Here is a 144,179-nt window from a genome sequence, read left to right as displayed (position 1 = left end):
GAAGAATTAAGATAAAAAAATAAATTGAAAATGATAACAAATTTATTCTCAACATTTGATCCACCAACTAATATCTTCAACTTGTCATTAAATTGAACTAGAACATTCTTAGGACTATTATTAATCCCATCAAAGTTCTCACTTACACCATCAAGGATTAATATTATCTGAAATAAATAAAACTTAGCTTCACACAACAATTTTAAAACATTACTAGGACCAAAATTATTTAATTGAACAACATTCATCTTCATCTCAATCTTTATTATAATATTTAATAATTTTATAGGACTATTCCCTTACATTTTTACTAGAACAAGCCATTTAGCATTAACATTTGCAATCGCTCTGCCTATATGATTAAGATTTATATTATTTGGATGAATTAATAAATTTAATTTCACTACTAATTATTGGACAAATACTTCTATTAATTCTAGAATCAGCAGTAGCTATAATTCAAGCTTATGTTTTCTCAATTTTAAGAACTTTATATTCTAGAGAAGTATACTAAACCTATGTCAACAACTCACTCAAATCAGCCATTCCTTGACCACTAACAGGAGCAATTGGAGCAATAGTCCTAGTATCAGGATTAAAAAATGATTCCACCTATTTAACATTAATTTATTTATAATTGGATTTGGAATTACCTTATTAACTATAATTCGATGGTGATGAAATGTAGTACGGGAAGGAACCTATCAAGGATTACATACAGGATTTGTATCAACTGGATTAAGATGAGATATAATTCTATTTATTGCATCAGAAATGTTGTTCTTTGTATCATTCTTCTGAGCCTTCTTTAGAAGAACACTAGCACTAACAATTGAGCTGGGAATATTATGACCCCCAATAGGAATTCAACCTTTTAATCCTATACAAATTCCATTACTTAATACAGCTATTTTTAGCCTCAGGAGTAACCGTAACATGAGCACATCACAGTTTAATAGGATCTAACCACACTCAAGCATTACAAGGATTATTTTTCACATTACTATTGGGACTATATTTCACAATACTTCAAGCATATGAGTATTGAGATGCACCTTTCACTATTGCAGACGCAGTATATGGATCAACATTCTTCATTGCAACAGGGTTCCACGTAATTATTGGAACAATCTTCTTAACAACATGTCTACTTCGACACTCAATAAAGCAATTCTCACCAAGACACCACTTTGGATTTGAAACAGCAACATGATATTGACACATTGTAGATATAGTATGATTATTCTTATATATTTATATTTATTGAGGAGGTAGATAATTGTTTTTCTAGTTTAAATAGTACATTTGACTTCCAATCAGAAAGCTTGATATAAATCAAGAAAAGCAATCTTAATCCTATCTACAAGAGTTTTTATTAGATTTATTATTCCAATAATTGTTATAATCCTTGCAACAACGTTATCCAAAAAATTAATCTATGACCAGGAAAAAAAAAATTCAACATTCGAGTCTGGGTTTGATCCAAAAAGATCAGCACGAATACCATTCTCCCTTCGATTCTTCTTAATTGCAGTAATTTTTCTAATCTTTCATGTAGAAATTGGATTAATTCTACCAATTGTAATTATTTTCAAAACTTCAGACATTATAATGTGAACAGTATCAACAATATTTTTTATTTTACTCCTATTAGGCGGACTATACCACGAATTATATCAAGGAGCCTTACAATGAGCAGAATAAAGGGTTGTAGTTAACTATAATATTTGGGTTGCTTAAAAAAGTATTGATATAATCAACCAACCTAAAGTAGAATAATAAGCAAAATATTGTAGTCAGTTTCGACCTGAAAAATTGGTAAATAAGATGGCCTTATCCTTATTAATTGAAGCCAAAAAGAGGCGTATTACTGTTAATAACTATTAAGTTCCAATTAAGGAAATGTATAGCCAATATGAAAGCTGCTAACTTATATTAGCGGTTAATCTCCATTAACATTTCTAAAATTTATATAGTATAAACAAAACATTACATTTTCACTGTAAAAATAATATATTCATATTTATAAATACCTAAAAGTAAATATACTTCCTTAACATCTTCAGTGTCATGCTCTAATTATAAGCTATTTAAGTATAAGAAAAGTAACATCACTAAAATAAACATTCAAAAAATAAAAAGTTAAAGCATTAACCTTAAAGTTAGAATCATATCAACCCTGGATATAACCAATTAAATAAACAAATAATCTATATAAACCCTGACCACCAAATAACACACCTCAACCATAGTCACATGATTTTGATGAATAATAACGCAACTTTAAAGGAAAAAATCTAACAAACTTAGTTGAAAGGAAATGTATAAATCATATAGAACCAGCAAATCTAACAAAAGAAAGCATACTTAAAGAAAATAAATTATGAGAAAAATCAAACTTAGACATAAGATAACCTAAATAAGCACCTAAAACAACAACTGTAATCGTCAAAAACTTTATATAATAAGGCAAAGCATTCACATGAGGAATATTAACCAGGATAAAAGACTACCACCAAAAACAGCAACAAATAATAAACCAAGCTTACCAAATGAAATATAATAACTCTCATCATCAAAAGAAAATCTAGAATAATAATTATTATCCCGAGATATTGAATAACAAAGAAAACGAAAAGAATAAGAAGCAGTTAAACCAGTAGAAAAAAATTAAACAATTAATTCATCTTAAACAAACCAAAAGACATGAAGTCCTTTGAATAAAATCCTGAAAAAAGGTATACCACACAAAGACAAACTAGAAACATTAAAACAAACCTAAGTTAAAGGCATAAAATTAACAAGCGAGCCCATAAAACAAATATCTTGAGAATCCTTTAAATTATGAACTATAGAACCTGCACACATCAATAATAATGACTTAAACAAAGCATGAGCCAATAAATAAAAGAACGCAATTTTTGGATAAGCTATACCCAAAATTCTTATTATTAAACAAAATTGCCTTAAAGTAGAAAGACCAATAATTATCTTTAAATCAAATTCAAAATTAGCACCCAATCCAGCCAAAAATGTAGTTACACATCCAATTAAAAGTAAAAATAAACCACAATTATAAGTATCTAATATTGGTCTAAAACGAATAAATAAATAAACTCCAGCAGTAACAAGAGTAGAAGAATGGAATGAAACAGAAACAGGAGTAGGAGCAGCCATAGCAGCAGGAAGTCAAGAAGAAAAAGTAATTGGAGCTTTTTCAGTTAAAGACACCAAAACAATTAATATAGTAATAAGCTTTATTTCAAAAAATTAGAAATAAAATCATAATAATAAATATAATTTCAACCCCCAAAAATTTAATACTCAAGAAATAGAAACTAAAATAGCAACATGACCAATACGATTAGAAAGAGCAGTTAATATACCAGCACTATTAAGATTTTACATTTTGATAATAAATAACTAAACAATAAGAAACCAAACCTAAACCATCCCATCCTAACAAAATTCTAATAAAATTAGGACTAATAATTAAAAACCATATAGAAAGAATAAATATTGAAACAATATTAATAAAACAATTTATATTTTTTATTCTCCTGGCATATAACCCTCTCTATAGTAAATCACCAAAGAAGAAATATACATAACAAAAGACTTAAAAATAAGAGATATTCAATCCAAAATTATAGTTATAACAACTATAGAGCCATTCAAAAAGTTCTCATTCAACACAAACTCTACAATCAATTATTAAATAATAAATCCCTAAAATAAAAATTACAGTTCTCAAAAAAAAAAACAAAAAATCTCAAAGAACGAACAGAAAATAAATTCATGTACTAAGATGAAAAACTTCTAATCATTGATTCCACAAAACAATATCTTAAATAAAAAGGCTTAAGCTATTTATACAAAGAAATACTCACCTGTCAAACAAAGAATATTTCAAGGCAATCAATGAAAAAGTAAAAGATGAAAATAGCCAAGAGAACAAGTATAAACACGGGAATAATAATTTCCATGCTAAGAATAAGAATATATATACAAAGTATAAACAGCTCTAGAAAAAGATAAAAAGATTAAAACAAAAAATCTAAAAGAAAACAAGACAAAATTCTATTTAATAATCTAAGTTCACCTACCAAATTCAATGATGGAGGAGCAGCTATATTGGATGATAATATTACATAAATGAAACAATCCAGAAGAACATAAACCATGACCAACCAGTAAAGAAAGTGAACCTATACAACCCCATCAATTTATAGTTATCAATCCACCAATAATCATTCTTATATGAGCACCAGAAGAATATGCAATTGGATAATTCAAATCAACCTGACGAAAACAAATAAATCTAACCAGAAAAATCCTAAAGACAATCAAAAGTAATTAAACTTTAAACCAAAATAAGAAATAACCTTCATAACATGAAAAATTCCATAACTTTAATAAAACACCAGCAAGAATTATTCTACCTGAAATAGGAGCCTCTACATGAGCCTTAGGAAGTCATAAATGAACAAAAATATTGGCGTCTTAACTAAAAAGGCCAGAATTATAAACACACAAAATATAAAATAATAAGAACCAAAATCAACCAATAAAGGGAAATACAAAGTGTTAGAAAAATCATAAACCTTCAATAAAACCAACAATTAAGACAATCTAGCAACGAAAGTATAAAAAATTAAATAAACACCAGCCTGCAAATGGTCAGGTTGATAAGCTCAACCTAAAATCAAAAGCAAAGTAGGAACTAATCTAGCTTAAAAATATATAAAAAGAAAGAAGACATAATCTAGCAAATGAACAATAGAGCATAATTATTAAAATTAAAACCATAAAAACAAAAAAATTAGAATGATAAGAACTTAAAATAAACTGAACCTCTATCAGCAATTATTAAAGAGCAAACTCAACAAAATTAAACTAAAAGAAAAATAATCAATACCAAAATTATATGTAATTATATTTAAATCAGCATATGAATATACACAAATTATAAAAACAAAACTCGACAAAAACATTAAAGAATGAACCAAGCACCAACAATTATTTAATAAACAAAGAGGGATCAAGAAATAGTTATAAATAAATAATTAAGCATAAAGATAAACCAAAAGAATTAAAAAATCGTTACCATGAGACCGAATTATTGAAACCGAAATAGAAAGAAACAAAGCACCTTCACAAATATAAAAAAACTAAAAAAATTACAGAAAAGAAATAAACGTAATCTAATTCAATAAGAAAAACAATAATTAATATAAATAAAGAAAGAACAATATACTCCAATCTCAGAAGAACCATTAACAAATGCTTACGTTTAGAAGAAAAAACATTTACACCACAAAGAAGGAAAAACAGAGAAATAAACAATAGTTTTAATGGTAAAAAAAACCAGTCTTGTAAACCGGAAATAAGTCTAGCCTTCACTTTTAAAACTTTGGAGGTAGAAAGCTTCCATCATCAGTCCCCAAAACCGATATTTTTAAATAAACTAAACCCTGAAATGATTAAAATAATAATTATATCACTATCAAATGTAATAAATATTAATTTTATTAAATTAAGACTCCCAATATCAATAATACTTTTCATTATCCTTCAAACTTTCTTAGTTGGATTAATAACAGGAACAATAGTGGAAAGCTTTTGACTATCATATATTTTATTCTTAACATTTCTTGGTGGGATATTAATTCTATTTCCTTATATTACAATAATTGCATCAAACAAAATATTTCAACCTAAATCAATTATCACCTTAACAATATGGGACTTTATTATATCAACATTAATTATCCTAGACATAATATTTATAGACTTCTTCAAAAATACCGAACTATAAATATTGATAATTCAATCAATTACCAAGAAATAACAATATCGTTAGAAAAATTATATAATAGACCAACAAGCATTTATACAATAATAAAAATATATTATTTATTTTTAGCACTATATGCAGTAGTTAAAATTACTAATATTAACTAGGGGCCTATTCGTAAAATAAGATAATTTACTAATGAATAAACCCTTACAATTAAGACATCCTTTAATTAAAAGTATTAACAACTCCGTAGTTGATTTACCTGCACCAACGAATATTTCATTTTAATGAAATTTTGGGTTCCTACTAGGATTGTGTTTGGTAATTCAAATCGTAACTGGACTATTTTTAGCTATACATTATATATCAAATATTGAAATAGCATTCAGTAGTGTAGTACACATCTGCTGGGACGTAAATAACGGTTGAATTATTCGAACTTTACATGCAAATGGAGCATCTATATTTTTTATTTGCATGTAGGACGAGTAATTTACTATCGATCTTATATATATATACACACACACACACCTGGATAATTGATACAGTAATTGTATTCTGTTGAGTGGTACTTAAGATAAGTAAATAAATTAGTGAAATCAAAGTGAAGTAGAAATTATAAAATAAATGAAAAACTTAGTTTAGTTTAGAAGAATTACACACTGGCAAACAGCGGGCAGAACAGCAGAGCAGAAAGAGACAATGACCGTGAAGTCAGCAAGTTCAGAAGAAGCCATCGCCCTCCCCACATAAGCAGACACTGCCGATTCAGCCGTCAGCCTTCCCCCACCGCGCCACTCCGCTGGCTGACGCACAACACACGCGGCCACTTAGAGAAGAGAAACACTGGGACGCCACATCCAAGGTATCACCATCCGATGCACGACTTCGCTCGCAATAATTAAACGGGCCGCCTCGCACTGCGCATCTCCAGTCAACTGGGCGAGATGGTATTACGAGATACACACTGCCACGCGTAATCAGACGCCGCCGCCGCCGCTGCCACAGCATAAGGCTTCGCAAACGACACAGTTGCCGTTCTCCGAGCCAGAACATCGAGTAAGGAAACAGTTGTACAAATCTTCAATAAAAGTTATCTTATGTAAAAATACTGTTTCATTCTACCTCATACCCGAGCCAAGGAAGAACCCACCCTGCCCACATGTTGTTAAGAGAGAAAAAGTAATTAATTTAGTATTTTCACCCTGACAGAATGCTTTAGAATCAAATGCCCTTTGCAGTAATGCTCATCCTGGCAATTGACTAGCATCAAAATGGAAAACCCAGTTACATTTAGTGACAGAAGTGTTACAATTCAGAGTTATAGCAACTGCATTTATAGAATACGTTTTACCTAGAGGCGAAATATCATTCTGAGGTGCAACAGTAATTACTAATTTATAATCAGCAATTTCATACTTAGGAACAGATTTAATTCAATGAGTGAGAGGAGAATTTGCTGTTGGTAACGCAACATTAAATCGATTCTTTACATTTCATTTTGTATTATCATTTATTATTGCATCTATGGCAGCAATTCACTTATTCTTCCTCGATAAAACAGGATCTAATAACCCATTAGGGCTAAACAAGGATATCAAAAAAAATTCCATTTCACCCATACTTCACTTTCAAGGATTCTATCACATCTGAAATAATAACATCGTTATTAATTATATTATGTTTAATTAACCCCTAAATTCTAGGAGACCCAGATAATTTTGTACCCACCAATCCATTAGCAACACCAGAATGATATTTCCCATTTGCATATGCAATTCTACGATCAATTCCTAAGAAGTTAGGAGGTGTTATTGCACTATTCTTATCAATTAGAATCTTAATAATTTTACCATTCTATAACAAAACACCATTCCGAGTATCCAATTTTATTATATCAATCAGATCCTGTTCTGAATTAGAGCAGTTGTTGTATGTTTATTAACATGAATTGGTAAACGACCAGTTGAAGAACCTTATATCATAACAGGACAAATCTTAACAATTATCTACATTACAAACTTCTTAATTAATGTCCATGTTGCAAATGCATGAGATAAGCTAATTAACTAATAAATATGTTAATTATCTTAGGAAAAGCATACGTTTTGAAAACATAAAACTAGAAGTTTAACTCTTCTATTAACTTTTCTTAAAAAATTTCACTAATAAATGAGCTAAATAAAATCTAAACCAACAAAGAAAATAAAAAAAAATTAAAGATAAATGTAAAAAACTTTTTCAAGCTAAGTATATCAACTTTTCATAACGGAACCATGATAAAGTACCTCTAACCCAAATAAAACCAAAAGATATAATAGCAAGGTTAATAAAAAATATAAAAGAATAAAAATCACCTCCTAAAGAAATTAAAGCTAACAGTATTCTTATAAAACCCATTCTAGTATACTGAGCTAAAAAAATTAAAGTAAAACCACCTGCACCATATTTGATATTAAAGCCTGAAACTAACTCAGAGTCACCTTCAGAAAAATCAAAAGGGGTACGATTAGTCTCTGCCAAACAAGAAGCAAAACAAGCTAAAACTAAGAGAAAAGAAATAATAATAAATTGCTGCTGTTTGAAGGTAGCAAAGAGACTGACAAGCTAGTAATGCTACTCACACGTCGTAGTCCAGTTTGGGCCGGTATTATGTGCACCACTCTGTATATTCAAAAATGTACACCCTATTCCTGTCCTAATTTTTGTGACATTTATGTAACAAAGAAATTAAAATCGTCAGAAAGTTTTCGAGATTTTTGCTAAAAACACTTCGCTATTATGTACGATATACATTAAAAATGTGTACTCTATCTGAACTTTCATACGAGTATTGTGTAAACATCTGAAGTAAATAGGTCAAGAAACATTCAAGATTTTTGGTAACAGTGTCAAACTGCAACTTGCCTCTATACATGCATCAAAAAAAGGTTTTGCATTCCCGCTTCCCCAAACTCCTGCAGACGTTGACTGTGGATTTTGTATCACAGACATAGTCCCTTTCACCGTTCTGAGATGTCACTATACCCGCCCAAAGATGTAAACTACTCTGCATGAGTAGTACCTATTAGACAAAGGGGGTCCGACAGCCGATCAGTTCCTGTCATTCCACCAGGAAGGAGGTACACGGCTCATGTTGTCTGTAGTTTAACCATGCCTGTACGGTCAATACCGCGGTTCGATCGCGTCCGCGTCCTTACTTTGTGCCAGAAAAGGCTCTCAACAAGGGAAGTGTCCAGGCGTCTCGGAGTGAACCAAACCGATGTTGTTCAGATGTGGAGGAGATAGAGAGAGACAGGAACTGTCGATGACATAACTCGCTGCATCTGTTGCAGTGGATGACCGCTACCTGTAGTGTCAGTGTCGTCGTAACTGCTGTCTGCTTCACGTCTGCTGTGCAGCGAGCTACCTTAATTTAAGTATTAACTGTATTTTCTTACTTGTCACTTCTTCTTCCGTGTGTATTTGCTTTTAAGAAGCTTTAATTTTCGAGTGCTCTTAATAGTGTTCCATAGATTTCGTGTTTGTTTTGAATACAGTAAGAGAGAGTCCCTTTAGTCAGCCGTAGTGCCAATAGTGTCAGTGTCGTCGTAACTGCCGCCTGCTTCACGTCTGCTGTGCAGCGAGCTACCTTAATTTAAGTATTAACTGTATTTTCTTACTTGTCACTTCTTCTTCCGTGTGTATTTGCTTTTAGGAAGCTTTAATTTTCGAGTGCTCTTAATAGTGTTCCATAGATTTCGTGTTTGTTTTGAATACAGTCAGAGAGAGTCCCTTTAGTCAGCCATAGTGCCAGTAGTGTCAGTGTCGTCGTAACTGCTGTCTGCTTCACGTCTGCTGTGCAGCGAGCTACCTTAATTTAAGTATTAACTGTATTTTCTTACTTGTCACTTCTTCTTCCGTGTGTATTTGCTTTTAGGAAGCTTTAATTTTCGAGTGCTCTTAATAGTGTTCCATAGATTTCGTGTTTGTTTTGAATACAGTAAGAGAGAGTCCCTGTAGTCAACCATAGTGCCAGTAGTGCTAGAGTTTGTTTTCAATACAGTCCAGAGACAGGTAGTGCTATTTTCATTGTTTTCTACAAGAAGTGGCTAGCAACCACAGTTTAGTGAATAAGCAGCCGCCTTTAGTGAATTAGCAGTCTAGTTAAAGGTTCATTAACTCCCTTCAGTAAATTGTTTCCTTAGGATGGATAGGATGTGCGACTGCTGTGTATGGACGCAGGAGGAGCTGGCCACTGTTCGCGAACAGCTGAGCGTGTTGATGGCCGCGGTCAGCCGTCTTCAGGCTGCTGCCTCGGAGTGTAGCGGCAGTGGGGAGTCTGGTGCGTCGCAAGGTACACCCCAGGTGTTACATGCTTCACCCACTGTCCCTGCTGTCGAGACATCTTCGCGGGTACCGGGCGCGGTTGGGCCACCCTCTCCCCAAGGGGAGTGGCGGGTTCAGCGGCGTTCGCGGCGCACGAGGCGGAAGGTCAATGTGGAGGCTGGCCGTGTGGCATCGCCCGCTCTGCCTGTGAGGGGACATGTGGCTGCTCCTTCAGCAAGGTCCGAGCAGGCACACGGGGGGAGGGGTTTATTAGTTATTGGGAGCTCCAACGTTAGGCGGGTGATGGAGCCCCTTAGGGAAATAGCGAGAAGGTCGGGGAAGAAGGCCAGTGTTCACTCTGTCTGCTTGCCGGGGGGTCTCATCCGAGATGTGGAGGAGGCCCTACCGGCGGCGATAGAGAGCACTGGGTGCACCCGACTGCAAATTGTTGCTCATGTCGGCACCAATGACTCCTGCTGTCTGGGTTCAGAGGTCATCCTCAGTTCGTACAGGCGGTTGGCGGAATTGGTGAAGGCGGAAAGCCTCGCTCGCGGGGTGGAATCAGAGCTAACTATTTGTAGTATCGTTCCCAGAACCGATCGCGGTCCTCTGGTTTGGAGCCGAGTGGAAGGCTTAAACCAGAGGCTCAGACGATTCTGCGGAGATCTGGGGTGCAAATTTCTCGACCTCTGCTATCGGGTGGAGAAATGTAGGGTCCCCTTGAATAGGTCAGGCGTGCACTACACGCCGGAAGCGGCTACAAGGGTAGCAGAGTACGTGTGGAGTGCACATGGGGGTTTTTTAGGTTAGAGAATCCCCTCCCTAGGCCCGACAAGACGCCTCCTGAGACGCGGCAAGATAGGAGTAGGCAAAATGCAACAGGGAATAACAATATTAATGTGCTAATAGTAAACTGCAGGAGCGTCTATAGAAAGGTCCCAGAACTGCTCTCATTAATAAACGATCACAACGCCCATATAGTACTAGGGACAGAAAGTTGGCTGAAACCAGACGTAAACAGTAATGAAATCCTAAACTCATATTGGAATGTATACTGCAGAGACAGGCTGAACAGTGAAGGGGGAGGCGTGTTTATAGCGGTAAGAAGTGCAATAGTATCGAAGGAAATTGACGGAGATCCGAAATGTGAAATGATTTGGGTGAAGGTCGCGGTTAAAGCAGGCTCAGACATGGTAATTTGATGTCTCTATAGGCCCCCTGGCTCAGCAGCTGTTGTGGCTGAGCGCCTGAAGGATAATTTGGAAAATATTTCGAGTAGATTTCCCCACCATGTTATAGTTCTGGGTGGAGATTTTAATTTGCCCGATATAGACTGGGAGACTCAGACGTTCATAACGGGTGGCAGGGACAAAGAATCCAGTGAAATTTTTTTAAGTGCTTTATCTGAAAACTACCTTGAGCAGTTAAACAGAGAACCGACTCGTGGCGATAACATATTAGACCTTCTGGTGACAAACAGACCCGAACTATTTGAAAAAGTTAACGCAGAACAGGGAATCAGTGATCATAAAGCGGTTACGGCATCGATGATTTCAGCCGTAAATAGGAATATTAAAAAGGATAGGGAGATTTTTCTGTTTAGAAAAAGTGACAAAAAGCAGATTTCAGAGTACCTGTTGGCTCAACACAAAAGTTTTGTCTCAAGTACTGATAGTGTTGAGGATCAATGGACAAAGTTCAAAACCATCGTACAATATGCGTTAGATGAGTATGTGCCAAGCAAGATCGTAAGAGATGGAAAAGAGCCACCGTGGTTCAACAACCGAGTTAGAAAACTGCTGCGGAAGCAAAGGGAACTTCACAGCAAACATAAACATAGCCAAAGCCTTGCAGACAAACAAAAATTACGCGAAGCGAAATGTAGTGTGAAGAGAGCTATGCGAGAGGCGTTCAATGAATTCGAAAGTAAAATTCTATGTACTGACTTGGCAGAAAATCCTAAGAAATTTTGGTCTTATGTCAAAGCGGTAGGTGGATCAAAACAAAATGTCCAGACACTCTGTGACCAAAATGGTACTGAAACAGAGGATGACAGACTAAAGGCCGAGATACTAAATGTCTTTTTCCAAAGTTGTTTCACAGAGGAAGATTGCACTGTAGTTCCTTCTCTAGATTGTCGCACAGATGACAAAATGGTAGATATCGAAATAGACGACAGAGGGATAGAGAAACAATTAAAATCGCTCAAAAGAGGAAAGGCCTCTGGACCTGATGGGATACCAGTTCAATTTTACACAGAGTACGCGAAGGAACTTGCCCCCCTTCTTGCAGCGGTGTACCGTAGGTCTCTAGAAGAGCGTAGCGTTCCAAAGGATTGGAAAAGGGCACAGGTCATCCCCGTTTTCAAGAAGGGACGTCGAACAGATGTGCAGAACTATAGACCTATATCTCTAACGTCGATCAGTTGTAGAATTTTGGAACACGTATTGTGTTCGAGTATAATGACTTTTCTGGAGACTAGAAATCTACTCTGTAGGAATCAGCATGGGTTTCGAAAAAGACGGTCATGTGAAACCCAGCTCGCGCTATTCGTCCACGAGACTCAGAGGGCCATAGACACGGGTTCCCAGGTAGATGCCGTGTTTCTTGACTTCCGCAAGGCGTTCGATACAGTTCCCCACAGTCGTTTATTGAACAAAGTAAGAGCATATGGACTATCAGACCAATTGTGTGATTGGATTGAGGAGTTCCTAGATAACAGGACGCAGCATGTTATTCTCAATGGAGAGAAGTCTTCCGAAGTAAGAGTAATTTCAGGTGTGCCGCAGGGGAGTGTCATAGGACCGTTGCTGTTCGCAATATACATAAATGACCTGGTCGATGACATCGGAGGTTCACTGAGGCTTTTTGCAGATGATGCTGTGGTGTATCAAGAGGTTGTAACAATGGAAAATTGTACTGAAATGCAGGAGGATCTGCAGCGAATTGACGCATGGTGCAGGGAATGGCAACTGAATCTCAATGTAGACAAGTGTAATGTGCTGCGAATACAAAGAAAGATAGATCCTTTATCATTTAACTACAAAATAGCAGGTCAGCAACTGGAAGCAGTTAATACCATAAATTATCTGGGAGTACGCATTAGGAGTGATTTAAAATGGAATGATCATATAATGTTGATTGTTGGTAAAGCAGATGCCAGAATGAGATTCATTGGAAGAATCCTAAGGAAATGCAATCCGAAAACAAAGGAAGTAGGTTGCAGTACGCTTGTTCGCCCACTGCTTGAATATTGCTCAGCAGTGTGGGATCCGTACCAGATAGGGTTGATACAAGACATAGAGAAGATCCAACGGAGAGCAGCGCGCTTCGTTACAGGATCATTTGGTAATCGCGAAAGCGTTACGGAGATGATAGATAAACTCCAGTGGAAGACTCTGCAGGAGAGACCCTCAGTAGCTCGGTACGGGCTTTTGTCAAAGTTTCGAGAACATACCTTCACCGAAGAGTCAAGCAGTATATTGCTCCCTCCTACGTATATCTCGCAAAGAGACCATGAGGATAAAATCAGAGAGATTAGAGCCCACACAGAGGCATACCGACAATCCTTCTTTCCACGAACAATACGAGACTGGAATAGAAGGGAGAACCGATAGAGGTACTGAAGGTACCCTCCGCCACACACCGTCAGGTGGCTTGCGGGGTATGGATGTGGATGTAGATACCTACAGATTATGGCTCGGATAATCCCTGACAGCAACGCCACATTGTTGAATAATGCGTTTTGTGAAGCCACAGAACATCGTGTTACGACTCAAACTGTGCACAATAGGCTGCATTATGCCCTACTTCACTCCCGATGTCCATGGCGAGGTCCATCTTTGCAACCACGACACCATGCAGTGCGGTAGAGAAGGGTCCAACAACATGCCGAATGGACAGCTCAGTATTGGCATCACGTTCTCTCCACTGATGAGTGTCACATGTGCCTTCAACAAGACAATCTTCGGAGATGTGTTTGGAGGCAACCCGGTCAGGCTGAATACCTTAGACACACTGTCCAGCAAGTGCAGCAAGGTGGAGGTTCCCTGCTGTTTTCGGGTGGCATTATGTGGGACCAACGTACGCTGCTGGTGGCTGCCGTAATGGCTGTACGATACGTGAATGCTCTCCTCCGACCGATAGTGCGACCCTATCGGCAGCTTATTGGCGTGGCATTCGTCTTCATGGACGACAATTCAGGCCCCCTCAAGCACATCTTGTGAATGACTTCCTTCAGGATAATGAATCCTATCGAACATGCCTGCTATAGATTGAAAAGGGCTGTTTATGGATGACATGACCCACCAGCCACTCTGAAGGTTCTACATCGAATCGCCATTAGCGAGTGGGACAATCTGAATCAACAGTGCCTTGATGAACTTGTGGATAGTATGACACGACGAATACAGGATGCATCAATGCAAGAGGACGCGCTACAGGATATTAGAGGTACCAGTGTGTACAGCAATCTGGACCATCACCTCCGAAGGTCTCGCTGTATGGTGGTACAACATGCAATGTGTGGTTTTCATGAGCAATAAAAAGGGCGAAAATGTTTATGATGATCTCTATTCCAATTTTCGGTTCATGTTCCGCAACTCTCGGGACCGAGGTGATGGAAGATTTTTTTTTTTGAGGTGTGTATAATGGTATACATTACTTATTCCATAATTTAATGGCAGCTTATACAAAAATTGCGCTAAAAAGTGTCGAACAGTTACCAGTCAGCTTATGCGAGACCATAAAAAAAGAGAAAAGTAAATACACAAATATAATGTAATGGATGGTATAGTCACTAAAATTTGCCAAACTATGTTTTCCAGGACACTTTCAAAGGCAGTGTGCTACCATCTACTCGTTTTACAACGCCTACAAAGCTATAGATTATTAGGACAGCTTCGGCAACAGGAAAATGATGCCATATCAATCTGAAAATTAGCGCTGACTGTAACGCAAATAAAAAAAAAACAGGTAAATTGAGCTATGAAACTTGTCTGAAAAACAAAAAAATGGGTCTGATTTTTTATATTCAAAGTGAAGAAGCTAGTTTTTCTGGGTATCGAATACAAATTTTTATGGTGTCTAAAACATGCCTGTACCAAATATCATCACTTACGAAGGGAATCAGTCTGTACTAGTGATGTAATGATATTCTAAATGTACTGGAAACTTTACAGGCAAACCAACACTATTCCAAAACCACATAAACATGGTACCAACGTATGTTGACAACACAATATTGGCCTGTGACTCTGAATGCTCACTCCAGAAATATTTCTACTGTATGGTCGATTCCATATTTGATTCAGTAATAAGATGTATTTCGCGTCGTTTTTGTTATATATTTCGGATAACCAATAAGAGAAGTGTGTGATGCTTAAATGAGTCCACTTAAGGGAGGATGTTCATGAAAAACACAAACTATGTTAATATGCATCAAATCCACAATTTTCAAGATATGGTACTTAAATTTTGTACCATGCTTCACATGAAATTAATATATTTACTGTTATGTTGTTTGGATTATATATAATTATCTTTTTTATAGGATTTAAAAATTTTATTTTCAGTAAATAATATAAGTACCTTTTCCTCACACCATTCAATAGATTTCTACAAAATTTTAGCAGCTTAATCTCATTGAGGTTTTTTTAATGTATCAAACAGGAGAATTTTAATAATTAGTGAGTATAATATAACAGCCAATGGTCTTGTGGCATCAGTAATGGTGGTTCCCATCAGATCACAGAGGTTAAGCAATATCAGATTTGGCTAGAATTTGAATGGCTGTCTGGCCAGGTCTGTCGAGCACTCTTGGATGACACAGCGGCCAGTTGGTGCCATCTGGCCTTCCGAGGTCTGTTCGGATGGAGTCAATTGTAAACAACATTTAGTGGATTTGTAGAAATAAGTGTACAAAATTTCATAATTGTAACCATATATTAGGAGGAAAAGGTATGTAAACACTAAAAAGTTAATTTTCTGGAAATGCAATATGTAATTTTTTCTTAGGTCAGCTCTTCAGACGGACGCCAATTTGTACTCAGGATCCTCTTTCCCTTCAAGACCTCTGTTTTGATTTCTTATTTTCTGTTTTCTTTGCCTTACCAGATCTCATCTACGTTTTAGCTACAGAGTGGCGCTGTAAATGTTTTTTTTCAATATGTCTTGAGTGAAATTTCCTATCTTAAAGCACATTCTCTCTAATACCTTCAAATTCTTTATTTGTGTGGCCATAGTTGTTTAAAATTCTTCATGGTATTTTTTTTCTGTCATTGCAACTACAAAAATGCGTGATTTTTTTCACCAGAAACGTTTTGCTTTATTGAGGTAAAAAAAGATCACGCATTTTTGTGGTTACAATGGCAGAACAAAAATAACTTCAAGAACTAATACCTTCAGCTTCCCTACATTCCCCCTATTAAAAACAAGAGCTCCATCATAAGTTGCAATTCTGGATGAAATCCATCAGTAGCGTAAGCCAAAACAGGAATTTCTTCTTCATAAACAAAGCAGCTGGTTTGTTATTATTCCTAAGATGAAGGAAAGAGTAATGCACCATTTATAGAACCAAAGGATATTATCACAGCAACTAGATAGCCATAGAATGCTTGAAGGTAGTCCTTGGAATTATTGTTCACTGAGCTAGTATTAAAGTGTTGCTTCAAAAAGCGAGTGTGGCATGAAAGTCGCATCACACAGTTGTTTTTCAGGTACTTCAGATGCGATTTAATTACTGAAATTTTGAGTTCTTCTAGTCCATTATATTTTCGGTCAGTTTTATGAATGTCCTCTCTTAAGAAAGAAATGTGAGACCTTCACAGTTTAGACTATAATTAGAACAATTAGTTCATTCATAAACGACGCAGTCCGGCATTTTTGATCAAAACACTTCCACCAGAATCTAATGTTCAAAACAACTGGCATGGCAGATGTCACCTTCAGGTTTGTGACACAACAACTCAGATTATACCTCCATGGTCGATTCCATAGAGTAGAAATGACTTTGGAGTGAGCATTTCGAACAGATTACACAACACCATGATGAAAAAAAGTATGTGACATTTCAAAGAGTTCTCTTAAGTGAGGACACTCATTGAAAACACATATTATTTAAAAGGTGCAGCTTATTCACACTTTTGAAGATACAGCAGTGAAATTTTGTACTATGCTCTACATGACAACACATTTACTGTTAAGTTCCTGTAGTTATATAATTTAACTTCATGGAAGTTAAAATTTTATTTTCAGCAAATTTAACACCATTTGTTCGAAAGCAAGGCTGCGAAAAAGCTGGAAACACCCATAATCTCTCTTAATTTCGAGTTGAGAATGTAGCTTAATTAAATCTTATGTATTTGTATTCTATAGAAAAGTACGATATTCTAGTTGCAGTCATTTATTTGAACAACGTATCTCTCATAGCTTTACTTGTACAGCGCAATTCCATTTCTCTTTAGAACAAATTTGCAACCATTTCGCGTTCCTGTTTTCCTCATTTAAAATTCTGTATAGCTTGATGCCTTTTGCTGAGTTGGTACAACAGTTTGGTGCAACATGTAGGAATCTTGATGAAAACAGTAACGAACACAGACCTTGATAACCGCCAAAAATTTCATTTTCGAAGATAATACCCAAATACCCACAATACCTTCAACTTGATGTGCTAACGATTGTGTATTATGTCACTTCCTGTGTTTTGTTGCAGGAACAGTCTTGTTCAGTGGCCTGGATATTAGAGATCCATGAAGATATAATAAGGAATATTGTAGATATGTCAAAAAGTTTAAGCTGACATCCACCATGGTAGTCACCCAAACATTGGCTCTTTGGGGAAATGTGTTGATTGAAAATGCCTGCTTGCAGCATTTACTGGTGTACTAATAATGCTCGTTATAGTCTAAAGTGCAAATTAATTACATTTCAATAGTGAGTGGACTTTTTCCAAGCGTTATTTTCTTTTATATACATGAAATTTGGCTGCGCTGTGTCGTTTTAATGTAGCAGTTTTGTTTTTGTCACTTGGCTTTAGACTTAAAATCAGTTCATCTCGAAAAGCTCCCTGGATGAACTCTGTGAGAAGGGAAGATTGGAAACTGGCCAAATAAAGCGAAATAAGATCTCACCACTTTTGGCAAGAGGGCATAAACTGAGCATCAGCTTTGGTAAACCATATTAAGGAAAATGCTGGATTGTGGAAGTAAACTTATCGTATCACATACTTCTCTTCCTTGTTATTCGACACTTATAATGAAAAGAAAGTTACATTAACAAAGCGAAATGTGTCTTAGTGCAGGATCAAATATGGATTTAAGACTAGAAAAAGTCTTAAAATTTCTTTCTGGATTTTTATTATTCACAATAGCACTATTAAATTTTCTAGTCAAAACATTTAGCACATACACAACAGTACTTACAAGGGAACCTCCCATCGCACCTCCCCATAGCACCAGCCTCATGGCTCTGAGCACTATGGGACTCAACTTCTGAGGTCATTAGTCCCCTAGAACTTAGAACTAGTTAAACCTAACTAACCTAAGGACATCACACATATCCATGCCCGAGGCAGGATTCGAACCTGCGACCATAGCGGTCTTGCGGTTCCAGACAGCAGTGCCTAGAACTGCTCGGCTACTTCGGCCGGCTATGAAGAAGAAGGATTACTATATGGAGCTGGAATCTCAGATTAATCGGTAAGAATTTTATGTTATTGTTAATTTCCTTGAATTTCCAGTTTGCTAGAATGTATTTTTCGAATGCGTTTTTCTCGAAATGACATCACATTTGCGTGCAGTCTAACTCAAAGTATAGAAGCGATCATTATGAAAATTTATAGTATGATTCTTTATAAAATTACGTATTATATAAATCAACTTGTCAGATGATACGATTTAAGGGTACTTTTCTTTGCATAATTAGAGGTGAAAATCGAAGTAAATTGTTCCAACTACAGCAAAATTTTTAATTTTCATTATGTTCACCTGTGTGGAGGTTCGTATTCATAGAAAATAAGTTATTAATGTAAAATCAAAACCTTTTCGATTTCAGATGAAAATTGGAATGGGTACACTGCACACAATTGGAGAACTACACTCACAACCTTCAGCAGACAGCACAGCATAACTTATTTTTAGCTGAAATTATTTAAAAAAAAATCACAAAAACTGTTCGAAATACTGTATAAATTAAATGTCAAAATTTGATTAAATTCTAATTAATTCTTCCCACCCAAAAAATCAGTGTCCAACTGCCTCCTGATGTGGTTTCCCCCATTAAAGTAATGTACAGCATGTAGCCGCATTTATACGCCCAAGAAAACCATTGCAGTTGCCAGTTGGAGCTCCCAGTTTTTAGTGGCGCAACTTCAGCCACACAACTTTTGTCACGCCACAAGAAGTTCAGCTTGAATATACTTTGTTGCGCCACTTTCCTACTACCACTGCGCCCTGGTGGCAGTGTTTCGAAACACGAGCATTCTGTCGCAGTTATCGTGTAGTAATTGCTATTTTACTCCATTCGATTTTCGCGTGTTTTATTTTGTTTCTGTAAAAAATGGAAAGTATAAACCAATATTTGAGTGATACATTTTTTAGAGAGAGAGAGAGAGAGAGAGAGAGAGAGAGAGAGAGAGAGAGAGAGAGAGAGAGAACATGTAGCCAGAAAAGCGAGTCACAAAAACTTCGTAATTTGTAAAGCCAGACATTGGGTAAATTGTGAATTATATGGAGGAAAAAGCTGTAGTGTGTCATGTCGCAGCTGTTAAACCAAAATTTAGTTACTCAAAATACCTATATCAATGAATAAATAGAGTGTAAAATCCTGGAAAATTTGCGTGTCTGCAAATTATATTTACATGTCAGCTGTTATGTTGTCACTGCAGACAGCATTTAAATCTATGAGAATTATTTCTTTTATAAATGCCTTTTTGTTCCCCCCCCCCCCCCTGATTTATTCCCGTGCGGAATCTATTTTCAGATCCGGCATTCGGATTTCGTCGTCCTTTTATTTAACTCGTCGCAGCGCTAAGGCAATATAACGTTCATACCCGCGCGTATCATTTCAGTTGATGTCGCATTGCAAGCTGTGCAACCACGTAGAATTTGTGGCGTCCTGTGTGAACGGTAGCTCACGATGCCACTACACCAAGCTACAAGCTGTGACGCCACATTAGATTCGTGCGTGAATCTGGCTTATGTCTGTAGCACTGTGCACCATTATTATATCTCCATTAAACATCACATCTGCATCTCGCAGATGTCATAATTCGTTGCTCATTGGCTAACATTTTTGAAATCAGAAGAAAGGGAAGGAAAGCGAAGGAAGAAAGGAAGGGAAAGGAAAGTAAGAAAGAAAGGAAAGTAAGAAAGAAAGGAAAGTAAGAAAGAAAGGAAAGTAAGAAAGAAAGGAAAGTAAGAAAGAAAGGAAAGTAAGAAAGAAAGGAAAGTAAGAAAGAAAGGAAAGTAAGAAAGAAAGGAAAGTAAGAAAGAAAGGAAAGTAAGAAAGAAAGGAAAGTAAGAAAGAAAGGAAAGTAAGAAAGAAAGGAAAGTAAGAAAGAAAGGAAAGTAAGAAAGAAAGGAAAGTAAGAAAGAAAGGAAAGTAAGAAAGAAAGGAAAGTAAGAAAGAAAGGAAAGTAAGAAAGAAAGGAAAGTAAGAAAGAAAGGAAAGTAAGAAAGAAAGGCAGTTAGGTGTGCTCTGTGCCACCTGTTGAGTTAGATGAAAAGAGGTCCACTGGCATGTAAACTGTTAACTGTCCTCTTAGCTTCTGGCTTAACTGCACCTTCATAACTCGCAACAACCAAATATTCTTAAAAGCCTTTGCAGTTTCACGTTTATTAGTTCATTCCTAAGAGAGCACAAATCTAATATTTCAGAACATATTCATACTACAATATCAACAAAGTCCCAGAATCTATTACAAATGTGAAGACGGAAAACAGGTATTAGCAGGACGTGAAACTACCATCGGCCCACAGCTCTTGGCCTATTCATTGCTTTGTGATGAACACACGATATTTTCTTTCACCTTACGTTGTCCTGAAGGTTTTTACTATCGCTATGTTATTAACTGACATGTGAGTAAAACAAATCGTACTAAGAGTTGCCTTAAAATGGCATTATAATACGAAAACAGCAAAATACATGAAACTAGTATCGCTTCGTAACATTTCGTGGTCCCGCTAAGTTGCAGTACAGCATCACTCATTGATGACAGAATATGATCAAATGATATTACCCTGTTTTGGCTTTCCTGAACTGTTTTTCGCAGTAACTGCGCACCTTGGGGCGGTTGTACAACACCCAGTTAGCAGCCGGTTAAGCTCTAACCCCGGAATAGGGCGAGAAACGCCTTGTACGAACCCGGGCTAACGCCTAACCTGAGAATAAACTCGGGGATGGCTTAGGCGGTGATTTCTGGCCGGTTAGCGAGCTTAACCACGGAATAAGTTTTAAAGAGTGCAGGAACACCCATAGATTCAGACAGCGGTGACGATTTTTTGGCTGAAGTGTTCATAACAATGAGGAAGGAGCAGAAAGTGAGACACCGCCCGAATTATTTTGATGAATTCGACGACTCAGAATTTATATGCAGATTTCGCTTGTCAAAGGAAGCCGTGCTTCGTCTTTTCAATCTTGTACATCAGAAACTGGGAACATAGGGTGGACAGGTGAAACTATTTCTCTGTTTTCTAAGATAATATTGTTAAATTGTGTAAAATGTATTTCCTTTCCGTACTTCATGAATTCCATTGTGTTATTTCTCTAAATTAGGCACATTAAAACGACTATTCGTGCCAAAATAGTCTTGCATATCTGGCGTGTGTTACAGTTGTTGCAGTAGTAGAAAGGATTGACTCGTTTTATTTAGAAGACAGTCCCATAATAGACTTAACGAAATCGAAAATCCACACCACTTATGGGTACTATTTGTATGGCAGTTTTAACAAAAACTGTAAATTCTCATGTTGCAAAACGCTTTGATAAAACGCTAGTGTCCCAATTTCAGACATGACGTCAATATTGATACACTGTTTTCTATTGGAAATGATCCTTTTTGTAAACACCATAGCAGTCGCAGAACTTTTTATTTATTTATTTATTTATAAGTTAATAAGAAAAAATTCAGCCTTTAGTGAATATATTTGGATGAGAGGCCCATTTTTGCTTCAGAGCAAAAACATTGAATCCCACCATTCTTCACTGATGTCTGAACTACACTCCTGGAAATTGAAGTAAGAACACCGTGAATTCATTGTCCCAGGAAGGGGAAACTATATTGACACATTCCTGGGGTGAGATACATCACATGATCACACTGACAGAACCACAGGCACATAGACACAGGCAACAGAGCATGCACAATGTCGGCACTAGTACAGTGTATATCCACCTTTCGCAGCAATGCAGGCTGCTATTCTCCCATGGAGACGATCGTAGAGATGCTGGATGTAGTCCTGTGGAACGGCTTGCCATGCCATTTCCACCTGGCGCCTCAGTTGGACCAGCGTTCGTGCTGGACGTGCAGACCGCGTGAGACGACGCTTCATCCAGTCCCAAACATGCTCAATGGGGGACAGATCCAGAGATCTTGCTGGGTAGTTGACTTACACCTTCTAGAGCACGTTGGGTGGCACGGGATACATGCGGACGTGCGTTGTCCTGTTGGAACAGCAAGTTCCCTTGCCGGTCTAGGAATGGTAGAACGATGGGTTCGATGACGGTTTGGATGTACCGTGCACTATTCAGTGTCCCCTCGACGATCACCAGTGGTGTACGGCCAGTGTAGGAGATCGCTCCCCACACCATGATGCCGGGTGTTGGCCCTGTGTGCCTCGGTCGTATGCAGTCCTGATTGTGGCGCTCACCTGCACGGCGCCAAACACGCATACGACCATCATTGGCACCAAGGCAGAAGCGACTCATCGCTGAAGACGACACGTCTCCATTCGTCCCTCCATTCACGCCTGTCGCGACACCACTGGAGGCGGGCTGCACGATGTTGGGGCATGAGCGGAAGACGGCCTAACGGTGTGCGGGACCGTAGCCCAGCTTCATGGAGACGGTTGCGAATGGTCCTCGCCGATACCCCAGGAGCAACAGTGTCCCTAATTCTGGGAAGTGGCGGTGCAGTCCCCTACGGCACTGCGTAGGATCCTACGGTCTTGGCGTGCATCCGTGCATCGCTGCGGTCCGGTCCCAGGTCGACGGGCACGTGCACCTTCCGCCGACCACTGGCGACAACATCGATGTACTGTGGAGACCTCACGCCCCACGTGTTGAGCAATTCGTCGGTACGTCCACCCGGCCTCCCGCATGCCCACTATATGCCCTTGCTCAAAGTCCGTCAACTGCACATACGGTTCACGTCCACACTGTCGCGGCATGCTACCAGTGTTAAAGACTGCGATGGAGCTCCGTATGCCACGGCAAACTGGCTGACACTGACGGCGGCGGTGCACAAATGCTGCGCAGCTAGCGCTATTCGACGGCCAACACCGCGGTTCCTGGTGTGTCTGCTGTGCCGTGCATGTGATCATTGCTTGTACAGCCCTCTCGCGGTGTCCGGAGCAAGTATGGTGGGTCTGACACACCGGTGTCAATGTGTTCTTTTTTCCATTTCCAGGAGTGTATTTGCGCTTACTCAAGCCACGTTGAACACAGTAATATTATCAGGAAACTATGGAACATAGCTGTTGTTTTCCTCAACATTAGTATTATCCACACCAGCCCATCTGAAAACATCTCGACCTCTCCTTCAGTTTATCTGTATATACTTTATATGACTTCCAGATGGATGGAGATAAGGTAGCTGTCAACAGCTGTTATGTATTTGAAACAATGCATTTTCTTGCCATCAGCTGTACATTGTAACTTTATTCTCTAGTACATTCGGTTTTTTCAACCATCATGAAGGAAGAAAAGTAATACACACAGATGGTTGAAAAATACGTTGTGTAATTACTGTGTTATCATTATAAAATCTGCAGTGGTCAAACAGCTGATCATCAAGATTAACAAACACTGCAGATTTTATAACACAGTAATTACACAATGTATTTAAAAAATTCCATTCCAGATGTTAATTTCTAAATTAAACTCCATGACGCCTGTGTTGTTGGTGGTCTCTGAAAAGATGACATGACGTTCATTATTTCAAAAAGCTGCTTGCCTTTCAAAATAGTTACTACATTATCTGCCTACGAAAAATTCATCATCTACCATATTGGACGGAATATTCTTACATAGAAACGTTGCGTCAGAATCAAAATGACTAGTGCGGCCATCTGAAGAAACTTTAATTAAATTGTGTTTTTTTGTATACACAATTACAAATTTATGTTCGACAAAAGGTCCACCGCCAATCTGGAGCCTATGCTGCCTTAATGCAGCACAATATTTTCTGGTCTCTTTCTTTAGCGTGTCATATTTCTGTCGCAGCTGATCACTGGTTCTGCATGATGATGATGATCGTTAATTATAGAGATCGCATACTTTCTCCCATGCTTTGTTCTGAAATTTGGAAAGATATCTTATTAGTCAAACAACGAATACTCAATCATTTAACCAGTTTCAAGAGATATTTCATTATACACACATCACAAGCTTAGTTAAATGTTTTGACTGACCTTTTCACTACATGATACTGCATGCGTTTTCTTGTTCTCTATTATGCTTCTGAAATCGTGAACGATATCGACAAGCTTTAATATATCTTCCAGGGAATAGTTTTGGGCTCTCGATCATTTTTTCACTCATTTTAATCGAGCTCTTTTTGCAGATGACTAGACGTAAATAAACTTCAAAAACGCGCGAAAATACCCTGAGTGTTCTCCCACTGTTACCAACTTAACTGAACGAGATCGCTATTCCAGGGTTAACAAACCAGAGAATAAAAAGGCATCGTACAACCATGGAGGTAAAAATAAGAGGAGTTGTTCAAATGGCTCTGAGCACTACGGGACTCAACTGCTGTGGTCATCATCAGTCCCCTAGAACTTAGAACTACTTAAACCTAACTAACCTAAGGACATCACACACATCCATGCCCGAGGCAGGATTTGAACCTGCGACCGTAGCAGAAGAGCAGCTCCGGACTGGAGCGCCTAGAACCACACGGCCGGCAAGAGGAGTTGTCATGACGTCGCAAACTTGAAGCAAACCCAAGTGAAGATCCGCCATGTTAGCTACCCCAAAGCATTCGCTTCTGGTGGTTTGATTCCGTGTAGTCGTGAAGTGTTTTGATAAAAAAATGACTGCTACATCGCTTACGGGTGTACTAATCGTTCTAATTGCAATCTAAAGTTTAAACAAATCACATTTCATTCGTAAGTGGACATATTTAAGCGTTATTTTCTTATATGTAGTACTTGAAATTCTGATGCACTGTAAATTTGTACAGTATGGTTTTATTTCTATGATTTGACTTTAGATTTCGTATCAATCCCACGCAAAGAGCTCTCTGGAGGTGAGCTTGGTTTTCATTATTTGGTTATTCCCAAGTAACTGAAAAGTCCTGGCAAGAAATATCCTGGAAATGGGGACTAATGTTTTAAAATGCGATAATTTAATATAAATGTAATGTAACTACATGTAGTTAATTAAATCTTCAGTAAAATGTGTGGAACACCTGTTACAGTGGTTAAATTATAAGTACTTAAAGGGTTACATATTTGTTAAAGCAAAGCTCCCTATCTAAGTCCAGGCAATTTAGATAATGACATTAATCACAGTGTTGTGTTATCCTGTAAATTGCTGTTATTTGCCACACCGAATGTCACTTGGTAGGTACAATTTAAAAACCATGCAGATGTGTAAACTGCAATGGGCCTGACAATCTTAAATTCCGTTCTTTTCCATCGTAATTTAACGAATCTTTCACTTTGTTGACGTGACAGCTGGCTTGTTTATATCTTCCCTGCATACATCTATGGGACTTCAAAGGAAATAAGATAAGTTTCTTGCAAATTTGGACATTTAAAATTTGCATTTGACTTGAAAATGCAACGATTACAAATCGGTGCTTCTGAACTATCAATCATTGCTTTTGGAGTTCTGGCTTTATCAATCATCGACACAAACACAATGAAAGTGAATTCAAATGGATTACGAAATCACGCTTTCCATAGTTATTCTAAGTGTATAAACAAAAAGGAATTACAGTACTGAGGACAGAACCGTCATATTTTCGTGTCGTATTACTGTATCGAATACGCATTTAAGACCAGAAAAACGTTTAAAGTTGCGTTCCTTATGCTGTGTTGTTCACTAAAACAGGTGTAACATTTACTATATAAAATAAATATCGCGTGCACATAACAGAAATAGCGAACAAGAAGCAATTGTAAACACTCGTCTGCTTTTGTTTTGGGGGATCCAAGATGGCGGCAGGCCCCACCCACTGGCTTCAAAACAACGTACAGCGGAAGTCTGTAGCGGCATCTCCCCTTATTCCACCTCCATGCGTACAACGCGCTGTCAAAGTTATACCGTGGTTAGCTAACCTTAACCGGGCGTTGTACAACCGGCCCCCTTACAAGATATTTTTCAACCGTTATAACATACGAAGCACACAGAAAATTTAATTTACACAGAGTGAATTATATGAAACTTGGACCGCAAACATTGCACAAATGGAAAGTGCTATTGATGTGCGATATCCACAGAACGGATTGCTAGTCAGAGGCTTGTATTGTTAGCTCGTAGAGTGTCTGTAATAATTCTTGGTAGTGTATTTTTCGTACAAACACACACTTTTTTTGAATGGAACAACGAACATTGACACCAACAAACTAAAAGTAGAGTAAATTGGAGTTTCAGTGGTGTTTGTTGAAGGATTCTAGTGCGAGTCATTTACGAGATACCATATTTTGAAAAGTTCCCACTCCATCACTTACCTAGGGTAACCAGCGTATTTTGAGTGAGGATTTGCACACGTGACATGTTGCCACTAAATTTGTCGCGCATTCCCACACGAAAAAAAAAAAAAAAATAAATAAAAAAGCGCATGAATGTGTGTCAGGACTTGAAAACAGAGAAAGTAATTAAAACTTTTTGAACAACGACATTACAGGTGATGAGAGTTGGTGTTACTGATATGACACGAAAACCCATCAAGCGACGGTTGCGGTCGAATGTGCAGACGATGGTCGTAGTACTTTTTATGTACATGAAATTGTGCATCGAAAATTTGTACTTCCTGGCAGAATGTCAGACTTAAGTATTTTTTTCTAAGTTTTAAAACATCTGTAAGAGGATTTGTGGAGGAAGGCCTGGAACTTTGGCTATCAAGTGTCAGGTTCATTTATCATGCCAATAATTCAACTCGGCAAGGATATCATACACAACCCTAGGAGCTCCCTTTATTATTTATAGCTTTATTCCAATTGACCCCAGTGCTTTCCCATTTTTCACAGGCTTCACAGCTTTACAAATTTCTTGCGAGGTTATCTGTCGTGGACATGGATATTTATCTTGTTCCATCAAGTTTAACATGTCTTGTATAAATTGGTTTCTTTTCTCTGTGAGCAGCGCTTGGTAATACTTAACCCACTCCTAAGCTTATCAGAGGAATCTCAGCACTTTTCGAACCACCACCACCTTTCACACTCTGCTTGCCCTACTACCATCTAAGTTTTTGTTTATATCCTCTCTGACTTTCAGCACACCTCATTTTATGCTTTAGTAATGGCCCTTTGTGCTTCTTTCTATTTAGCTTCGTATGTTTTATGGACTTCATCAAGCCAAGTGCTGAGCTATTTATTATAAGCCTCCTTTTTCATTTTCACCAATTTCTCTCCTATATTCCACCATTGATTCTTCCTTTCCCATCCCCCCCCCCCCCCTTTACCAGCGCTTCAAAGGCCACCTCAGGTATAATTACTTTGGCAGACCAATACATACTTTCTACAGCATCATCCTTGATGTGTAATACCCTGGCTGCCAATCTAGGTTGATAGAGGAAATGTGTTGATCTTGCTTCAGGCAGATTCTTCACAGTGTCAAGTTGCTAACATTCTACACCTAGTTACTGAATTAAAAGTAGTAAATTACCTGGCTCAGCTTGAAAAATAAGAGCCTCATTAAGTGTCATGTTTCATTTTTAGAAATAATGTGAAAATTGGAAGTTTACATTAAACATTTTTACACTACAGTTAAAAAATTATTAAAGTTATTTTAAAAACTAGTTGCCAAATCAAACAAACGAAAGAACATATGAAATAAAAAGCAATGGCTGCTCGCTTAATTGGTCAACATAAAACAACTTTCCTCTGATAATTGTTGTTCTGCAGTCCATCAAAATGGGAGATATGTAGAATTCTCTTCATGTTACCAGAAAAATATATATGTATTACATACAAGTTAATTTTTGTATAAAGTACATAATTTAAAAAAATTGAAATCAAATGAGTGACTATACAAAAAAGGAGCAAAACCAGTCAAGTGAGATCGAGGCAAGAGAACGAGACTAGCTGAAGTGAACTGTGAACAATGTTCCACGGAATGAGACCAGACGTGACAGAAGTGAACCACGAAAGACCATCTCCTTAGTTGTTTCTTTGGACCCATTTGTTCGACTCTACTGGATGCCTTTAGACATTGCGTGCTACAGGAAATTTTGATTCCTGTGCTTAACAGAAATTTAAATTTCGTGATCCAAAGCTCAGATAATAATGCAATTTGCACCAAACTACACTCATACATATTATGTTTCAACCTCCTTTGTCATCACGGTGAACTACTATGTTCCCAGAACTGTTAGATACTACAAATAATCTTGCTGAGACACCATTTGAACTTTGTGTCTACAATTGGAAGGCAAAAGTATGTTACTTGCCGCACAGAAACGTTCCTTTTATTTTTCTTTCTTCACATTTTTAGACGTAACGCATATCAACAATCCCACGCCTTACAAAAGAGGCTGAAAAAATGGTTTTAATTTCCAAGGACAAAACACTGAGGACCATCAAGAACCAGATTGACTGCTTAAGATGAAAGAAAAAGATGAAAACATTGAAAGTTTTGTTAAGCATGCTTGCTTTAATTTTATTAAGCAGGTTGATAGGGTGGAATTTTGTCTTCTATTCAATTATGAATATGCTCAGTACTTGCAATTCGTAACTGAGCAGAACTCTATTCTTTTGAGAAAAGAATTTCTGCCATATCACTGACAAATACTGAAATGAAGTAACACACTTCCAACCAAACAGTATCCAAGAAGTCTTTAATACTGATTACAAAATAGGAGATCCTGATTTCGACTTTCAGTGTACCAATATATCAACAGCAGAAGAAGAATACAATTCATTTGGAGACCACAGTGACAATAAAAGGATGCACAGCAGACTAAAATCACTGAGCTCCTATCAAGATTCCACTGAAAAGTACAGAATGCATTAACTTTTTTTTTTACTTCTGAGCATCAACTATTGAAAGAGAACTGTCACATGGATTGTGATCAACTTTTCGTTCCAACTAGTATCAATGATGACAAAAACTGGGCCGCCAAATATTATGTAAACACTAAGGGAAAGAAGAAAACCATCCTTCCAAACATAAGCATATATAAAGTTCATTAAATATTTCAGACCAAGAGTTCTTGTATATAAAAAGTATTAAGCCAACCACGTAAAACTGTATTCAAAATTGTTTACAGAAGAGGGCAGAATATTGATGGTTTCTAATTACTGGAAGACCGAGGATTTGTCCAAGCAAACATGAATATATCGTAGGCCCTACTGTTGAAATAAAACATCAGTAGAAGTATCCTAAGAAAGACAAAGGATAACCCTTGTTTATATTTTTGAAATAACGGACAACAACTGAGTGTCAAAGTTTGTATTACATGCATGCTGTGATATTAACTGACAATTCAACTTTGAAAAAATTAAAGGTGAATCTGCAGTAGATCTTCAGGACAAACAAGATAATCCTTTCTCAGTTGGCGGCAATGCTAAAAATTACATGCACACACCTATTAAATCAGTCCCATGCATTGAGAATCGTTATCTACCAACACAGAAGTCGCACAAGTTTATAGGAGGAAGAACTATAGCAGTTATCTATGGAGACAATGCTAATCTCTCTACATTTAAAAAAGTATTCAAAATTAAATTCAATAAATCTTTGTGGCCAACACAGATTCAAGTGAGTTTGCAGAACTTACAATATCACAATATTTGACTATAAAGTGAAACAAGGAACTTGCTGTATGTGGCACGTGGAAGATGGAAGTGAAGGGAAATTTCAACACCCATGTACAAATTTATTGTAAAGATGGTCAATTCACATGTAGGAGATTCTGCAGACTTTATATTTTACTCAGACAATTCTCTCCTTTAAAAAACTAAATACTTCATGAAAGAGCATACAAGAAATGGAGATGAGTATATTTGCCAAATGAAATGGACATGAAGTGAGGAAGCAATGTCTGTTTCACATCACTGTTCAGTAGATTACAAGCATGAAGACAAATCCACAATTTCATGATGTCTTTGCATCATCATACGATTTCACTGATTTTAAAAACCTTTTGAGTAAACTAGAGAAGCATTTCATGATGAACAGAGATCTTAAAAAATCCTGTTGAAAATTTAAAACAGTTCATGATTCATGAAGACCACTTCAAGTAATTGTAAAATTTTTTTAGTGAAGATTATCAAGCCGCAAAAATATTCCAAAGAGAAGTCGACAGAAAGAAAATTGAGTCAAACCATGAAAGGCAGAGTAAACTGAGGAGATATTCATGAAATACAAAAATATAATCTGCTAGAAAATAGAAAATCATTTGTTACTGGAAAGCTGTGCAAGCCTCCAAAATATCAACAGAAATATCTAACAAAAATAATGACTTAATTTCTCTAGTCAATGGAAAATATGTTCCAACTCTTCATTTTAACTTTTCTGGTCTTCTCAGTGTCAACAAAAACTAATTTTTCTTATTAATTGTACAAGCAAGGTCCCAACGTCGATAGACATACAAACAAACACAAACATACGCACAAAATTCAAGCTTTCGCAACAAACGGTTGCTTCATCTGGAAAGAGGGAAGGAGAGGGAAAGACGAAAGGATGTGGGTTTTAAGGGAGAGGGTAAGGAGTCATTCCAATCCCGGGAGCGGAAAGACTTACCTTAGAGGGAAGAAAGGACAGGTATACACTCTCTCGCGCGCGCGCACACACACACACACACACACACACACACACACACACACACACACACACACACACACACTATATATTGTAAGCCTACAGTGAAGATCTCTAGCTCTTTAAGTAAGTGTCTGCAGGATGATCTTGGATGAGCTCCAACAATTATTCTGATTACACGCTTTTGTGCAATGAACACTCTTTTACTCAATTATGAGTTACCCCAGAATATGATGCCATACAAAAGCAAAGAATGAAAATAGGTGTGGTAAGATGTATATCCCCAAAATTTGCAATGACCCTAATAGCGTAAGTAGCTGAACTCAAACGTTTCAGCAGATCTTCAGTGTGTGTGTTTTCTAGTTCAACCCCTCATCAATGAATACACCTAGAAATTTTAAATATTCTACCTTAGCTACAGATTTCCGATCAAAGTCTATATTTATTAATGGTGTCATTCCATTTACTGTGTGGAACTGTATGTACTATGTTTTGCCAAAGTTTAATGAGACCCCATTTGCAGAGAACCATGATTTTCTGAAAAACATCGTTTACAATTTCACCACTTAATTCTTGTCTGTTGCGTGCGATAGCTATACTTGTATCATCGGCAGAAGTATCAGCTCCGCATCTTCATGAATATAGAATGGAAAGTCATTAAATATATTAAGAACAGCAGAGGACCCAAGACCGAACCTTGCGGCGCCCCATTCTTGATTGTTCCCCAGTTTGAGGAACCACCAGTTTTTCTGCATATTATGTGAACTGCTTATTTCAACTTTCTGCACTCTTCCAGTTAGGTATGATTTAAACTATTTGAGCGCTGTCCCATTCATACCACAGTACTTGAGCTTATCTGGAAGTATTCCATGATTTACACAATCAAAAGCCTTTGAGAGATCACAAAAAATCCCAACGGGTGACTTCCAGTTATTCAGAGCATTTAATATTTCGTTAGTGAAAGTATATATAGTGTTTTCCACTGAAAATGCCTTTCTGGAAAAGAAACTGACTTAGCTCAGCCTCTACCTAGTGACCAGAGCAGTGTATATAGCGTACTTTCACGTCACCAGCAGCGAGGCTAATGTGGACTACTATGGAGAGCTTGTACCACAACACCTGGACTATCTTGAGTTGAGTAATTTTCTATTCTTTTGAGTAAAGAACCCAACTAATACTTGCACACAGTTTGTATTATAGAAGAGGATACCGGCCACCAAACAATATCCCCTCCTTGCTTCCCACGGTATGTGCCTACCGTGAGAATGAGACGACACAAAAAAATTTTATTTTAACTGTTATTTTCAAACTGAGGAATTTTGTAACTTCCATATTAATATTACAAATTCTGAAAAATGGTGAGTATACTTACTTGTTACAGACAGAGAGGCCACATTGGCAAAATCGACCAGCGCTACTGTTGTATTCATGTTTAGGATAAACAGTTGTTTCATTACATTAGAAAGTCTCTCAATTATTTTGTTAAGTCCCATAGTGCTCAGAGCCATTTGAACAATTTTGAACCAATTATCTTCACATTACAATTAAAAATTTATCAGGATACTAATTTTTTTCATATTACACAGTAGTCAGAAAAACAACAATGGTCATTTGAAATTCTCTTTAATACAGTTGGGGAAATCAAGTGGTTTAGCACTTCAGCTCTTACACCATCCAAAATTTTAGTGAAACAGTTACAGAGAGTTTCAAAGTTTTGTTCTGCTGAGCCTATCAATTTATTTGACGGGGAAAAGTTACAACCTCTAAAGTTTTAAACTTTAGATAATCCATCCATATTACAAAAACTTATGTATACACATATGTATATTCCACATCTCCTAAACCACTGGATCAGTTTCAACCAAATTTGGTACACACGTCCCTTACTGTCAGGCAACAATTGCTGTGTGGGTAAGAACCACCTACCTATTACAGTTCAGGAGTAAAATGCCATACACATTGAGATGGAAAAATGGTCACATCATGCATGACGTTTAAATTTATTATAACTAAATAGCTGAACAGATTTCATAAAACTTGATAACAAGATAGCTCAAGTCCTGAGGAAGGACAAGCCTTATTTACAAAGTTTACAGTACAAGATACTTACCGACTTTAAGAACCTTACGTGAATTAGGGGAAGTATTTACTCTTTCACTTTAGAACTTTATCATTTTTGAGAAAATGCTTGTGTTAATCAATTTGTGCTACTTGATAAAATTGAAAGAAACGAATACAGTGCTTATACAATCTTCGATGTGTTTAATCCATACTTCCAAACTATTTGTTGCATAGCATGTAGCTACTATGATTGCTATCCAGTATTTGCCAACGGGAGTACTTAGTGACTTGCAACCAACTTTATCCTTAATTTCAAACCGTTACTCAATTTTTTTCTGACTTGCAGCCCTCACAAAATTACGAGACGAAAAAAGTTATCACATAGTACATTTTGCAGTTCATGCAGTTAAAATGTCACATCAGGGATGATGTTTAAATTTATTACTACTTTGCTGCTAACTCTATTACCAACACATTTAGCAGACAGTATTCACATTTGCTGCTGAATGTACCATAGAGGGAAGGGAGGGGGCAGACATGGACGAGGTGGAGGCGACAGATGGACGGAGAGGGGTGGGAGCGCATAATCGGTTGGGGGGGGGGGGGGTTGCATACACAGGCAGTGCCACATACTCAGATACTTACATATATGAAATCACAGTTGTGCATCGGTGCATTGCAAAGACCATTACTTTGTAGTAGTATATGAAGAAAGTAGTTTATTTTAATTTACATATTGCACAGATAAACGTGTAAAAACCTATAACTCAACCAGGTTCTTGCAAGTTAACAGAGCAACATAGCTTTTGTCAAGTATTAAAACAATATGATGTTATCTATAAATAAATTTGTAAATCCTAATTTTCAAATATGATTTCCCCACAACTTATTCCTTCATTTGCTTTCTTTCCACGAAAGCTGTTACACGATCCCAGTGAGCTGTATGCTGCAATATGTTCTTTCCATTTACAACCATATCTTCTGGAACACCTGTCTCAAATGGTTGTTGCCACCTAAAATATAGAAATAAAGTGCTTTTTGTGTTGATTACCCACAGCAACAGACAGTGGATGTAAGTGATACAATCAGCAAAGAACTACAAGCACAGATTCACAGGACATCACTGGCAGAAAGAGACTTATGACACTGATATCCAGCTACACATGTAACAATAAGGACAAATAAGATCAGGCATTAACTCACATGTACATGAATTTTTTATTGGATAGTCAGTTCACTAGAAAGGGAATCACATATTTAATAAACTGATAACATTCATCTACTGTTTCAAACAGACTGTCAGTAGATTAACATGTCCATTAAGTCTAAACACTATCTAATTCCTATAATGAATAACAAGTACGAATGCATAAGCACTTAAGATGGATACATATTCATGTTCGGTGAGGAAAATCGACCAAATTTCACAGTAATCAACTACAGTGGAGTCGCGAGAGGAGATCACTGACAGTTGCAACTGACTTGGTGCACCTGCTTTCCGCACGTACACAGTACCTCCATGTTGTCAGTGCTCTACAGACGACTATGCTCCGATCACAATTACTCAATAGTTGACGTCTGTCACTTGCTGCTACAGTTTTGCCACATCTGTTGCCGGCTACCGCTCTGTTACAGGCGGCACAGAAACACGGCGGGCTCGCTTCTCGAATGCTGTTATTGTGTAATGTAGAGCAATGTCTGAAGCGGTTGGCACGAGATAAGACAGCAATAGGAGATGATCTGTCCACAGCCGATTTTAAGTGACACACGACTTAATTGCGCCAGAAGGATCATTGTACAGCCCTGAATTTAAACTTGTGTCCTAAACTAAACAAAACCTAATGATTTGCAATGTAGCCAACAAAGTGGCAGTCAACAATCTACAGCAGAAGTAAAAAATCACAATCACTTTTTTCACGGCTATTAGAGTTAACCTCTACAAGCAAACTCTGAGACCAAAAAACTTCAGTTGCAGTGCTAAAAGCAAATTGTAAGTTCTCTCTCTGACTGATTATCTGAAACCATCCTCTCACTGCCTACACCAGCTGCCGTATTACCAACCATTGAGCAGTCCTGTTTGGCACTCAGTTGCAGGTTATAGACAGCACAAGCAGATTTCAATGAAAAGGGAATAATAGGAAGAAAAACAAGTGCAAATAGATTAAAATTCTGCTTCATGCAATGTCATGCGAAGCTCGTCTAACATAAGCTCGTCTCTAGGATTATAAAAACTGTATATGTAACGCTGAATTGCGCCTTGTGTATCAGGTATACTGAAATACAAAACAAGAGGGCCAGACTCAGGATTCGGGATCTGAAAACATCGTCAAGAAAGAAAGCCAGACAAGCACTTGGAAATGAACCAATTGCTGTGGCAGTTTGGCAACAGTGAATGTGTGTGACATTGAGCACTCCTATTTCAGGAAAGCAAATACAAAGCCAGAAGTGTCAACTAACACATAATTTTAATCATACTGTAGTTTCCACCAGTAGTTCCCATGGAAAGCTGGCAACAGTCCTCCCAGCAATCATCTGTTGCCAGCCACTCAATGCCTGGTGTGTGTGGTGAGCAGCACTATCTCCTTTCATATTGTCCATGTTCCATCCTGGGTTTTCTATCCTTTGAAAATTTGCTCTGACTGAGCTATTTTGCACAGATGAATTTGTATCCTGCATCAAACTGTAAGGAATCTAGCTATTACTTATACATCTTTATCCAAATGATTTGAAGGTTTCTCTCTAAATTACAATCTATCTATCATACATATAAAACGCAATGTCGTGAATGACTCATCACACCCAAACCAAACTGCCAAAGACAGGATCTTTAAATCTGGAGAGACTGTCGATCTTATACTGAAGCCATTGTTTAGGAAGGGATTTTTGAAATCCCACGCATAATAGAAGGAAAGCTTTTTGAAAATATTAGCTATTAAGTCGATTTCGAAGATAGCTCTAAAGAACTGAAGTTTCTTTGAAGCTACAGCTATGAAAATTGGTATTTGTCTTCTTGGTTATAGACATTTTTAAAAAAGTCGTGTTAGTGTTTTTGGAAATTACAATGCTAATGTGGTGAAACAGAGAATGAGATTGTTTATGCAAATATTTCATTATGAAGATATTTTAAAGCTAAATCTCAAAACTGCAATTTGGCTTCTCAGTTAGAAATAAAAAAACTAGCTGTTACACTGTTGCTGGAAATTCAACTCCTTAGGGAATGAAACGAGAGATAAAAGTGTGTAAGAAAATATTTTCTTGTATTAAAAAACATTTTAACGTTAAAAATATGAAAATTGGTATTTCACTTATCAGTTACATATAAAAAATGTGTTTTAGGGATGAACATTTCTATGGAAATGTCTCCACAAGAATGCAAAAGGCATGATTAATGCCCATCTTTGACTCCAGCTAAAAGAATCACTTTTTGGTAAGAAGTACATTTGGGAAAGACCATGCTTCTATGGCCTTAATTTGCATGAAAAGTTTAGAAGTTAGTGCAATTTGTGAACAACATAAAAATTCAGTTTTAAAAAATCTGTGCAGAGCACACAGTCTGAGTGAGTGAAGCGGCAGATGCTAAGCTGGTAATCAATAAAACTAACTTTTACATGTAAATTATCTTTTCTGCAGAAGTTAGAATGGGTTAGACTTGTGAATAACTTAATCATGGGACTTTAAATTTAGATGCTTTATTACCAATATGAAAAAAAATGGCAAAAAAAAATAAATAATTTATCCACCGAGTTTTTCCTAAATACCCAGGTTTTTCTCAACCATGTAGAAGATGCCACCAGTGTGGAGCTGGAAAGAAAGAAAAAGAGAGAGAGAGAGAGTTATGGAATTATTAGGTTAAATGGTAACCTAACAGGAAGCAAACCATAGAAGATGGTTTAAAAACCACTGAGAACAAACATGTGGGCCGGGACTGTTTTTTAATATTAATCACATTATAAGGCTGCTGCACAACCATGCCACAATGGTTTGGAATAAATTTAGTAGAATGACAATATCAATTGGGAATTCTATCTGCTGTAGAGAAGCAATGCAAAGTTTGTAAATGTCTCGGAAAGCACTAGCACATGTTCACACAAGTAGGACCATCTAACCAGAGCTTCATAAAAGATGCATGTGAAACATGTCCTGTTACCTTCAGTTGCTACTTGCTGAGAATTTCCTCTCTCATTGACAGCATTTGGGAGATTCAAATGCATTATTAGCAAGTTTCTTCTTCTGAGTGTATTGTACCAGAGTTCTTGAGAATTTTATTTTCTTACAAATAAGTGTACATATTGTGAGTCAGAATAGCAAAATATGAATAGAATGTGCTGTGTATCAGACAAATATTTGGAATATGGGTCCAGGGTGAAAGTGAGGTAAGTTGTGCATCCAGACCATACCTGAATAACAACTGAGAACTATAAACAGTGCAGATCCAGGTAAGGGTACACGTAATTCCAACAGAACAATATACCTGTAATGGTAATAGCTTGCTACCTATGCCACTTTTCCTGAGACTATTTTAACAAACGATACTGGAAATAATGTGTTTAGGACAGATCTTTAATGTGGGATACCAATCTGCACATTTCATTATACAAAAGCACGAGTAAAAAAAAAGGCACATTATCTTCGCATACATTTCAATTCAAATTCGGCACTTAGTTTGCTTCTGTCAGTCAAACACAGCACACGACATGTGATTAAAAGTAACACCACTATTTTATCACACATATAGATTGAATACATGCAATGAGCATTAAATGTGTAATTCAGGATCAAAAACTGCAAAACCTTTAAGATTGCAGCAGAGTTAACATACACTGCAAAAGATCTCTTTGAGACATTTTCCGCACAGTCTACTGCAATAAAGTGTTGAGAAATGTGCTACCTATAGATCTCATCTTGCAGTTGGGTCTTTGTATCAGTAGTTAGGAAAGCAGACACAGTCTAACTCATTTAGGGAACCCTGGAACCAAAATTACAAATGGTAAACGTCCCAAACCTTCCCTGGTGTGGCAACCGTAAGCAGCATCTGAGCTCTACTGGACGGTTTAATGATTGTGTGTGTGTTCTCTTCCTGTAGTCTTGGGAACTGTCATACTATACATTGGTTATAGAATACGAGTCATGTTGTAAGAATATACTCCAATCACAAGTAAATGATATGAACAGTGAGAGCACTCAAGATGCCACATATACCTCTCATAGAAATGAAAACAACGAACTGGTGAACAAAGGAATTCGAATCGAAACTTCCAAAACAAAACGCAAGAGTAATAACGTGTGATACTTGTGTAGAACAAATAGGATGTACGTACTCCTGGAGGTCCCTTCCTCACACCTTGCTGTTTCAAACTGACATTACACTATGACACTGCAATAAATACTTCTAAATATGTATGTTACAGTTTTTATATTCTGTAACATAGTAGTCAGTCAGTCCACGAAGATATGAATTTTGTTCTTTCAATTATTTAAATCAAGATTATACACTGGACATCAATTGAAATATAGAAACATACATTTGCTGGAACTCACCATACAGCAATGAGGTCTCTTAATGATTGAACCAGTTGATCATTATTAGACAGTAAAGCATCCATATGTTGATTCCACTCACAGGTATTTGAGAATTTGTTGGAACTTTCAGATTCACGTGTTTCATCTGAGTGCATGCCAATGAGATGCTCTAAACGAGGATCGTCTGAAAATTATTTTTGTTTCATAAGCCATATCAAAGTTTCATCATCCTAATGATTTTACAGGTGTCACTTTGTTCTATTTTATTAAAAATGCAGCATTTTGCAGAAATTAATTCAGCCAGACCATCGTGAACACAGTTCTTACAAAGTTCTGGCACATAAATCTAAAGACCAATCATTATTTGCAATGTTTTTCCAAGTTACCATTTCTTACCTGCGAGGATAGACATTTCAGGTAAACTTAGTGTCCTATGTCTTGCCATCCTCTTTTGCGCCACAAGATCCAGTATATAGAACAAGTCATTATATGCTGTACCAAAGTCCAATGTCTCTTGTAAAGTAGAATCTCTGTTCATCAGTGATACCATGGTTTCATGCAACTGCAATCAAAGAAAGATTGGGGGCACAATTTGGATATTGCAGTTCTGTCATTAACACCTCAAATAATAATAATAATAATAATAATAATAATAATAATAATAATAATAATAATAATAATAATAATAATAATATCCCGTGGAGGCCCGGGAAAAGAATAGGCCTCCGGTATGTTCTGCCAGTTGTAAAAGGCGACGAAAAGAACAAACCACTAATAGGGCTAGTGTGATTAGTTGGTTCAGGACAGAACTAAAGAAGCCTCGGACAAGCGCCGTCATGGTCGGGGACGACGCTTGAACCCTATGCCCGCGCACAATGGTAACGACACTGCTAGCCAACTGGAAAATTATTTAAATCCAAATAGAGGTGTTTTGCAAGATATGCTTCCTGCAACCACCCTAGAAGGAAAACAAAGACAGAGGATGAGATGGTCAGATGAAGTTAACCAACACCTCATGTTCTGTTATTACCAAGCAAGAAAACCTAGGAACCAACACAACTGGATACAGATCACAAGTATACACAAAATTTATTACCAGATACCCAGAATTAAAATTTTTAACAGAACAACGACTAGCTGATCAGATCCGTGTAATAATAAAAAATAACAGGATACCCCAGTCAGAATTAGAAAACATCAAACAACAAGTACAACAAATACTGGAACAAAATAATGTGCAATCAGAAGAAGAAGAAAATACAGTAATGGACTCAAACATCCCAGAGCAAACAAAGGACAACACACATCAATTTTAAACAATCAGAGGAAAACAAAATCTTCAGACAGCCACCAGAACAAGCACAAATAGAATACGAAGTGACACATGTTAGATATAGAAGATAAATTTCAGCTGACATATATAGAATACAAAGACACAAATACAGACATTAGACCATTCTTGCATAGACCGCCAAATAACCCACAAGTCGAAACAACAATAAAAACTACCAACGCAATCATACACAACAAAATAAATGAAAACACAACTATGGAAGAGTTACAACTACTGGTTTATATAGGAGCACTCACGACACTAAATATACACACTAGGCAGAGATCAGAACCAACCAACACACAGAAGAAACCCACAAAACCAGCTTGGCAACACAGGCTACCGATCAGAATAGAAAAACTGAGAAAAGACATCGGACAGCTAACACAATTTATAAAAAATGAAATGTCAGAAAAAAAAAAAAAACACGAAAAAGTTTAGGTAAAATCTCACAACAAGAAGCGATAGAGCAATTAAATGAAAAGAAGCAGAAATTACAAGCATTGGCCAAACGACTTAGAAGATACAAAAAATGTGAAAATAGAAGGAAACAAAACCAAACATTCAACACAAACCAAAAGAAATTTTACCAGACAATAGATAACACACACATTAAAATAGACAATCCACCAAACATAACAGACATGGAACACTTCTGGAGCAACATATGGTCAAACCTGGTACAACATAACAGGCATGCACGGTGGATACAAGCAGAAACAGACACATACAAGATGATACCACAAATGCCTGAAGTGATAATTTTGCAACATGAAGTCACCCAAGCAATTAATTCTACTCACAATTGGAAAGCCCCTGGAAAAGATAAAATAGCAAATTTCTGGCTAAAGTAGTTCACCTCAACACATTCACATCTAACTAAATTATTTAACAGTTACATTGCAGACCCATACACATTCCCTGATACACTTACACATGGAATAACTTATCTTCAACCTAAAGATCAAGCAGACACAGCAAACCCAGCTAAATATCGCCCCATAACATGCCTACCAACAATATACAAAATATTAACTTCAGTCATTACACAGAAATTAATGACACATACAACACAGAACAAAATTATAAATGAAGAACAAAAAGGCTGTTGCAAAGGAGCTCGAGGATGTAAAGAGCAACTGATAATAGATGCAGAGGTGACATATCAAGCTAAAACTAAACAAAGGTCGCTACACTACGCATACATTGATTACCAAAAAGCTTTTGATAGTGTACCCCATTCATGGTTACTACAAATATTGGAAATATACAAAGTAGATCCTAAATTGATACAGTTCCTAAACATAGAAATGAAAAATTGGAAAACTATACTTAATATCCAAACAAATTCAAATAATCACACATCACAGCCAATACAGATTAAGTGTGGAATATACCAAGGAGACTCATTAAGTCCTTTCTGGTTCTGCCTTGCTCTGAACCCACTATCCAACATGCTAAATAATACATATTATGGATACAATGTTACTGGAACATACCTGCACAAAATCACACCTTTGCTATACATGGATGATCTAAAACTACTGGCAGCAACCAATCAACAACTCAACCAATTACTAAAGATAACAGAAGTATTCAGCAATGATATATAAATATGGCTTTTGGAACAGACAAATTTAAGAAAAATAGCATTGTCAAGGGAAAACACACTAAACAAGAAGATTACATATTGGAGAACCACAGCGACTGCATAGAAGCAATGGAAAAAACAGATGCCTATAAATATCTAGGATACACACAAAAAATAGGAATAGATAATACAAATATTAAAGAAGAACTAAAACAAAAATATAGACAGAGACTAACAAAAATACTGAAAACAGAATTGACAGCAAGAAACAAGACAAAAGCTATAAATACTTATGCTATACGAATATTGACTTACTCATTTGGAGTAGTGAAATGGAGTAACACAGACCTAGAAGCACTCAATACACTTACACGATCACAATGCCACAAATATAGAATACATCACATACATTCAGCAACAGAAAGATTCACATTAAGCAAAACGGAAGGAGGAAGGGGATTTATTGACATAAAAAACCTACATTACGGACATGTAGACAATTTAAGAAAATTCTTTCTAGAACGAGCAGAAACTAGCAAAATACACAAAGCAATCACTCATATAAATACATTGGCTACACCACTGCAATTTCATAACCACTTCTACAATCCTTTAGATCACATAACATCAACAGATACAAAAAAAGTAAATTGGAGAAAGAAAACACTACATGGCACAGCCACACATCGATCAAGACGCATCCAACACATGGCTAAGAAAAGGCAATATATACAGTGAGATGGAAGGATTCATGATTGCAATACAGGATCAAATAATAAACACCAGATATTACAGCAAGCATATTATTAAAGGTCCCAATACCACAACAGATAAAGACAGACTTTGCAAACAACAAATAGAAACAGTAGATCACATCACAAGTGGATGTACAATACTAGCAGATACAGAATACCGCAGAAGACATGACAATGTAGCAAAAATAATACATCAACAGCTTGCCTTACAACATAAACTTATAAAACAACACGTTCCCACATACAAGTATGTACCACAAAATGTACTGGAGAATGATGAATACAAATTATACTGGAACAGAACCATTGTAACAGATAAAACAACACCACATAACAAACCTGACATCATACTCACCAATAAAAAGAAGAAATTAACACAACTAATCGAAATATCCATACCCAATACAACAAATATACAAAAGAAAACAGGAGAAAAAATTGAAAAATACATCCAACTGGCTGAGGAAGTCAAGGACATGTGGCATCAGGATAAAGTTGACATTATACCAATTATACTATCAACTACAGGAGTCATACCACACAATATCCACCAGTACATCAATGCAATACAGCTACATCCAAACTTATATATACAATTACAGAAATCCGTAATTATTGATACATGTTCAATTACCCGAAAGTTCCTAAATGCAATATATCGTACAGTTAAAAGGAAGTGACGCTTGATCAAGGTCCGCGTCACTTTCCATTTTTAACCAGACTTAACGTCTGAGAAAGTAAAGAAATAATAATAATAATAATAATAATAATAGCTCCTGTATCAAAAAAAAATGGCAGCCTCGATTCTAAGAGAGATGAAATCATTTATTACAGAAAATCTATTTCATTCACTACAGGACCCTCTTCAGTGCAAATATTAGTTTTAAAATTTGTGCAATAAAAGCACATATTATAACTTCAACATGACCTCAACACACAATAAACGTTGGATGAGGAGGATGTTGATGATTGGTTTGTGGGCTGATTAACCGCACGGTCATCAGTGCCTGTACAGTGTCCCAATCTTTACACAGTCAAATTTTAGCCATGTTCACAAATAATGATGATGTTGAAATGATGGCGCAACACAAACACCCAGTGCCTGGGCAGATAAAATGGCCGAACCAGCCGGGAATCGAACCCGGGACTCTGTGATCCAGAGGCAGCAACGCTAGCCATTAGACCACAAGCTGCGGACGGCCATGTTGAAGTTGTTAGTATGTGCTTTTATTACACGAGTCTTCAATACTTATTTTTGTACTGAAAATGGCCATGCGGTGACAAATCAATTTGCTGTAATAAATTATTTCAAATCTCTTACAACTGACGCTGCCATTTTTCTTGTTTACAGCACTAATACTGTGGTAGTTGAGAACATGGTTTCCAGAGGAATCCAACCTCAATAAAAATAATTTACAACTACAGAAACTAACTTACAAAAATGAATTTTAAAGGGGAAAAAAACATTTTCTCAGCTTCCGGAATGTGTTCGACACAATTTCATACCTTTGACAACAAAACAGGAGCATATGGAATATTGGACAAGCTGAGTGATTGGACTGAAGATTTTCTAGGTAACAGAAAACAACATGTCATTTTCAATAGAGAGAAACCTTCAGATGTACAATACATAAATGTCCTAATGTTGAAAGTACCATGAAGATATTCATGGAAAATACTGTTGTGTACAGAGATGTTGCAACACTAGGAAATTGAATCGAAATCCAACACAATCTGCAAATGATCAATGCTTGGTGCAGGGATTGGCAGGTGACCCTCAACGTAAAACAAATTTAATGAATTGCAAATAAATAGGCAGGAAGACCCACTGCTATATGGCTGAACAACTGCAGAACACTCACTGGATGCAATCACTCCCATAAAACATCTAGGAATGTACGTATGGAGCAGTTTAAAGTGGAATGAACACATGAAACTTATTGCTGCGGCTGACACCAAACAGACTCATTGGAAGATCCTGTGGAGATGGAGGCAACCCACAATGCAGGCAGCTTACAAAACCCTTGTTCAACCAATACTTTATGAACCTCGTCAGGCTGGTTTCTGTATCAGACAGGAAAGACACAAGAACAAGGGCATTCAAAGAAGAGCAGCACATTTCGTTAAAGGTTCATTTAGTAAGAGAGTGAAGATGATGCTCAGCTAATCCCAGAGCGACGCTGCAAGAGAAGCATTCTGCACCACTGTGCTCTTTACTGTCAAAACTTCCAAGAGCGTACATTCCTAGAATATATATATGAAGATAGTAATTGTACTTGAGAGAACAGATACCATTGATGACTGTGCAGCTTCTCTAGAATGAATGATACTTGAAACCTTCAGCTGCCTACAGGTGTTGATATACCTCGATGGGGACAGCTGAAAATGTGCCCCCCGACCGGGACTCGAACCCGGGATCTCCTGCTTACATGGCACACACACACACATTTTCAGCTGTCCCCATCGAGGTATATCAACAACACCTGTCAGCAGATAAGGGTTTTAATTAATTATCATTTATTCTAGAGAAGCTGCACGGTGATCAATGGTATCTGTTCTTTCGAGAACAATTACTATCTTCATATATATAGTTAAAGGCTATCCAGCCATTGACGTTCGTCTGTGCAAATGCGCACAGGTTGCCTGAACTCTTATGGGAATAGACAACTTGGTGTGCGCGAGTAATGAGTGGAAGGGCAAATATCTATTAGGTACATTACGTATATAGACGGTGGACAGTTGGGAATGTGGGTCTCACGGGAAGCGTGCAAGGGATAAGTCCCTGCAGTCGCACTATTCGTCTGTACCCTCGGTGGCTCAGACGGATAGAGCGTCTGCCATGTAAGCAGGAGATCCTGGGTTCAAGTCCCGGTCGGGGAACACATTTTCAGCTGTCCCCATCGACGTATATCAACAACACCTGTCGGGAGCTGAGGGTTTCAATTAATTATCATTCCTAGAAGAGTTACTAGTATATTGCTTCCTACAACATGTACAGGGTGTACATATAGTCCGGGAACACTCAATTATTTATTGCACAAGAACCAAACATTGGACAGATATTATACATGTCATTTTGAAGAGAAACCCTGAAAGTTTTTTTTTTATGTATACCACCACAGCGTAGTTTGGTAAGTTGCTGATAGTCAGTGCTAGTTGCAAATGTAGCGCGTTCAGGTGCAGAGCAAGCTTTCTGTGTGTTGGAATTCGAGAAAAACAAGTGTGCTACAGCTGTTCAATGATTGTTTAGAACCAAGTATGGCAAGAAGCCACCAACATGGAAGGCCATTTACCACTGGCACAACAAATTTGTTACGACGGGTTTCTTGTGCCCGACAGAGAGAGGCAGATGTCCCAGTGCAAGTGAAGTGAATGTGGAGCACGTACGAGAGACATTTGTAAAGACTCCAAAGGAATCTGCTCCAATGACAGTGTGGAAAGTCCTGTGACAGAAGCTGTCCATGAAACCATTCAAATTGGAGCTAGTGCAGAAGCTCAATGACGACAAAGACAAGTGTTTTGAGTTTTGTTTGCAGTTGCAACAATTGAATGAGGATGGGGATGGCATTGTTGATCGCTTAATTTTTAGCGATGAAGCCACTTTTCACACTAATGGGAAAGTGAACAGGCATAATTGTTGAATATGGGGTTCAAAGCATCCACATGAATGCATTGAATTTGAGCACGATTCCCCAAAGGTAAATGTTCTTTGTGCTGTGTCGCGTCAAAAACTGTACAGGCCACATTGTTCTTTGCCGAGAGTACTGTCACTGGATATTCCTACTTGGACATGTTGGGGCAATGGCTGATGCCTCAAATGCAATCAGACTCTCCGTTCATCTTTCAGCAGGATGGGGCTCCACCCCGTTTTCATTGCGAAGTTCATCGGTACCTGAACACGGAGCTGCCGCATCGATAGATCGTCCTTGCTACAAAAGGGGACAGCTGTTTCATGAAAGGGCCTTCCCGATCACCAGATCTCACTCCGTGTGACTTTTTAATGTGGGGACACATAGATCTGGTGTATGTACCGCCCTAGCATGTGATGTAGCAGAGCTCTGGGAGAGAATACGGGAAGCGACTGCCGCAGTCGACGATAATTTAAAGTATTCTTGAACTTTATGTACACACTATTTCGCGACAAGACCGTGGAGGGAAAATTAGAGATACCCCAGACCTCACATGAAAGCTTATCAGCAATCTTTCTTCCCACGAGTCATTTGTGAATGGAATGGGGAAGAGTGTGGGGGTGCGACATTGATACATAACGTACCATCCACCCTCACCTGACTTTGCTTTGTGGAGTATAGATGTAGATGTAGGGAATGGTGATAACCAGCTGACTGCACTTACTTCCATGATCTCATACATTACTGAAATAATTTCAACACAATTTAACCATTGTATCATAACGGAAGCGCATGATCCCTCCTCCATTCTAATATTTTTATTGAACAAATTTTCACATGTCTTCATGTAGCTTAGTCTACCAACAACAAGTAAGGCACTCCTTCCTTTCTTTGGTGTACGAGGGTGGTTTGAAAAGTTCTTGGAATCACCACAAGAGGTCAGCACCAGCACAACGAGTGTTTCACGTGATATTCATTGGACTGTTGTCTGTAAACAGGTGTCATGCTCTCGGAAGAGAGCTGTGGCTGTGACTTGGCTCTGTTGCTCCCACGTAGTGATTTGCAAAGATGGGGGGAAAAAGGAAGAAAAAAAAATGAAAATTCAAGATTCGAGCAGAGATTAAGAACTTTGTAAAGAAATGTATGAAAGCAAAGGACATTCATGCCGATTTCCAGAATACACTAGGGGACAATGCATCTTCATATACAACTGTTGCCAAGTGGGTGAACGAATTTACATTTGGTCGAGAGATCTTAGATGATTCGCACAGTGGCCGGCCAAGACGTGTCACTACTCCAGAAATCATTGCATAAGTGCACAAAATAGGTGTGGAGGATCGCCCATTGAAAATGCGTGAAATTGCTCACGCTTGCCAGATATCATCTGAAAAGGTATATCGCATTTAAACTGAAGAATTAGAAATGAAAATATTATCTGCAAGATGGGTGCTGCGACTCTTGACATGTGCCCCCACACGTGCCAGCGGCATGGCAAAATTACACGAACTAAGGTATAAATTGTTGTCACACCTACTTTATTCACCTGATATGGCTCTGACAGACTTCCATCTCTTCCCAAAACTAAAAATTTTTCTTGGTGGACGCAGATTCACTTCAAATGAAGAATTGATAGCTGGAATTAACAATTCTTTTGCAAGTCTGGAGGAAACTCATTTTCGAGATGGGATCAAGGCACTGGAACATTGTTGGACCAAGTGCATTAGTCTACAAGGAGACTACATTGAAAAATGAAAAAAATGTTTCAGTGATGTAAGTACTTTTTTTCTATTCCATTCTGAGAACTTTTCAAACCATCCTCATATCTTAATTAAATTTCCAGCTTCGTATAAAATGCCAAGGTGTTCCTTCCACTTAGTGATACCTGCAACACTTTCTAAAATCTAACAATATTATGGAAAGGACAGCTGCTACTCATCATATAGCACAGGTGCCGAGTTGCAGAAAGGCACAACAAAAAACTGTCAGAAAATCAGCTTTCAGCCAACAAGATATTTATCAAAAATATGCTCCCCCTCCCTCTTCTCCACACACAAATACAACCTATGTTTGTGCCTATCTGCAACTCAGCATCTCCGGTATATGGTGAGAAGCAACTATCCTTTTCATAATAGTGTTGCATTCCAACCTGAATTTTCCATTGTTTGACTTTCTACAATCTTTTCTTCATTAAGCACTAACCTCCATACTATTAGGTTGCTGCGTAAGTTCATAGCATTTGTACCTAAGCTTATTAAACACAACAGATACACGTAACAAGGATTTAGTCATCACTGACATATTCTTCTTCAATGTTTACAACAGTCTGCCAATGCCAGGGTAACTTTCCAATTAAACTGTAGGAATCATGTGGCTATCAGGTGAAGAACTAGTCGAGCCATGCTCAGAGGGTGTTTCCATCTGGAAAGGGAGTACCTTGAAAGCTGTTTGATAGAGAGCAGAGAACGTGGAAATCTGAGGTCTCAAAATCAGGTGAATAAGGTGGGTGCGGAGTGACTTTCCAACCCAGCTCCAGTATTACTTTTCAGTCCTGCAGAATGCAGGAGGACATTACTGTGGAGTAGCATCACATCACGCTATCTTCCCGGTCATTGTTCTTGGATTGCATTTGCCAGACATTTCAGTTGTTGTCAGTAAATGTCAGCAGTAATGGTTACGCCTTAGCGAAGCAATTTGTAGTACACCATACCGTCATTGTTCTACCAGATGCATAACATTATCTTTTGTGGATGCATGCACGTCTTGTACAGTGAGTAGCTGCTGCGTTTTCCTTAAGTTAGCATAAAGACATCATTTCTCAACAACAACAACAACAACAACAACATACAAATGGTCGGTGTTGTTCATGAGCTAATTGATGACACAAGCGGAGATGCATATATGGCCACCCACTCATTTTTGTGATTTTGGCTTGGGCCATGTGCTACCCAAATATCTAATTTTTTTTACCCTTCCCCACTGCATGCAAATATCTTCTTGTTGTCTTCAGTCCTGAGACTGGTTTGATGCAGCTCTCCATGCTCCTCTATCCTGTGCAAGCTGCTTCATCTCCCAGTACCTACTGCAACCTACATCCTTCTGAATCTGCTTAGTGTAGTCATCTCTTGGTCTCCCTCTACTATTTTTACCATCCACGCTGCCCTTCAATGCTAAATTGGTCCTCCCTTGATGCCTAAGAACATGTCCTACCAAGCGATCCCTTGTTCTAGTCAAGTTGTGCCACAAACTCCTCTTCTCCCCAATCCTATTCAATACCTCCTCATTAGTTATGTGATCAACCCATCTAATCTTCAGTATTCTTCTGTAGCACCACATTTCGAAAGCTGATATTCTCTTCTTGTCCAAACTATTTACCGTCCATGTTTCACTTCCATACATGGCTACACTCCATACAAATACTTTCAGAAATGACTTCCTGACACTTAAATCTATACTCTATGTTAACAAATTTCTCTTGTTCAGAAACGCGTTCCTTGCCATTGCCAGTCTACATTTTATATCCTCTCTACTTCGACCATCAGTTATTTTGCTCCCCAAATAGCAAAACTCGTTTACTACTTTAAGTGTCTCATTTCCTAATCTAATTCCCTCAGCATCACCCAATTTAATTTGACTACATCCCATTATCCTCGTTTTGCTTTTATTGGTGTTCATCTTATATCCTCCTTTCAAGACACTGTCAATTCTGTTCAACTGCTCTTCCAAGTCCTTTGCTATGTCTGACAGAATTACAATGTCATCGGCAAACCTCAAAGTTTTTATTTCTTCTCCATGGATTTTAATACCTACTCCGAACTTTCCTTTTGTTTCCTTTACTGCTTGCTCAATATACAGATTGAATAACATTGGGGATAGGCTACAACCCTGTCTCACTCTCTTCCCAACCACTGCTTGCCCCTCGACACTTATAACTGCCATCTGGTTTCTGTACAAATTGTAAATAGCCTTTCACTCCCTGTATTTTACCCCTGCAACCTTCAGAATTTGAGAGTATTCCAGTCAACATTGTAAAAGCTTTCTCTAAGTCTACAAATGCTAGGAACATAGGTTTGCCTTTTCTTAATCTAGCTTCTAAGATAAGTCATAGGGGTCAGTATTGCCTCACGTGTTCCATTACTTCTACGGAATCCAAACTGATCTTCGTTTTCCTACTGTCGAATTCCAGTCACCCATGACTATTAAATTTTCGTCTCCCTTCACTACCTGAATAATTTCTTTTATCTCATCATACATTTCATCAATTTCTTCATCATCTGCAGAGGTTGTAGGCATATAAACTTTTACTACTGTAGTAGGCGCGGGCTTCATGTCTATCTTGGCCACAATAATGCGTTCACTATGCTGTTGGTAGTAGCTTACTCGCACTCTTATTTTTTTATCCATTATTAAACCTATTCCTGCATTACCCCTATTTGATTTTGTATTTATAACTCTGTATCCACCTGACCTAAAGTCTTGTTCCTTCTGCTATCGAACTTCACTAATTCCCACTATATCTAACTTTAGCCAATCCATTTCCCTTTTTAAATTTTCTCACCTACATGCCCGATTAAGGGATCTGACATTCCACACTCTGATCCGTAGAACGCTAGTTTTCTTTCTCCCGAGTCCTCTCGAGTAGTCCCCACCCGGAGATCCGAATGGGGGACTATTTTACCTCCGGAATATTTTACCCAAGAGGACGCCATCATCATTTAATCATACAGTAAAGCTGCATGCCCTCGGGAAAAATTACGGCTGTAATTTCCCATTGCTTTCAACCGTTCGCAGTACCAAAACAGCAAGGCCGTTTTGGTTAGTGTTACAGGGCCAGATCAGTCAATCATCCAGACTGTTGCCCCTGCAACTACTGAAAAGGCTACTGCCCCTCTTCAGGAACCACACTTTTGTCTGGCCTCTCAACAGATACCTCTCTGTTGTGGTTGCACCTACGGTATGGCTATCTGTATCGTTGAGGCACACCAGCCTCCCCACTAACGGCACGGTCCATGGTTCATGGGGGGATTTATTCCAATACTACAATACATATAACAGTACAACTGCCTACGAGAGCATAGGCTTTTACAGCCTTTGTCATCTTCAATAAAACAGTTCTGGGTGTAAAACCATGTTATGTTGATGCCACTATACTCAGAACCAGTTTATTGAAGAAACAATAGTTTAAACTACAGCCAAAGATAGTTTCGTCTTATGTTCCCAAACACAAGCTGTAACATTTCTTCTGTAACAAAAGCAGTGAAAGTAGATATTACAGTTTTCCATTCATTGATGGATTTTGGACAGTTGCTTTTGCTAAACCCCGGGGAAAAAAAAAAAAAAAAATGGTCAGGTGGTGTTAGGTCAGGTGATCGTGGAGGCCAAAGTCACAGTTAAATAATGCGATCACCAAAAAACATCAGCAAGCAGTGACATTGAAACGCGAGCTGTATGTGAAGTTACACCATCTTGTTGAAAATAACTGGTTAACAATTATACGGCACTGCAGAGAGACTTTGTGAATGCTGGGAGAGTCCACTTGATGGGAAGTAACCCAGGCAACAAACTGTGCGTCTGCACGCGTGTGCGCCCCCTGTATGTGTACGCACTGAATTGAGTCTATCAGTTCTAGTGGGCGCCTGTATAACACTCGTCATGTGGTGCAAGGAAAGATGAACATGACAGAATAATATTAAGTAGTAGCAAGTAAGTCGCAGAACATATACTGTGCATGGCTGTTTTTGTGTTTGCAGACATTAAGCGGGCAGTGTGGAATACAAGGAAACAGCAAGAAGTGGTGACAAATTGCTTCACCCGCTGTGGGTGGCACATTTTACGTTTTGTGGTGGTGGCTTGGCAGTGGCTTGACTGTCAAAGAGCAACCACACTCTCCAAAAATTAACATGAGAGACAGGATGGTTTTGCGACAGTTGAAATATACTGCAATCTGGACTGTCATATTGAGCCTTCAAGGCATATGTCTTATGAAAGTTGTGTTCTTCTCTAATTCGTGAATCACACTAATGAGCCGTACAACTACTCAAGGAAATATATGTCTGAAACTAGAGGACGTGCTTTTTATGATATGAGTAAGTTTTCTTCTTTTGCTCCAGTAACTTCAGAATGTTAAGAAGTCGAGCCTTTCCTCAGCAACACACAGGATTTCTGAGGCACTGATTAGCAGGACCCCGACTTCAAGAAAATCAACTGTAGCACTCGATTAAAAGGAAAAGGTAAATACTTCAGATGTTACGTCGGGTAACAGATCTTGTTAAGTGTTCTGACTCAGTTTCAAGTACAAGGTGCGAGCCAGCAGCTACACGAAACCCTAAAACACCAAGAAAAACACTTCAGTGTGCGTGCTCTTGTGAGATCAGACTGAAGTTTAACAATAAGGATGATGGGTGACCTGTTAAACACTTTCACTGTACATCAAACTTTGGCACACTAATGGTTTAGTCGAGTCATCACGTGGATTTATGAGTGGGATCCTGAGAAAAAGTGGAAAAGTAAGGAGTGGCACACACACATCTACTTGACCAAAAACAGCTCAAATAAGCAAATCAAAGATCAAAACAAAGCAAATTTGCTCTTTTGACAGTAGGGCTATCGTGCATAAAGAATTTGTTCCTCCAGGACAAACTTTCAACCAAATGTTTTACAAAGCTAAAGTTGAAAGGCTCAGGAAAGAGAGAATTATTAACTGAGACTGGACATTGCACACAAGTGGATGCTGCTTCGTGAGATCACCCCATGCCATGCGGCCACTTCCATCGTGGAATTTTTTACTTCAAAAGGCTTTCATATTGTTCTGTGGCCCACTATTCACCTGAACTGAGTCCTTTTGATTTTTTCCCCAAAATTGAAAAATGTCTTAAAATGACATTTTGGGATTCAGGAACATTCAGAAGAATGTGACCGAGAGCACTGCAACCCAGAGTGGGAACAATGACTGCCAGTGTATAGTTGCCCAAGGGAGTTCCCTTGGGCAATATTATTGACTGAAAAAATAAAAACTACGGTACATAAAAAATCAGTCTCATTACTTTTCTCCCACATCAAATATACAGAAATGATGGTGTAACTACATATGCATCATGCAACATGAAAGCTATACAAGACCTGCTTATCTGCATGGAAGAGAAGGAGATACTTACAGCTTTAAGTTCCTCTGCTGAAGCTCTTCTCAGTTGGTTCATTAGTTCTGTGAGATGATTTGGTGCTTCCTTGCATTCTATGTCTACCTGTGAACGTTTCCTTCTAGCTTTTTCCGCTGCTTTCTCAATATTGTGCCAGCTATGAGACAAATCGCTAGCTAAATTCATTAATTCCTTCTGAGCACTTTTCTGGAAAAAAAAAGGCCGTACATTAAAACAATATTCATTTCAGCTGTTGCAGGTATAGAGGAACAGGAGTTATTTCTTGGCAAGTATTACATTTCTTCAGCACCAATGAATGTTGATTCTACTGCACACAGTGTCGCCTTTGTGAGAAAGCATTAACCACAGGACAAATAGCAATCACAAACTTTACACAGTTACATAAGACATAATATGGCTGATATGATTTTACTTCATTTAAAGAGTTTTGGGCAGATTGGAAAAATCCCTATCTTAAACAATGTAATATTTATTCATATAAAAGGTACCCTTTTCAGCAATTATTGGGAATAAAAATTTGAAGAAAATATGCCTTGGGTTGCACATTTCTAGCCACTAACAAAGGTATTTCTGAAAGTATTGATTATTTTTAAGATAATTATATTTGTGAAAAGTAGACAAACTTTCTACACCGTTCGATGTACATAAGGCTAACTTCTTTGAGATTTACAAAATACGAAAATCCCCGTGTTAAAATATGCACAATTCTCCAATGAGTATACCCCATAATTTTGAACAAATTCTGGTTAATAGAAACTAAGAAAGTACACTTTTTCTTGAAAAATACAACTTACAGAAAACAGCCATTAAAGTTGACAATGCCTCCCAGCTCCATACATTGGGTTGTCTGCATCCTCTTCCATTTCATCTTGCAATATCCTTTTTCCTCCCTGTCTTGCCATTGTTTCAAAGTCTCAAACAGTTCTCAGACACAAAAAGCCTTTCTTTATCTAAATTTAACATTTGTTTTACTGCAAAATGACCAAAGGTTTCAAGCAGCCTTTTCAGTACTTCATATCTTGCAACATTTCCTTCACTGAATATTGTCACTGCATCCAAGACACCAAAATGCAGTATACCGATTGCCACCAAAACTCTCGGGAATTCTCTCCCAGATTACACTGTTCGTGGACTCGTTAGGATTTTGGGAGTGATTTTCGTCAGTGGATTTACATCTGACAAATCCTTGGAAGTTTCTTTCAAGATTTCTACTTGCAAAAGAAATAGCTGGTTTGTAAATAAAATCACTTTCTGGAAGGCCTATGACTGGGTTTATTGTCTCTTGAAGAGGTGAAACAAAACTGCCCACACAGCTTTTCTAATATCTTCTATGCTACTGCTATGCCATAATAGTTTTGAATTCTTTCCTTGACAGATTTTTTCATGTCTATTCTTACCATCTAATCGTCAGCCATCTTCCAATTTCTTTCCCTTATATGCAGTTTTCAGTCCTCATAGCCTCATACCCATTTGCTTTTTTGCACTCCTGCTTGGTGATCGTTACGTTTTCTCCACGTAGCTTCTCTTCCTCAAGTGTTTTGAAAGCTACTGAATCACTACCTCCTAAATAATTGCTCTCAGAGGTGGGGGATTCAAAAATCAAATTTCAATCTGAGAACTATTACATACGAGGGGCATCTGAAAAGTCCGTGCAAAGTCCAAGAGATGGCACCACTGGCCCGTATCGAGGTCATGTTCAGTTAGTAGTATCTTTTCAGCCATATTGGTCTATTTCTTTGTGTTTGACATTTGCGTGAATCAAGGAAGTGGAGTCATTGTCAAACAAATGGACAAAAAAATTTCTTGTGGTGATTAAACATTACTTTATGAAAGGCAAAACACCTCAGGAGACTGAAGAGAAGCTTGATAAACACTGCTGTGACTCTGCACCTTTGATTAGAACAGTTTATAAGTGGTTTCAAAATTTTCGGAGTGGCCATATGGCCACAAGTGATGCTGAACAATCTGGATGCCCTGTGGAGGTTACAATTCCAGAAATCATTGATAAAATCCATGATATGGTGATGGATGACAGAAGAGATAAGGTGCGTGAGATTGCTAGTGCTGTGGGCATCTCAAATGAATGGGTACATATTATTTTGCATAAATATTTGGACATGAGAAAGCTATCCACAAGATGGGTTCAGCGATTGCTCGCACTTGACCAAAAACTGAATTGTGCGAAGCATTGCAAGGATGATTTGCAGCCGTTCAGGAAGAATCCACAGGACTAACTGTCGTTTCGTCACTGTGGATGAAACATGGATACATTACTATACTCCTGAGCTCAAACAACAATCTAAACAATGGGTTACCAAGGGAGAATCTGCACCAAAAAAGGCAAAGACCATTCCTTCGGCCGGAAAGGTTATGGCGACTGTCTTTTGGGATTCGACTATCTGGAAAAGGTAAAACTATTACAGGTGCATATTATTCATCATTATTGGACTGTTTGAAAACCGAGCTGCAAGAAAAACGCTGGCAATTGGACCACAAAAAAGTCCTTTTTTATCACGACAATACACCTTCACACACCTCAGCAGTAGTGGTCACAAAATTAATGGAAATAGGATTCCAACTCATTTCACATCCCCCCTATTCTCCAGACTACTATTTGTTCCCCAATTTGAAGAAATAGCTGGCAGGACAATGATTTTATTGAAACGAGGAGGTGACTGCAGGAACTAATAGCTGTTTTGCATACGGATAATTCCTATTATTCGGAAGGGATCAACAAATTATAATCACATTGGATGAAGTGCATAAGTCTAAAAGGAGACTATTTCAAAAAACAAAGGTTTACGCCAAACACATAAGTAGCTTTTATTTATGCACAGACTTTTCAAATGCCCCTCGTATACATGGTTACTCGCACAATGTTTTGTTGAAACAAATGAATAAACCAGAACTAAGGAGATAATACGTGTTTTATTTATTATTGGGAATGGTAAATTCTGTAGACCATGACTAGAGGGGGGGGGGGGGGGAGGGGGAATGGAAATTAAGATATCAACCTGTCCGGAGCCCCTAAAATTATGGAAATGATAATTTTCTCATGCTCCTTCAGATATCGAAAAACAGTTGTTTACTGTGTGTTAGAGGATATACAGTCACTGACAACATATTCATTTCCAGAAAGTCATACGTGGGAAACATGATCCATAATTAATCAACAAACTGAGGTTAGTGATATAAATATTCAGGAGATTATGTATATTTATTTTGTGTGTGTGTGTGTGTGTGTGTGTGTGTGTGTGTGTGTGTGTGTGTGTGTGTGTGTGTGTGTGTGTGTAATCACAGGTTTTTCATTGTTCCACAGGTCTGTCATCAACTACTTTAAGAGAGGCTACAGGTATTATCTAATAGTTGTTTCATAATGTCCACTGGACCCTCGCCCCCTCCTCCTGACTCTTAGTTTTCCATTCCACAAACACTCCTGCTTACACGTGTCACATGCATATATGTCAATGTGTGCACGGAAGTGAATGTGGAGAACATGTGATCTGAGTAACTGTTTCTAACTCTAGAATTTTTCCATCTTCCATTTTTGTGCAGTTGCTATCTACAAATGATAAATTTGATCCATTGGTGGATTTCACACAGGACCAAAACTTATCCTTTGACAAACTGGCAATGCAGGTTTCACTTTCAAAAGCACTAAAGACATCTTGCACAGCTGATCTTATGTCTGCATGAACCTTTTTTTGGTTATGTTGCATTGCTGGCCACACCAACAGGAAGAGGCACACAATCAGAGCTCCACAGTTGTTTTGAAGAGGGTAAACTCAGTCCAGTGTTTTGAGCATGAAAACATGGTCCAAGTAGACTATTCTTTTTATTATCCTTGGGTCATGTTCAAGCACCCATAACACGTTCAGAAATGGTGACATTGGTTTATACGTCAATTGTTGACAAGATCTTGCACATACATACACTTTATAACCCAAGTTATTTACATATCTTATGCTTCCAGCTTCTTTTCACACTCCAATACATTGTCGATACATGTGAACAGGTATGCTTCTTATTTTGGTGCGTATGTGGCACAAAGGCAATACAACAATGTATGTGATAACGTCCTTTAGCTGACAAAAACAAACTTCCTATGTCATAGTATAGGTACAACTGTTATGGTATGACTGAAGATGTTTACGATCTTATCTGTGGATGGTCAATAACATTAAGTAAGGTACTGGTGGAATATTCACTGGCATAAGCTTGTTATTCTCTCACATGCTATCTTGTTGGAAGTAAAGGATTGAAACTCTTACATCAGATATTATGTCACGTGTAATATTAGAAATTGTGGTACAGTCCAACCACAGAAGCCTTTTAATGAGGTGTGCCAGTAAGTTTAGGAAATAAAATAATACTGATGTATTAAAATAAATATCTCTCGCTCCCTCAAACACACACACACACACACACACACACACACAGTAGGTGAATCTTTTTTCACCATGCAGTGTTATAATGAAACAGGAAAACCATAGTTGGTTGCACCATGTCATTAGTCATTTCAACAATGTATTACAGTACAGATATTGGAACCTGCAAGTGTTATGTGAAGAAGGGACCTACTTTGGATTGCCTGTACGGACCACCTAAACCACACTACAACTGTTGTGACAGTGCCACGACATTTAACAGTGCCACCACGACAGCACGCGCAAACGGCGATAGAGGCGCTCTGCAACTCGGCTGAACGCGGGAGCGCCACCTAGCTACGAACAGCGCCGGCCGCATGTCACAGCACGGCAGTCGAATGAGAGATACTGAGTTGTTATCATGTAACTAGCTATTGTTTCTAAGTGAGTGTGTTTGAATATCCACACAATTATTGGTGATTAAAGGTTATAACACTTTTTGGCGACGAGGTCGGATATTTTCACTGCGTTGTGGATTTGTGTGTTCGTGACGGGGCAGACACGGAACAGCTTATGCAAGCACTCATTGAACAGCAAACACAGTTGACGGCTGCTGTTCAGGTGTTGTCGACGTCGCTTACTCATCGTCTGTCTTCCTCTTCTCCGCCTCCGTTCCCTCCTTACGACGAGGCCGCTGAAGACTGGGAGGATTATGAGAAGCGTTTGCGGCAACACTTCTCGGCTTTCGGCGTTGTCGACACTCCTATGTTTAATTCGTTATTTCTATCTTGGATTTCCCCACGGATCTATCAGCTGCTATCTCAGTTAGCCCCTCTGCGGGAACCTGCCTCTCTGTCCCTCCAAGAAATGTGTGACTCATTGTCTAACTATTACCGCAGAAACACCCACATCGTTGCCGCCCGCGTGGCGTTCTACCGGGGTCGTAAACAGCCCAATCAATCTTACCGGGCTCGGGTGGCGGAACTACACGGTCTGAGTCAGTTTGTCACGGACACTCAACACGAGTCTTATGCTGATTCAATGGTTAGGGATGCTATTCTAGGGCTTGCTCCTGATAAAGAAGTTAGACAACGTGCCCTACAACTGCCAAACCCGTCATTGTCTGAAGTTCTAAGCATCGCTCAATCCTTTGAAGTGTCTCACACTGCTGGCGCGCAAATAGACGTGTGGTGTGACGGAGGCGCTGTACAGTCAAGGTGGTGGTGGGTAGTGTTTAACGTCCCGTCGACAACGGGGTCATTAGAGACGGAGCGCAAGCTCGGGTTAGGGAAGGATTGGGAAGGAAATCGGCCGTGCCCTTTCAAAGGAACCATCCCAGCATTTGCCTGGAACGATTTAGGGAAATCACGGAAAACCTAAATCAGGATGGCTGGAGACGGGATTGAACGTCTGTACAGTCAACTTTCGACACGGACAATTTGCCTGTTTCACAGGGGAACGAAGATGTGGCGGCGGTTCACTCACGTAAACAACGTCGCGTTGGGCCGCGACGCTCACAGCAAAAACAGCAACCGCAGAAACAGGTTCGTTCCGCACTTCCTTCTCGTCCACGTTGTTTCGCACAGCATGACGGGGCCACGTGTCCGAAACGTTGGGCCACATGTAATTCGTGTAGGAAAAAAGGCCACATTGCTTCTGTATGTCGGTCCCCTAAAGTTCCTGTCGACGAGGACGAGGCATCGGACACGGATGTTAACTGTGTGCTTTCTCAAACAAATAAGTTGTTTGTTACTGTTCGTGTTCTGGATAAAGACATTCGCATGCAAGTGGACACTGGCTCTGCAGTAACTCTCATTAATTCTCGCACGTATTTGGAGTTGGGCTCCCCTCCCTTGTCTCCAGTTACGCGAAATCTGAGAACTTATAATAAACAGAAAATTCCTATCGTTGGCCAGTTCGATGCTTCCACTGCCTACAAGTCTGTTGTTAGGCCCCTCACGTTTTATGTGGTGGATCATGCGGGCACTGAAAACCTGTTCGGTTATGATTCTTTCCAGTTGTTCGGGTTCTCCGTTGATGATGATGAGCACCTCATCTCTGAGGATATTCCGTATCAACAGCTGGATGGATTGTGTTCTGAATTTCCGTCCGTGTTCTCTGCTGGTCTGGGTCGTGCCAAGGATTTTGAAGCCCACATTACTCTTAAACCTACAGCTCGCCCTAATTTTTTCCGGGCACACCCTATTCCGGTGGCGTTGCGTGCACCTGTCGAGGTTGGGATAGACAGGTTAACAGCTTCAGGGATTCTCCTTCCTGTTACCTCCAGCGAATGGGCATCGCCAATCGTGGTGGTTTCTAAACCCAACGGGAGTCTGCGATTGTGTGGCGATTTTAAAGCCACTGTCAACGCTCAGAGCCTCACTGACATTTCTCCTCTTCCCCGTCCTGAGGAGTTATTTACCAAGCTCACTGGGGGCCAGCTCTTTTCCAAACTTGACTTATCGGAGGCGTACCATCAGTTGCCGTTGGATGCTTCTTCCAAGGAATTTCTCGTCATCAACACTCCTTGTGGGTTGTATCAGTACCAGCGATTACCATTTGGCGTCGTTAGCGTGCCGGCCATTTTTCAGCGGTTTTTGGAACAGCTCACGGCTTCCGTTCCCGGCTGCATCAACTATCTGGATGACATTGTTGTCATGGGGGCCTCCACTGAGGAGAACCTTCGCAATTTGCGTTCACTGTTTCGGGTTTTGCATTCGGCTGGGTTGAAGTGCAATCTGGACAAGTCACAGTTCTTCCAACCCTCCATTGTGTATCTTGGTTTCCACTTGTCCCGTGAGGGTATACGTCTTCTACGTCAGCACGTTGCGGCCATTAACCCTCTACTCCGGCCGTCTACGGTCAAAGAACTTCAGGCGTTTCTAGGCAAGATTGCTTATTATCACAAATTCAATCCATCCGCAGCGGCGGTAGCTCATCCTCTGATCAGCTGTTACGCAAAAACGTCCCTTTCTGTTGGTCCGACGAGTGTGAGCAGGCTTTTGTCCGCCTGAAGGCTCATTTGCAGTCGGCGCCTTGTCTTGCCACGCCGGTTCCACCGCCCCTTCCTTCGCCTCCACCAGCCCGAGAAGCCAGTCCTGTAGCTGCTGCCGATCTACCGTACGTGTTTATGCAGCAGACGTCTCTACCGCTTCAGAATACGCCGCCTTCTCCGGGACCCATCTCGCTGGAGCACACCCCCAGGTCCACGACACCTACGGATGCTGCTCCGGAGTTTTCACCCATCATCTCGTCCAGGAGGCACGTTCCACGGACGAGCTTCCGTCCTGGACATTTTCGACCATACTCTCGTGTCTCTCCGTGGGATGTTCTCGGGGCCTCACAAGAGGCCACGGATGTCTCCTCACTGTCCATGTCTCCAAGGAAGTGAGTGTTTTTTTTTTCAAGGGGAGAAAAGTGTTGTGACAGTGCCACGACATTTAACAGTGCCGCCACGACAGCACGCGCAAATGGTGATAGAGGCGCTCCGCAACTCGGCTGAGCGTGGGAGCGCCACCTAGCTACGAACGGCGCTGGCCGCGTGTCACGGCACGGCACGGCAGTCGAATGAGAGATACTGAGTTGTTGTCATGTAACCAGCTATTGTTTCCAAGTGAGTGTGTTTGAATATCCACGCAATTATTGGCGATTAAAGCTTATAACAACAACTTTATGCGAAATGGAAGTAGTAGCTACAGTTTTGAGGAAAATATGATCCTCCTGTTAATAATTTACCAATGGAGATTTTAGCTTTTAGTGTGACTAATATGCCCCACGTCTATGCCCGGCATATTTTTAGACAATGAATGTTACATTTGTACATGTAACATGACATCATGTAAGAGCTATGAATCAGCTGGTACTACAAGACTTTCAAATATAAGCTGTAAATGAGGCTATCTTCCACAAAACAGTAGCTAATACTTTCTTTCTGCATTGACTTTTACAGTAATTTAGATTCCTCATACAGGCAATCTAAAGTAGGTCCCCCTCCCTCAGACAACACCTGTAGATTCCAACATCGGTACTGTTATATATTGTTGAAATAACTGTACTGGCTATGGTATATAAAATTTGTAACTGGTTCTAATGTACCATTTGTTACTTAGTATTGCTTGCACCTTGTCCCGCACCTTTCACAGAGTTGGAGTGCTGACTATCTGATTTGGCCGGAGGCTCTTCCTGCCGCCACCCCGTAACCCTCCCCCCACCCCCCCAGGACACAGTGTACCCCAGCTGTCTGCATCTAGTGTAAATCATGAATGAGTGCAAACACGTTTCAAATGTCTGTGTGTCTTAACTGAGGTGGGTCGTGGGGACCAGTCTGGTTTACACCTAGAGGGATGTGGAAAACCTCCTAAAAACCACATCCAGGCTCGCTGGCACACCAGCCCTCATCGTTAATCCGTTGGGCAGATTCGATCTGGGGCTGGTGCGTCTACCTGAGCCCAGGAAGCAGCGCATTAGCACTCTCTGCTAACCTGGCGGGTCATACCATTTGTTACTACATCAGTATTATTTCATTTTCTACACTGACTGGCACACCTCATTAAGAAGCCCAACATAATTTTCTGTAGATGGACTTTGTACTGTAGTTTCTAATATTACATGCAGCATGTCTTATGATGTAAGAGTTTCGATCGTCTACTTTTAATAAGATAGCACAAGTGAGAATAACAAATATATGTCAGTGAATATTGCACTAATAGCTTACCTAATATCATTGGTCACCCACAGATCAGACTCAACATCTTTGGTCATGCCACAACAGTTGTGCCTATACTATGATGTGACAGCTTCCCAGTTTTGTCAGCTAAGGGACCTAATCACGTACACTATTGTATTGTCTGTGCCACAAACACACAGAAATATGATGCCTACCTGTCCACATGTACCAGTGATATATCAGAATGTGAAATGAAGCTGGAAGTTTATAGCAGGTAAGTATCTTGGATTAGGAAGTATATGTATTTGCAAGAGCTTGTAGAGAATTGACAGATAAACCAACGTCACCATTTCTGAATGTATTACAGGTGCTTTAAAATCACCCACGGTTGAACTTAGTTTCACAGATGATAAGAACACAGACTACTTGGACCACGTTTCCATTCTCTGATCACATTGAGGCTGTGGGGACTGTGTGTAGCTTATCTGATTTCTGTAACTTTTGAAGACTGCTGTAAATGTATTTTAATATCTGATCACTATTTAAAGATGTGATGTTGCTTAGTACATGATAGGAATTTTGTGAAAAGGTCATTCCAAAGACTTCTAAGAATCAGCATGTACTTATTACAGAACAACTGCAGTTTTATGTAACAACCAGTATAATCATTGATATGTCAGAATCAGTACTGCAAAATAAAAAGCAAATTTCCATGATTTTTCTGTTACTTTTTTAGACAGTCCCTTCTCTGGTTGGGACAAACAGTTGTGAGAGGTACAAATCTCTGTTTGAGAAAATGGAGCAGTATTTTGTAAAATCTACATGAAAAATACACAGTATAAAATATACAGGTGTTTGTGAGTTAGTTAAATGCTGTCTATTACAAACCATACTCAATTCCCCCCATTATGGCTAACATGGGAATAAGTATTGAAAGGAGTGATGATACAGTAGACCTTACAAGGAATCACAAGAAGCTAAAAAGTTGAATATTTCAATATTTACAGGCACTGGATTACTCAAGTGCACGACATCATCCCAAATCTAACATTTGCCATCTATTCAGCAGGAATGGTGAATAAATTCAAAAGTATCGGCACTGGTGCAAATAGACTCTCACCTTTGATTTCTTCTAGATTTCATAAGCAGTGTAACTGGAGTAATAAGAATGGCAACACTGTTGACGGAGCGACAACACTTTACCCTCCACCTCCCGTAACAACCAGAGGTAGCAGCACAGTGGATGAAAGAGAGAGAGAGAGAGAGAGAGAGAGAGAGAGAGAGAGAGAGAGAGAGAGAGAGGGGGGGGGGGGGGGGCAATACTGACCCTACGACTTATCTCGGAAGATAAGTTAAGGAAAGGCAAACCTACATTTCTAGCATTTTTACACTTAGAGAAAGCTTTTGACAATGTTGACTGGAATACTCATTCAAATCCTGAAGGTGGCCGTGGTAAAATACAGGGAGCAAAAGGCTTTTACAATTTGTGCAGAAACCAGATGGCAGTTATAAGAGTCTAAGGGCATGAAAGGGGAGTAGTGGTTGGGAAGGGAGTGAGACAGGGTTGTAACCTATCCCCAATGTTATTCAATCTGTATATTGAGCAAGCAGTAAAGGAAACAAAAGAAAAATTCGGAGTAGGTATTAAAATCCATGGAGAAGATATAAAAACTTTAAGGTTCACAGATGACATTGTAATTCTGTCAGAGACAGCAAAGGACCTGGAAGAGCAGCTGAACGGAATGGACAGTGTCTTGAAAGGATGATTTAAGATTAACGTCAACAAAAGCGAAACAAGGATAATGGAGTTTAGTCGAATAAAATCAGGTGATGCTGAGGGAATTAGACTAGGAAACTTGACACTAAGTGGTAGATGAGTTTTGCTATTTGCGGAGCAAAATAACTGACAATGGTCAAAATAGAGAGGATATAAAATGTAGACTGGCAATGGCAAGGGAAGTGTTTCTGAAGAAGAGAAATTTGTTAACATCGGTACAGATTTAAGTGTCAGGAAGTCTTTTTTCCTGAAAATATTCGTATGGAGTGTAGCCATGTACGGAGGTGAAACATGGACAATAAATAGTTTAGACAAAAAGAGAATAGAAGCCTACGAAATGTGGTGCTACAGAAGAATGCTCAAGATTAGGTGGGTATATCACGTAACTAATGAGGAGGTACTGAATAGAATTGGGGAGAAGAGAAATTTGTGGCACAACCTGACTAGAAGAAGGGATCGGTTGGTAGGACACCTTCTGAGGTATCACAGGATCACTAATTTAGTATTGGAGGGAAGCATGGAGGGTAAAAATCGCAGAAGGATGTAGGTTGCAGTAGTTACTCAGAGATGACGACGGTTGCGTAGGATAGAGCAGTATGGAGAGCTGCATCAAACCAGTCTCTGGACTGAAGACTGCGGCAACAACAACAACAACAACACTTTGAAAGAATAGAAGTAAGTATTTGGAAATACAGACCACTCAGTGCTTTAGTAGTTACTTACTAGAACTATGCACTGCATATGTCCAATGGTATATTATTTCAGCTTACATATGTAATGTGTATGTAGGACAAAAGCTAATACTTACATATCTTTCATCAAGTGCATTAAGTTTCTTTTCAGCATCAAGTAGAACAACACGGAGAAAGTCTCTGTCGCAACGAAGTGAGCTACCAGCCGAAATGATTTCCTTCAGTGAACGGCAGACTATATCACTAGTCTGTCTCGTAACTTGAAGCTTTGCCCATTCTCTTACAACTTCTATGTCTGCTGAATCTGATAATGCGTGCTGAAAATGGACAGAACATTTACATTGCAAAAAATTCAAGTATATAATTACAAATTGATTTGCTTTCTTTCCAGCTACCGTGCTAAATATCTGACACAGCTGCAACATCCCTGGTATAAGGACAGCTGTCACTGCCCACTAAACAGTCTATCGACAACCTTATCAGTAGTATTAGTCAAACAATATTATTGCACCTGAGGGTGACGGCACTGTAGTCAGCTTATCACGAGATCTCACCGTGATATTTCCTGAGGACATGCTGAATCACTTGACAGTATATGCACAACTGTCTTAAATCAATTCACAGTGTGATGCACTTTTCTTAATCACAACTCTAGTTGTTTACTGTAACACCACTGCACGTTTCCGGTAATGCCTACAGGAGGTCAAGTGGAACAATTTCGTGGTCAGGTAGCACAATCCTGTAAAACTACGGTAATTTTAAAAGCTCGCCAGTTACGGTGCCGACCTAAAATATATCGATACTAAATATTACCGACTCTTGTTCTCAAAACTTAATCCACACGCACTACAATCAATCCTGTCGGAGGAACATCCACAACTGAGAATTATACCAGAGGCTGAAAATACTGCCACAGTTGCAAGGTCATTTTATTTACCACACGACCACTTCTTCAGGTGTCGTACTGAAAATAGGAAGTTATAGGAGATAATTTTTACAAGCAGCAAACATAAAAATCCATAAATTTGAAAACATTTATAAATTGTTGGTTGGGCCAGGTGCTGTGAAACCTAAGTCAATGCCAAAGTAACACAAGACAGTACTACGGAAGACTGTCCGGGTAAAGAAATATGCACAGAATACCAGAACACTTACACTCGGTGCAGTGACTCCGAGAGCCACAGTGGCGAGTACAAGATGCCGTGTGCTACCAACGAGTGCACAGCTCGGAGTAGAGCAGGCACGAAGGAGGAAGCAAACTGGTAAACCAGAGTGGCAAAAGTACTGCCATCTATTGGCGGGAAGAAGAACGCGAGACCACTAGCCCGGCCATTCCCAATCTGAATTGGTGATTTACATTAAAAAACATTACACAAAAAATGTTAACAGTGCATTACACACGGTAAAGAAAGATGTCGACCGAGGCAGCACAGAACTGTAGTAAAACTGAGTGGAAGCTGTGACATAAAATTTATGTAACGTATTACCTGCGCCCATCGGAAGCACACCACGTCTTCTACTCGTCCGACACGGCCCTCGGGGTCACAGTACCGAGCGTAAGTGTTCCGGTATTATTTACACATTTCTTTACCCGGGCAGTCTTCCGTAGTGCTGCCCGACGTCACTTTGGCACCGATTTACGTTTCGCGGCACCTAGCCCGACCGCCAGTTTTTAAATTTATGGATTTTTTGTTGTCTTTGTGCGTTTTCCGAGTGTAAAAATTATTTCCAGTCTCTTACTGTTTCCAGTACGACAACTGAAGATGGGCATATTAATAGCTCAAAACTGGTCGTGTGTTAAATAAAAGACTCTTACAACTGTAGCAGTATTTTCAACCACTGGCCACACGCATTAGTCACGACTGACAGTAATAATTGTTCAGTGACACGTTTTTATTATTTTGTATACGATTTCTCCCGTGAATTGGTGCCGACTCAGAAGAGCAGTACACATTAATTATTAATAATACAGGGTTAGCCAAAAGTCTTAACACTTGAAAATTCAATACTTTGCAAAATAACATAGGTAGTGATGTAAAAATTTACACATGCTTGAAATGACATAGGGTTTTATTGAAACCAAAAAGTGTGCAAAATAACCAACAGATAGCACTTTGTACGATACAAAAGCAATAATTAGGTTGCTAGGCAAGCTTTCAGAGGCAGAGGCTGCTCCTATAGGCAGAAGAGCTGAAGGGGAAGGAAGAGAGGCGAAGGAAAAGGACTGGAGAGGTCCAGGAAAAGGCACAGATTTGGGGAAAATCACCCAGAACTGCGTGTCAGGGAAGACTTGACGGACGGGATGGAAAGGAAAGATGCTGTGTTCCATCTGTGTTCTGCCACTGGTTGACGAGTAAATCTTATCTATTCAATTACATTCCATTATCAAAAATTGTTTTCATTGTTATAAAAGCAATACTTAGCACAACAATCAATTTTCAGTAAAGATTATCTTTATAACAAGCACTCAAGATTAATCACATACAGTTTATGTTCCTCACCTATATCTACAGTAATGATATAGGCTGAGGCAGAAACATCAACTTACACGATGTACAGGCAGGATTAATCCCATTTCACTCACTGCCAAGGCACTATTCCAATATTGGAGAGCCTCTGCAATACTGACGCGAGTTTAGAAGTGGAATAGCAATGGGCTGAGGTGTGAACTGGAATTTGTATATGGGAGGGAGATTACAAGAGTATTCACTGCAGCTCTGGTAGCAGCGGCAACTTTGGCATAACATCAGCACGTCTGTGTAGTGAGCAGGAAACCCAGGATTCCAATTTCAGTACAGTACAAATTTTAGTTCATTGCTTTAGCCTGCAGCATTACTGTAAATGCTCAACATGTCCGCTGCTCATCAACAATACCTGTGGTTGATGGACTGTGTCGTGAACAGCCCTGTACAGCATATCAGTAGGCACAACGAGAAATTGCCATCTGATTGTACCACAGCAAGTTACGAGGGCAGTTTGAGAAGTTCTCAGAACGAAATAGAAAAAAAAAGTACTTACATCACTGAAATGTTTGTTATTTTTCAGTGTAGTCTCCTTGTAGGTTAATGCACTGGGTCCAACGATGTTCCATTGCCTTGATCCCATCTCAAAAATGAGTTTCCTACAGGCCTGCAAAACAGTTGCCAATTCCGGCCATCAATTCTTCATTTAAAGTGAAGCTTCATCCACCAAGAAAAAGTTTCAGTTTTTGTAAGATATGGAAGTCCAGTGGAGCTACATCAGGTGAATAAGGCAGGTGTGGCAACAATTAATGCCTTAGTTTGTGTAATTTTGCCATGGTGATGGTACATGTGTGCGGATGCGCATTGTCTTGAGGGAAGATCACTTTCTTCCTTGCTAACTTTCCTCCTCGGTCTTTTTGTTGCAATTTGTCCAGGATGTTAGCATAGTATTCTTCAGTAACTTTTTGCCCAGTGGGGAGATAATCTACAAGTACAAACAGGATCCCTTTTGCTTCCTAGAACACTAATGCCACGACCGGAAGGAGTGGCGGAGAATCGGCACGTTTCCACTGCTTTGACTGCTGTTTTTGTCTCTGAGGTATAGTAGTGCACCCAAGTTTCATCTGTGGTCACAAACCGGTGAAAAAATCCTGTTCGTTTCTCTTCAAACAGGCCAAACATTGTTCTGATATGTCCATTCTCGTGCGTTTTTGATCCAGCGTCAAGAGTCACGGCACCCATCTTGCAGATAATTCTTTCATTTCTAATTCTTCAGTTAAAATACGATATGCCCTTTCAGATGACATCTGGCAAGCGTGAGCAATTTCACACGCTTTGAATCCTCTGTGACCAATTTGTGTGCTTTTGCAATTATTTCTGGAGTAATGACGTCTCGGCTGACCATTGCGCGGATCATCTAAGCACTCCTGACCGAATGTAAATTCATTTGTCCACTTGGCAACTGTTGTATATGAAGAAGCAGAGTCCTCCAGTGTATTCTGGAAATCGGCATCAATGCCTTTGCTTTCATACCTTTCTGTACAAAGTACTTAATAACTGCTCGAATCTCAATTTTTTACTCTTCGCAAATTACTTTGCAGGAACAACAACAGAGCCACATTACCACAACAGTTTTTTCCCCAAGAGTACTGATGTGGCACGTGTTTACAGGCAACAGTCCAATGAATATATGTGATATGTGTTGTAATAGTGCTGAACTCTTGTGGTGATTCCGAAACTTTTCAATCCTCCCTTGTATTACGAGTTGTCATCTTGCATTGAAAGCGTAGCTTGGCATGGAGCCATGAGGAGAGCAGATTTTGTTTCTCACACACTCTGGCTACTGGGACGTGCGAGCCATGTCCTTGACTAAAGCTGCATGCAATACATTCCTCATACCCTCTACGAATCTAAGTAGTACTATTAAATATTAATCTATTTCATACTTTGTATACCAAATTCTATTGATAACACAACCATAGTGTTAAATTTTCAAATCAATAACCTCCATACTTCTGGAGATACAAACTTTTATTTAAAACAAACAGTAACGGCGCTGGCATTGTGAAACTGAATTACGGACCGTAAAGTATTCATCTTTTGTATGAACTGAAACTACAGCCGAGGGGGGATCGAGGGATGGGGGGGGGGGGATCGAGGGATGGGGGGGGGATCGAGGATGGGGGGGGGGGATCGAGGGATGGGGGGGGGATCGAGGGATGGGGGGGGGGGATCGAGGGATGGGGGGGATCGAGGGATGGGGGGGATCGAGGGATGGGGGGGGATCGAGGGATGGGGGGGGAAATCGAGGGATGGGGGGGGGATCGAGGGATGGGGGGGGGGATCGAGGGATGGGGGGGGGGATCGAGGGATGGGGGGGGATCGAGGGATGGGGGGGGATCAAGGGATGGGGGGGGATCGAGGGATGGGGGGGGATCGAGGGATGGGGGGGGATCGAGGGATGGGGGGGATCGAGGGATGGGGGGGGATCGAGGGATGGGGGGGGATCGAGGGATGGGGGGGGGATCGAGGGATGGGGGGGGATCGAGGGATGGGGGGGATCGAAGGATGGGGGGGATCGAGGGATCGAGGGATCGAGGGATGGAGGGATCGAGGGATGGAGGGATCGAGGGATGGAGGGATCGAGGGATGGAGGGATCGAGGGATGGAGGGATCGAGGGATGGCATACATAAGCTGAGAATGTGATATTTCATTAGAACTATGCAAATGTATACACGAGAAAGTTTGTGCAATACGGGAATTTGCAACTTATGTCCGAGTCAGCTTGATTTTGTGAATGGCAGAAACGCAGCCAGAAGGGGTGTTGAGTATAAAGTTTGTTAATTATTTGTTTTGTGGAAAGGGATCATATTTTGTTTTCATTAAATTTTATTTAGTTGCCACCATACAACTGCAATCTGAATGCAACCGAGTTTGCACAGGCCAAACTGAAACGACAATTCAGAGAACAAAATGTTATGAGGGATATCTCTGCTGAGAAGGGGGAGAGGGGGGGGGGGGGGTTGATTTGGGGGAAGGCACCAAATAGCGAGGTCATCAGTCTCATCGGATTAGGAAAGGATGGGGAATGAAGTCGGCCATGCCCTTTCAAAGAAACCACCTCGGCATTTGCCTGAAGCGATTTAGGGAAATCTTGGAAAACCTAAATCAGGATGGCTGGACACAGGATTGAACTGTCGTCCTGCCAAATGCGAGTCCACATTGCAAACCACTATGCTACCTCGGATATCTCTGCCGGAAACATGTCAAATCTCGCCAATGCTGCCTATCAGTCTATCACCAGTGAGGGTGGGAACCTTACTGTTGAAAATGTGAGAGCTGGAGGAAGATTACTGGAGGCGCATCAGTGTGATGAAAATTGCCGTTGACAACACTGTCATTAACACGTGTCCATCCAGCACCACCGAATCTGTCGACTAGCATGGACACAACCATGGACAACTGCAGTGGAAGCAACTAGTTTTGTAAGATTTTAGTTCTACCTACACATTCCTCATTGTTTTTGGAAGTAATACTTATATTGTAGTAATAACTGTTTTCAATTACTCAAACATTAAGGTGATGCTTATTCCATTTCTTTTATAAGCTGCAGCTGTAAGCTGGCTGTCCTATGAGAAGGAGGTGGAGCTTGTCGCAACAGCCAATGTGCTACGAGCCGTATGCGAGCCTCTACTCCCAGCATTCTACAACCGGCAGCCAAGTGAAAGTTTGCGATCAGTAATTGCCTTGGTGTATAAATGCAATTTGTTTTATTTGCTGGGGATACGATCAGGTCTGGTATTATAATCTCCACAAAAAATTGCCACAATCTAGTTCACTTACATGCAATGAAGTCAAGTCATAAAACAGATGCAGGAGTATCACATTCATACTGATAGAACATGTTGTTGAAGTATGCTCTTTTCCTATGAGATTGACAATACATTTCCTATTTCAAAGAACTGCATCTGTAGTGGGATGAATGGAATAATGTGTTGTATATACTGAAGTATTCATTTCAAGACTCTAAACACATTTCTTCTGTTTATAAACAATTTGTTTCTTGTCTGGGAGAAAGTATTAAATTTTGGGGAAAAAAAGCAGTTTCCTAAGATTTAAGATAAATTTAAGGGTTGGGAAGTCTTTCCTTCAGATATTCATATGGTGTGTAGCATTGTGCAGACATGTAATATGGTTTGGACGAGAAGGAAGATTATATGGGCAGATCAAATAACTAATGAACTAAATTGGAGAAACAAGAAATTTATGGCACAACTTGGCTAAAATACCAGATCAGTTGGTAGAACACATCCTGAGGCACGAAGGGATTGTCAATTTTCTAACGGAGGGAAGTGCGAGGGGTAAAAACTGTAGGAGAGAACAAGGGATGACTACAATAAGCAGGTTCAAACGGATGGAGTCCGCATCAGTTATTTAGAAATGAAGATGCTTTCATGTGATAGGCAGCTGTGGAGAGCTGCATCAAACTTATCTTTTGATTAGAGACCACAACCACAACAGCACAAACATTTAAGTAATTTTTTCAGATTTTCAGTGACAGGGTGATAACATGCTCTGTTAACATGACAACTGTCCACATTTCTTTGCGAACTATTCACAAAAAGTAATGAATCTGGGAAGTCTCATAGTACTTACCATAGTATTCTGCACCAGACTTTCAGTGGCCAGTTCAATATTAGATTCATTCTCTTTCAACTGCTTTTTCAGGGCTACGTTGTGAACTTCTGCCTCAATCAGTTCAGCATACAATCCTACATCTGGCGTCGGTTCAGGTGGTGCCGAGATGCGAGACTCCGCGAGTTTTGCGATCACCACCTCCTGTTCTGCTATAAATTTTTCGACCACGGAAGGAGTTTCTGATGGTGAAGACTGCTGCTCCTAGTAACAGAGAGTGTAGTATTATTGTACCGTATTTACTCGAATCTAAGCCGCACCTGAAAAATGAGACTCGAAATAAAGGAAGAAAAAATTTCCCGAATCTAAGCCGCACATGAAATTTGAGACTCGAAATTCAAGGGGAGAGAAAAGTTTTAGGCCGCACCTCCAAATCGAAACAAAGTTGGTCCATTGTAATATGAGACAATTTAGGTCAAACGAATGATGATACAGCTACAGTAGTTTGGTTCGAGTCGTAAGCTTAGCAGTTAAGCTTTACCACGTAGCCATTGCTATGAGTCAGGTGCTCCGTCTGTATTTATACGGATACCCTTCCTTTTTCACGTGCTTCGTCTGGTTTTAATCGATTGCTTATTTTGCTTATTTTGCGTTTTCTTTGTTATAGGTGTTTGCGTCACTCTTAAGATGAAAATGCATTACTGCACTGTGTCATGCATTGTTTGTCGCATTCTAAAAAAAAAAAAAAGAGAGAGAGAGAGAGAGAGAGAGAGAGAGAGAGAGAGAGAGAGAGAGAGAGAGAGAGAGAGAGAGAGAGAGGAGAGAGAGGAATCATCTCATTAGCGAAACAATGGCAAGAGACTGCTATTTGTTGTTACTTACACTGCTGCTTTCTTTGATAATGTTCAACAAGAATCAAATAATAGACTGCGTATGATAGAATATGTTCTGAACGAGAGTTAGGCGAAAATTTTTCTCTGTTTGAAAATCTTTGCGGCCGCTTCTTTATTACATCAAATTCTGCACAGAAATTAGAGTCATCTTAGATTTAAAAATCTAGTCACTTGCCGTGCTTCATTTCTGACTATCACTATTAGACATAAGAATAATACGAATATAAACATGACACGATACGTATGTTCTTCCGCATCTGCTGTTGTCTCACTCTAGTTTCGTAGTTTTAGGCAGACAGGACTTAAATGTGATAGCAGCAAACACGAAAGAATACATGGCAAAATGTTTATATTCATACTATTCTTATGGTGAAGAGAATACTGTATGTGATTCAAATTTCATCAGGTTCCTATTAGCAACCATCTCTTCTCACAGATAGGAAAAAATTCAGAACGTAGAGTTGGCCATATTGACAAACATCCCAAACAGTCTTGCCAGTCAGATTTTCGTAGTATACTGAAATTGTGCTACATTCGAAGATGAACAATACGGAATTTGTATTTACTTCGTTGGATAATGTATGAAAATGCAGTGGTCGAAACTCGCGGCGGAGAAAAAAAGCTCGTCTTCCACTATTTTTTTTTATTTATTTACTGACGCAGAGGTTTTGGCGCCAGTATTTATCTTTGTGCCTACAAAGCATGCCTGCAAAGCGCTACATATATTCGACGGCAGAAGTTAGTTGTGGCGGCACGTACCAACATTTTTCATAACTTCCACTTGCTTTGCACTCGATTCTAAGCCGCAGGCGGTTTTTAGGATTACAAAAACCGGAAAAAAAGTGCGGCTTAGATTCGAGTAAATACGGTAATTTCACAGGATTATTAGTACGACAAGAGAGAATTTTCTTCTTATGTTACCAATTGCTCGGTTCACTTATATATAACAATGTACCAACAGAACTACGAGGGCCCTTTTACACGAGCGGTCGCCATAACTTCGGCTATCTTAACACACTTCCTGTCCGACCAAAACTCCCAGCTTGTCACACATTACTGCTATAGCAGTTGAAATTTCAGTAATATTGATAGTTCTGATGTGAATGCCATAAATGAAATGTTACCTGTGTTCTGCCTCAGTTAATTTGTAGTTAAATTAGGAATGAGTTGAAAGGGTATAAGAACCATAATACAATTACCTGAGATCCCCTTTTGCTTTGCTAAGGTTAGCTTACCTTCTTCACAAAACATTGTAATATTCATTGAATATTGCAGCAGGAAACACTTCTTTTACTACATTTCAGTCCATAAACATTAACATTGTTCACATTAAATGACCAGTCTTTCCAATTTATGGGCTAGACACAATGTATCTTCTGCTTTCCTTTTTTGTTGCGAGCTTCAGGGTTCTCTGGGGCAGTGCTGTCTCTGAGAAGTGGTGAATCTCCACAGAGTGCTGTATTGTGGTAACCAGTTGCTTGTGGAAACAAGATGTCCGTCCTCCCGATTTCATGCACATTTAAACAAATTCTCTACTTCTCACTTATTACCCACTTAGCAAAATTCCTATGTGCTGATGACGATCACTCACTGGAAACATAGCAGTTGTATAAGTACTGTATGTCACTGGAATTTGGCTGCAATAATTACACATCTGTTTGAAACTGACTGACAATATTTCATTCAAAATAATTTCTATTGCTGTTTATACATTTCTCCCACCTCTCCAGCAGGCTATGAATGCCATGCAAAAAAAAAAAAAAAAAAAAAAAAAAAACCAACAACAACAACAACAACAACAACAGTAGTTCTTTCGAAAAGAACCAGTCAGTGAGACATTTTCATACATTTTCATATGAATTTAAGCGTTGTTCAGTAAAAGCGTGTCCCAGTGATGCAAATAGATGATAATAGGACGAAGCCAAGTCTGAAAACTAAGCAGCATGCCCTAGTATTTCTCAACTGAATGCCTGGGTCATTTCCCTGACCCATTTTTCTGTGAGATGGGGTGTTATCACGGAGCAATACGACTTGTATTTTTCCCTATTTTGGTCATTTTTTACTTAATTCTCGAATTAAATAGATCATTTATTGTTGGCAGTGATCAGTGTGATTGGCTTCACCAGATTTTAGCAGCTCATAATAGATGACATTCTTCTGGTCCTACCAAACAGAGTATCGTCTTTTTCCAAAGCAATTTGGTCTCACACTGGATGTCTATGGTTTGCCTGGATTCACATTTGATTTACAACACTTAGTATTCTCAAAATTATCCATTTTTCATCACCTGTCGCTATTTGATGGAGAAACGACTTTCTTTTTATCTGGTGAGTAGTATTTCCCAAGTGGTCTTTTGATCTGCTTTCCGTATTTCTTTCAGTTCATGCTGAACCAATTTTCCCACTTTCTGCATCCTTCGCATAGCTTTCAACCAAAAAGAAATGGCTTTTTGAGTTCCATTCAATTGTTCTGGGGGTTCCTGTTGAGTTTGAGTATCACTGCCCATCATCCTCACCCACTCCCCATTATCTTCAAAACCTGCAATTGGTTGTCTTCTAACTTTTTTGGTGGTTTCCCACACTCTTTTCTCACATCAAAAAAATGAATCTTGTCCGTAACTCTTAGTTTGTAAGCAAAAAACTTGACAAGTTTACAGGTTTGAAACAGATACCGATGTACGGAACTTGGATTCGTGTGCACTGACATTCGTCATCAGCCGTTTCAGGAAGCAGATGGAGCTGCAGACGCGGTCTCACAGGCCCTACACTGATGACTAACACTATCTATAGGGGAATTCCTGTTTCATACTTCTACATCTGGTACAGGTAGTAAGTTATCACTTTTATGAAGTGATATGTTATAATAAGAAAAACATCATTAGCTTTGTCCAGTTACACTGAACTATTTTACTGACAACCTGCATTGACTCATAAATAGTCCTGTCTATGCATGGGGAGGAAACAACATTTTGGGGCACTGCTTTTTAAGACAACTGCTACACAACTGATTATTTTAACACAAAAAATTACAGTTGTCCTTATCCTACAGATTGTCTTCAACACCGTAGTGGTTTACTAGACGCGGTCCTGTTTGAGGTGGGATGCCGTTTTCTTCCTAGCGAGTCGAGGTGTGTTAAACTTCGACGCACACCATACCACTGCACAACTGGTATTTTTCCACATTAAGAGACAGTTGTCCAGAGGAGAAAGAGACAGTACGTGAAATGAAGGAAACATCAAGACTAAATGGGGATCTGTCCCATATCTTTGCATGTGAAGCAAGGAACTTACCCACAGAGCCACACCACTTGTGTGTCTAAACAAGCATTTCTCTCTTACAACTTAAATAGCATTCTCTGAGAAAATTCTCCCCGTGACAGAACTCAAAATACCAGTACAGAATGCACTAGCTCTTGCTCCACATCCACTGGCTTGCTCGAATGACTGCATGCTCCACCTGCTGCAGCCTATCCTCTACTTTCTCACTGCCTTATATTGTTTATCTGTTCTTAGTCTAGACAGCACAGAGTGAATTATTTATAGTAGTAGTAGTAGTAGTGGTAGTAGTAGTAGTAGTAGTAGTTGTTGTTGTTGTTGTTGTTGGTTGTTGTCTTCAGTCCTGATACTGGTTTGATGCAGCTCTCCATGCTACTCTATCCTGTGCAAGCAGCTTCGTCTCCCAGTACGTACTGCAACCTACATCCCTATGAATCTGCTAAGTGTATTCATCTCTTGGTCTCCCTCTAAGATTTTTACCCTTCACGCTGCCCTCCAAAGCTAAATTTATGGTCCCCTGATGCCTCAGAACATGTCCTACCAACCAGTCCCCCCTCCTTGTCAAGTTGTGCCACAAACTCCTCTTCTCCGCAATTCTATTCAGTATCTCCTCATTAGTTGTGTGATCTACCCGTCTAATTATCAGCATTCTTCTGTAGCACCACATTTCGAAAGCTTCTATTCTCTTCTTGTCCAAACTATTTATCATCCACGTTTCACTTCCATACACAGCTACACTCCATACAAATACTTTCAGAAACGACTTCCTGACATTTAAATCTATACTTGATGTTAACAAATTTCTCTTCTTCAGAAACGCTTTCCTTCCCATTGCCAGTCTACATGTTATATCCCCTCTACTTCGACCATCATCGGTTATTTTGCTCCCCAAATAGCAAAATTCCTTTACTACTTTGTGTGTCTTACTTCCTAATCTAATACCCTCAGCATCAACTGATTTAATTCGACTACATTCCATAATCCTCGTTTTGCTTTTATTGATGTTCATCTTATATCCTCCCTTCAAGACACCGCCCATTCCGTTCAACTGCTCTTGCTGTCTCTGACAATTACAATGTCATCGGCGAACCTCAAACTTTTTAATTCTTCTCCATGGATTTAAATACCTACTCCGATTTTTTCTTTTGTTTCCTTTACAGCTTGCTCAATATACAGATTGAATAGCATCAGGGAGAGGCTACAACCCTGTCTCACCCCCTTCCCAACCACTGCTTCCCTTTCATGTCCCTCGACTCTTATAACTGCCATCTGATTTCTGTAGAAATTGTAAATAGCCTTTCACTCCCTGTATTTCACCCCTGCCGCCTTCAGAATTTGAAAGAGTATTCCAGTCAACATTGTCAAAAGCTTTCTCTAAGTCCACAAATGCTAGAAACTTATGTTTGTCTTTCCGTAATCTTTCTTCTAACATAAGTCACAAACATATGGCTCACTATTTTAGACGAACAGTGGGTAGCAGGTAGGTTTTTTAAATTAAAATATAGAACATAGGTACGTTTGAACATTTTATTTCGGTTGTTCCAATGTGACACATGTACCTTTGTGAACTCATTTTTGAGAACGCATGCTGTGATTCCGATATTTCTACGGAAACCAAACTGATCTTCCCCGAGGTCGGCTTCTACTAGTTTTTTCATTCATCTGTAAAGAATTCACGTTAGTATTTTGCAGCTGTGACTTATTAAACTGATAGTTCAGTAATTTTCACATCTGTCAACACCTGGAAAAAACTTTGTTCACTTTTGGCCACCAGGTGTAAATCTGGCACTGTACCTTGTACGACAGTATGGCATCCGTGCTGTATTGACGAGGTGCTTTTTTTGTAGCTGACTGTGCAGTACATTCCCCAGATGGTGCTAGTGCTTGGGCTGTGTCACGAAAATTTTCTATCCCATGGTCAACAGTACGGAAAGTTTTGAGTTTTATTTTACACTAGTATCTGCACAACATCCAGACAGTGCAGTGACTGGAATCTCTGAATCAGCAGCATTCTGAATTTGCTCTTCGGTTTCTGGCACAGATCAAATTTTATGACATATGGCCTGACATCATATGAAGCAATGAGGCACATTTTACACTACAGGGTGCAGTGAATGCACAGCACAGCCGAATTTGGGGTACTGCTAAACCTTGTGTTATACTCAAGAGCCATTGTCCTTTCTGTATGAAATAGTGTAATGTGCAGTCGTGAGTACCTATACAGTGACGAATTCATATTATCGAGATGTCCTCTTACAGCACGATTCCTGCTTTGGAAGACAACTCTGTGGAAGCCACTGTTTTCATGCAAGATGGAGCAACATCTCGTGTCGCTCGCCCGATGAAAGATCTGCTTAATGCAACCTTCCGTGATCGTTTTATGTCTAGAGATTTTCTAGATGCATGGCCTTCGAGATATGAAACCACGTGACTTGGTACTGGGAAGATCTAAAATAATGTGTTTACCTGGGACACATTTGGTCTCTATGTGCTCTGAAGGCCAGTAAACAGAAATACGTTGCTCAGATTTTACCAGAACTGCTGCGGCCAACTGTCGATCGCATCATTTCACAGACACAGCATCTCGATGTCTCTGGTGCTCGTATTGAATGAATTGTGTAACAGATTAAAAATAAAAACAACGCTATGACTTTCTTGCTTGTTTGACCTTTTCTGCCCATGTCCCATTCCTAATCCATTACATATGGATACATTTCTATACATCTTTCTAACATTAACACTAGAGATGGGGGATCCGCTCTTGAACTAATTCATGGAGTTCAATCTTTCAAAGGAGTGAACAATCAGTGATTCAGAAAAAAAGAACGGTAGCTCCAAACGTTTCCCACGGCAGAGAGAGAGAGAGAGAGAGAGAGAGAGAGAGAGAGAGGGAGAGACGGAGCATATCAGCAGCGCCTCTGCTGGTCAGAGCACAGTGCACGCCACACAACACAACACAGCCAGCGCCGGCCTCTGACCTGCTTCTACCTTGGTTGCCTGCATTGTGCAGTGCCCCATTGGATTTTGTGTTTCACATATGCCGTGCCGTCTCTGTGCGTCGTCTGCCGTGTGCACTGTGCAGTGTCTGGCGCAGCTTAACTTCGCATCGCACTCTGTCGGCGATCGTTTCAGTCGCACGTCCTGCCCTCTGGGCAGTTGATGCGAGCAACAGGACAGAGCCACCTAGCGGATAACATAGGAACTACTTGCAAAAACCTGCTCGCAAGGGAACGGACGATTTGTCTCGGAGCGGGTGAGTTCACCGCTCCCCTCCACCCTCGGAAATCGCCCGCTCGACGCTCACCCCACCATCTCGACTCTAGCCAGAGCGTCGAGCAAAGCGACTCAGGTGTCACTCTGGTCTCTGCGGTCTCAGCTCACGCAGTAATACAGCTCGCGGCTCGACCTGCTCGACTCAGCGCCTCTGCATCGGAGTTCGTCCCCACTGGATATTGTTCTTCGTAGTAATACCGCTATGTATATTACATTATTATGTTATGTATACATCAACTGTTTTTATTTTATTTTTATTTGTTTAAACTGATTAGATTAGGTTCCTGAAGACTCCTCTTACTATAGGATTTTTATTATGGACACTCGAATTTACGCTTTAATTACGAGCGAACCGATAAACGTATCGCAAAATGTTATACACCAATATTTTCCTTGTTTTATTCTGCGTAAGGCTATATGCAGCACTTTCGTTTTACAGTCAAATTTATATATTTTTTTCTTATTCTGGTACGGATTCTGCGATTTTAGGCGTCTTCGAAAGGAAACGTTCACTTTAAAAATATATGGCTTGCGATGTATTTGTATGAGGTTAATGAAATTTTAATACATTATAGCCAAATATATTGTTAATGTAAATCTCAAGTTACATCATTTTCCGATCACCCAAAAACCACGATAGTGCAAAATAAATCAATAATCAAAAACTTTGTCATATCGTGGAAATTTCAATAAACAATACAAAATTCTTACTCATTATCTGTGTTACTTCAAAATAGGATCAAATAAGATCAAAATACAGGTATAGTACTGGAATAAACCAAGTTTAAAGGGCAATGTGCCTTCCATTTATTTTCTATTGTAAATGAGTGGCGAGTCATGAAAAAGAGCTAATTCATTTCAGGGAGTGAACAGTTCTGATCCAATCTCTGAAAAGAACAGTTTTGCCCATCTCTAATTAACACCACCACATTTGCGTCTGGTGGCCAAAATTTGAACTAATTTTTCCCACGCATAAATAATTCCACCTGAACATGTCTACAAAGTTTCACTGTCATGTGATGATCACAGCCTACACTGGACCTCTGTGGATAGCTGCAGTTCCTCTCCTCTTGTGCTCTCAAATGGAGGTAGGGGCAAAAAACTGTTTCCGTACAAGCCCTGATTAATCTCCTCTTAGTGGCCCTTACACAAGATGTATATTGGTGGGCAGTAGGGTCATTCTCCCATTTCTCACAAATTCCAGTTCTATAATCTTTCTCAGTTGTGATTTCCTGAAAGAATGCCTCCTTGCCTCCAGGTATTGCAATCTGAGTTCACAGAACATTTGCGTAATACTTGTCTGTTAATGGACCGATGTCAAAGAATAGCTATGTAAGGTTCTACCAGTATATGAAAGCTCTCTGCAATGCTGCCTACAGTAGGATCAGGTTATATAAAAAAATGGAGAATGATACTTTCTAAGTCGAGATGAGAAGTGGCTTCCTCTGCAACACCACTAAAGTGGTTTTCGCACACAGCTTGAGAGGGAAACACTATGCCAACTTTGTGAGGAGGATTTTTCCTGTTTTTAGGAATAGTATCATAATGAAATTGCTCTATGAATCTAGAAGATATGAGAGGGGCGGGGGGGGACAGATTTCTTTTATGAAAGTACCTTTGCTGGCACACTGAATGGGCAAATAACTTAATGAATGCAGCAAGGTAACACCCTCAACAACCAAATACATACAGTTACATTAACAACAAAATAAATGCTATAGTAGACCTCTTCACTTACCTGCTTAGCATTCTTGCCGTACGATGTGATGCAATTACTGTCACACATTAGCTTCATGCCATTCTCAAGCTGCTGAGATGCTGCTTTCACAGTCAAAGTTAGGTTGTTCAGCTCACGAATTTCATGTAGCAAACTTGAAGCTTTTTGATCTGAAATAAAACGGGTGTCTAATACGAGTAACTGAAAGCTGTAATACTACAAGTCCTACAACGACCACACTTCCTCCTAGACCAGGATCATCTACGCGAAGACTCTACACTCTACATGCATCAATCATGCATCACTCGTGTTGTGAATGAAATATGCTGTTGAAGGAATAGAGAGAAATGCTCTTTAACTTAGTTGCTGAACAATTGCAGGAGGAAGCAAAATTTCTTTTACACATGACAATGTTACTGTCAAATGGAGACTAAGGGAAACATTCTTGGCAGGGTAAGTTGATAATTGCAGGAAAGAGGGAATAACTAAGTTTATAACAAACAGCATCAGTATTGTATGAGGTTATTTAATAATACTAGCATAGAAAGATAATGATAACAGAACATTTCAAACATGACCTGGGTGAAAATAATGGATGTTAATCTACACAATAAGAACTGGGTTGTCATGTTCTTTTAGAAGACCTCAAACATTCCTTGAGTGTTCAAACAAATTTCGGGCTTGCAGCTGCTCGTCGTCCAATACCTCGCACGATATTTCAGCTAGACACCTGCCAGTCATCTTCAGGTGAGCCGTCGCAAACTGGCGAAAACGTCCTCCGTTCCGCAATATATAGCGTACTGTAACTATTCTGCGCATGCGCCGAAAACTTGATAGATGAACCACACTGCCCGCCGGCAGCGCCCTCCCTGGTGGAATAGTGGAACTCAGTCGCCCTCTGCATTGCCGTTTGCCACGGCCGTTGTCGCACTCTGTCTTCTTCGATTTGAGCAAATCGTGGAGATGATGGGATTCCGTGCGCTGTCCAACTGGTAGCCACTGTCACAGTTTAACAGGTTTTCCGCCAGTTGTATTTCTATGGATTCTTTAATATTGGAGTCCCAGAAAGACGATGCTGTGAACAAAATCATTGTTTTCTCATACTCCATTGAATGTCCAATAGAAATACAACGTTCAGCAATAGCGGACTTGCTTGGCTGCAAAAGGCAGGTGTAACGTTGATGTTCAGTGCAGCGTTCTTTCACGGTGTGTGTGGTTTGACCTATGTAAGCCATACCACATTGGCACGGTATCTTGTAAATTCCGGCCTTTCGTAGTAACAGACTGTCCTTAACTGATCCCACAAGGTCCGCAATCTTCGATGGTGGGCGGAAAACCACTTTTACCTGAAATTTTCGGAGGATTCTTTCTATTTTAAACGAAGTGTTGCCAACGAAAGGAAGAAAAGCTAAAGATTGTTCCGGCTTGTTCTCCTCTTTATTCACTTCCTGCTTCTTAGTTTTAACTGTTAGTGCCCTGTTAATCTGCCGGATGGGATATCCATTTTCACTGAATACTGTCTTTAGATGGGCGAGTTCTTGAGGTAAGCTATCTAGATCTGAGACAGTATGAGCTCTATGAACAAGTGTTTTAAGCAAACTCATGGTTTGCAATGGGTGATGGCAACTCGATGCTTGCAGGTACAAATCAGTACGAGTGGGATTCCGGTAAACTGAATGCCCTAGAGAACCATCATTCTTCCTTCGAACCAGGGCATCCAAGAAAGGCAAACAACAATATTTCTCTATTTCCATGGTGAACCGGTTGTTGCTATAAATGGAGTTGAGGTGATGTAGAAACTCCATTAATTTATCTTCTCCATGAGGCCACACTATGAAAGTGTCATCCACATACCACCAAAATACTGTTGGTTTCAGAGTAGCTGATTCAAGGGCTCTCTTCAAAATCCTCCATAAAAAGGTTGGCCACGAAAGAGACAGGAGGCTACCCATGGCGACACCATCAGTCTGTTCAAAATAATCTTGATTAAACATAAAATAATTTGCAGAAAGAGCGTGCCTGAACAAAGCAGTGATATCAACAGGAAACATGTTACCAATCAGTGTCAAAGAATCTGCAAGAGGAACTTTTGTAAAAAGTGAGACCACATAAAAACTTACTAGAAGGTCTACACTGCTAAGACGAAGAGCCCCCAGTCTACTGATAAAATATGTGACGTGAGCACTTGCCTACGAAAGGTCTCAGTAAGGAAGTGAGATGTTTAGCTAAATCATATGTAGGAGCTCCAATGTTGCTCACTATTGGACACAGTGGAAGACCCTCTTTATGAATCTTTGGAAGGCCATACAGTCTCTGAGGTACACAACCATGTGGTCTTAACCTCTTGATGGTCTCTTGCGATAAGGAGGAGGAATTTAATAGTGCTGAAGTTTTCCATTGCACACGTCCTGTAGGATCGTAATCAATCCTCCTATAGGTAGAGTCACTTAGCAGACCATACCTCTAGCCTTCTAAACACCACAAGGTAACAGGGCACTAACAATAAAGAATCCTCCGAAAATTTCAGGTAAAAGTGGTTTTCCGCCCACCATCGAAGATTGCGGACCTTGTGGGATCAGTTAAGGACAGTCTGTTACTACGAAAGGCCGGAATTTACAAGATACTGTGCCAATGTGGTATGGCTTACATAGGTGAAACCACACGCACCGTGAAAGAATGCTGCACTGAACATCAACGTTACACCCGCCTTTTGCAGCCAAGCAAGTTCGCTATTGCTGAACATTGTATTTCTATTGGACATTCAATGGAGTATGAGAAAACAATGATTTTGTCCACAGCAACATCTTTCTGGGACTCCATTATTAAAGAATCCGTAGAAATACAACTGGTGGAAAATCTGTTAAACCGTGACAGCGGCTACCAGCTGGACAGTGCACAGTATCCCATCATCTCCACGATTTGCTCAAATCGAAGACAGAGTGCGTCAACGGCCGTGGCAAACAGCAATGCAGAGGGCGACTGAGTTCCACTATTCCACCAGGGAGGGCGCTGCCGGCGGGCAGTGTGGTTCATCTATCAAGTTTTCGACGTATGCGCAGAATAGTTACAGTACGCTATATATATATATTGCGGAACGGAGGACATTTTCACCAGTTTGCGACGGCTCACCTGAAGATGACCGGCAGGTGCCCAGTTGAAATATCGTGCGAAGTATTGAATGATGACCGGCTGCAAGCCCGAGATTTGATTGAACAGTCAATTCGCCAGGAAAATTTTAAAATTCACATTCCTTGAGTACTCACCTTTCTTCATCCACATATTCTGTTCTCTCCAACTGCAGTTCTTTGTGATGTCTCTCTAATCTCTTCTCACCTTTTTTCCAACATAACCAAACACTAGACTGTCTCACTAGAGGAATTCATAGTTTTGAGCACTGGGACATTTGTCTGACTAACATCTATCTAATGTTACTGTCAAGTGACAAGCTTTTGGAACTTGGGAGAGTATGAACCACAAACTGGTTATGAAGAAAGCTATGAGTGATGAAGTGGCATGTGCTAATAACTCTTACAATGCATCTGTTTCATGGAAATGAAATCAAAAGTCATCATCATCTCCGTTATGGAACTGCCTGAAATAACTAATTGTGTTTCTTTATATGTCGTTGACATTGTTTTGAAATGTTACTATTGTCCTCTGTGATTCTGCTGGTTTATCACTAGAAGTTAGTGGAAAGTAGATGCCCAGCAAATATGACAGAATATAAAAAACAAATATCAGTTGGTGCTACAGCAAACCAATCTTCAAATTATATGTTGACAATTTTTATGCAGTGTTTCATGTTTTTCATTGTCCTGAAAACTAATGTCTTGGTACGGTCCTATTAAACAACCAGCTCCATATTGCTAACAGAAGACTTACAGTTACAATCAGAATAAGACACCGCTGCATCACCATTTTGTTACCAACTTCTGAATATTAATCTTTCATAAAGTGCTAAATATTTAGGCACTGTTTGAACAATTTTATGAGCCAGTACAAATGTAAGCTTCAACTATACAGGGAGGTCCATTGATCATGACTGGGCCAAATATCTCTCGAAATAAGCATCAAACAAAAGAACTACAAAGAACGAAACTTGTCTAGCTTGAAGGGGGAAAGCAGATGGCGCTATGGTTGGCCCGCTAGACGGCACTACCATAGGTCAAATAGATATCAACTGCATTTTTTTAAATAGGAACCCCCACTTTTTATTACATATTTGTGCAGTACGTAAAGAAATATGAATGTTTTAGTTGGACCACTTTGTGATAGATGGTGCTGTAATAGTCACAAACACATGGCTCAATTTTAGACGAACAGTTGGTAACCGGTAGGTTTTTTATATTAAAATACAGAACGTAGGTACATTTGAACATTTTATTTCAGTTGCTCCAATGTGATACATGTACCTTTGTGAACTTATTTCTGAGAATGCATGCTGTTACAGCATGATTACCTGTAAATACCACATTAATGCAATAAATGCTCAAAATGATGTCAGTCAACCTCAATGCATTTGGCAATACCTGTAACAACATTCCTCTCAACAGCAAGTAGTTCGCCTTCCGTAATGTTCGCACATGCATTGACAATGCGCTGACGCATGTTGTCAGGCGTTGTCGGTGGATCACGATAGCAAATATCCTACAACTTCCCCCACAGACATAAATCCGGAGACGTCAGATCTGGTGAACGTGCGGGCCACGGTATGGTGCTTCGACGACCAATCCACCTGTCATGAAATATGCTATTCAATACCGCTTCAACCGCACGCCAGCTATGTACTGGACATCCATCATGTTGGAAGTACATTGCCATTCTGTCATGCAGTGAAACATCTTGTAGTAACATCGGTAGAACATTACGTAGGAAATCAGCATACATTGCGCCATTCAGATTGCCATCGATAAAATGGGGGCCAATTATCCTTGCTCCCATAATGCCACACCATACATTAACCTGCCAAGGTCGCTGATGTACCACTTTTCAGAGCCTCTGTGGATTTTCCGTTGCCCAATAGTGCACATTATGCCGGTTTACGTTACCGCTGTTGGTGAATGACGCTTCGTCGTAAAATAGAACGCGTGCAAAAATCTGTCATCATCCCGTAATTTCTCTTGTGCCCAGTGGCAGAGCTGTATACGACGTTCAAAGTTGTTGCCATGTAATTCCTGGTGCACAGAAATATGGTACGGGTGCAACTGATGTTGTTGTAGCATTCTCAACACAGATGTTTTTGAGATTCCCAATTCTCGCTCAATTTGTCTGCTACCCGATTCTCGCTCAATTTGTCTGCTACTGATGTGCAGATTAACCACAACAGCAGCTAAAACACCTACTTGGGCATCATCATTTGTTGCAGGTCGTGGTTGACGTTTCACATGTGGCTGAACACTAACTGTTTCCTTAAATAAGGTAACTATCTGGCGAACGGTCTGGACACTTGGATGATGTCGTACAGGATACTGAGCAGCATACATAGCACACGCCCATTGGGCATTTTGATCACAATAGCCATACGTCAACACGATATCAACCTTTTCCGCAATTTGTGAACAGTCCCTTTTAACACAGGTAATGCATCCCGAAGCAAATACCATTCGCACTGGCGGAAAGTTACGTGATACCACATACTTATACGTTTGTGACTATTACAGCGCCATCTATTACAAAGCGAAAAAAGTGGTCCAACTAAAACATTCATATTTCTGTACATACTACACGAATATGTAATAAAAATGGGGGTTCCTATTTTAAAAAACACAGTTGATATCTGTTTGACCTATGGCAGCGCCATCTAGCGAGCCAACCATAGTGCCGTCTGGTTTCCCCATTCAAGCTAAACAAGTTTCGTTCTTTGTAGTTTTTTCGTTTGACGCTCATTTCATGAGATATTTGGCCTAGTCACGATCAATGGACAACCCTGTATACACCTTTTCATTCACATAATACTGAATAATTTCCTTACTTTCAAGCTGTTAGCCCATCACGCAATGTCAACCAAGAAATAGTGAAATCACAATGTGTAGATTGCCGAGTATGTTTTTACCTTCAAAATATGGCAGTTATAATGCTTTTATGGGATCAAAGGCTGTGTCTACGAAATTGCAGACAAGGCCAATACAAAAATGACAGATTACATTTCCTGAGGACAAGCTGACATTGTCACCTTTAATTCCCATGGCAAACAGACATTACCTGCTGTGTCATGCTGTGGGGAAAAGGGGAGGGGGTGGGGGGTGGGGTGGGGAGAAGACTCAGCACCATAGCCAACTGTGTGATTGTCTTTGGCACTCCTCACAAAAGTGATACTGTTTGCCTCAATGACACCTTGGAGGTGGGACTTAATTGGGCATTATATTCCGCCTGTTACTCTGCCTTTTCATTTGGCATTAGTCAAGTTTTTTCAAAGCTTTCATTTCACCAGTCAAACAGTCCTGACACTTTCTTTGGCTGTGTGCACTGCATAACCTTGACAACAATGTCACTGACAAAGTGGCTACATACAGACAAGACTTCTACCAGAACTTACAGAAAGCCCATCCTTGTCATTACTTCTGAATAATCACATCTCCCTGGAGAAATGTAGGACCATATGAGGCAATACTGATCCTGCCATTTATCTTAGAAGATTGGTTAAAGAAAGGCAAATCAGTGTTTATAGCATTTGTAGATTTACATGAATTCTTTTGACAAATTTGACTGGAATACACTATTTGAAATACTGAAAGTTGTATAATTAAAAATGGAGCAAAAGACTATTTACAACTTTTATAAAAAACCAGAATGCAGCTGTGAGTCTGAGGACACGAAAGGGAAGCAGTGATCAAGAATGGAGTGAATCAGGTTTGTAGCCTATCCCCAATGCTATTCAATAGGTAGACTGAACAAGCAGTGGAGGACAACAGAAAAATTTGGCAAAGGAATCAAAATGCAAGGAGAACAATTCAAAAATTTGACATTTGCAAGCAACACTAATTTTGTCACACATTAAAGGTCTCTGAAGAATGGTTGATCACAATGAATGTGTCTAAAAGGAGTTGTAAAATGAAGACAAAAAGTGAAAATGATGCATTCCTGGAGCAAAGAACTATCTAGATGTTGACATGAAATCACATCTGCTACAGTGCTGCGGATCTGAGAGCAACTGTATAACTCCTATCATCTCATCGAATTGATCACGGTAGACAAGATAGTTTAAGTATAATACACTGAAAAGGAAACATCTTTGAAATGAGTATATTTATTATGCATGTATTTTTTTATTACCAATGTACTACTAGTTCCTTTATGGTTGATCACAACAAATTGTGAAATGTTAGTTACATGTTCTTTACTGATGACCTTCAGTCTCTCTCTCTCTCTCTCTCTCTCTCTCTCTCTCTCTCTCTCTCTCTCTCTCTCTCTCTCTCTCAACCCCCCCCCCCCCCCCTCCGCCCCGCTCTTTCTTCAACATCATGCAACATGTGGGAATGCATAACACTGGAAATTCCTGGATGGAATAATGCATATATGTCGATGTGAAACCTTCCAAAAAGATTTTCAGATGATGTCATGTGGCTCTGCTTCTAAGAAAGATATTGGATGATTGCAGAGATGCCTATAATCTTCTGACAGAGTAGCAGCACATCAATTACACTGCAGTAAAGGAAAAACTTTCTAGCAACCATCAAAGTAGTATTTAAGCAGTCTATCCTTTTAATGGTGCCCATGTCTATATACTTTTAGCAATTCCTTTGCCTGAATTCTCATACATTTTTCTCCAACTTTAGCACTTTCTGTAGCACACTCTCAAAAACAGTTTATGACACCATTTGAATGATCACTACTGGGACTGAATTTCAGCAGTATGGTGGTATAAATATTGAAACACTACTAGTAATAGTAATATTAATAATAATTAAAATCAACTATTGCATATTACAAGGCATTAACTAACCAACATTGGAAAAGACGTACGTTTTTCTTTGATCTCTCTTTTAAGAGATTCTATCCTCTCCTTTTGTGCTAATTCCTTTGCTTTCTTTTCCTGGACTTCCATTTTTAATGCTTTGTATTCTCTTAGCAACGCTAACCTTTCTTCTTCCTTTGACTGCAAGAAATAAAATGCAGCATTATTAATAATTAGTTGTTATTTTTGTGGGTTTGGCTTGAATGTAATGACAACTGGACTGTTAGACCAGTGTCAGTCATCAGATAGCTGTTTATGGAAGACAGACATACTATATAAATATTTTCAATAAATTTAGTAAACTGTCTGTCAGTGCTGAGAAATATGGAAAACAATCAACATGCAAAAAAGCTCAAGGTGATGACTCATCATACAATTTCTGAGATTTCCAGGTTGAAATTCCAAATTTTCCAGAAGTAATTTTTTGTTGTATGTGAGAGCAAGTTTTATTTATCTAACTTCCATGGCTGCTAATTAAACACTTTTAGTTGCCACTTGATTTAATGGTGGTTATTACACATTGAGCTAGCAATGTAAACAAGTTTGCTAAGAAATATGAATACAGGGTGTGCATCAAGACCGGGAACACTTTCAATTATTTACTGCACAAGAACCAAACACTGTACAGATATCATACATATGTCATTTTGAAGAGAAACTCAAAGTCTCTCTCTTCCCCCCCCCCCCCCCCCACATATATATACAGCCATAGCGTAGTTTGGCAATTTGCCAATAGTCAGTGCTAGCCAAAACACGGCCGTGTTACAGAAGGGGACAACTGCTTCATGAAATGGCTACCCCAATCGCCAAATCGCACTGTGAGAGCCTTTTTTTTCTATGGGGACAAATTAATGATCTGGTGTACGTACTGCTTCTACCACTCAACGTAGAAGAGCTCCGGGAGAATACAAGAAGTGACTGCCACACTGGTACGGGCATGGCAAGAATTCTATTACCATATTGACATCTGCCGAGTCACTCACGGTTTGCATACTGAATGCTTGCAAAAAAACGCACCTTTCAGAGTTTCTCTTCAAAATGCAATATGCATGACATCTGTACAATATTTAGTTCGTGTGCAATAAATAATTTAAAGTGTTCCTGGACTTTATGTACACCCAGTATAATGTTCAATATGAATAGCATGTTCAATATTAATACTCTGTAACAACAGGAATATGTAATAATTTACTATATATTTTATTCATACTGAGAAAAGTTATTAGAACACAGTATGAAGGAAAGGTAAAGTAGCACACAACAAATTTACTAATGAATTTTTATTGTTCTACAGTACAAAAAATACTCGCCTCAGTATTCAAAAATAGTGTCAGCCAAAACCAAAAGAATGTCACATCAGCTTTAAACTGATTTGGAAGTAGTATTTGAAACAAAATGGTTGAGAATGTCACAATGAAAGACTATTGATTCAAAAGGCTCTAAGCACTATGTGACTTACCTTCTGAGGCCATCAGTCACCTAGAACTTAGAACTAATTGAACCTAACTAACCTAAGGACATCCTACACATCCATGCCTGAGACAGGATTCGAACCTGCGACTGTAGCGGTCGCTCGACTCCAGACTCTAGCGCCTAGAACCGCACGGCCACTCCGGCTGGCGAAAGACTATTCCAAGAAATATTTGAATGAAGGTAATTCAGACATAATATGGCACCACATTTGCTTACAAATTTTACTGAAGATAAATGAAATTAAAAAGCACTATGTTACTCTACATAACCTCCTTCACTGGACAGTGCACTTCTTAGCCTATGTGTTCATACATCGGAAGCAATTCCCTGAAGTTGTCAGTGAATTACCCCAACTACTACCACTTTCTGTAGCTCGAGCACAAGTAATTTGGCGAGTTTAGAATAGGTGCATTTCACCACTTCACTGACCCATGCACACTGGTGTGCAGTGCTACAGAGGGGGAGAAGAGAAGTGGGCAGAGGCAGATGGAGGACAGCAATTAGGGAAGATCGAGGCCTGGAGGTTATGGGAGAGTGTTCCAACTAGTGCAGCTATGATTAAAACAATTTATTACAGAATAACCATTTGACATAATAATTTACTAATATATAAGAAACTATCAGCCTTGATTGCGGTAATGAAACCAATCTTTACCTAGGTTTCAGCCCAAATAATTGACCCGTCTTCAGAATATATACCTGAATCTATAATTTGTCTAAGAGGGCATGTCTTATTTCTAGACCATGCCCTCTTAGACAAATTATAGATTCAGGTATATCTTCTGAAGAAGGCTCAATTATTTGGGCTGAAACCTAGGTAAAGGTTTGTTTCATTACCACAATCGAGGCTGGTAGTGTCTTATATATTAGATTATCACAATTGCTGACTGTGCTGCTATGTTGAAAGTACATCATAATTTACATTTGATGCAGTTACATAGTTACTAGTTTTTTTTAGACCACTTATGTTAGTAAACCTCAATGTATGCTCCCTCGGTAGCTTGGAGAATGTTGAGATGGTATTCACGTTCCCACCAGGTGTTTCGTAACATGTATTCTGTCACGGTATCCACAGCAACTTGTATCCTAGCCTTCAGTTCATCAATGTCAGCAACTGGTGTGACGAAGACTGTCCTCGATATAGCCCCAGAAAAAAAGGTGAAGGGGCGTAATATCTGGAGAGCAGGGTGGCCAGGGTGTTGGACCGTTCTTTGCAAGCCACCGATCCGGAAATGTTTCATCCAGGAAATCACGCACCATCAAAGCCCAATGGGGGGTGCTCCATCTTGCTGGAAAAGTATCCACGGTCTATATTCTTCTAACTGTGTGGCAATGAACTGTTGCCAAACATGGAAGTAAATGTTAGCGGTAATGGATTTTTCCGTGATGAAAAACAGACCAAAAACCTTGTTATGCATGAGGCCACACCAAACATTCATTTTTTCACTGTTTCACAGTAACTGTACAGTAGCATGTAGAGACTCTGAACCCCTTGTATGGACATTATGCCTCGTTACCATTCCACTGACACGAAAGGTGGATACATCAGTAAAGAATATGCGATTTAAGTAATCATTAGCACCATCAATCCTGTTTAGAATCTCAGCTGCAAATTCAGCATGTGTCAGCAAATCATTCGGTTGCAAGGCCTGCAAGATTTGCACTTTGTAAGCACACAACCTAAGCCTTTCACGAAGAATCTTCACCACACTTGCTTGCGATATTTGAAGTTCACAAGAAGATCGACGAGTCGATTTAGACGGACTCTGTCAAAATGATTGTCTAACACTATCAACAGTTGCATCACTTACACAAGGCCTGCCACTTCGAGGACGATCTTCAACACTGCCCGTTTCGTTAAACTTTGCATACCTCGCTTTACCGATTTAAAGTCAGGAGGGCTGCGTCCATAGGAAGCCCGAAATTTACGCCGAACACCGACTGGTGATTTCGTTTTGTGAAAAGAAAGCACACATTGCTCTTTCACCTGCTCTGATGCCATTTCTCCAGCAATTAACGTGACCTAACAGACCGCATTGGTGTTGTGGAGCACTAGCACCATCTACTGGTCGCAACAACTAGTAACACTAGCCTATGTAACAGCATCAAATGTAACTTATTATGACAAATGGTTATTCTGTTATAATTTTTTATGATCAGGGCAAGACTTTGCGCTCACCCTGTATTTCTTCTGTAACCCAACATTTCTTTACAGTCACTTTCGTTGCCTTTATGTCTGTCTGTTCAACTTAAGTGACTGCCCTTTTTTCGAAAGTTCATTCCTCTTCAACTGAACTGCCTACTGTGAATTTTTTGTCACAGCATCTACAGCCTTAGATAACCTCAAACACATCTCGCCCATCCTCAGTGCTTCAGTATCCAACTCCTTCCACTTTGATTCTTCCAGAAGATTATCTTACACTTCTCTCTACTCTTCATTACTCAATCGTGATCCGAGTATCTGCATCTGGGTATGCCTTAAAACCCAATATCCGATTTTGGAATCTCTTCTTACGATCCAAGTGCATCTCCTCCTCTAATAAATCATTAACAGTATATTCGCTATTACCAGCTGAAATTTGTTGCAGACAGAGCTATTGAAATAATAGTCTGCTCACTCAGAACATGGCATACAGACTTATGAAAAATACCCAATCACTGAGACATGTAACATTTCACTGCCACACCGAACACTGAAGTGGAACCGAGGCTTGCAGCAGAAAGTGACTGATTACAATCTGGCAACAACCCAAGATTCTTGGATTTCCCAAATTTTAACCACACCATTATGGCTCACCTATATTACCATCGAGGGAGTACATGCAGGTTATGTAATTAACATAAGAACAATGAACAACTGGAACCAACTGAATGAAGCATTGCAGTTGTACAGACACCGACTTCATCTTCGGGAATATTTTGCTCTGTCCTGTCACCCAGATGTTGGCTTTTTGTCATTTTCCTAAATCACTTCAGGCAAATACCAGATATGTGCGTTCAGCAAGACCACAGCTAACCAACTGTCCTAGCCTCATAAAACATTCTGTGTGCATGTGTACTGGAGCTACTTGTATTCATAGTGTTATGGTGAGACATCTTACACCATCATGACAATTTCTGGGTTAAATAAGCACATACATAAAACAGAATGACATAGATCTGGTCTGCTGCTCTGGTCTGCTGCTATCTGCTCAAGCAGTCTATGAATGATAAAGTACAGAGGAAAATCACAGGTGTATCAGTAATGGTAACGCTAATGCAAAAAGAATGGATAGGAAGATCTGTTACGACTAGACCTCTAACAATATATAACAGCAAATAATCACCACAGAGACTTTTTTAAAATAGTGCAAACTTACATTTTTTTCATCAGATTCAGACTTCTTTTTCATTTCACTCATAGCCACACGTCTCCGTATCATCTTCACCTCCTCTTCTGGACGGATGCGCATCATCATCTCTTCTATGATTGGTCGTATTTGTGGATTACACACACTGGATAGTACAACATGCTATTACGATTGGTTTGCCGTGTTAAAAATAAAAGTTAATAGTCAAAGAAATAATATAAATACAAAAGTTACAAGACATCAGAAAATATCAGGGTATTTACAAATATTTAGCAAATTACACAGCACAGTAGTGTCACCTAGTGAAATGCACAGTTACCACTGTTTTAAAGTTTTTCATTTGTTACTGTTAGAAAAAACAGCTCAGAAACAGACGAACAACTAGAATGACAACAGCACAACCAGTGTTCGGCTGTAGTGAACTGTTTAAATACAAACAAATATGAACCTAGACTATACTAGATGCCAGTCTTACAACAACCTTTACTTAGCATTCGCATTCATTGCTTTCATCAACTCGACCAAGTTATCACCTTTCACCCTAAACTAGACTTCAGGCTACTGCTACAGAACTGTGTCATCACAACCAATCAACCCCACTTCAGCACGACACCAGTTGTACCATACTCATTCTAGCAGCTCACCAGAAACTGGCTAAGGTTTTTCAGCTTGCATTTAAGGAAACTTGCGAAAAATGGAAATTGTGTGTGAGAGATTTGTTATATGACTTAACAATTTTTGTAATGGCCAAAATCAACAACCGTGCCTCAAATCCTATTGTTCAACTTTTGATAATCACCTTCACAGATGGCTGTTTACAATTCATCACAAACATGATTCTGTGAGAAGTAAATTATGTTAAGATGAGATCCGGAAGGACTGGCACATGACTTATTGTGATACATCCCAAGGCACGATGAGACTGCAACGTATTTGATTTTGCATTAACATCTAGCTATGAAAAAGATCTGTTCCCAACAAATGCCACAAAACTGAAGTGTCAATTACTGTAAGGAAATGCTTAAAAAATTCTATCAACGGGAAGCAAGATGTCGATACAAAATCCTAACAGGAGACAAAACTGTCATATTCCAGAAACTAAGTAACGATCACTTGTTTGTGTGTCCGAGTCAAAGTGAGACAAAGAGGTTTACGACAATTACTGAAGTAGAAAAAATAAATTAGAAACTAGAATGCAGATTACCATGGCTGGCTGATCATGAGAATAGAAAGGAGAAGAGAGCCACTCTGCATTACATTAAAACCACCACCCTAAAAGCCGTACAGTGGAGGACACAGAGGGACAAAGGACATACCCTAAAACTCATATCAAATGATAAAACACACCCTCACAAATAGAACATAGAACTAAAGCTACTGTTGGAGCATTGTCGCCTAACACTGAAGGTAGGGTGCTGGGAAATTTAAAAGTCCGCCACAGACCGGCTAAAAGTGGGCAGTCCAGCAAGAGGTGAACGACTGTAATTTGGAAGCCACAGCGATATTGAGGTGGGTCCTCGTGACGGAGGAGGTAACTAGGTGTGAGCCACGTACGGTCGATACGGAGTCGACAAAGAACAACTGATTCTATGCAAGACGCCCGCAGGGAAGACTTCCACATATTCGCAGTCTCCTTAATGACACAGTTTGTTGTGCATACTGTTACGTCACTCCGTCTCCCAAAGCTGAAAAACCTTGTGACATAAGACAGAACACACAGCAGTTTCATCAGAGATACCCATTTCCAGCGGAGGTTTCCGCATAGCCTGTCAACAAGTTCGTTACCTGGGATTTCAACGTGTCCTGGGGTCCACACAAACACCACTGAACAAGTGGACCGTTCCCAGGCAGACGTGGCCTCCTGCATGTTTGCTACTAAAGGATGGCGAGGATAGCACTGGCCGGTAGCTCGGAAGCTGCTCAGGGAGTCAGAACAGAGAGGAAACTGCTTACCAGAACAGGAACGAATGTACTGAAGTGGATGAGATATGGCCACCAGCTCTGCAGTAAATACATTGCAGCTGGCAGGCAAGGAATGCTGTTCAATATGGTCTCTGAACATAGGCGAAGCTAACATTACCATCAGCCATCGAGTAAACAACTTCGGAGTCCCAGTACACGTCAAGAATTGAGAGGAAGCGACAGCAGAGAGCGTCGGGGTTAAAATGGTCCTTAGGGCCGTGCAAAAGGTCCAAACAACGCTTCGGCCGAGGTATACACCGTGGAGGTGTACGTGAATGGACCTCAAGCAGAGATGGTAAAGAGAAGGACTCCAGTTCAGAGAGAAGGGATCACACGCGAACCGAAATCGTGAGCCCTAATGTTGGCCACCGATGCGGGAGGTAAACTGCTGCATGCGGGAAAAGAAGACAGTAATTCAGATGCTCAGAGGAGCTACGAATGTGTGCAACAAAACTGTCAAGAAGTTGTGCACATCAGATCCACAATCGAGGGACTCTGGCCTCCACCAGGACACTGGTCACCCGACTCTTTCTAAAAGCTCCTGTCGCTAGGCAAATGCCACAGTGGTGCACTGGGTTGACTAAACGCAATGCTGAGGGCACCACCGAGCCGTAAACCGGACTCCCATAGTGAAGGCAGGATTGAACAAGGGCTCTGTAGAGCTGCAGCAACGTAGAGCGATCTGCACCTGAGTTGGTGTTGCTCAGGCAGCGGAAGGCACTGAGATGCTGCCAGCACTTCTGCTTACGCTGACTAAGTCAATTGAGCTTCTGGATGTCCTAAGAATCACTATATCTTCACTACAGTGAGTGGATCATCAATAAGATGAAGTTCAGGTTCCGGACGAATGGTACGACGCTGACAGAAGTGCACGACACACGACTTTGCGGCAGGAAACTGTGCCTTGTGAATGGCACCCTGCAGGTGCTGCTCAGCAACACCAGTACTGGAGGAGCAGTACAAAACGCAGAAGCCATCTGCATACAGAGAAGGGGAGACCGACAGCCCTACAGCTGCTGCTAAGCCGTTGATTGGCACTACAAAATTGAGACACACTCAATACGGAGCCCTGAGGAATGCCATTCTCCTGAATATGAGGGAGGGGGGTGGGGGGGGCGGATTATGGGAGGCACCAACCTGGACACAGAGAGTACGGAGCTAGAGGAAGTTTTGGATAAGTGGAGACCCCACTTATACAATGTGGCAAGGATATGATGTCACCAGGTCGTGTCAAATGCTTTACGGAAGTAAAAAAAGACAGCAACCAGATGTTGGCATCTGAAAAAAGCTGTTTGGATGGCAGACTTGAGGGACACAAGATTAGCAGTGGTAGAGCGACCCTGGCAGAAACCGCCCTGACATGGAGCTATTAGGCCATGTGACTCCATCTCCCAACCCAACAACAAACACACAATATGTTCCAGCAGCTTATAAAGAACATTGGTAGGGCTGATGGTCCAATTACTATCCGCATCAAGTGGGTTTTTACTGGGTTTGAGCAGTGGAACGACAGTGTTCTCCCGCCTTGCGATGAAAAGATGCCATCACACCAGATCTAGTTGAAGATGATGAGGAAATGGCACTTGTAGTCAGAAGAGAGATCATCTGAATGCGGATCCAATCCGGCCCACGAGCTGTGCCGGGTCAATGTGCAAGTGCGCTGAGGAGCTCCCACTCCATAAATGGAGCGTTAAAGGGTTCACTGTGGCGTGTAGTGAATGAGAGGACTTCCCTTTCCACTCGCCGTTTCAGGGTGCAAAAGGCTGGGGGGGAGGGGGGTGTAGTTCTCCAACGCAGAGGTTCAAACACAGTGCTCGGCATTCGCGTTTGCGTCGGTACAGAGCACGCCATTGATGGTAACACCAGGGACACCTGTTGGGGTCTGGTACCCAAAAAGACATCTGATCTTTGTCCAGACATGGGAAGGTGACATATGGCACCCAATGGTCGACACCTACCTCTACCAACACTCCTGTTTCCGTCGTTTTACAAGCTGGCATACACGGGTACGGACTCGCTTAAAGGCTATCAGATACTGTAAAGAGTGCCGCTCATGTCACTGTAGAGCTTGGCAACTAATTGCCTAATTGCCTCAGTAATTTCCGGCAACCACCAAGGGACTGTTTTTCGCCGGGGAGGGGGGGGGGGGGGTGGGGGTGGGGGGGGGGGCACCCTGAAGAGCGAGGGATCACCTGTTCAACCGTCACATCGATGTTACCATGTCAGGGAGAGTTTAAGTTAAAGTTTCCCAATCCACCTTGTTTAAAGCCCATCTGGGCAGGCATCTGTGGGCCTGACGCAGGGGCAGTGACAGGAAGATGGGGAAGTGGTCACTACCACACAGGTCGTCACGTGATCTCCAGTGGATAGATGGGAAAAGTCCTGGGCTGCGAATTGATAAATCAATGGTCAAGTAACTAAGTAACCACACTCAAATGTGTGGCAGGCCCAGTATTTAGGAGGCAGAGATCGAATTGCGTCAGTAAAGTTTCAACAGCTCTGCCTCGGCCAGTAACCACGGTGCCACCCCACAAGGGGTTATGGGCGTTAAAATCTCCCAAAAGTAGGAAAGGTTTAGGGAGTTGATAAATCAGTGCATCTAATACATTCAGGGGTACTGCACCATCTGGAGGGAGATATACGTTGCAGACAGTTATTTCCAGTGTCATCCATATTCTGACAGCCACAGCTTCAAGAGGGGTTTGAAGGCACACATTTTCACTACAGACCGAGTTTACGACATAAATGTGAACTCCACCCGACACTATTATAATAGCTACGGTTCATATAATATCCCTTATAGTTGCAGGGGGCAGGTGTCTGCATTGCCGGGAACCAGGTTTCCTGGAGGGCAATGCAGAAAGCAGGTGTAAAGCTTAACAGTTGCCATAGCTCAGCCAAGTGGTGCAAAAAACTGCCGCAATTCCACTGGAGAATGACATCAGCGTGCGACTGGGAAGGTTTGGAACGTTCAATGAGGCAGTTTATGCCTCAGGGTCACCTGCTGCCACCGACTTTTTGCCTGAGCAGTCTATATCCATTGTGTGTGAGGGTCCAGCAGAGCTTTTAGGAAGCAGTGGTGTGGGCGCCACCACAAGTTCCTTGTTCTTGGGGGTCTTCTTTTCTGATTTCTCGTACTGTTCCTTGGGTTTCCCTGGCTGGGAGGACTTCACTGATTTAGTCTCTGGACTGAGGATGAGTGTGAAGCCCTACAACCAGCTGCTTTTGGGCTCTTCAGCCACTGGCAGGTGTCACCTTTCCCACTAGCAGAAACCTGGAAGAAAGTGACCAAAGGGACCCCTTCCTGGTGAGAGGAGCCGAAGAGGCCTTACGCTTCTCTGGCTCAGAAGTGGAGACTGAAATCCCTGATGGTTGGGGAGGGAGGGCGGGGGGGTTTTTGCACCCGAAGTAGGTGGTGCGGGAGCACGGGCACCTCCCGGCCGCAGCAAAGGCCACCTGGCATGATGGCCATTGCCGGGAGTCCTGATGCCCCAGGGTGAGTGGCATCTACTCCTTGGCACACGTGGGGAGTTAACGGTGGAGGCATCAACCGACAGGGTACATGGCAGCCCCACCACAACGGACATGCTACAGTGCTGGATATGAGGTGCAAAGAATTCCATGGTCATCATCGGTGCAGAAAACTACACTGCATAGTGGGTGGAGGAAAACAATCACAAAGGTGTCCTCACCCAAGAGATGGAGGATGAGTGGGACTGCAATGCCAGAAGAAGGAAGTTGGCTATATATCTCGATGCACGATGGACACTAAGCACCATGTAAGGTGCCCTTACCCAACTGGCTTGCTCGTCAGGAAAATTTTGAAAAATGGAGGTCAAACCCTACAGAGGACCATCACAAAGGTCAAAAAGCATGAGACTCCTTTTAGTTGCCTCTTATGACAGGCAGTAATACCTTTGACCTATTCTAGCCCCCGGACCTGCAAGGGGGCACACACTATTCATAATAAATTATTCTTATGTTATACCATTTTCTGCTGTTGTTGGTATTACCATATACTCATCTGACCAAAAATCTTTGTCTTTTTCATTTCCCTTCACTCACCACTACTACTATAATTAGATTGAGCCTCTGCATTTCCCTTTTCAGTATTTTCTAGCTTCCATGCCACATTTGAACTTCTGAAATTCAATGGCCAAACTCTTAGAATGTTATCCTTTCATTGATTATTGAAGCTTTTTCTCAAGGTCACCTTCCCCTACGGCAATCCCCTCCCAGAGATCTGAACAGGGGACTAGTCCAGAATCTTTTGGCAATGGAGAGGTCATCATGACACACTCACTTACAGGCCACATGTCCTGAGGATACAAGTTATGTGCCTCTAATGCAGTGGTTTCCTTTGCCTTCTGCATCCTCATGCTGTTTATCTTTGCTGATTTTTCTGCCTTTAAGGGCAGTTACCCACCCCAGTTGCTCTGAACCTCTGTCCACTCCTCATCCTTTTGAGAAGGCCGACCATTGAAAGAATGAGGGTGGCTTGTTATGCCGGAAGTCTTTGGCTGACAATCACGATTATTAATCAAATTTAAGTGGTGGCATGTTTCGAACCTGGGACCATGGACAGTTTGATTAGTACTCACAGGTACTACCCCTAGACCACAAGTGCACCACATATGTCCCATCATTAAGCAGACATGCCATCTTGCTATTGCAATGACAAATGATTACATGTATTGTCATGTTAAAGCTTCAACATAGAGATTCTCATGCAACAATCTGGAAGTGACAATACAGGAAATAAATTTCCTGTACAAGTCCATGATCATTGTGAATATTCCACAAATAAAAACATCAGCATCACTTAATATATTTATTTACAATGCTATTTCAGCTAATTCCATCATAAAAACTAACTCAAATTAAAAGAACAGAATTGCATGTCCATTACAAAAAATGGTAGAAAGTAACTTAAGGTTTCGTGACAGACTGCTGGCGACAAACAGACTACTGCTGGCACACAAACAGACTACTGCTGGCACACAAACAGACTACTGCTGGCACACAAACAGACTACTGCTGGCACACAAACAGACTACTGCTGGCACACAAACAGACTACTGCTGGCACACAAACAGACTACTGCTGGCACACAAACAGACTACTGCACACAGACTGCTCGGTTTGGTGTAGTTATTTCCGGTGCAGTTCTCTCGTTACTATCTGCAACAGTCATTCACTGCTGCAAGGGAATCCAGGGTCTGTTCACCTTGAAGCTTTCTTCTTTCTTGTTGAAGCTAGTGTCATGTTGCGTATTTCTATGGCGTCTCCGAACAAGGTGGTGTGATAGCTAATCTCTACACAAGTAACTTCTGTGTCAGCAAATTTTACTATGTGGCTGGTCTCATGCTCTGCCAGACAAATTTCTGCACCTGCCCCAACCTGCAATGCCGCTTATTTTACGTGGTCCTGGTGTTCATTGATCATCCTTTCATTCCAATACAAACTTTTCCACATGTACATAGTACGCATTGTGTGTGACTGAGCACAGTAAAATTCATCGAAATGGAAGTTACTGCTGTAGACAAGAGCTATCACACCTGCTTGATCAGAGCAGCTACAGAAATACACAAACACGGCACTAACTAACAAGAATGAAAAACACCTCAAGGTGAACGGATCCTGAATTCCCATGCTGCAGAACGACTGCTGCACATAGCAAGCTAAGAACCACACCGGAATTTACTATGGAACAAGGTCCTTGGACATCTGCACACAAGGTACATAAAATCTACAGCTGCGAGCTCGACTCCACTACACTCCGCCACCAGCAATGGAGGATGAAGCTTTGACAATGCCAGCCACTTTTACTGGCAAAACATCAGAAAAATTATGAATCGTACATCAGCTGAAGAACCCAAAACAAAAGCCAACAGACAGCATGTCATAAAATATCATGCTACAAGGATGATATATTAGATGTTACAAATTTTTACACTACTGGCCATTAAAATTGTTACACCAAGAAGAAATGCAGATGATAAACAGGTATTCATTAGACAAATATATTATACGATAAATGACATGCGATTACATTTTCAAGCAGTTTGGGTGCATAGATTCTGAGAAATCAGTACCCAGAACAACCAGCTCAGGCCACAATAACAGCCTTGATACACCTGGGCACTGAGTCAAACAGAGCTTGAAAGGGGTGTACTGGTACAGCTGCCCATGTAGCTTCAACATGATACCATAGTTCATCACGAGCAGTGACTGGCGTATTGTGAAGAGCCAGTTGCTTGGCCACCATTGACCACACATTTTCAGTTGGCGAGAGATCTGGAGAATGTGCTGGCCAGGGCAGCAGTTGAACATTTTCTGTATCCAGAAAGTTCCGTACAGGACCTGCAACATGTGGTCGTGCATTACCCTGCTGAAATGTAAGGTTTCACAGGGATCGAATGAAGGGTAGAGCCACAGGTCTTAACACATCTGAAATGTAACTTCCACTGTTCAAAGTGCCGTCAATGCGCACAAGAGGTGACCGAGACGTGTAACCAATGGCACCCCATACAATCACGCCGGATGATATGCCAGTATGGCAATGACAAATGTGCGTTCACCACGATGTCGTCACACACGGATGCGACCATCATGATGCTGTAAACAGAATCTGGATTCATCCGAAAAAATAACGTTTTGCCATTCGTGCACAAAGGTTCGTCGTCAAGTACACCAACGCAGGCGCTCCTGTCTGTGATGCAGCGTCAAGGGTAACCGCAGCCACGGTCTCCAAGCTGATAGTCCGTGCTGCTGCACACGTCGTCGAACTGCTCGTGCAGATGGTTGTTGTCTTGCAAACGTCTTCATCTGTTAACTGAGGGATCGAGATGTGGCTGTACGATCCGTTACAGCCATGCGGATAAAATGCGTGTCATCTCGGCTGCTAGTGATACAAGGCCGATGGGATTCAGCACGGCGTTCCTTATTACCCTCCTGAACTCACCGATTCCATATTCTGTCAACAGTCATTGGATGTTGACAAATGCGAGCAGCAATGTCGCGCTACGATAAACTGCAATCGCGATAGCCTACAATACGACCTTTATCAAAGTCGGAAATGTGATGGTACGCATTTCCCCTCTTTACACGCGGCATCACAACAACGTTTCACCAGGCAACGCCGGTCAACTGTTGTGTATGAGAAATCGGTTGGAAACTTTCCTCATGTCAGCACGTTGTAGGTGTCACCACTGGTGACAACCTTGTGTGAATGCTCTGAGAAGCTAATCATTTGCGTATCACAGCGTCTTCTTCCTCCCCCCAACGAACCATGGACCTTGCCGTTGGTGGGGAGGCTTGCGTGCCTCAGCGATACATATGGCCGTACCGCAGGTACAACCACAACGGAGGGGCATCTGTTGAGAGGCCAGACAAACGTGTGGTTCTGGAAGAGAGTCAGCAGCCTTTTCAGTAGTTGCAGGGGCAACAGTCTGGATGATTGACTGATCTGGCCTTGTAACACTAACCAAAACAGCCTTGCTGTTCTGGTACTGCGAACAGTTGAAAGCAAGGGGAAACTACAGCCGTAATTTTTCCCGAGGGCATGCAGCTTTACTGTATGGTTAAATGATGACGACGTCCTCTTGGGTAAAATATTCTGCAGGTAAAATAGTCCCCTATTCGGATCTCCGGGTGGGGACTACTCAAGAGGATGTCGTTATCAGGAGAAAGAAAACTGGCGTTCTACGGATCGGAGTGTGGAATGTCAGATCCCTTAATTGGGCAGGTAGGTTAGAAAATTTAAAAAGGGAAATGGATAGGTTAAAGTTAGATATAGTGGGAATTAGTGAAGTTCGGTGGCAGAAGGAACAAGACTTTTGGTCAGGCAAATACAGGGTTATAAATACAAAATCAAATAGGGGTAATGCAGGAGTAGGTTTAATAATGAATAAAAAAAATAGGAATGCGGGTAAGCTACTACAAACAGCATAGTGAACGCATTATTTTTGCCGAGATAGACACGAAGCCCACGCCTAGTACAGTAATATAAGTTTATATGCCGACTAGCTCTGCAGATGACTAAGAAATGGAAGAAATGTATGACGAAATAAAAGAAATTATTCAGATAGTGAAGGGAGACGAAAATTTAATAGTCATGGGAGACTGGAATTCATCAGTAGGAAAAGGGAGAGAAGGAAACTTAGTAGGTGAATATGGACTGGGAGTAAGAAATGAAAGAGGAAGCCGCCTGGTACAATTTTGCACAGAGCACAACTTAATCATAGCTAACACTTGGTTCAAGAATCATAAACGAAGATTGTATACATGGAAAAAGCCTGGAGATACTGACAGGTTTCAGATAGATTATATAATGGTAAGACAGATTTAGGAACCAGGTTTTAAATTGTAAGACACATCCAGGGGCAGATGTGGACTCTGACCACAATCTCTTGGTTATGAACTGCAGATTGAAACTGAAGAAACTGCAAAAAGGTTGGAATTTAAGGAGATGGGACCTGGATAAACTGAAAGAACCAGAGGTTGTACAGAGTTTCATTTTTTTTTTTTTTTTTTTTTTTTTTTTTTTTTGTGGTTTTAGGGCGCACAACTTCAATGGTCATTAGCGCCCTGACTACTCTAAGAATGCACCGCGAGGCACAAGTTGACAACAACAACTAAAAGGGGAAAACACGATAAAAGAGACTGACAGGCATAGGATTAAAAAACAACATCATCAAATGTCCTTAGCGAGGTTCGTCAAACTGATAAAACAAAGAACACGAGCAGCTGCTCGTGGGTCATCCGCTAAAATTGCATCAAAAGTATTAGGCAGTTTAAGATCGAGGCGCAGTTGGTTAAGATCTGGACAGGACATTAAAATGTGTCTAACCGTCAGCAAGTGCCCACATGGGCAGAACGGCGCAGGCGCAGCCGTCAGCAGATGGCGATGGCTGAACCGGCAGTGTCCAATTCGTAACCTTGCTAAAACGACCTCCTCCCGCCGAGAAGGGCGTGAGGAGGACGTCCAAGCCACGGGAAGAGGTTTTAAGGCCCGAAGCTTGTTGTCGGTAAGTGCAGCCCAATCGGCATGCCACAGCGACACAACGCGCCGACAAATGACCCTGCTAAAATCGGACGAAGGGACACAACAAGAAGCTGTCCGAGGCTGGAGGACCGCAGCCTTGGCCGCGGCATCTGCAGCTTCGTTCCCAGGGATACCGACATGGCCAGGAACCCACATAAAGCTAACCGGCGGACCGACGTCCACCAGCCGCTGAAGAGAGCGTTGGATCCGGTGTACGAAAGGGTGAACCGGGTACGGATCACTGAGGCTCTGGATGGCGCTCAGAGAATCTGAGCAGATGACATAAGCAGAATGTCGGTGGCGGCAGATGTAAAGAACAGCCTGGTAGAGGGCAAAGAGCTCAGCTGTGAAGACCGAACAATGGTCAGGGAGCCGGTATTTGAAACTTTGTGCCCTGACAATAAAGGAACACCCGACCCCGTCATTGGTCTTAGAGCCATCTGTATAAATGAAAGTCATGTTGATGAACTTCGAACGAAGTTCCAAAAAACGGGAGTGGTAGACCGAACCGGGGGTGACCTCTTTTGGGAGCGAGCTCAGGTCAAGGTGAACGCGGACCTGAGCCTGGAGCCAAGGTGGCGTGCGGCTCTCGCCCACTCGAAAGGTTGCAGGGAGTGAAAAATTAAGGTGTTGAAGGAGGCGACGAAAGCGAACTCCAGGGGGTAGCAGGGCAGAGACATACAACCCGTATTGAAGGTCAAGAGAGTCGTCAAAAAAGGAACGATAAGACGGATGGTCGGGCATTGACAGTAGCCGACAGGCATACCGACAAAGCAGTATATCGCGCCGGTAAGTGTGTGGCAATTCGCCAGCGTCAGCATGAAGACTCTCTACGGGACTGGTATAAAATGCTCCGATCGCAAGTCGTAAACCCCGATGTTGTATGGAGTTGAGGCGGCGTAAGATGGATGGCCGTGCAGAGGAGTATACGAAGCTCCCATAATCCAGCTTGGAGCGGACGATCGACTGATATAGACGAAGTAGGACGGTTCGATCCGCTCCCCACGACATACCACTGAGAACACGGAGGACATTTAAAGAACGGGTACAACGGGCGGCCAAATATGACACATGTGGAGACCAGCTAAGTTTCCTGTCAAAGGTAAGGCCTAAAAATTTGGTGGTCTCCACGATTGGGAGAGCAACGGGACCAAGTCGTAAGGACGGTGGGAGAAACTCTTTGTAGCGCCAGAAGTTAATACAGACCGTCTTCTCGGCAGAAAAACGGAAGCCATTGGCGACACTCCAGGAGTAAAGACGGTCAAGAGAACGCTGAAGACAGCGCTCCAGGACACGTGTACGCTGCGCGCTGCAATAGATGGTAAAATCGTCCACAAAAAGGGAGCCTGATACATCAGCTGGGGGCAATCCATTATTGGATTGATCGCGATGGCAAACAGAGCGACGCTCAAAACTGAGCCCTGTGGCACCCCATTCTCCTGGCGAAAGGTGTCTGACAGGACAGAACCCACACGTACCCTGAACTGTCGATCCATTAAAAAGGAACCAATAAAAAGAGGGAGGCGACCGCGAAGGCCCCATGTATGCATGGTGCGGAGAATGCCCGCCCTCCAACAGGTGTCGTAAGCCTTCTCCAAATCAAAGAACACAGCCGCGGTCGGGCGCTTCCGCAAGAAGTTATTCATAATGAAGGTCGACAAGGTAACCAGATGGTCAACAGCAGAGCGGCGCCTACGAAATCCACATTGTACATTTGTAAGTAGGCGTCGAGACTCAAGCAGCCAAACCAATCGAGAGTTTACCATTCGCTCCATCACTTTACAGACACAGCTGGTAAGCGAGATAGGTCGATAACTGGAAGGCAAGTGCTTGTCCTTCCCCGGCTTAGGAATCGGGACAACAATAGACTCGCGCCAGCATGCGGGAACATGTCCCTCAATCCAGATGCGATTGTATGTACGAAGAAGAAAACCTTTACCCGCAGGAGAAAGGTTCTTCAGCATCTGAATATGAATAGAATCAGGCCCTGGAGCGGAGGACCGTGATCGGCCAAGTGCGGTTTCGAGTTCCCGCATGGTGAATGGGGCATTATAACTTTCACAATTTGAGGAGCAAAAGTCAGGTGGCCTAGCCTCCTCTGCCTGTTTGCGGGGGAGGAAGGCAGGGTGGTAATGAGCGGAGCTCGAAACCTCGGCGAAAAAGCGGCCGAAGGCATTGGAGACAGCCTCAGGGGCCACAAGGACTTCATTCGCGACCTTCAAGCCAGAAACTGGGGAGTGGACCTTAGTGCCAGATAGCCGGCGCAGGCTACCCCAGACAACAGAAGAAGGAGTAAAACTGTTGAAGGTGCTTGTGAAAGCAGCCCAGCTGGCTTTCTTGCTTTCGTTAATAATACGACGACACTGAGCACGTAATCGTTTATAATTAATACAATTCGCCACTGTAGGGTGGCGTTTAAAGGTGCGTAAAGCACGTCGACGAGCACGTAAAGCGTCTCTACATGCTGCGGTCCACCAGGGGACCGGTACGCGACGTGGAGAAGAAGTAGGGTGAGGGATGGAATATTCAGCAGCAGCGAGAATGACTTCCGTGAGGTGTGCGACCTGACGATCGCAGCTTGTGAAGGTTTGATCCTGAAAGGTCGCCCTGGAAGAAAAGAGCCCCCAGTCTGCCTTGGAGATGGTCCAACTAGAGGAGCACGGAGAGGGAGTATGCTGCAGGAGATGGATAACACACGGGAAGTGGTCGCTCGAATATGTATCAGCAAGTGCATACCACTCAAACCGGCATGCAAGTTGGGGAGTACATATAGAGAGGTCTAAATGGGAATAGGTATGAGATGTGTCCGAAAGAAAAGTAGGGGCGCCAGTATTAAGGCAGACAAGATTGAGCTGGTTGAAAAGGTCTGCTAACAAGGAGCCCCTCGGGCAGGAGGCTGGAGAACCCCAAAGGGGATGGTGGGCATTGAAGTCTCCAGTTAACAAAAACGGTGCAGGTAGCTGAGCAATAAGTTGCATCATGTCTGCCCTGGTAACGGCAGATGACGAGGGAGTGTAAACGGTACAAAAGGAAAACGTAAAAGTGGGGAGAGTAATGCGGATGGCGACTGCCTGCAGGCCGGTGTGCAACGTGATGGGATCGTAGTAAATATCATCCCGGACCAGCAACATAACCCCTCCATGAGCTGGGATTCCTACCATAGGGGGTAGGTCAAAACGCACAGAGGTGTAGTGTGCCAAGGCAATGTGATCGCATGGGGCGTAGCTTCGTTTCCTGGAGGGCTACGACGAGCGGACGATGCAAGCGGAGCAGCAACTTCAAGTCCTCTCGGTTGGAGCAAATGCTGCGAATATTCCAGTGAATAAGTGCCATCGTAAGAAAAGGAAGATGAGAGAAGGGGTCACCTCGAAGGCCGCTTAGGGCCTGGCTTCGAGCGAGCACTGCCGCCGCTATCAGTAGGCGGACAGTCATCGTCCATGGGGTCTATAGGGTCATCGGCCATCTCGGGAGGATGGCCGGGAGGGGGAGCTTCCTCCGCCGGTGAATGGCCAGATGTACGGCTACCGGCGGTGCGGCCAGGCGAAACGGATGACGGCCTGGGGCGGCAACCGCTGGGTGGCGCAGGAGAAGAGATGCGCCGTGGCGGAGAAGGAGAACTGTGCTTCCTATGCGCCTTTTTGGAAGGACGTTTGGTGGAAGTATCGGTCGAAGGCTGGGAGGTCGAGGGACGGAGGAAGTCAGCACGGGATGGTTCCTTCTTGAAGGACCGTGCATCTGACTTCGGTGTCTTCGACTTAGCAGAAGCTGAGGAAGTGGCTGGTGTCTGTGGTGTGATGGGAGGAAGAGGAGACGTTGACCGTGCGATCTTAGCACTGGCCGAACGGACGACCGTGGTGCTGAAGGTCAGATCGCAAGTCTGGGTTGCGACCTCCCGGGTAGTCCGAGGAGAGGCGAGGACAGTACTATATTTCCCCGCTGGGAGCAGCGTGGGCTTCCTACTAGCCAATAGCTTGCGAGCAGCCGAGGTGGACACTTTCTCTTTGACCCGAATTTCTTGGATGCAACGTTCGTCCTTATAGACAGGACAGTCGCGGGAGGATGCGGCATGGTCACCCTGACAGTTCACACAACGAGGAGACGGAGGTGGACAGTCACCCTCATGGGCATCCCTGCCACAAGTGACACATTTAGCCGCATTGGAACAAGACTGTCGAGTGTGATTGAAACGCTGACACTGGTAGCAGCGCGTAGGTGTCGGGACATAGGGGCGAACAGAAATAACCTCGTAGCCTGCCTTGATGCGCGATGGCAGCTTAACACTATCGAAGGTCAAGAAAAGTGTCCGGGTCGGTACAAGGTCGTTGTTGACCTTTTTCATGACCCGATGGACAGCCGTCACGCCCTGCTCAGCGGGGAAAGATTGAAGCTCCTCGTCAGTCAATCCGTCGAGGGAGCTAGTATAGACTACACCACGAGACGAATTCAAAGTTCGGTGGGCCTCCACCCGGACAGGGAACGTGTACAGGAGGGTGGCCCAAAGCAGTTTTTGTGCCTGAAAGGCACTCTCAGTTTCTAGTAATAAGGTGCCGTTACGCAACCTGGTACAAGATTTGACAGATCCGGCTATGGCATCAACGCCCTTCTGAATAACAAAAGGGTTGACAGAGGAAAAATCCTTTCCGTCCTCAGTGCGAGAAACTACGAGGAACTGTGGGACAGGCGGTAGTACTTTTGTCACTGTTGGCTGGTCACGTTTCCGTTTTTGGGTCGAAGTCGAGACAGATGGAGTAGAATCCATTGCGGAGGAATCCCCCATGATTGCCAGCGTCTCCGATGGCGCGCTCCTTCCTTGTGGGGACCCTCTCAGAGGGCACTCCCGCTTTAGGTGAATGTTTACACCTCAGGTCACACCTCCCGAGAAACAGACGGAGGGACCAATCGGCATGGTCAGAAGGTATCAGCTCAGGCAATCACCCCTCCCCGGGCCTGGCCTTTACCAGGGGGTACGCGCGTGCCTTACATGTCTACCCAGGGCGGGAACTTACGCGTTACCCCGTCACCGGCTACGCGTGCGAACGCGTGGGTCGGCCTTCAGACACGCACAGGGAGGAAGGAAGAGGAGGAAAAAGAAGAGAGAGAGGGAGAAAGAGGACAGACTGTCTCAAACGCCAAGGCGGAGACCAGAGAAGGCAAGGAGAAGAAGGCAATGAGAAGGCAAGCAGAGAAAGGCAATGAGAAGGCAAGCAGAGAAAGGCAATGAGAAGGCAAGCAGAGAAAGGCAATGAGAAGGCAAGCAGAGAAAGGCAATGAGAAGGCAAGGAGAGAAAGGCAATGAGAAGGCAAGGAGAGAAAGGCAATGAGAAGGCAAGGAGAGAAAGGCAATGAGAAGGCAAGGAGAGAAAGGCAATGAGAAGGCAAGGAGAGAAAGGCAATGAGAAGGCAAGGAGAGAAAGGCAATGAGAAGGCAAGGAGAGAAAGGCAATGAGAAGGCAAGGAGAGAAAGGCAATGAGAAGGCAAGGAGAGAAAGGCAATGAGAAGGCAAGGAGAGAAAGGCAATGAGAAGGCAAGGAGAAGTCAAGGGAAAGAGTAAGGAAGACAGTGAGGTGGAGAATAGCAAAGAAACGAACCAACAAAAGGAAGGAAGAAACGAGAAGTGAAAAACCAAAAAGACCACGATTATAGGTCGTGGAACCGTCCGTCTCCGGACGCAGGCGCTAACTACCCCCGTGAGGGGGATGGACTCCTTTTAGTCGCCTCTTACGACAGGCAGGAATACCTCGGGCCTATTCTTACCCCGGACCCGCAGGGGGGGTACAGAGTTTCAGGGAGAGCATAAGGGAACAACTGACAGGAATGGGGGAAAGAAATACAGTTGAAGAAGAATGGGTAGCTCTGAGGGATGAAGTAGTGAAGGTAGCAGAGGATCAAGTAGGTAAAAAGACTAGGGCTAGTAGAACTCCTTGGGTAACAGAAGAAATATTGAATTTAATTGATGAAAGGAGAAAATAAAGCCGAGCTAGGGGAAGATCTGTTTGGATTCTGTAGAAATATTGGAACACATGAGGCAATACTGACCCTACGACTTATCTTAGAAGCTAGATTAAGGAAAGGCAAACCTACGTTTCTAGCATTTGTAGACTTAGAGAAAGCTTTTGACAATGTTGATTGGAATACTCTCTTTCAAACTCTGAAGGTGGCAGGGGTAAAATATAGGGAGCGTAAGGCTATTTACAATTTGTACAGAAACCAGATGGCAGTTATAAAAGTCGAGGGGCATGAAAGGGAAGCAGTGGTTGGGAATGGAGTGAGACAGGGTTGTAGCCTCTCCCCGATGTTATTCAATCTGTATATTGAGCAAGCAGTGAAGGAAACGAAAGAAAAATTCGGAGTAGGTATTAAAATCCATAGAGAAGAAATAAAAACTTTGAGGATCGCCGATGACATTGTAATTCTGCCAGAGACAGCAAAGGACTTGGAAGAGCAGTTGAACGGAATGGATAGTGTCTTGAAAGGACGATATAAGATGAACATCACAAAAGGAAAACAAGGATAATGGAATGTAGTCGAATTAAGTCGGGTGATGCTGAGGGAATTAGATTAGGAAATGAGACACTTAAAGTAGTAAATGAGTTTTGCTACTTGGGGAGCAAAATAACTTATGATGGTCGAAGTAGAGGATATAAAATGTTGACTGGCAATGGCAAGGAAAGCTTTTCTGAAGAAGAGAAATTTGTTAACATCGAGTATAGATTTTAATGTCAGGAAGTCGTTTCTGAAAGTATTTGTGTGGAATGTAGCCATGTATGGAAGTGAAACATGGACGATAACTAGTTTAGACAAGAAGAGAATAGAAGCTTTCAAAATGTGGTGCTACAGAAGAATGCTGAAGATTAGATGGGTAGATCACATAACTAATTAGGAGGTGTTGAATAGAATTGGGGAGAAGAGGAGCTTGTGGCACAACTTGACTAGAAGAAGGAATCTGTTGGTAGGACATGTTCTGAGTCATCGAGGAATCACCAATTTAGTATTGGAGGGCAGTGCGGAGGGTAAAAATTGTACAGGGAGACCAAGAGATGAATACACCAAGCAGATTCAGAAGGATGTAGGTTGCAGTGGGTACTGGGAGATGAAGAAGCTTGCACAGGATAGAGTAGCATGGAGAGCTGCATCAAACTAGTCTCAGGACTGAAGACCACAACAACAACAACAGCAGCATCATCTTCCTGTCAGTTAAATTTCACGTCTGTAGCACATCATCTTCGTGGTGAAGCAATTTTAATTGCCAGTATTATAAAAACCTGATTCAACAAACCTTACAACTTGCAAAAGTCAACATCAAAAACAAATGCCTAATCAGGGGACTATCTTGGCTCATAAAATGAAATAAATACATTAAGTTCCAGCTAACACCCCAATTAGGCATATATTTTTGACGCTGAACTGAACCTTGTTTTACAAATGGTTCAAATGGCTCTGAGCACTATGGGACTTAACATCTGTGGTCATCAGTCCCCTAGAACTTAGAACTACTTAAACCTAACTAACCCAAGGACATCACACACATCCATGCCCGTGGCAGGATTCGAATCTGCGACCGTAGCAGTCGCGCGGTTCCGGACTGCACGCCTAGAACCGCGAGACCTCCGCGGCCGGCGAACCTTGTTTTACAAATTCGGTGCATTAGCTTTTTACAATTATTTAACTTTTAATTATTTACCTTTTGTACCTTGATACTGAGTAGTGAACACTTGTCATTCTTTACGCGCATATAGTCTTAATTGCAGATCTGATGATGGCAGAAGCCAAAAAGTATTATAAAGGAAGAAATGTTAAGCAGCCAAGACTGTTTTATTCACAAAAATCTGTAAGTGCAGCAGAAACCCTGAACATATCAAATAAGTAGTTTAACTAAAAAGAAAGAAATTACCTCCACTGCCTTACAATAACAAGAAACATGTTTTTTACTGAAAGCATTTATACTTTTTTATGATGATATAATAGTTTCAAACAGGACTCAGCTTCAACTTCATACAGCATCTGACCCAATTATCTTTCAGTTAGAATGAGCAATCTTATCTACTGCTGCGTACTCTACTAAAAAACTTATATATCACTCACTTATATCACAAATGGCATTGTATATTGTACTTTATGTGTAGTAAGTCATGAAAAATTCTGTGATCTACAACCATGTTTTATCACACTCATGGGTGAAAGTTATGAAGTACCACCTCCCCCCCCCCCCTTATGTTTTTTGTAGTTAATGCACAGGACGTGTACACAATGTATCAAAGTACTCTAAAGCCTGCTCATTACCTAAAACAGGTTTTCTGAATTTATCACACAGTTTAAGTTTTCATGGCAAAACTTACGATAAACAGGGCACAGTATTTTAAAAATGGCACAAACATTGGGCTATGCTACATAGCCACCTGCACAAATACCTATATTTAGCTTTCAGTTTTGTTGGCTACATCAACTCTTAACCAGATTAACACCTTGCGACAAACCGAGACCTCTTGCTACACTATTACACTGTGCTGATTTTTGGTTTGGGGTTGGGGTATGTACTCTATCATGCACTAACCCACTAGGGATATATATAAAATTGCAAATAAATTTCATACAGTGAACATCTCATCAGCAATAAATAAATTCATCAGACATATTCAGCACCAAGAAACCAACAGGTCTGTTTCAGTCTTTATTTTCATTCTGCAGCCAGTTCTGGCTCATTATGAGAAAGTACATATAAGCAACAAATGGAATTATGAGATGTACAGAAACACAAAGTGTAAGTTGAGATTGCAGAATGTTTATCAAGAACAAGATTTTTTAGGGATGTATGCTGATCCAAAGGTAACAGGAAATTATCAATTTAGGAAATACGGAAGCGTCCGATCCCGCCCATCTGCTTTGACCCATGACGTCACAAATATGACAAACGACTATAAACCACGATTCCAATACGGCACGTATAAAGTCATTACATACACATCATGAAGACGAAAATACATCGAAAAAACACACACACACGTTCCACAAAAAGCCTAATGACACTAATGGGACAAGCGCAGGAAATTTGGGGTTTTTGGGTGCGGACAAACTAAATATAAGCAAATTTAGACACCCACCCACATACAATACCACGCAAAACGACGAAAAAAACTGACATTACAAAACTCCCCAATATCATCTGGAATCTGACACTTCCCTTGACCTATATAGCTAAACAGCAGCTCCCGATCCCATAAACTAGGATCAAACACTTCCCTTCACTTATATAGCTCAAAAACATCTCCCAATCCCATAAATTAAGATCAAGCACTTCCCTTGACCTAGATAGCCCAAAAACTTCTCCCCATACCAATACCAACATTCACAGCCACACATTTCAATAAAACACTTCCTTCGACCCCCACACATACACTAGCAACAAAAAAATAAAAACTTACCACAAAAAAGTTCCGGCACCACAAACTAGGTTGACAAACACACAAACAAACGCAAACGCAAAAGCAAAAACACACACAAACACAAACACACACAAACACAAACACAAACACACACAAACACAAACACAAACACAAACACAAACACAAACACAAACACAAACACACACAAACACAAACACACACAAACACAAACACACACAAACACAAACACACACAAACACAAACACAAACACACACAAACACAAACACACACAAACACAAACACACACAAACACAAACACAAACACAAACACAAACACAAACACAAACACACACAAACACAAACACAAACACACACAAACACAAACACAAACACACACAAACACAAACACAAACACAAACACAAACAAACACACACAAACAAACAAACAAACACACACACACAAACAAACAAACACACACACACAAACAAACAAACACACACACACAAACAAACACACACACACACAAACAAACAAACAAACACACACACACAAACAAACACACACACACAAACAAACACACACACACAAACAAACACACACACACAAACACACACACACACAAACAAACACACACACACACACAAACAAACACACACACACACACACACAAACACACACACAAACAAACACACACACACACACACACAAACAAACACACACACACACACAAACAAACACACACACACACACAAACAAACACACACACACACACAAACAAACACACACACACACACAAACAAACACACACACACACACAAACAAACACACACACACACACAAACAAACACACACACACACACAAACAAACACACACACACACACAAACAAACACACACACACACACACAAACAAACACACACACACACACACACACACAAACACACACACACAAACAAACAAACAAACACACACACACAAACAAACAAACAAACACACACACACACACAAACAAACACACACACACACACAAACAAACACACACACACACACACAAACAAACACACACACACACACAAACAAACACACACACACACAAACAAACACACACACACACAAACAAACACACACACACACAAACAAACACACACACACACAAACAAACACACACACACAAACAAACACACACACACAAACACACACACACAAACACACACACACAAACAAACACACACAAACAAACACACACAAACAAACACACACAAACAAACACACACAAACAAACACACACAAACAAACACACACAAACAAACACACACAAACAAACACACACAAACAAACAAACACACACAAACAAACACACACAAACAAACACACACAAACAAACACACACAAACAAACACACACAAACAAACACACACAAACAAACACACACAAAAAAACAACCCCCAACGAAAAAAATACTCAACCAAAAGACTTGACACCCACACCTCAACCCCCCCAACCAACCCAACCGGACCCAAAATAAAAAACCCAATTAAAAAACCAACTGCAACATAAAAAAATCTCAATCACACACTACAACTCAACAAAAACTTCAACAAAATAGAACCTCCACAACTAAAACACAAACCAACACAATTCCCCCCCCCACACTTATCCACCCCACATTGAGCCGCAGCCACCCACCCACCTACCCAAACCACCCTAACCAACTACTTTAGGCCTATACATTTTGCTAACAGCCCTTTAAAAAACCCGAAAAACACAATAGCCCTCAGGGACACTCTTTCATCAACAGTACTCATCTAAATGAACTGAAGGTTGGAAGAGCACATCTTCCCCCCCCCCCCCCCAAAGAACTGACTTAATTGAATCCCCTCTCACCCAACCCACTGTATGAAGAAAATGCATCTGAAACTACTGTGGACCCTGGTTCTAAGTACCCCTCAATTAATCCCACTAATTCCACCTTAGACCTCCCTTCCACAACCCTAAAAACACATTCACAACACCTGCACCCCCCCCCCCCGGAACAACAGCCACCACCACACCCATACACCAACTACAGACTTACCCCTCCCTCACTTCCTTTTCCCAAACTGCGACTAAGAAGTCCACATCAACCCCATGCCGCCCCTCCCCCCCAAGCTAACCCCTGTACTTAATAAACTCTGAACACACTTCACGGCAAAAAGAAAACCAATCAAGCACACTCCTCTCACTCACAACAGTCTCATGCGCGCAAAAACTGTGTGATGATCTATAACAAAAATAATAAGTCACCAGTACAATCTCGCGATTGCCCAACCTAGACTTCTCGAACCAGGAACCACGCCGTATGGAACGCCAAATGTCATCCTTTCGACAGCGCCACATTTAACCGTCCCTGGTCCGAGATGCCAGAACTTTAGCCAACTTCATTTCTTCGCTACAAATAGAGCACTTCACAACCCTGGCAATTAAACCAAACAGCTGCAAAAACTATCAGTTCCAAAGCAGTGTTTCCCATCATTTCACTCAGATGCGCGCTATTAATTTTATCCGTCATATCTATTCCTGAACAAAAACAACAACGAATTAATTTACTCAAATTACCACACGACCTACAGTGAACAACACTAAATTAACCTTCACACAAAACCACTAAATCGTTAACTCACTGAAACGAATTCCACTACAAACACAGCCAACACTAACAATTCTGTACAATGAGCAAGAGCAAATTGAGCCCATTACACCACACAAACGAAAGCCCAGAACACACCACCAGAGGGCACAACAAACCACAACACGACGACATCTACAAACACACCACACTCGCAAACCAAACTCCACACCGTCATGACGTGACACACCACAACACCCTTACGTCATGGGTCAAAGCCGACGCATGGGATCAATTTACAGTCCTCTGAAGCAACTAACATCAGTATGCTATGCAGTTTCAGTAACAATAATTCAATTGAGCAGTAGCTTACACATTAAAACAGATATTGGATTATCAAGTCTGTCTTTATTTATGGAAAATATTCCAGGAAACAAATGTACTGAATATAGTAACAACATCTAAGCTGCAGTAAGAGGCTATAGACATTACAACAAAGTGGGAAGAGGACTCACTGTACTGAATTGTTTATACACAAAGGAATCTTTACTGTTCCAAGTGAATAGTTTGCAAACAATGTCCTACATAAAGAGATGGACAAGCACCAAAGAAGTAAATCTTTACATGAACATGGAAACAGATGCAGCCACCAGTTACACCTCAGCAGGAAAAAAAATAAAATCTTGTGCTGTATAACAAAATAGAGTTATGCAATTAAGTGATCGAAGACAAACATGAAATATACACCTCCAGTAATACTGAACACTCAAAATTATTCATTAAATAGCAGTTTTGAAACTTCTGGATTACCTGAAATATGTAAATTATATAGACAACTGTACTATTATAACTACTATAACTGAGGGGCTTTTGCAATACATTCAATTGAATAGTGAAAAATGCTGTACAAACATGTAACAGAGCAAATATTTCAGACCTATTTATGTAACTGTGTGTACTTGGGCACATATTTATGACATACATACAACTTACATTGTCTACACGTGGATAAATATACAGTAGTCTAGAATAGTCAACCATCAGGTTCCCAAATCAGAAGACATCTGAATTCTCGGGTCTGCTCAGGCCAAATTCAAAACTGTTTGGTACAGTCAACATTACTTCACTCCTAAATCCAAGAAAGCTCTACAAATTAGGAGAAATAGTTAAGAAAAGTCAAATTTTAACCATGCTAGAAACAAGATTGCAAAGTGAGAATGCCACCACGTAGCACAGATTTTGGAAATTACAGACTATTCAAAAAGCAAAAAGGGCAAAATAACACAAATAAATATACCCCATGTGGTAGATTGTATGAACAGTTTCATAAGACATTCAGAGATCCATAATCAAAGTGAAGAACAAAATTAATGACAATTTACTTTGAATGTGCAAATAAAATTTAAACAGTAATTATTGTTAATCGGCCAAGGGGAGGGGGAACAGAAAAGTAAACATGCGATGGGGGGTGATAGAAAAATTAATCTCTAAAATTCCACAAAATCATGGGAAAATTTTGACAGAGTATTTTAATGATCAGTTAGTGCAAGAGAAAATGCAAGGAAATAATTTGTGACTTCCTTGCGCACAAATGGAACAAGCAAAATGGATACTTGTCTAACTGTGTAGAAATTGTAACCACAAAACTGTCAACACATTTCAAACAAAACAAAAAACACCTGACAAGAATTTAGGCGAAATCCGTACTGATCATATCACAATCTCATAGCCACATCACAAGGGGATTTTAAATATGTAGAAGTACACAAATGTCCAAATATTTACAGATCACTACCTAACCACAGTAAAACTAAATTTAAAGCCTCAAAAGTTCAGCAAACAGATACAGGTAATACCGAACATGATACTGATTCACTCCAAGCAATGCTATTAGCAAATGAACTCAAAACACAAGCACAAAACTCCAAAGAAATCTCAACAAACTTATCGAAACTACATAAACTCAAATTCCTCTACAAAGATGGAAAGAGACATCCATGGTGGAACAGACTGCGCAAGCAGTAAAATCTTGACAAAGAGCATTCAAATCATCAAATAATAAATTGAAAAAAAAGTGCCAAGCAACTCCAAGCAGCTTGAAAATTGAACCAAAAGACATTATGAGAAGTCATCTTCAGGCTTATAAAAAACAAGGATTCTTATATGAAACACTTAAAACAAATCTAAATGGATACCAGCCCCAAAAACTGTTTCATGAAAGACAGTGCACACTTGGCACATAACCAAGAAATAGATAATTTAAAAAACTTCCAAACTGCCCTAAACCCAAAGAAAGATTTCTATCAGAAATTCTAAAAACCAATTCAGATTCACAAGCATCAAATGAAGAGGAAATTGCTGAACAAGAGGTTAAAAATAAGCATTTGGTTAGGACAGAACCGTTGCATTAGTCCTACAAGCTCCCACAAAAATTTTAAAAGAAAATTTACAGTGATCATGCAAAATATCTGACAGAAAACCATACAAACTGGAAAACTGCACTGATACATCCACTACATAAAAAAGAACCATAACCGATAATACCTTTAGACGGGCCTTCAGTTTGTGCCATTCAAAATTGTCTTAGTGTACACACACACACACACACACACACACACACACACACACACAACAACAACAACCTGAATTCAAATTCGGTGAACATCAGGAAAATTCCAGACCAAACGGATCTTGTCTGAAACAAATTTTAGCTATGAAACTAATTCTCACATCAAAATATTTATAATAAGAAAGTATCTTTATAGATTTTAAGAAAGCTTATTAGAAAAAGTAATCCGAAAGTGGCGAAAACTGAAATTACAGTTTAAAATTGATGAACCAATCAAATTCAAGAGTGATTCTCAACCCAAATATATATGTTAAACTATTCAGAGACAGCTTTCTGGCTAACAAGTGACATCCGTGACAAAAAAAATGCATATCAAAATACACAAAACTGAGGCACGACAATACAGCCACAAAACAAGTCTGTCTATATGGGACTGAAGGCACTGAAGAAATCCAATGTGAAAAACGAAAATAACATTTTTAGTTTGAAATCGCATTTAGGAATGAAAATACTGTACATAGAAATTGAACGGGCAGAAATTGCGCTTCAGGGTACTCTTCCTGGCACAAAAATCCAATGAGACCATTACAGTTTGATCCTATGAGCGCAAAAAGGAGCTATTCTGTAAGACAACGTAATACAAACAATAAGAAAAGGTAAAACTAAACCATAAAATGCCCCTAGTTGTACATGGCGTGGTCAAGTAGGTCCCAAACGTGATAATTATTATATTACATTAGGTTTTCGTTACAACAATGAAATGAAGTATTCAGCAGTAATCCAGCGAGAAAACGAAAAAATAGCACTATGGTTACAGGTGGCTGTCAGGAAAAGCGGATTTAATTGAATAGCTCAAACCTTCGCAATGTTTCGACTCTGTTGCCACTAGCTCACTGGATGTCACGCCGATTGCCTCTTTCAACTCGCGCAGTCGCGCACTCTTTCAAACGTCACAGTGTACAATTCGATTATCGACACTTGTTGTCGATTACATCAAGGTCGATTAAAAGTTAACCGAAAAAATAGGCCTTTCAAAAATTGTAATACACCACCCTCGTTTTAAGTTAAATGAGGGAATTAATCGCGATTAAAGTTAACTGAGGTTGTAGACTCGTTTACCTTGAATTCATCGCAGTTGAAAGTGAAACGAGGTAAGCAAGTGCCCGCCGTATGAAGGTGGCAGCCCGTTTTGATGTTTTATGGGCCAGTTGTATAATCTTGGGCTGTTTTTTTTCCCTTTATTGTCTTGGGCTGTAAATCCGGGAAGCCTAACAGACACATCATTGTGGTCCAAAACCACTCGGAAGTGACGTCGAAATGACGTATACATAAACGCGCTGCACACTTGTCGACTGATCGAGATCTGTGGTCGAATCGAGTTAGCGGGAAAAGCGTCTGCTTTGTTCTTCACTGTCATACTGCCCGTGTATCTTGAGTGGTAGTGTTTTCGCTATCGAGCAAAATGTCTCAGGTGTATGAAAACATCTTTCGTGACGCTCTGAAAGATTTCAGAGGATGGCTTGATTTCAGGCTATTGTAATTCGTTGGAGGAGGTAATAATAATTTTATGTTAGAATTGGCTGGCAAAAATATGCGCCTTTAGAGACATTAGGAACTCTAGAAAATAACTTTTTTCTGCTGCCAGTTAAGATTTCATTTTAATAAATTTTATATGTCGCTTTCCGCGATCTGATTCCAATTTTTATGTGAGTTTTTTATGTATTATGCAATTTTTTATTTGTTTTCGTTGTGAGGTTCTGCATTGTTACATTACCTTTACTGTAACATATACGCGTGGAATATTGTAATTAATGATCGCTGTTTAGGAAGTTAATGGCAACTTCGTTTCAAAATTCGCCGTTTCTGAGTTCGTCATCTATGTATTATAGTAAGAGAAACTGAACATTGCAGCAGCTCAAGCGCATACGTCGTCTCGAGTAAATGGCATAATTTAGAAGACACACACATGAAAATGGGACTCAGGGTCTGGGAACAGTCATGCAAAAGGAAAATAAAAAGCAGTATATTTGCAGCTAATGTCATTGCCAGAGCGTGGGCTCTGTATTCCACATAAAAGTATCCTGCATTTTCCCAGGAATTTTACATAGTTCTATCTAATTGCAGTATCAGCTCCAGTGCATAATTGCACAAATCCATTACTCCTGTTTTCTTTGTGCTGGCACTGAGCTGAATTTCATTGAGGTACTGAATTCAGAGATTAGCTAGAATACTGTCTATGCAGGGATATGGAGCTCTGTAATTCAAATGACTGTAAGATCCTTAGTTTCTCACCAAAGTTTCAGCAAGGTCAGTGACATCAGCTATGAAACAACTTTTTTCCTCAATAGCACTGTAATGAATGCCACTTTATGCAAATGTTGCAACATGACCATGTTTGGCCTCCGTACTGAATTCTGAGCAAAGGTGTATTGTTGATGGATGCTGAGTGAGAGCTTTTTGTTCAGGATACCATTGCTCAGTAATAACTGTCCGCTTAATTAATACATGTTACAATGTTTCAATTATTACCACTGCTTAGGTGGCTGCTTAAGTATGTGTGGATAATGTTGGAACTCTATTGGGATTGCTGGATTATATTTGTAGACAAAGTCTGTCAGGATCTAAAATTTTCTCTGCACCACACTGAAATTTTGATAACGTAAGCTGTTTTAGTCTTTAGAAATGCTCGTTGGTGAATATGGGTCCTCATAGGGTATAGAACATTGACACTTTGAAGCCCTCAAAGTTAAACTTCTCTCTTACAGGTGTTCTTTCACATCTACACTCTTTTCTTATTGCCCTGCTAGATTTTATTTTAATTTCTTCTATTGATCTGGCTTTTACTGGAGATGATGTTGATGGGAGTGAGTTATTAAGTCATTTATTTATTTTTGTTAGTTTTTCCTCTCACAACATAGTACTTGGGATGAGGCAAAATGTCTTCTGGAGATATTATCTCAGTTCTTCTGCTGGATAGACTTCTCGAGGAGGAGAAATGTTGAGGTCTGCATCTATAACCTTGTCAGGAATACCAATAGTAGAAATAGATGGCAAATTATTTTTAAGTTTGGAGTGTATCAGTCAAATAAGCCATCAGTCATATAAGCCTTAAGTGATGTATTATTTCTGTTGGTGATAAGGAGGAATTCTGGCTAACCAGCCCAGATCGTGATTGATTTTGCTCTTTTGTCATTAGATAATTTCCTGTATCATACAATAACTTAAGTAAGACTTCAAGACAAGAAGTCGTAGCTTATGGCTTGTATGATGTGGGAGAGTATGCAAAATTATGCTGTTTTTTTCATATGATGATTATGCAGAATCATAAGTTGTGGTCTTTGAGGGGAGTGTGTTATGTACGTAATGGAAGTTTCATGAATTCTGTGAGCAATTCATCGTATCATGCTCTCTTTCCCAGGTCTTTGTCACAGATTTCAATCCCTTTGCAAATTAATGTGCCAAGATGCTTGCAGATTTTGTGATTAAGCTTAATGGATGTTGTATTGAAGTAATGTAGGCAGAGGTCTTCCACTTTTGTTAAGAGTTTGACAGCCGAAAACTGATATTTTTCAATTGTAGGAGAGAAATCTTTTTGTAATTTTTACAAAAACTTTTTCATGGATGTATTAACCAGTTTCAACTTTCATCAGTTGTACTGGATAGTTTTGATTGGTGATTGTCTTATTCTTAGTATATAAAACCTGGAATTCATAGTATGCATAATTATTATGCTTAATAAAGCTTTTGTTGACATAAGGCTAGGCGTGCTTGAAATGAGGTTAACTGAAGCACTGATCAGTTAACCCCAAAACTAGGTCATTAAACTTCATGTGCACTTGGAAAATATTTTTCATCATCATAATCACAACTGAAAGAACATTTTATGATCACAATTTTAACTGAAGTCAACAGTAACATAATTTGTGGTCAGTGAATAACAATGGAATAAAAGCAAAAGAGCAGACAAATGAACTCCCAATTTTGTTAACTCATCCATGGTTAATAACAACACTTACTTTAGCTGTCAAAAACATCAGATGTGATGAACGGCTGTGTACATTAAATAACTGAATTTTGTAAAGCCTAAAATTTCCCTCTTCATTCATGTTTCCCAGTTAACCTTCAGTGTAGTTACCCTCAGTTTATGCTACTGGTCACTTTATTCTCAGGTGGAAACACTTCTCAATCAGCTGAAAACTGTGGGGTTTTCATAATGTGTGAGAAGTAGTCGTTATAAAGAGCCATCTTCAGATGTTATGAAAAGTAAGTGAACTGCTGCATTAATTACTTTCTGTGGTTTACCATTTTAGTTCATATATGTATACTTGAAGGAAGAACTTAGTTTGCTGGAATTAGGGATAGTATATATACTTTAAATGGATATTTCTTTCTAAGCTGCACTAACAATTGATGGAATTGACTTTTTGTTATCGTTAATAGTTGTTGTGATATGCGAGGCAGAATTGTATTAATCATTTTCCTCTGTGTTGACTTGTTTGTCATTTATCCATTTTCACAGCCATACATTCAGTAATTTTTACACACTTGCATTTGATAATAGGCTGATTAAAATTATTAGTTGGTTTACAATTCCTGTTGGAGCTGGTTTCCTCCAGAGTGCTGAATGCGTCAGGTCCAAACAATCTCTGTTCGCCATTTCCTGACTGCCACAACAGCTGATCAATCCACTTCCATTTTCTTGTCTGACTTCCTTTCTTGATGTGTTTGAACGCCATGCAATCATTTGCTGCCTACAACCAGATTGGCCTTAAACATTTTAAGACAGTAGGCATAACTACGTATCCTTACAATATCTTTATGGTGCTAGAGCTAGCTTTAGCATCGTAACATAATGTGAAAGGCTGATCTGGTTGAAGGCAGCACATGATCGTTGGGACCAAATAATCTTACATTAGTGTAATGTAGAGTGGTGGCATAGTGCAACAGATAAGAAACATTCCTGATCCATATAAAGTTGTGGATTTGAGTTTTGACAGATTCTTTGATATTTTTTATACCAATATATTATCAAAATTACTTCATTATTTTTATTCAGTTAATAGGTTTGGATGCAGTTTTATTTCTAACACTCTGCTGTGTCATTTTTGACATTGTATTTACTTTTTAATTCCTTATATTTCTTCTTCATATCATTATTTCATTTGAAATCAGCTTGTCACCTATAACATGTAACTGAATAAAAACCAGGACTGCTCATCAGTTGGTAATTTGGCAGTCCATGCAGCTTGTGTGAGGACAGTTTCAGGTGCCATAATTAATTAAAGGAAGAAATTAGTTTGCTTTTAGCACTGAAATACAATTTTTTTCCCCTTGAGTTTGCTTATAGAGAATAGCTTCAGCTAGTTTCCTGCCACATGCTTAGTGTTGGGTGTTTCACCGTCAAGCCAGGCCAGGCAACAGCATTAGGTGTGAGGCTCTGCTGCGACTGCCCGTGGTCAGTGTATTAATTGTTGTGAACAAAGTATGATTAACAGTTCTTCTGTAGAATGCTGACAGCCATTTTCTAGGATATATTGCACATCATGTTGCGGTTAGGTTATCAAACGAGTTTAAATTCTGGGCTATAAAATGTCGTATCTGCCACAGTTATGCCATTGGTCACTCCAAAACCAGTTGCCAGCAGAGCATGTCATATTCATGTTATTTCATAATGGCCACTTCCAACACTGCACAGAGTTACATGTATACGTCTCCCATCCTTTTGTAACCCCACCTGTGCTCTGCCTCTACTGAGCTAAACCTACTTTTTTTAACACGAAAATTAAATTGAACAGCACTTGCTGAGTGACCTGCTCTGTTTGTTGCCTATAATACAGCAGCAGCCGGTGTGCTAACACTTCAGCAACAAGTGACAGATGCCAACTAACAAATAATTTTAATGAATCTATACTGCTGTGTTCATGTTGAAATAGTTTCTATGGTTTTCGATAATTGTGGTGTTGATATGTAAAACAGTAGTCAGCTCATTGAACCTATTGACAGGCATGTTTAGCTTTGTCTTCCTAGTTACATTTATTTTTTGTAATTCCACATTTATAGTAATTACATTTTTCTACATAAGTGTTCTTCACATCTCCTTTGTTTACAAAGAATATTAATTCCACATTTATTGGAACCACAATAAAGCACTTAAGTTGCCCAAAATCAGTATGGTATCCTCATTGCACATGGCAGTCAGTTCCATTTCTTTGCTAGATACAATAGGTGTGACATCCTGTAAAATTTTGCTCCAGTACTATGTAAAGTAGACAATCTGCTTCCATCAGTTTAGAACTTTGACAATACCTATCAAATGAATGAAATGTTTTCTCACATTGTATTTAGTTAATTAGCAATAACATATGTGAATTATTTAACAATAACAATGTTTGTGTTTTTGTCTGTGAGAAATATATTAACTGTTCCAGGTAAAACAAAGCATTTCTTCAAGCAAATGCAGGAACATGTCCCTATCCCCTTTTTTGGTTGTGCATTTGCAGTGGAGAGTGTGTGGTCAAGGCACTGTGTTTTGGGGCCGAAATACTATAAAAGTAAAGAGTCTAGTGTACCTGAGCACTTGGTAATATCATGCTGTGTTAAGATAGACTTACTTTCCATAAAACAAGTTCGTTACAGGGAAAGTTTATTAAATAAATTTTATAGTAGTTCTTTACCCTCTTTAGGAAGACCATGTGACTCCTCGTAAGAGATTGAGGATCATGGATACTGGAAAATCCAACTGCCCAACAACTTTAAATATGAAGTGTATAAGGGTGTATCCTGATTACAGTATGCACTCAGCAACTGAACACAGGGATACCAAGGCAAAAGTAAGTATCCAGTTTGGGTTCTGCTTGGAGAAAATTTTACATGATCAGTTGACAGTATACTTTAAAATCTATTGTTTTTAATGCTCTTAATTAAATAATTGATACATTTTTGTCTTACAGGTTCTTGCAAGTCTACAGAAAGATTTGGCATTGCCATGCCCGCCGAAGGGCTACCTACGTTATTATTTGACTGCTTCTCCAGCAAGTGCGCACACACACATGCTACTGAAAGTGTTGAAGCAAGTGGGTACATACATCCTTCACTTGTAAAGGAAATCAAAAACTTAGTAACTCAGTGGAATGACATCTCTCAAAGTCATTAAGTTGGCTCTAGATAGATTTGTTGAAATCAATTTCATTGGGACACACATACCAGGTCAAATGAATACTACCTTTTACCCCACAGAGAAAACTATTTACAGTCACATTTATCGGACCCTTTATAGTACGAATAAAGTATTGTTTGACGAGACTAGACTGCAGAATCAGGTTGATGAGTGGCACAAAGACTCGAGCAATCACATGATTTATTATAGGCATTGTATGGAAGCCAATGGAGAAGTGAAACCATTACTTTTTTGCTATCAGAGCAGTTGGCAGAGAGATCTTTTGAAGAAGTATGGGGGTAGTTGTTTGTTAGATGCAACATACAAAACATCATATGATATTCCTTTATTTTTTATAGCTGTGAAGAGTAATGTGGGCTATTTGGTTGTCGGTTTTTTTCATTCAGATTGAAAATGCAAGATCCATTCATGAAGCACTAGACATTTTCAAGGACTGGAACAAGGATTGGAATCCCCTCTATTGGGTTACCGATTTCTCGGAGTCGGAGATAAATGCAATTGAGCAAGCATTCCCTCAGACAAAAGTTTACTTGTGCCTTTTCCATCCAAAACAGGCATGGGGAAGATGGTTGAAAAAAAGGATAATCTACGTGTACCAAATGACATGAAGAGATTTCTGGACATGTGGCAAGAAATTTCAGAATCATCAACAGAGAGAGAATTTAGAGATCACGTAGAAGAGTTGCGAACGCACGAGGTTTCTCGGAGAAACGAGCGTGCGTGGCCATACTTTCAACAGCAGTGGCTAACGGTATGTGAAAGATGGGTGAAAGCGTATGAGGACAAGGGCAGATTTGCAACCATTGACACTACAAATGGAGTTGAAGCCATGAACAAGGTTGTAAAACATTTTTTCCTTAAACACAATTCAGACAGGACTTTAACTGGGGTTACTAAGGTTATAATAAACCAGTTTCTTCCAAGCCTAATTAGAAAGTACTGTCTGCAGAATTCTGCCATCAAAGCTTATAACAAAGATGTTCCACTGTTTTTGCATAAAAAACAAACAAGTTTGTGAAACATGTCATGCAGCGATATGAATCAGCGAAAGTTGAGTTAACTGCAAAATCAGTGAGTGGGAGATTGGATGGTTCATTTTGTGTGGAGAGTGCAAAGTCCAAAAAGTGTAGTTATGTTGTAAACTTTGATATACCAGATTGCACATGTGTAGATTTTCGGAGATATAAATACCCATGCAAGCACTTCTGTGCAATCTTTATTTTTTACCCAGAGTGGGGTTTTGATAAAATGCCAGAAAGTTATGAGACTAGTCCATTAATCTGTCTTGATGAAATGTATGGTGTGGGCTTTAGAAGTGGCTCTTTAGTAATTTCATGCGAAGGTAGTAGTACTGATGAAGCAGCTGAGGAGGCTGTCAAGGCAGCAAATACAGATGGTCTTGTTCAAACCCAGAATATTTCTTCGCAGCAGTTTGAAGCGAGGGAGCTGTGTAAACAGATTTATAATCTCACATACAACTGCAGCAACAGCGAAACATTACAAAAAGTACTTGAATCACTGAGCAACTGTGTGCAAGATTTGCAATTAGCAAATCCTGAAGGTGGTGGTCTCCCATTAGTAGTGCCATCAACTTCCAAACAATAGTGAAGAACGATGCCAAAAGCCTTAAGAGATCTGTCTTAAACACATTATAACTTTCCATTTGAAGGGTAAGAAATGATGGTTTATTTGGATTTTAGATAGCTCTTTGTCTATGTAAAATACGAATAAGCTCCGTCATTTCTGATCCTCGAGATGGAATGCTATGAGGTCTTTATGTTGGTCTCTGCTTTTAAACTTTGTTGCACATTTGAATTTCGAAGTAGCAATAGATAAAATATTATAAAAAGGATAGTTGCTACATTTGTGTGTGTGTGTGTGTGTGTGTGTTTGTGAGTGAGTGTGCGCGCGCGCGCGCTTTTGAAAAGGCCCTTGTTGCCCGAAAGATAAGTCCGACAGTCTTTTTGTTGTGCCTTTCTGTGACTCGGCATCTTCACTATTTGGTGAGCAGCAACAACTATCCTTTTCATAATATTGTTACATTCCATCCTGGATTTTTCGTTGTTCACCAGAGAAAAGATTTTTCTGAGGAATTAAACTAGATGATAGTGTAGAACTTGCAAACTTTTTAAAATATGAAGTAAAAGATTTTAACTTTAAATTAGTTTAATTCAAATATGGGACAATGTTGAGAATTGAAAAGGTGGAAAAAATAAATAAGATATATCTTAGTGGCATTGAGATGTCGTATGACTGATGGAGAAAAGATTTTGCATTTCTTTTTCCAAGTAAGAATGCACTTGCTCTCACTTGCTTCAATACATGTCTAGTGATTCACGTGAAACAGAGAAAAAGATAAAGACTGCCCTGTTAATGAACATGTGAGATTGCCCAGTATCACTCTGACAGAAGAGTGTGCTGTTTCCTTGATATGGTATCTGGTCATCAATGTCATTGGGACCAAATGAAGTAAGGATTGACTTTTTTTATTTGCTTTGGAAGCTTAATGTGTATCAGTTACCTACATATTGCATATCTACCACCTTGGTTCTAATGTTCTTAATAACTTTGCAGAGTTACTGCAGAGACCACACAGAAGCAATTACTGTTACTGGAATACCAGTAATGTTTATTAAATTCAGTTATAAAGTAGTTCTGGGCATTGCAGCTGGTGAGTAATGTCATTGGGCACCAAAAGAAGTGAGTACTAAATTTTGGAATTGTGCCTTGAAAACATGTGTATCAGTTGTCTTCATGTTGCATAACTCAATTAATTGTTGTTAATTTATTTGTTAGGTTCAGTTACGATGGATTTGTGGCCTTCAGTCCGTGGGAAAATTCACACCAGATTGAATCAAGACTGTTATATTCCAAGGATATCGAAGATTGATAGTATTCCTGAAGGAAAACAATCCATGTAGTATTTCACGTGTGTATCAAACTGCCATTTGTTGTGGCACATAAATGTTTGCAACTTGATTGTAATTTTTGACAGGTTTCTCAACAATCCAAGAATTTCTTGTAATGAGAAGTAGACATTGTTGCTTGGGTAAAGGAAATACAAATCACGGTCAATACAACTACCTTATTAACTTTCCACAGATAAATATTTTTCACTACTGCTACTTAAAAATTCAAATGTGTGACAGTTTGCTTACAGAACTTGGCATAAAGATCTCCCTTATTTGTATTTTTTAGATAGCTCTTATTGTTTGATCCTTCAAATGGAATGCTATGACCTCCATGTGATCTATTCCTTAGTAGTTAATTATCCATTAAGGCACAAATATATGAACATTACAATGAGAGGGGTCTTTATGCCAGGCCCTGTAAAAGTAATGGCATCTTACTTAATATTATTGTTGGGAATTTGATGGCACAGCTGTGGGGAGACCACAAATTTCAGGGTTTGCTAACTGCAAATCTGGCACACAGTTGCTGAGTGATTCAAGTACTTTTCATAATGTTTCACTGTTGATACAGTTGTATGTGAGATTATAAACTTGTTTGAACAACACCTTCACTTCAAATTGCTGCAAAGAAATGGTTAAGGTATCAGTGTGATGCTCTATGTGTTTCCTCAACTTTGTCCTCATTGCTACTATCTTCATGTGAAATTACTGCAGACACACTTCTGAAACCAAACCTGTACATCTCGTGGAGACAGATTAATGGGCTATTCCTGCAGCCTTCTGGTATTTTATCAAAACCCCACTCTGGATAGAAAATAAAGATCGCACAGAAATGCTTGCATGGGTATTTATATATCTTAAAATCTTCACATGTGCAGTTTGGTAGAGTAAAGCTTACAACATAATTACAGTCTTTGAACATTGTACTCTCCATACAAAACATTGTCCAACTTCACATTCACTAATCTTGCAGTTAACTCAACTTTCCCTGGTTCATATCACTGCATGACATGTTTCACAAACTTGCTTTTTTTAAAAAAAATGAAAAAACAGTGGAACATGTCTGTTATGATTTGATGGCAGAATTCTGCAGACAGTACTTTCTAATTAGGCTTGGAAGAAATTTATTTCTTATATCCCTAGTAGCCCCATTGAAGGTCCCATCTGTGTTCCATTTTAGGAAAAAAAAAATGTTTACAATCTTGTTCATGGCTTCAACTCCACTTGTAATGTCAATGGTATCAAAATTGCCCTTGTCCTCATAAGCTTCCACTCACTTTTCATGTACCAGTAGCCGCTGCTGTTAAACGTACGGTGATGCATATTCGTTTCTCTGAGAAGCCTCACTATCTCTTTTGTATGATCTGTAAATTCTCTGTTGGTGATTCTAAAATTTCTTGCCACATGCCCAGAAATCTCTTCATGTCATTTGGTATATATTCAGCCATCTTCCTCAAACCTGTTTCAGACTGAAAAGGCACAAGTACACTTTTGTCTGAGGAAATGCTAGATCAGTTGCATTTATCTCAGACTATAAGAAATCAGTAACCCAGTAGATGGGATTCCAATCCTTGAAAATGGCTAGTGCTTCATGAATGGATCTCGCATTTTCAACTTGAATGAAAAAGAAAACCAAATAACCTGCATTACTCTTTACAGCTATAAAAAAATAAAGGCATATCATGTGTTGTTGTTTTGTATGTTGCATATAACAACTATCCCTGTACTTCTTCAAAAGATCTCTTTGCTAACAGCTCTGATAGAAAAAAGTTATGGTTTCACTCCTCCATTGGCACCTATACCATGTTTGTAATAAATCATGTGATTGCTTTATTCCTTGTGCCACTCGTCAGCATGATTCTGCAATCTAGTCTCATCAAACAATGCTTTATTTGTACATTACAAGGTCCAATATGTGTGAATATAATTTCTTTCAGTGGGGTAAAATGTAGTATTCATTAGACCTGATATGTGTGTCCCAGTGAAATTATCAATAAATGTATCTAGAGCCAAATTATTGGCTGTATGATGTCATTCCATCGTGCACCTGAATTTGTATTTCCTTTACAAGCTATTGTTAGCATGTGTGTGTGTGCTGATTTGCTGGAGAAGCATAGAGATAGTCTTTCAGCTATCTTTGAGACATTTAAAGGAGGTGCTTTAGAAATGAGTGTCCTGATTGATATGAAAAACAGTTTTCACATTTTCTGTACAAACTGTAAACAGTTCCTCAGTTGGTGATTGTGGAAGAGATTGCCATAGCCACAGTATTGATCCACTGTCAGGTGGTAAACCTAGGATTTCCTTCCAGTATGAGCCAAGTGAAGTAAAACTGTGGTTGGAGAAATGTTTTATATTCTTAAACTGAGTATTTGCAACCCATTATGTTGGATTGCAGTTCATGTGTCAACACTTAAAAATGTTTAGTTCTTCACTGATGACACGTGATACAATTTCAATTTTTAAGGCTATTCTGTGTCAAGTTAAATTTTGAATTATCCATTTAAGCTTATTTTTTTGCTGTGTGGCAGATGGATTTATGTTCATGTAATATTTTTAATGTTGATTGTGGTAAGGTGTAATCATATGTAAATGCCCAATAAAATAGATTGATATTTATATTTTTTGTTTCTGTATAATAATTCTGTAGCTTGGTGACCTGAGTTGTGTGTGTGTGTGTGTGTGTGTGTGTGTGTGTGTGTGTAAGATATTATCATTTCATGGGAAATGTGGCAATAACAGATCAGAAATTGTGTGCAGAATATACCTAATTATCAACACCTGTAAGCGGCTAAAGGTCTGGGATTTCATTATAATTTCATTCTTAGAGAGCTGCAAGATCACAGAGCTGTACAGATACCAGCTTCATATAAATTAGTAAGGTTTTTACTGACTATTATTCACCAAAGCCGACAAAACAGGCTGCGTTTAGTAGTAGTAGTAGTAGTAGTAGTAGTAGTACTACATAATGGTGATACTTCAGTACAACTTTGAACCCTTTAAGTGGTTTAGTATATTCTTCAAGGTATGTTTCACATGCATCTAAGAAACTTTTGCCTTGAATGTCATGTGATTTTGCACTCTGCTACCAAGTTTTCCTTTTAGATTTATTAAATTTCTTAAAGAGGCTTCTGTTACAAACACTAGCAATCCACATAGGTAACATGTGTGACTGATATTCCTTATGTATCAGTTTCACTCTGTTGTTGCTGGTAACTGTTATGATGGAAGAGTTGATTTGTGCCACATTAAGGAAGGTTAAGAAAAAAGTCATTTACAAACTCGTGAAAAGGAGGCAGGGTTCCCCAAAAGTATAAAGGTTGCCATAAGCAGTCACTTTTGTTGGATTAAGTTATTTCCATATCCTTTCTGGATATTTAAGCCAGCTGCATCCTATTGTAGAGATAGACTAACCAAAAACCTTAGTGTTATATGAACAGAGCAGAAAAAACTTTATTAAATGCACAAAGGACTGGTAACTACTTACATGTATGGACCACTTTCCAAAAAATACACTGTGTCAAGGCATTCAGATTGTACATATTCTTCCTGAATATTTTTATTGTAGCAGGAAGAATGGGGATTGTTTAACTTACCTTTAACCTAAGGTACATTAGATTGTGTATAAAATTCATCAAAAGAGTAAAGTTGGAATACGGGCTCTTACTTCAACTGTTTACTATAACGAGAGAAATTAGAGTACAATATTATAAGAGACAGATGAAGACTAGGTGGGAGATAGACTAAGAGAATAATTTCACATGGTGATGAAAGACCTGCACCCAAACAAGGCACCTGGAGTAGACATTCCCTCACATTTGTGGAGATCCTTCAGACAGCCAAGTCAAACTATTCCATGTGGTATGCAAGATAAGAGACAAGTGAAAAACATTCACGATTCAGAAGGAAGTAATAATTCCTATTCCAAGAAAACCAGGCACTGAAAGTTGGAAATATTACAGAACTATCAGTGTGGCAAGTCATGGTTGTAGTTTGACACAAATTAAGTAAGGTATAGTGGACGAACTGGTAGGTGCCAACTGACCTCAGGAAACATTACTTTGGTATCTGGGAAAAAGTAGCAACACATGAGGCAGTATTGGTCCTACGAAAAATCTTACAAGAGGATATAGAGAAAGCTTTTGACACTGTTGGCTGGACTATACACTAGGAAATTCTGAAGGTAGCAAGGATAAAATACAAAGACTAAAATTTGCACGCTGATGTAACAGTAATGTGTAAAGACATGAAAAGTGTGCAGTTCTTGGGAAGGGAGTGAGACCGGGAGTGAAGTATTGTAGAAGGTGAAACCACGACTTGCAGGCGTATGTTTAAAGGGGTGTTGTTCCTGTTGCAGAGGAATTAATTTAGTGTACAATCCTTACTGTGATCTGTATTACCAATGTTTTGAGGGGAATGGAAATATTAAAGTAATGGTATACAAATTCAACAAAGGTTTTTAACTAATCAGTATCATCTTCAAGCTCTGATTCAACATGCATTTAAAATGCTTGGCTGTATATCATGGCACTGTCTGTAGCTCTTGCCAGTTCATTACACACAATTCGAAGATTCAACAGTGGAACGAAAGACCTGACATAAAAGTAGCGTTCATTGAGTGATTGGATATGACAATTGTTCTATCCTGACAATATTTTACATATAAATTATAGCCATACGAGTTGCTTATCAATTGAATTGGGTGTACACAGGTATGATTAACATAATAAACCCATAATAAATATCACTGGTATCTTTAAGTTCTCATCTTAGCAACTGAAACGGCTACACATCTATGCTGATAACTGAAGCCATGTTTAACATCCTCAGATGTATTTTACTACATTAGATTCAGTTCTCATTCTATAGACCCAAAAATGAGATGGGTTTCTTGGATATGGAATATGTCAAAGAACAACATAAAAAACAAAGACCATCTGAATATAACGCTTCCCTGATCACATGTCAGGATACTTTAAAGGTATGTGAATACATAACAGATAAACTGGGACTGCCAACGTTTACAGAATTAATACACTCAGAATGAAACTGTTATGCACTTTTAACAAATTTATCACACACACAACACCTAATCTTAACTGTTGTAAAACCAAATCTAAGACATTTTTACTTAAGCTGGTCTAACAGTCCCTGTTAAGATATTCATTTATAGAAGAGCCGCCTGCCTAAAAATCTTTCAAACTCTGTTTAAACTGTGCTGTTTCTGAAACAAACTTTTTAATGGTAGCTGGCAATTTATTGAAAATGTGTGTTCCCGTAAACTGGACTCCTCTTTGGACCAAGGTAAGCAATTTTAGGTCTTATTGTTGCTAGTATTTTACTATGTGCTGAGCTATTGTCTGGAAATAAACATGTTATTTGGAACCAATTTCTTTAAGGGATAAATATACTGAAGCATTGGTTAGAATATCCACTTCCTTGCTCAGATTTGTACATGATTATATGGAATTTACAACACAATTGAGTCTTATTACATACTTCTGCAGTCTAAAAACTTTTGCTCGGTTTGACGAGGTACTTCAAAATACGAAAGCAAATGAAGTAAGCAAGTTTTTTTTTTTCTATCTCCTACATCTGACATCATTCCCATTGCAAATACAAACTTGTTTAGGTGCTTCAGCAATTTTGTGGCACACACCCTTCCTAACTGAATTTATTACTGAGTTGTAACCCGAGAAATTTAACACTGTCAACTGCTTCTATCTGCATGTCTTCGTACATTATACACATCCTGGAAACAAATTTCTTACAGGTTCTTATCTGCATATAGTGGGTCTTTCCAAAGTTTAATGACAGTAAATTACTTCTAAACCATTTATTGTCAGTGAAAATTTGATTAGTAGCAATTTCTAAATCTGTACTTGACTTGCTATTTGTTGCAATGTTTGTGTCATGTGCCAACAAAACAAACTTAGCATCTGGCAATTTAACAGATGAGGTCATTACTGTAGACAGGAATAAACAACAGATTCAGGATGGAATCTTGAGGTGCACCACATGTAATTACTTCCCAATCAGACGAAGACTATTTGCTTACTCTGCATGTATTTGCAGTGACACCCTTGTTTCCTTTTAGTTAGGTCAGACTCTAACCATTTTGCAGCACTGCCAGTGACATCACAATATTCTAATTCTCTTGAGAGAAAGCTGTGATTCATAGTCAAGGGCTTTTGACAGGTCACAGAGAATGCCAGTAGCCTCTAACTTGTTTTCTTATGAATTATTCCCACAGTATGTGCAAATACCCTTCTCTATATCAGTAAGCATAAGGAACCCAAACTGTGACTTGGATGATATACTGTTTGCAGTCGGATGCTTAAGAAGATGCTTAGACACAACCTTTTCAAATATTTTTGAAGACGCCAGCAAAAGTGAAAATGATCAATAATTTGATAGTATCTCTTTAATGCTCTTCTTGTACAGAGGCTTAACTTAGGCATATTTTAGACAGTCTGGAAATGTTCCACTGATAAGAGATTGATTACACAAATAATATGAGGTACAACTCAACTCACATGAATACACTTTGAAAAACTTCACTAGAATACTTTAAGGATTTTATGATGGATGCTGCTACTTAGGGAGAAGTGAGTGTCATTTCCAGTTTACTGGTTATTTGTAGGGAGTGGTCTCAGATGTTCAATTGCACTGTTAACTGAACCTGATAACTTGAAGCTGTCAGTAACAGATACAAAGTACTGTACCTATTTAAGAAGTTTGCAACACTACATGCATTTGTTACCAATGTCTCATTTACTTTAATTTGAAGTGTTACTGGAATTTTCAAAATTCAGAACCTGTATGTATCACAGCATCAACAACAAGTTTAAATAACACATGGCTTTATCTCAATAGGAAGTCAGACTGCTACTTAATTTACAGATGGCAGCAGAAATGATTTCTTTCACTGTTACCTGTAAGGCAAACAGTAGCCTGTCTTCCTAATCACAGTTAACGTAACATAGCTGTTACTGTAGTCTCTTTAAATTTGGTCATCTTATCAGACTGTAGTGTATAAAATTATCTTATTATTCACAGAATACCAGATGCATTAGCATTAGTAAAACAAGTGTTTTCTGGAGACGATTTCTTAATCAAAACTGTGTAGCACAATAAATACCTTACATCTCTCGGTATTTGAACATCTGAATCAAATCTACAGTTACTCTGCATTATGTGGTGCAAAATGTAGATGTATGCTCTCACAGTAAGAATGGTTACAAGAATGCTTTATGGAAAGCTTCATAGCGTTCTGTTTGTAAATTTTTAGTAAAATTTTCCAAAACTGAAGTCACAGCCATATGAGAAGAAAGTCCACATGACCTGGATTCATATACAAAATGAAATATTTCATTCAGCTATGAAGTGTGCATAGTTAAATTGCCAGGAAAGTGGAAATAATGTGAAAGGTTTAAGACAACGCTCTTTGTAACACAGCCTGTCATTTATTCTTTCTTGCTGAGTGAGCTATGCACCCCATAGCAAATTGCCTTGTTTCTTATGCAGTGAAGTTATTTACCCATTCTTCTTAAATCATATATAGTTTGTGTGACACTGCATGGCACAACACACAAGTATTCTTACTAATTTAACTGTGGTATAATGAACACAGGAAGTAGTTTTTTAAAGAATTTTGTTGCCCTTGGAGGTTTCTTTCATGATCCTTTAATGCCGCTTTTGCATGATCAAAATTCATTTGTATGATCATAGAAACTATTATTAATATAAAAGATTAGCTGTCCTATGTATAGCCAAACAACTACCCCTTAAATGTATAACAAAGCCTGCTTCTTCTGAAAAGTTGTTTTCACAATTAACTGAGAAGACGGCAAAAGGCATTAACTTCCTGTGAGGCAAAATTTAGAAAACATATCTATTTTTTTAACACAGGTAACAGCTCTTGGTAAACCAATATTTCATTATGACTGCACTGGAATCTTACGTATCCCAGGAAGTGACAATTTATAGCCTTATCACGACACTATTCTTGACAGTTTGTTTTTTCCCCCAGTATGAGCTGCGTACTCGATAACAAAAGCTATTTCTCGTAAGCAATGGCAATGTTTAGTTTCTCTCAACGGTTATACATGATGGTTTATGGAATGTGTAACGGAAATACTGCATTTATTATTTAGGTGTATAACATTTTATGCTACCTATTTGGCCCTCGACAGAATAAGCAGATCAATCACAGCATGGTCAAGAAACAGGTAAAATCCGATAAGCTGAGAATCCGTACGATTTATTTACTTCTACGTAATTTATAAATACATTTCCATTTCTCCGCTACTGTGTACGTGCGATAACAGCCACATTTCTTTCACATTACGGTCACATATCAGCGGATCACACTCGTTTCAGGACGATTCAGCAGACACGCACCGACGTTTTAACATACACTCCAGTGTGGTCCGAAAACTTTCACCTAACTCGACTCGACCACGGATCTCGATACTCGACAAGTGTGCAGCGCGTTGCGTATACGTAATTTTGACGTCACTTCCGACTGTTTTTGGACCACAATGATGTGTCTGTTAGGCTTCCCTGTAAATCCACGAGGCATTATACGTAGCTATTTCAACTGGCACCGATATCTCATTGGTTGGCGGTAAGAGCCAATGAGACATAGCTGCTTGTAGGTAGATCTTTGAACGCTTCGTATGATTTTCGCGGGACCTCTGTCACCATATGAATGCTGATTGTGTCTGTTAGGCTTCCCATTTCGAATGACTGATCGGAAGTAATATGTTTTCAGTCCGCGCGAATTTGGATATTACAGCTGCTTCGTAAGTTTGAAAGATAATTGCATAGCGTTGGTTTGTGATTGTGTATTTTGTTGGGTTGTACGTGTTTTGTAAGAGAGGCTCGTGATACGTAATTGCAGTCAAGAGGGAATGAGCTAACGCCTTTTAAGTGTATTGTTGGGTAAATAGCTCCGGTTTTTAGTTTGGGAACAAGTGAAGGATTAGGGGTTTTTGGATATGTATGCCTATTAACGCGTTCGAACCAAAAACTTCGTATTGGACCGCAGTATGAATATACGGATATTTGCTAGAATGTAAATATAACTGCGGAAAGCGCCCTATATTAAAGACTGGGTCACGACACATTCTTTGCAGTCTCATGTGTAAATTAAACCAGTTTTATTAGGATTCCTTGAAAACTTTAGAATTTGTGCATACGGTGTATATTTGAATGCAAATAAACGATACTAAACGAGAACCTGCGGTGTTCACGTGTGGAATGACAGATACTCAAATGAAACATGGTGACAAAAATTTTAAAACCCCACAGAAAGTAAAATGCTTTTAGTAACTCCACTGCATTATTTGAGTATTATAATTATGCACAACACTGGTAGATTATTCTAAATTCGTTTTATACTGGTAATGTTTTGGTGATCATATTTGATCTAAAATTTTACATATTCAAGGACGTGGGGGACAATGATATTAATCACATTACAGCTTCAGCCCTTCGTTTCTGATTTCAGTGATCATCAGCTTGAAAACGTTCCATCCGATTTGTTTCAACTGTCAATAAAATTCACTTATTTTATCAAAAATTTTAATTTTGCGTGGAAAAATTGTTTTGTGTGTGTAGACTGTAGCGACTTGTTAGGTGTCACTTAATACCTTGGATTCTATTTGCTCCAGTCGGAAATCTCAGCAAAATATGCGAACTGTCTGTTGAAATGCACCACAGCTAAACGTCAGTTCACTTGCCGTTTTTGTACAGTGCTATGTACACAATTAACGTGCAATTCTAGCCAGTTTAATTTTGCATTTCTGCCAAACTTACGAGCAAAACACGATGTAGAACGAAAACGAGTTGCTAAGTCGAAATGAGTTTATTAAATGCCGAAATTCAGATATCCTTGATATGCAAACTGCCCAATAACATCTCCCGGTGGCATATACACACAAATAACAACTCAAAATTCCACAGAAGACGCTTCACAAATAATACGTAAACCACTTATAGTACAATAAAAAGAGTCTTTTATTTAGTTGCATTAGACGAATCACATCCCAAGAACCTTAAAATGACTTGCTGGTGCCATAAACATACCTTAGGATCATACAGTAAGTTAAACCCTGTGTGTGAAATTCCTTGGCATTTAGCTAGATAGCAAAATTAGTCAAAACAGATTAAATAACAAAGCTCAGATCACTGTTTTTGTACCTACCTAATTTCTGACTGTTCACTTGAAGACAGAGTGCTGGCTTATTTACATAGTTTCAGCCACTTTTACCCTAAACAGTTATCCTTTAACGCAGTGCAGCTACAAAAACGAATTAAGTATTCGTTCAGTTATTTACTACATTGTGTAGATCCCATCAAGAACCAACTTTGTGGATGCTGGAGTGAGACATTGTGTACATTAACAGAAGATAAGCAAATAATAGAAAAATATCTATGACATATTAACAATAAATTAGTGCAAACAGTGAAAATCCAGGTTGAAATGTAACAATATTGTGAAAAGGATAGTTCTTAATCACTATACACCAGAGGTTCCAAGTCACAGATAGGCACAACAAAAAGAAAACAAGCTTTTGGCCAACAAAGCCTTTGTCAAAAAAAGACACATGAACACAACCACAGTCCCTCACAGCTGAAGCCAGTAGTCTGACTTCAGCTGTCAGAGACAAAGTCCTTGTTGGCCAGAAGCTCATTTTGGGACAGTCTTTTTGTTGTGCTTATCTGTAACTCAACATCTCCGCTATATGGTGAGTTGTAACTAACCTTTTCACAATACTGTTACAATAAATTAGTGCCATTAACACTTAACTACTGAATGGAAAACTGTGCCCAGTAGCTGAGAAAAGCACCGATCACGCAGGGTAGCAGAATGATCCACCAAACTACTGTTCAGTAGCCTTGACACCCTTTTGTTGTAGAATCTTGGAACATATTGTGAGCTCAAATGTAATGAGAGATCTCAAACAGAATGACACACTCCATGCCAACCAGCATGAACTCCAAAAACATCATACTTGTGAAACCCAGCTCACACTTTCCTTACATGACGTCCTGAAAGCCATAGATCGAGGCAGTCAGGGAGATGCAGTATTTTTTTATTTACAGAAAGTATTTCACTGAATACAACACCTGTGCGTATTATCAGAACTATGATTTTGTGGAATATTGAGAGAAATTTGTGAATGGGTAGTGGATTTCTTTACCTTGGATGGAGAGTCCTTGATGCAGAAGTAATTTCAGATGAGCTCCAGGGAAGTGTGTGGGGATCTTTGCTGTTGATCTTGTGTATTAATGATCTTGCAGACAATATTAATAGCAACCTCAGAGTCTTTTCAGATGATGCTGTTACCTATAATGAAGTACTGTCTGAAAATAATTAAATACAAATATTCAGTCATATCTTGATAAGGTTTCAAAGTGATGCAAAGATTAGCAACTTGCTTGAAGTCTTCAGAAAAGTAAAATTGTCCACTTTCACAAAATGAAAGAACCATGGTATCAAACGGTCTCAGTTGGAATCTGTCAACTTGACATTTACTTGGCTGCAGGCCAACTCTTTGTAGGAATGTGTAATGGATCACTTTGGTTCAGCTGTAGGCAAAGCTGGTGGCAGACTGTGGTTCGCTGATGGAATATTAGGGAGATGTGGCCAGTCTACAAGAGCGATTCCTTAAAAATCACTCATCTGACCTATGCGAGACTATTGCTCAAGTTAGTGTGATGCATGCAAAATAGGACTAATGGGGGACATTGAACATATTCAGAAGAGGACAGCATGAATGGTCAGAGGTTTGTTCGACTTCTCAGTGTGTCACAGAGATACCGAAGAAACTGAACTGGCAGACACTTGAAGATATATGTAGATTGTCCCTAGAAAACTTACTACAAAATTTCAAGAACCAGCTCTAAATGATGGGTCTAGGAATATACAGCATCTCCTGTAGGGATTGTGAGGGTAAGATTAGAGTAATTACAGTCTGCACAGACACATTTCAACAGAATTTTTTTCTGCATCTCTATATGTAAGTGGAATGGGAAGGAGCCCTAATAAAATGATGGGTGCAGTGGGACATTCCCTACCATGCTGTTCAGTGGTTTGCAGAGTATGCTTGTAAGTAGCAGCTAAATCAAACCAAGGAAGGAATAAAGCTGCTACTTTGAAAAACTTTTTATCAAACAGCTTTTATACACAACATAATATTTCAACAATGGAAAATCTAGGATGGAAAAATTAGAGTATCATGAAAAGGATGGATTGCTGGTGTTGAGTTGTAGACAGACAAACAATTAGACTGGTTTCTTTTTTAAGAGAAAATGGTTTCCTACATGTGTAAATATTCACCCATGGTTGCAGTTGTCATGAAGCCTCACAACACGCTGCTACTTGCCATATAGCTAACATACCTTTTATATCTTTGAGTCTAGATATTCAGTTAATTTGTAGAAAAAATGACTAATGAGAGAGTTTTTAAGTTTTCTTCTGAACTGGTTGTGATTACCCATTTTTTGCTTTGTCTGATGGGAAGTAGAATACTTTTGCACCAGGTAGAATACATTTGCATGGGGGGGAGGAGGAGAAAAAACAGTTCAGCTTCAATTTATTTTTGTCAGCAACATTGTAAATATATTAAGAAGTAAATGCAAGAATTTAGGTTTTTAAAAAGGCATCTGCAAGATGAGCAGTTTTCTACTTAACATGCCATTCTTACTGGTCACTTCTTCTAGTCATTTCTTTAGGTACACACTCCAGAAGATAATTCCAGAAGGCAATGAGGAGTGAAAACATGTGAAACAAACCACCACAATGAGAGATGCTCCTAGCAAAACATGCAGAACTGACCATTTAGATTTGTTTATCAATATGTTGTCTCCAGTTTAACTTGTTTTCCAACAGGACTCCAAGGCATTTCACACAGGGAATTGAATGAAGGAAAAAAGTTCTAAATTTTATAAACTCCCTCTTGATTGTCAAGTCTTAAGGAGTCCAGTTAGAAGCCCAAAGCCACTGAACTTGAAGTGCCTTAGCAAATGATGTTTTGAAACTGACAGATCTAGGCTAGTTATCTGTTTGGCCCCAACAATACGGGAATATTAAGATGATAGTTGTTCTTACGTGTAAGGGGAATAGATAGGCACCAGGTATTTATTGAATCACGCTGATATGGAGGCTCTTTGTTGATAGATTCCTCTTTCATTGAAGAGGCATTCATCCATGGTAAGGTATACTGTGTAGATGTAGTCATTACCAAATCAGTTGGCATAAAATAATGCATTGTCCATCTTATGGCTGGCTGTTCCAGAATGAACAACATAAAAGGAAACCATTTTGGAGGTTGACGATCACATGATCATCTTCCCTTCCCACTTCTCAAAGGATATCTACTATTCTATGTTGATTACATTATAGCTATGTCTAGTTGGCTCATTGTCATATTCTCAGGCAAGGGGACCCATCGTATTGCCATTGTGAAGCCCCTTGTTGGTGCCCCACATTATGCTAGTGCCCCCAACTTCACTGCCCTGTGATGAACACTGGTGCTTCACAATTCTGGTCTCGGTAGGTGATGTCCAAGCTGTGGACATGGTTTTTAAACTTTAGAGAGAGTTTTTGTATTCATTTAAAGCGTGTCACCATGGTCTCATCTTATTTTTCCCCATTCTGTGATGCGAGCATTCTGCCACTATTCTGCAATGAATAAAGAGCTGTTATCAGATGAGGAAGTAGACATTCAGCTACAAACTAGGTGCATGAGAGGAGGAGGGGAGGTGGAGCAGTTGTGACTCTGGCTGCTTCAGATCGCCTACCTCTCCTATTTCATTGCAGTTCCTTACTTTTTGATGTTTATTTTCCTCCTCCTGTTTTTCACCTGGCTCCCTGTCTCAGGTGACGCCACAAAGATAAAGAGTAAATTGGCAGTCTCTACTTTCCTTCTTCCAGAAAGTTTTTGGCGTAGATTATTAAAGAAATTAATGGGAGGTGATGACCTCAATGTTTAGTCCCTTTCAAACTCCTCAAAAATTCGACAATACTATGGGAAGGATAGATTGCTACTCACCATATAAAAGAGATGTCGAATGGCAGACGTGCGACAAAAAGACTGCTGCACATGTGAACTTGCAGCCAAAAGGCCTTCATTTAATCTAGCTAACATACGTGCAACTAACACACAAGTGACCACTGTCTCTGGCCACTGAGTTTAGTCTTAGTCATAGCTTTGCCCACGTGCCAAGAGTTGTCATGTGCTCAGTTATTGGCTGTGCAAACCGTGTGCTTGAATACATTGTCAGGTGCTTATCTACGTGGGTTCAAAAGTTGTGCTTCCTATAGTTCAATTCGCATGAGTAATTTGTTCCACTCACGGGATTCTGTTACCCAGTTGTTACAAAGTCATCATTGGTGTTTGTAGTACCTGTAATGACCGTGTGGAGTAGCGGCGTTGTCATGCCTGCTGCAAATACTAAAACCTTCAAGAGGGATTCTGATTCAACAACATTGCAACCAGAGATGGGTAATAGGTGTGTGGATACAATGTGAAAACAGCATGGACAATGTGTTGGAAGCATTCTTCCCAATTACTGAAAACACGTATGCCATGTGAAATAGAAAATTAAAATGATATTTTGTGTCAGGTCAGTTCTGTAGTGCTAAAAATAAATGGTGACGAGAGAAACACAATGTGCATAA

The 144,179-nt window shown here is 40.0% G+C and overlaps 2 protein-coding genes and 1 long non-coding RNA gene across 4 annotated transcripts; 2 read left to right on the top strand and 1 right to left on the bottom strand.

Moving 5' to 3' along the window:
- Positions 1 to 34,025: 34,025 nt before the first annotated feature.
- Positions 34,026 to 120,277, bottom strand: LOC126143133 (disks large homolog 5-like). Its single transcript, XM_049915342.1, has 10 exons — positions 120,257 to 120,277; positions 93,843 to 93,978; positions 89,019 to 89,151; positions 81,078 to 81,226; positions 71,920 to 72,162; positions 64,917 to 65,117; positions 53,296 to 53,484; positions 39,233 to 39,398; positions 38,855 to 39,020; positions 34,026 to 34,329 (listed from the first exon to the last, which is right to left on the bottom strand). The coding sequence occupies exons 2-10, from the start codon at positions 93,939 to 93,941 to the stop codon at positions 34,203 to 34,205; spliced, it is 1,473 nt and encodes a 490-aa protein (XP_049771299.1). The 5' UTR covers positions 93,942 to 93,978; positions 120,257 to 120,277; the 3' UTR covers positions 34,026 to 34,202.
- Positions 120,278 to 120,876: 599 nt separating this feature from the next.
- On the top strand, positions 120,877 to 128,103 carry LOC126143142 (uncharacterized). 2 transcript variants are annotated; one of them, XR_007529646.1, is made up of 4 exons: positions 120,877 to 120,951; positions 125,827 to 125,978; positions 126,082 to 126,228; positions 126,349 to 128,103. XR_007529646.1 is itself a non-coding variant. In XM_049915352.1 (4 exons), exons 1-4 carry the CDS (start codon positions 123,655 to 123,657, stop codon positions 126,496 to 126,498), a joined length of 456 nt encoding a protein of 151 aa, XP_049771309.1. In that variant the 5' UTR covers positions 123,648 to 123,654; the 3' UTR covers positions 126,499 to 128,103. The 2 variants fall into 2 exon arrangements, 1 of the variants encoding a protein (XP_049771309.1); XM_049915352.1 differs by lacking the exon at positions 120,877 to 120,951 and adding an exon at positions 123,648 to 123,661.
- Positions 128,104 to 128,169: 66 nt separating this feature from the next.
- On the top strand, positions 128,170 to 132,089 carry LOC126143153 (uncharacterized). Its single transcript, XR_007529654.1, has 3 exons — positions 128,170 to 129,044; positions 129,150 to 129,275; positions 129,372 to 132,089. It is a non-coding gene; the product is annotated as an uncharacterized LOC126143153 (long non-coding RNA).
- Positions 132,090 to 144,179: the final 12,090 nt, after the last annotated feature.

The sequence above is a fragment of the Schistocerca cancellata genome, unplaced genomic scaffold (genome assembly GCF_023864275.1).
Source record: "Schistocerca cancellata isolate TAMUIC-IGC-003103 unplaced genomic scaffold, iqSchCanc2.1 HiC_scaffold_782, whole genome shotgun sequence".
Taxonomy (NCBI): domain Eukaryota; kingdom Metazoa; phylum Arthropoda; class Insecta; order Orthoptera; family Acrididae; genus Schistocerca; species Schistocerca cancellata.
Note: the sequence above shows the minus strand (reverse complement) of the source record. Positions and strands in the feature narration are given on the sequence as shown.

Bases quoted from the DNA above. Each gene is read 5' to 3' on its own strand.
- LOC126143142 (XM_049915352.1), top strand. The intron at 125,979-126,081 runs GTAATATCATGC...TACCCTCTTTAG, and splicing joins CTAGTGTACCTGAGCACTTG to GAAGACCATGTGACTCCTCG. The intron at 126,229-126,348 runs GTAAGTATCCAG...TTTGTCTTACAG, and splicing joins ACAGGGATACCAAGGCAAAA to GTTCTTGCAAGTCTACAGAA.
- LOC126143133 (XM_049915342.1), bottom strand. From the start codon at position 93,941: ATGATGATGCGCATCCGTCCAGAAGAGGAGGTGAAGATGATACGGAGA. The intron at 39,021-39,232 runs GTAAGAAATGGT...AATAATTTTCAG, and splicing joins TGAAATGTCTATCCTCGCAG to ACGATCCTCGTTTAGAGCAT. The intron at 34,330-38,854 runs GTGAGTTCCAGC...TCTATATTTTAG, and splicing joins AGAGACCTCATTGCTGTATG to GTGGCAACAACCATTTGAGA.